Source organism: Apostichopus japonicus, chromosome 1 (assembly GCF_037975245.1).
Source record: "Apostichopus japonicus isolate 1M-3 chromosome 1, ASM3797524v1, whole genome shotgun sequence".
NCBI lineage: Eukaryota > Metazoa > Echinodermata > Holothuroidea > Aspidochirotida > Stichopodidae > Apostichopus > Apostichopus japonicus.
Genome location: NC_092561.1, coordinates 2,687,723 through 2,831,901, shown reverse-complemented (window position 1 = coordinate 2,831,901; position 144,179 = coordinate 2,687,723). Strand labels below are relative to the sequence as shown.

Here is a 144,179-nt window from a genome sequence, read left to right as displayed (position 1 = left end):
TAATGTAAATATGACGTTACCAAGGGATACGTCTTTAGCGGCGACGTTACTACCAAGACTACCAACAGGTAATAAATGACCTGGTGAAATACGCAGGTCTTTACCTGAAGATGTTTGCAACCGGACGAAGGTAATATTTTCATCTTCTCTTGCATGAGAAATGAGATAGACCTTATCATAGAATAGAAGCCCATTCTCGTCAAAGACTAGAATTTCGTCATCTACCCTCACGTTGGATATTTTAGCGATGCCTCTCTCTTTGATTCTAACTTCAGTGGAACCCGCAAAGCATCTCACAGCCTCATTCTTACATTCCTCAATAACTTTGTTTTGCTCTTTGATTTGTTTAAGTATTTCAGCTTTTACTTCATCAAAACCCAAAGATTGCATCTGTGCAGTTGTCAGATGTCCACACACTTTATCGCAGATATTTTTTGGCCTTGTTCAATGGATAATGAGCTACCTCAAAAACCGTTCGCAATCCGTTAATCTCAGCCCAACCTGCCGCTCCAGGATTACCTCTTCTAATACTGGGGCGCCCCAAGGTACAGTTCTGGCACCGTTTCTATTCAGGCTATATACGTATGATGCCAGATCCTCGGAGAAAGGGTGCTCACTTATTAAATTTGCTGATGACACTGCCTTGGTGGGATTAATCAACGGGTCTGAGGACAGTCCCTACCACAAACCAAGTACAGTCTTTCGTTCAATACTGCGACTCGAATTTCCTGGAACTGAACGTTACCAAGACGAAAGAAATGGTGATCGACTTCCGGCGGAATGCTAATCCCATTATTAAGGGAACTCTAGTCAAACGTGTCGAGTCAAATGTACACCTTGGCGTGACTTTGAACAATGATTTATCGTGGGGGGGGGGGGGGGGGATTGATACTCTTGTTAAGAAACTGAATTCCCGACTTTACTGCCTCAGGAAAATGTCAAACTTTAATGTTCGCTCTGAAATTTTGGAAATGTTTTATAATGCTACAATTTGCGGGGTCTGGCGTTATTGTCTTATATGCTGGGGTGGAAATGTAGTTAATTCGGAAAGAGATCGTATCGATGGAATTAGAAAGAGAGCGGAAGAGGTGATCGGTAATTCCCAGCATACGGTAGACGAAGTTTATCAATGCTTACTCCAGAGTAAACTTGACACTGTGTGGGGGGACAGTGCCCACCCACTCCATGGCCTTCTCCATGACAGTTGCATGAGTAGGGCCAGTGGGAGACTGAGACTCCCATGCTTGAAAACCAACAGACACCGCAATTCATTCATCCCATGTGCAATTCAACTTTTCAAAAGCAATCTTCAACGTTAATTTCTTACCCCTCTTACCATATTATCTGTACAGTCATATTTTTTTCTGTCATTTGAGAATTTTTATAGTACGTGCGAGTACACGAATTTCCATATTGGATCAATAAAGTTTTACTTACTTGCTTGCTTCCTTACTTGCTTCCTTGCTTGCTTACTTGCTTACTTGCTTACTTGCTTACTTGCTTACTTGCTTACTTGCTTACTTGCTTACTTGCCTACTTACTTACTTCCTTACTTACTTACTGATATCTGAAGGAACATCACTTCTACCTATCTGTGTTCCTTAAGTCTTCCCTTTCCTGCAAACGCTTTGCCTCCCTTTGTTGTTGTCGTTTTTCGAACAGGATTCCCAAGACACTCTTACAGCAAATTGTTATTCTGCTGTAAGAACAAACTGGATACTTCCATGATACTTATATCAGAAGCTTCAATTTGACTTCCCACAAGTTCAGTAAATAATGGTTTCCAATTACCTGACCAGAGTCATTCATGTCCGTCAAGACTTCATTTTCCCGAATGAAGTTTTCTACGTATATCTTGACATCTTCACTTGTGATGAAAGGTAACTGCTTCACCCCAGACCTCGTCATGATGTGTAGTGTCTCCTTCCTAACCTTTGGAAGTATGTTGTCGAGTTGTTTCTCTGTTAATTGCTTCAGATACTTCTGCAAAAGAAACTTTCGCAACATGGTTTTCATATGGGTCAATTCGGTTTCCCTGGCGACTCTATTCTTTCGTTCTTCCTCATGTTGCTCGACTCTTACCTTTGCTATTTTAAATGCCTTGTTGGAATACATAGACCCTTCGTTCTCGTGTAAACCTGACCTAAACAACAAAGGAGTTTCTGACGATGTTTCTCTGTCAGAAAGTCATCTTCAAAGCAATTCTCGACGGCTATTACTCGATTGCTGACATGCTTAAGTAGATCCCCAAACTTGCCCCCATCTTTCCTTTCCTGTGTAACGTACTGCCGCAGCGACTGCTTGTCCTTAGAACCAAATTTTGCATGAGCGTAGGTCAGAACTACGAGGCAGTTCTGATAAAACACTCTTGCCAAGGATGCTCTGTACGGGTACAATATGAAAAAATTAATGAATGTGGCATACATGAGAACAACTTTTATGAGTAACAAATAAAAATTCAACATGTGACATTCATTTACGCTACGACAATAAATATCGGCGTGGCTATGTTGAACTGTGGAGGCTATGAACACTTACAAACTGGCACACCACTCGTCAACGATATTATTTGAGCACACTTGAACGGTCATTATTTCATTATGTCCATACTATCGTCTCTTTCTTGTTTCTCATTACTTTGCTTGTGCTCCAATCACACATTTCACTTAAACCCAAACTTTGCATTCAAACAGTGGTTTACATGCTTGCTTTTCGTGGAACTTTCTATAGACTGAAATAAACCATCCGCTGAGAGTTGCATAACACTTCTTGATGATCGAACTTACCTCGATGGCGTTAATGGTGTCTTGTTCCTCCTGGGTGAATCTCGCTGTAGAACTCAAAACCAGCAGAAATAGATGGATTCCTCCCTTAAAGTTGATCATTGTTTTCGCTATTTAAAGCACCAAATCTTCATTTTGAAAATCTTTGGCCGTGTCAAAAAGACCAGGTGTGTCAATGAATGTGATATTAAATCCATCCTCCTTCAGGTTTTTCATACTAATTGTCTTAGTCACCGACGCACTGGTGTCACTTTCTTTCAAGTAAGGTTTCCCGATAAGTGTGTTCCAGAGGCGCTTTTACCGGACCCAGTTTTCCCAATCAAAAGTATATTAACTTCTTCAGGAACATCTGTGTAATTTCCTATGTTGTCATATTTGCAGCTGAAGCAATAAAATTTCTCTTCTAAGGCTTTCCATCTTTCGATCTGCTTCATTCCATCGGCTTGTCTCTACAATGAAAATATTATGTATAGAATCTAAAATCAATTTGCGAATGTCATAACATCTCCTTCTCCCAACTCTTTACAGGTCTTAATTTCTTCCTAACGCACATGGTCAATATACTATAAGCTGTCAAAACCGTATTACCGGAACGTCGTAATGTTTATACCTTTCCTCCACATACCAACACAACACATTGTCGACAAAACGTCAAGGGAACGCAGAGAATTGCATCATTTAGACATTATACAACACTTCGAAGAAGCCAATGGTTATGTTTCTACAGTATCTTTTCACAAACCTCTAAATGTGAGATAAATGTGTTTTAACTCCATAAAGTCTGCAGGAATAAATGCTCTATAAATTCCTCAAAGGTCTCAAACTATCCAGTTCAATATTCTTAAAGATTAATTTAAACAACCAGAATGGAAATGATTTTAAATGTTTCTTAACATAATAAATACCGTTAAACTCTGTAATTCTTCTTCGACAGCATGTAAATTCTTGTCCATTTCTTCTGCTAGATATTCCGAACCTTGACAATTCCCTAAGTACTATCTGAAAATTCTTTTCTCCCCTATGATTTTTACAAGCTCCATGACTTTCTCTTTTTCTGTTACTTTTGTGTTGATTTTTTCTTCGTCTATGTCTTTAAGAATTTCTTTACTTTTGAGATGAATAATTACAGGCGTGACATCCAGATCCTCAGTCAAAAACTATAGCGTCCTATCTAAAGTCTCCCTTTTTGCTGTAGGCATAGCTATCTTTGAATATTACTTCGCAAATACCCAAACAATTATTTTAATAAAAGAAAGAAACACAATAGTGATTAAAAATAGACCAGAAGTGACAGAATGTTCGTAACATAACAATGCAAATACTCAAGTTCACCCGATACACACAGAGAACACAGTTACCACTGTAAATCTTTAATTTGTGTACCAAATTGTAAAATCTGAATCGTGATATATACATCGTTAGCATGTGTTATTTGGATTACGGTAAGAACTCAGGATATGTGTAATTCCAACAAATCCAATTGTTGTGATTTACAGTAGTTACTGTAATCTCTGTGTGAATCGGTTGTCACGTTTAAACAACTTTATTAGAACTAGGCAGGCTTCTAATATTAAACTTAAACCTAGGCCCTACTAAAAGAAACAGTTGCCTCCAGTTCTAACTGACGTTTGTTGAAGCTGAGCGACGAAACACTTTTACCTTATATATTGTATATTCAATTCAGCAATAATCTCGCTTCCCAAGTCCTGTACGTCCTGTGATAAACCTAATACAGAGGAAGAATTAATTAGGTCGAGAAGAAAACAACCGATATCACTTTGCCTAGCTACTACTATGTAACAGGATTAGTGTGCACTATATGTATATGTATAGTATTCATACGTTATCTATAACCATTATCAGTACATAATACTGCTGCAGGACATATAGGGCTAAACAAATAAATGCAGGCCATGGGGTACTTATTTTTACGACACTATGCGAAGGTGGGAGAAGCACACAGGTGCTTATGGTTACAACTTCAACATTTTAAACTCAAATTTGGAATCTAACACTAAAAATGGAGTAGGAGCTTCTGTCGCTGTTTAGTCTTGCATATTCATTACTAAACTCACATCTAGGCCTAGTCTAGCTTCTGTGGAGAGAGCGGTTTTTCCAAAATGCATTTTAAACTTTACCGTTTTAATCCATTTTTGTTATGGTTTCACAACTATCACTGTCATTTATAGTCATCAAATGGCATATTTCATTCATGTACAAAACCGGCAGTACATTGAAAAATAACGAAAAACATAAGATCATCCATAATCTCAAGTAGTATAGTATGCCCTTTTCGCACCCCTTTTAGAGGTGGAGGTGGAATGAGGTGGATAAGTTGAGGGCGTCCTTCGTGTAGGGTTCGGTGCTGTCAGCCCTATGAGAGGTGCGAAAAATGCACTCGTTGCTTTTATTATAATTATTAGTTTTTAACTTTGCTTTATCCTATTTAAGTATTTAAAAATGTAATAATAATAATAATAATAATAATAATAATAATAATAATAATAATAATAATAATAATAATAATAATAATAATAATAATAATAATAAAAATAGCTTATTAAACTTCATGATTGTTAAAACGAAACAAACGCAAACAAAGCAGATAAAACAAAAATGTTGGGATATTTTAATCACTTATTTTTCTTTAAAAGATTACTTTCAAAATATTATTGAACAAACAAAGTTCCAGTTATGTTGCAGAACAATTATTTTACAATGTGTCTGAAAGTTATACGTTAACGGAGAGTAAAATACCAGGCAACAGTGAAATGTATTACGCCAATAAATTTTCTCTTTTATATGGCTAATGTACGGATGACTATAATTAATTGTTGATTAAAAAAATGTTTTGTTTTTCATTTTGAAATGATTTATCACATTTTGTGACTTCCTCCTTGATTTTGAACATTAACCAATGGTTTTTTTATCCTGTACTGTTTTGAATTTTATCTGGAAACCTATTTTATAAGTATGAAAACGGGTTAAGAAGTATAAACCAATAGAATATCAACAATGTTAACATACATCGGGTACTTAAGTTACTGGTAAGGTACATTTCTTTTTTATTCGAAAAGTATGATAACTAAAGAAGTTAAGAGTCATTCGATGAACATGTTCAACTGAAATACTTTTATTACATAATATTCTAATAAAATACTACAAATCGTTTGTTGTCAATACACCGAGAAGTTACAGTAGGCAATATACAATAAATACATATTTGCAAATATCCAGTTTGTGGCTTAACAGGATCTAGTATATAAATATTAAAACAATTTCTGAGGTCGGATTAAAGTTATGTAGTAAAGAAATGTCGTTAAACATATTATGGGTGGATTAAAGTGATGTATATAACTAGGTTAATATTTTTGGACATACTATGCATGACTAAAGGTAACAGAGTAAACAAATATCACTTAACATAAACCCTGTGAATGAAAGTGATATAGAATCTCGTTCTAACGATAAATGTCTTCGCTCGTTTACATTGTTTATAATGTACCATTGTACCATAGTGCATTGTTTGATCAAATGAGTGATTCTTTTACAACCAAACGATTAAGATTGGATTTTAATTAATCATCCAGGAAGTCTTGTTCACATAGGTTTCTCTTCACTGATTTCTGCCACATTACAAATCTGATCTCGCATAGAGATAAAGAAAAATAGATTATTGTAATGCTATCCCTGTGTATGTTTATATCATAGAATAATTAGGCCCATACTTTGTATTATTGTTTCTTCTTTAATTTATACAGTAGCTTGGATCATGGTAGATGGATACATCGCATACACAGGCTACTGTAGCCAACCACAAGTTGGATTCTCCCGTCGTCTCTGATTGTACTCTCTGTCACTGGAAAGACAAATGAGTGTCAAGATAGATGGCGTCATCACCAACATAACTAAGGAAGGAAAGTTTCAGCAATTGGTGTCATGATTGTTAATAGTCTCAAGGTCGAAAGAAGGTTACATTATTGTGATTAGCTACAGCTTTCATTATCTGGCTCTAGAAATACTCTCATGGTGATAAACAATACGGTGGCTTACGTGGCTTCTAGGTGAATGGTTAGATGGGTGAGTGCTAACCATCATTGGGGATTCATAATGATAAATAGACAGAGATGGAATCATCATATAATGTACAGGGATATATTACTACTGTAGGTTATTGCATTTTTTAAAACTACGATTTTTACAGTTTTGTAATAATATTTCAAGCTTGCAAATGGCTTGACTTTACTTGAAGGCTACGATATATCAATCAGTATAAAGTATGAACTATGTGTATAGTCGTATGGTGTTGACCTAGTAATAAATCTTGTTATGGCATTAAATGTTGACCATTCTAATCTCACTACAACAAATAAGTTACAGTAGTATTTATTGGTTGGATCATACTTTTCGAGATGACGGAATGAGTAAGAATTGTTGGTGTTATGCTTTTTCGTGTCCAAAAAAAATTAAACAAACTGTTTTACACCATATCATTATTTATAGTAGGTAAATGTATATTTTATCGGAAGTTTTATGAAAGAAATTAGTCGTTGAGATCAATGATGTTGCTTATTATACAAAATCTTTGACCAGCTTGACCAAATTAAACTTTAAATATTGCACTTTTAATACAGTTCTACTTTTTATTTAATTACCACAATAAACCATGTTTACCAAAAATGTCCATGGCAATAGTGAAATATCATGACGCTCATGAGGTATATTCCCGTGACCAATTAAACTCACATTGACAATAGTGCATTCTTCATAACTAAATCAAGTATAAGTTAGATACTATAGACTGAAAACATTTAAAATTGAACATATGCCTCATCTATTTCGATTTTTCATGGTATTGTTTTGTATTTTGTTCAATGTATCTACAGTATCGGATTGTCTAATTGTCTGTGCAGACTTAAGAATTACCAGTTAAGCGATAAAATGAAATTCAGAAAGAGAGATTACTTAAAAGTTAATTTGAATTATTTCTCCTCTACCTTTGTTTTCTTAAGCAAGTCCATTGCGCGAGGGGTGAAGGGGTTGGGAGAAGGGAAAAGAAAGTATCCATTGCCTGGCACTTGTTTGTTAATACAAAGGTTCAGCTGGTTTAGCATTGTCGAGAAGTGTAAAGGAATATCAATAGTATTGAAAAAAAAAGTGTACCCATTTTTTTTCCAGACCGTTTCACATGTAATATACATAAAACTACGATATCGGATGTAATGTGTACGCTGCATAACTTAAAATATACAGTGGACGTACTGTTTCGTCAATTGGAGAAACAGAGAAATACAACGAAGGGTTGTTAGAATCCATTCAATTATCATGTAGAAATAATGAATCAGTCTATCAATTGTAATCCGTTGACTGAGGAATGTTGTAATCAACCGGCAGGGAACTAATGAGTACGGGATACCACGGTTGAATAAAACGTCAGGGGTCTATAGATCCACGCTTCTGGGGCAGGCGAGAAAAGGAGGAGGGTAGATGGGCCAGTCGGCATGAGCCTAAGAATTTCAAATGGCCTATTCACTCCGGTAGGGGCGAAGGGGGACCTTTTGTAAAGATATTAATATTGTAAAGAGTGTCAATGAGATATACTTTGGCACAAAATATCACTACCATATTGTAAAGTCTAGTCAGTCCGTGTTGGCCAAGAAATATATTTCGTCTCCACAGTTCTGAGTTACAAACTGATCACTAGTAACTTACTGTCCTATATTAATATATATTTACTTAAAGTTTCTAGGTATTTCAGAACAACAAAGGGGTGTACAACCCCGATGGCAAGGACAGAGCACAACAAATATACTTTATACTTCAAAAAGCGTAAAAAGGTAAGTTGGAAATATCAAAAACAGTACAGTGAACTTGCAAATAAAACTGTGAACCTAGCATCCAATGCACACTGACTGATCTAGGGTATTGACGTACGGGGCTCAAGTAATACGCCATTGTGCGCAATACAGTATGTAAATTGATACAACTACACGGGTAGTTCGCATCGTTTCATGAGTATATCCGATAACCTTTATCCATATAAGAGTAATAAATTTGTTGCTTTATATAATATCTAATGATGAGTTTCGAAAATAGAAACCGGACACTTCCGAACATCCTGTGATCAGCTCTGAACAATCATACGAGTACAGCAAACATCCTGTATACCAAATTGTATGACCTGTACAATACACAACCACATACATAGAATGAATGAAGCAGTAGTGATAAGCATGTAGAAAGTTGTGTATGTATTATGATAAGCCTAGATATGGTAAGCTATGGAGGGCTAGACTTAACGACAATAACATTTGCGATAATTACCGCCCTTGGTTATGACTGGAATGTTATATACTGTCAGCGTCTTAATCTGGTTATTTTCTTTAAGTCGACAAAGCCAGTAAGAATATATCGAGACGATTCACTCCAAAATTTGCATACGTAGTTACATTGTTCCATAGTTACGATGCTAAATAAACGATATAATGCCTTTCTACGAACTGACTTCATAAAATGTTGTGTTAGGCCCCTCTTTTTAAATAACAATAAACTTTAATGTGTTGCATGTGTACAACAGTAAAGCGGTCAAGAGAACTACCAATCTATAGCCTGAAGTCTGCAGTCATAACTGGCATTAAGTTACTCAATTTCACGTGATAGGAGGAGCTGCGGTAGTAACAAGTTGATTTTTAATGCACTCAAAGTAATATAGCAACCAAGAAAACTAAGTAAACAAATATGTTTTAATTAGTCCAGCTCATTGGTACAGGCTTGGAATCCCAGTTGTTAAAATAGTTATGGCCCAAGGGTGGACTTTGTGGGTTCTTTGCTTTCGAAATTTTCAGATTGCGGTACCATATACGATTTCAGCATATATTTTAAGAGGATAAATATCATTTAAAGGTTGGCCCTAAAACCCAGTCTTGCAAGTATGCGCTGACGAGATTTCAAACGTACTGAAATGTGCATTGCCTCTACGGCAACTACTCGCAGTGTGATAAACAAAACAAAAATCAACGGTTGAGGAATTTGCTTACAAGTAAGGACGTCGCTAGGTGTATATTTCAACGCAGACGATCATTTTATAACCCCCCCCCCCCTCCCCCCAAAAAACTAGAAAATAAAACACATATTAGTTAAACAAACAACAATTTAAAAGATTAAAACAATCTTAAGGTAAAAAATCCAAGCTCAAAATAATAAAGTAACATCTAATTTATATTTATGCCGGTGACTGAGAGGTTATATTTCCAAAAATGTGTTTGTGTAACCTGTGATGTTATTAGAAAAACGTAATGGAACTGTATTTAATAGGTACTTTCTATACGAGGTCAATCTAAACGCTTCCCTCCGTGCCTTATCACATTTCTGTATATTTTTTTTATGATAAGGAAGTAATTTAGCTACGTTAGTGCTGTCGAAGCGCCGTTTAAGACAAAAAAAGCGGACATTTAAGGTCAGTCGTTATAAAGGTACATTCGCATACATGTACAGATAGTGCGCTTGAATCCAAAAAATTCACTTTCATTTTGCATCGACTAAATGTTAAGTTATTTCTGCCTTTAGAATATGCCATGCGGGTAATAGCCTATTTCCATTACTAGGGTGGATTATGGCGTGGTAACAGGAGGTGTCAACCACGGAAGTGGCATTCTTGTGGGGTATACGACGCGGTTCCCGAGGGCGTAGGAACGGTGGAATGTGGAAATAGTGGTACCTCCCACTTGAAGAGAATCACAACTGAATTGTGACGAGTTATTCAGTTGAACAAAACACTGTTATAGCGGACACTGATGATTTTTTTTTATTATTAAAGTAAAAGTTAGGTTAAAGAAAAAAAGACGGTTTCAAGTTCACTTATACAGTTTGAAAAAAAAGAGGCAAAGGTGACTACTATCATAGTGTAAAGATTTACTTATTAAAAGCAACATTCCAGCGTGAAGCAATAATTTTGAAACAGTTATTGTGCAGAGGTTGTATAACTTCTATTCTGCAGGATGTCATAAAGACATGTAACCATAAATATATATATATATATATATATATATATATTTATATATATATATATATATATATATATATATATATTTATATATATTTATATATATATAAATATATGTATATATATATATATATATGTATATATATATATTTATATATATATATATATATATATATATATATATATATATATATATATATATATATATATATATATATATATATGTATTACGTGTTACATATTACTTGAGCCCAGTACGTTAATACACTAGATCAGTCAGTGTGCATTGAATGCTAGGTTCACAGTTTTGTGGTTGGCTACAGTAACCTGTGGTTACCATGTATCCATCTACCATGATCCAAGCTACTGTATAAATTAAGGAAGAAACAATAATACAATGTATGGGCCTAATTATTCTATGATATAAACATAGACAGGGATAGCATTACAATCATATATTTTTCTTTATCTCTATGCGAGACAGAGAGTGGTTGGCTACAGTAACCTGTGTATGCGATGTATCCATCTCCCATGAAGGAAGAAACAATAATACAAAGTGTGGGCCTAATTATTCTATGATATAAACATAGACAGGGATAGCATTACAATAATCTATTTTTCTTTATATCTATGCGAGATAAGATTTATAATTTGGCAGAAATCAGTGAAGAGAAACCTTTGTGAACAAGACTTCTTAGATGATTAATTAAAATCCAATGTTAAACGTTTGGTTGTAAAAGTATCACTCATTGGATCAAACAATGCACTATGTCCATATAACTGTGGACATACACGTGCATTTTAAAAACTTGGTGGTTGTAAGTATAATTTGATGAAAGTTTTAGATTTTACTAAAATAATGGGAACCAAAAACGAAGTAAATGTTGAAAGGAATGTAATTAATAATACAAAAATATTCTAACTCCTTTAAGAAGGAAACCATTCTTCATAAGTGGAAAGTTACAAATCATTTGTCAACAAAAATCATTTGGATTATATAATATACAAGCAAATTAACTCGGGAAAACTGACTGGTACACTATAAACATTGTAAACGAGCGAAGACATTTATCGTTAGAACGAGATTCTATATCACTTTAATGCACAGAGTGTATGTTAAGTGATATTTGTTTACTCTGTTACTTTAAGTCATGCAAAGTATGTCCAAAAATATTAATCTAGTTATATAGGCTACATCACTTTAATCCACCCATTATATGTTTAACGACATTTCTTTACTACATAACTTTAATCCACCCTCAGAAATGTTTTAATATTTATTTATTAGATCCTGTTAAGCCACAAACTGAATATTTTCAAATATGTATTTACTGTATATTGCCTTCTAAAACTTCTCGGTATATTGACAACAAACGATTTGTAGTATATTATTAGAATATTATGTAATAAAAGTATATCAGTTGAATAAACAAGAAATGTACCTTACCAGTAAAGTACCCGATATAGGTTAAAATCGTTGACATTCTATTGGTTTATACTTCCTAACCCGTTATCATACCTATTAAATAGGTTTCCAGATAAAATTCAAAACAGTACAGGATGAAAAAAACATTGGTTAATGTTAAAAATCAAGGAGGAAAGTCACAAAATGTGGTAAATCATTTAAAAATTAAAAACAAAACATTTTTTAATCAACAATTAATTATAGTCATCCGTTCATTAGCCATATAAAAGAGAAAATTTATTGGCGTAATACATTTCACTGTTGCTTGGTATTTTTCTCTCCGTTAATGTATAATTTTCAGACACATTGAAAAATGATTGTTCTGAAACATAACTGGAACTTTGTTTGTGCAATAATATTTTGAAAGTAATCTTTAACAGGAAAATAAATGATTAAAATATCCCATATATGTTTCATCCGCTTTGTTTGCGTTTGTTTTGTTTTAACAATCATGAAGTTAAATAAGCTATTTTTATTATTATTATTATTATATTTTTAAATACTTAAATAGGGTAAAGCAAAGTTAAAAATAATAATTATAATAAAAGCAACGAGCGCATTGTTCGCACCTCTCATAGGGCTGACAGCACCGAACCCTGCACGAAGGACGCCCTCAACTAATCCACCTCATTCCACCTCCACCTCCAAAAAGGGTGCGAAAAGGGCATACTATACTACTATATTATGCATTTCCTTTCTCGAAACGCACGTGATCACTTAAATAAGTAAACTTATAATTGATGTCAGAGTAGAAAACTGACATCAAGATTTTATGTTTTGCTCCTTTTTATTACACTTTTTGATTGTGTTACCCTTGGAGTGGATATGACTTAAATATTTAAACATATGATGGTTCTGAAGTTTACAATGCTTTGAATCTAAAAAACAGAAATGTACCCCTATTTTAAGGTATAAACGTTGGCAATATACATGCAGGTATTTCAAGTCAAACTTCACGTCTTATAGTTTCCAATTGAACTATGACTTCTGTAAAATTCTTTCATGATTTACAACTGGATATGAGTAGCCTTTGTAGAAGTCAATTTCCGTGGACTTATACCAGTTTCTAGCAACTCAAATTGACATAAACCTATTTAAATCGATATTTCATCGATGTAGCTCTTAAACATATTCCAAATCCCGATTTCGGTGCCGATTGACATGTGGAGACACATCATGTGGAGATACAAGTCGATTTAAACTGGTATAAATCGAATTAAATTGGTATTATGTCGATTTAAATTGACATATACCGATTTAATTCGACATATCATCGATTTAAACTAGTACATGTCGATTTAAATTGACATATACCGATTTATTTTACTTATCATCCTTTTAAGTTGGTATATGTCGATTTAAATCGATGATATGTCCAACTAAGCTGGTATATGTCGATTTATATCGATGATATGATGAATTAAACTGGTATATGTCGATTTAAATCGGTAGAAGTCAATTTAAGCTGCTGGAAACTGGTATAGGTCGAAGACAATTGGTATATGTCGATTTAAATCGGTATAAGTCGATTCCCCATGATTTGAGACTGATGGCCCGCCATACAGATTCTCTCCTTTGTCACGTTATTGACTAGTTACCGTGCTCTTTCCAGCAATAAACATATCTTTGTACGCATTATGTCTTTAAATTTGTAAAAGGATTGTTTCTCGCTAGATTCGTAACTATAATGAGTAGACACACGAAGATAGGCTCCGAATAGTATTTCTCTCATTTGACGGTTTACATATAAGCTGCCTAACGGTGTGACATCATGCCTATCTTCCACATGTCTAGATTCACTTTCTATAAATATCTTCCACATGTCTAGATTAACTTTCTATTATAAAACTAACCAATCGGCCTTGTGGCTAAGATCATGTATAGTTTCTGTTCCCTTTCGAGGGGAATGGTGATGCACATGTGCACCCGACGATGATCACACAGTCCCGATGCAAGGGGACTGGGGTTGAGAGCGGATCAGTCGTTCGATAGTTTGGTTTCATGCCCAGGTTCTTTCCTGGGCGACTTTTCCTTAAAAAAAAGTATTATAAAACTAACCAAACACAGTCGTGCATCTTTATACGCATTGTGCAATATAATACGCAACTCCGAATAGTAGTTCCCTGAGTTGCATGACGAGGGTGTACTCGTGACATAAAACAAACTCCGTATATTTTGGATTGCCAACTCGTGTATTTATTTGTGACTCCTGCACACTTTGACTTAAGACTTAACAAAGCCTTGTACACGGTTCACAACTGTATCCAACAAATCGAACTACCAGTGTTAATATGTTAAGTAAAGAAAACCGCCGCTCGAAGTACTACAACACAAGCATCTCTCGGTTTTTAGGCTTCTCTCTCGAGTTGGCCAAATCATGGTCTAACTCGCTATCAAAAAATGAAGCCAAAAAAGTGAACTAAATTTGGTGGCGCTACAACGCTACATACCGATCCCAAATGAGTCACCCCAAGTGCTCATTTCCCTTTAATATTATAGCGGAGTATTGCGTGCATAGGATTTCAGGGGACTGAGTACTGTATGTAGGCTTACAGCATGTAAAGCAACACTAAATTGATACACAATATTAATTAAACAGGTGGCGCACTACACCAGTAGCTACGACGCTACAGAGGGTTGTATAAACTTTCAATCGGTGGCACAGCCTTTACCTACCACATATCTAGATTCACTTTCTATTAATCTAGTCAAGCAAACCGGGCATTTTTATAGGCCTATACTACAATGCAACTGTGTTAACTATACTAAGCGATCGTACCAAGCCTAGTCTTTGATGGTTGCTTTTACATTCGCAATGGCGATTTGATTACGTTTTCACAATCTGATATCATCATGTTATCTTCTATTCGTACTTAATAAAGGTCGATAATCAGTTAATTAAAGGCACTCTCTCAGCTAGGAAATTGCTAATCTTGTCTCAACGTACTCCCCGATTTAAAAATGAAAACAATGCTGCCCTTTTCTCACAGCGGCAACATATTCATTTCTTTAATGTGGCATTCTCATCCTTAGCTATAAACAGCATACAGATCTGGGTACTGTTACCGCAAAGTATCAGGTTTCCGAGATTCTAATGCGCCTCTCACAGTGTTGCGTAACCTATAGGCATACTGTGTAATTGTACTGTGTGCTATGCGAGCAACTTTCCACTTGTTATGTGCGCAATTTTTCGATTGGCTATATGGAACAGTGCATATTGTACTGCTGGGAAAACGCTATACCAGCTCGTAGGAGTCATATGGGACGTGTGATCTCGTGCTGCCGATTTTTGTTGGAGAAATTGCTGAAGAAATAAAAAGCGAATAGTTTCTGAACTGAACATATGCTGCTAAAGTACTTTTATTTGACGAAACGACTTGCTTCCGGCCTAACGTTCTTCAATACTTGCGTTCAAAATAAAATAAAACTGTTAGCAAACTGCTTATCCACTAGAGAGCCTGTGTAGGAAAATGTGTGGAAGTAAGTTGATCTGACGTTACGATCCTAGCAGGATCTTCTTCAAAGGCTAAATGACAAGTAACAGAAGAGACAAAAAAACACGCACATAATACAGACAGGTTAATGAGCATGGTGAACACAAAGAGATAGATGTAAGTGGATTAGTAGACACGGGATGGAGAGAAGTATGAAAGAAAGAAACCAACAGGGGAAGAGGAGAGGTAGGAGATAAACAGTGGAGGGACAAAGAGAGGATTAAGGGAAGGGGGTAGGGAATAAACTGGAGAAGGACAAAGACAAACAGGTGTGGAGAAAAAAAGGGGTGGAAAAAGCTACGAGAAGAGGAGTGATGGGGGGGGGGTGGGACAAAGGGAGAAGGAGGGAAAAAAAGTTAGTCATGTCCTTCCTGAATGTTGAGCCCATGAGGTTTAATGGTGCGAAGGCGTAGCATCCACAACCTCCCTCTACTGATTCGTACTAGCTCAGGACGGCTACCTAAGGATTCAATCCCCTATAGAGACATGTCGTTAATGGTATGGTTCCAGGTTGGGAAGGTTAAAGTGTTCTCAAAAAAAAGAAAAAGAAAGATGAATGACCTTCGGCACAAGGGTAAACTGGACTCCTCCAGCTGCCTTTACTACATTTTACTGCATTACTACAAACATATGGTGGCTTCCACGGCAACTCTCGACCAGAGTATGCTGTATTGGCCCAAAATATACCAGATATTCAAATATGGTTACCTTTGGTCAAAGTTTTGAAACTGGTTTTATTACCAACTTCGAGGAAATTTACCTTACTGGGACATTCAGGCATCTTATGCTTTCAATTAGAATGCCTTAAATATTCTAGCAATTATAGCATGCTAAATTGGGGCCAATACTATATAGCCTACCTTTAAAATATCCTGTAGCCTACTCTGGATAAACACTATCTACTGTAATATGGAAGAACGGCTTGGGTTAAAGTATGAATATGGTTACTTTAACATAAAGAAATGCAAGTGAAATAGTGGGAAGTTTTCCCTGCTCATAGTTATTGTAGTTCAACTCAATGTATAGGTTTGTAGAGATGCAATCAATGTGTTAAAAATAAAAACATGTTACAATACTGACTTACCTAACTTAAGAATAAGCAATACAAACAATAGTAGGCAGTGTTCCAAATACGGAATGCAAGAACATATACCCAAATAAGGCTAGGAGACACCATGCCTACATTGTGGAACTTTTCCATGATAAGTATAGCAGCTTTACATAAAATTAAAAAAACTTTGCCAAAACTTCAAAAGACCCTATAATGTCCCCTGCATTTCAAACATCTCCATCTGTGGAAATACCCTGCAGCCTGCAAATAGCATTTTCTATACGGAGCCTGAAACTGACCATTGCCGTTATATTATTTAGTTCGTAAGTCCTTCTGTTCAATTCTTCTTTCTTTCCATCTCTTAACTAGGGTTCACGTTACTCTCGCTTTCGAAAGAGTTATTTCAAATAGTGCAATATTTTATATGATCTACAAAAAACACTGTCATTTGTTTAACAATATGCCACCCAAGATATTCATCACGCATATGTGAGGGCGTTTAGTATGACACACTTAACATTCAAGATAACTTTCTGCCTTGAATTCATGAACAGACAAACAGCCTCAGAGAAGTTGCAAATTGTTGTTTTTATTGTGAGAAAATAAATCCTCTGTTTCTTTTCTAAACTAACCACTATCCATGCTCTATTCTTGTTTGAGTGTGTCTCGCGGTGCATCGCCATATTTCCAGCTACAATCCTCCTATCTGACGAATCGACTAACCATGGTCATGCTCTATCCTTGTCTGGCCATATTTCTATCTTCACCCCTATCTGACCAATCGACTAACCATGTTCATGCTCTATTCTTGTCTGGTTTATGTCATGTTGTACAATATGCCAGATTGAGGGAATTGTTTCGAAAAAAATTCTGCCTGATCTCTTGCCATGTTATACAAACAATAGAATAGAACAACAAAATAAGAACAATAGCTAGTTGCAATCATCCTTACAAACGGAAAATTTAGCTGTAACAGCATGTGAGCATGTAACAGTATTTAGCAGAATTTGCATGACCGGAATTTCTTTCTTTATATTTGTGTAGCGGAAAGTTACTGGCTTCAGAGGAGCATCATAGCACCTTGTTTAAATAAGTCAATTGCTGCATGTAAAATATGCTCAATATTAATGTGTAGATACAGGCTCATTAAAATGTCGAGTTTCCACAATGGCCTTTTCTACATAAAATTGCACGTTCAATAGACAAGATAGCTTATTTACCATGCCTTTCGGCTAAGATCATGTTTTGCATCTGTTCCCTTTCGAGGGGAATGGTGATACACACCTGACTATGATCACACAGTCACAGTCCCGATACAAGGGTACTTGGGTTGAGAGCGGATCAGTCGTTAGGTAGTTTGGTTTTCGTGCCCAGGTTCTTTTCTGTGCGACCTTTCCTTGAAAAGTATTGTACCATGGGGCTAAATTCGGCTTTTAGCTCCATGATTCTACAAACAATAGAAGTATTACCCTGACCATGTACAAACCGTTCACTGCTGTGGGGGTAATACTTCCATGTTGTAATATAGCTATGAATATGAACAGAGATATGGCTAGAGGCTGTAGGGATTCTGAATTCAAGACTTGCTCTATTGGGCAATTATTAACAAACTATCTTCTTTTATCTAATTTTTATTTTGAAAATGTATTTTTCCTAATTAGTAAGTCGGCTACATGCAAGGAATAACATAGAAACGTCCAGATAATTGTTGCGATGTGTTGTTGTCATAATCTGGTGGCCTAACTGTATGGCCACGGGATGACTTTCATAAACTCACCGCACGTACACCCAGAGAGATGCTTTAATTCTCGCTTTTCAGGGTAAATTTTGCTGTATGTAAAAACTTGAATTGCATTTTACATCAGCTAGGTACGCTGCAAAAGTAGATATAGGTCGTTTCGCAACTACACTACGACTTCATTTAAATTGACTTGAACGTAAGGAATGCATGAAGGAACGCTTAACTCGGAAGAATTAGTTCGACTTTTGCTAATTTTTACATACGGGCTTGCAAAATAATTTCTTCTGGCAAGTTTTTTTTTCTATCCTTACCTCGATTAGGATGCATGGAACCTGATTCTGGACCACGATCTATTATTAACCACCGTCTTTGGAATTGAAGGAGGGACGGGATTTAAGGAATTGTGTAGACCATAATCCCATAACAAATAGTGGAGGTTCTACTCCCACCCCATAGAATTTGCTCCCATGATTCCAACATATTCAGAGATAATTTTGAAGTGGGAGGGGCTGATCAAGTGGTACAATGGGCTATTACACTTCTATTATTTACTCTCTTTTTTGAGGAAAAAAAACCCACCCACTTATGAGTGAAAAGATGGACCAAATTTCCATGGCAAAAAATTGGGAGGGGCTCAAGTCCCCTAGCCCTCCCCCCTTCTCCGTCTCCACGCTCCCTAATATAACAAAGTGCACTTTAGTTGAACAAAATATCTCGGACCGTGCATAATTGCCTTTTCAACCGGTTGAACAGTAGCACATTGGAAGAAGAGTCACACTTGACTTCATGGCGCATATAGGCTACGTGACGGCATGTTTTGTGTTATCGATACAGTGTAACAATGGGTATATGCAGGTGTCCCACCAGAATTAATAGCCCAATTACACACTACAATTGTCACTTCCGAAGGCCGCTAGAGCATAGATTCAGGTTTCAAACTCTTTTCAAACTACTTAGACCATCAGTAGTTCAATTCATTCTCTTCAACATCCAAGAAATGATTCAGAAAATGCAAAAAAACTAGGTCAAATGATCGGTTATGTGTCCGAGTGGATAAAGCCGGTGGCATTTGAAGCAATGAGGCATAGCAATCGGGAGGTTTGGGGTTCGATTCCCGGCCGGGTCCTAGTAAGGTGGGTTTTTCATCCAAGAGCAAGCTACGGTTTTCCCATCTAAAATGACTTTCTAAATTGAAAAGATTCCAAAATTGAGCTAAAAATGTTGAATTGGAAGCCACCCGACGTGTAAGTTGTAATCTTTAAGCCCTTACGGGCTTCTCCCACATTCGTGGTTGCTTAAAAGTCGTAAAAATCACTACCTGATTATAATTATTAATTTAGGGCTATATTTCCCGAAAATGGTTAATAACCTCTCAGGCGGACATGCACTATAATAGTGGTGGGGTACCTACATTATAAGTGACTGTGTTGGATGTGCCTCAACATTATCTTTGTTTGGGAATTCCACTACTAGGCCACAAAGAACAAAAATTATTTATTTTTGGATTCTGTTTTCCTGGCGTGAGCTCTCTCCAGGCTCTCAGGACTCAATTGTGAGCAAAGTATGCAACCATATATGTGTATAATAAAAAATCGTCTTTCAAAGAATCAAGGAAGATGTTGTACTGAAGTTGCTTCTCGCTTTGAATGAATGAAGGATTTCCTTCAACTTGTCATGACTCTTTGTCAAGAAGTGGTCACACATGAGACCCAGGCTTTGCTTGGCGATTTTGTAGATCAAAGCAGATGGGGGTTTACCCAGCAGGCTAAACTGCTTAAATGTGCTTAATGTATTAATTTTATTTTGCTGCACATTCTCAAAATTCCGTTTCCATTCTGATTAATTTTAACCTTTTTGAATTTGAGAAAATCACGAAGAAGTTTATATCATAAGTGTTATTTTAGATCAATTATAGATTTGAAGTGTCTGTATTGTTTTAACTTGCTAGCACAGTACTAGACGTAGCGTGGTGTTAATATGAGTGCAGAAGTATGGAGTGGGGAGTGGTGGGGTGGGGATGGCCAGGCTAGGCTATTTGTTCTGCAATCCTTTTGTTGCTCAGTTGAGAATATTGAAGGTCTTTAGAAAAATAAAAGTGTGTTTCAGTATGATACCTTACCTTACATGAGTTTACAATATATTTAAATCAGTACTTGCATTTTGTCAGATGTATTGATCAAATTTGAATTATATATATGTTTATCGTTTGCATAATTATATGAACTCATTAGTTTTACATCTCATGGGCCATGTGTGTATGTTAATGCTAGAGATATATATGTAACTCATGCTCTGAGAAGCATGTAGAAACATTTCTGTCAAGAATCTCCATGAAATGTTATCTGCTTGCTTATTCCGTCAGAACAAAATTCAAGCCCCATTTTCCCAAATATTGAATATACTTGCTTTGCTGTCAATGTTTTCTGTATTTAGAATTTCATCACGATGAAAATTTTTACTACATTTTTTTTTTGTCTGTGTGCTAACTCTATTGTTGCCAGATACATCACAAAATGCATTTAATTTTATAATTCATATCTTCACTAACCATAACCTATGAGGCTGTGGTTTGATCTAAAGATGCTGGGCAAAAAACAAAAAAAATGAAATTTGATCATATAATCGTAAAATGCACTGTACTTTTGTCATTAACGCTCTCTGCCATTAACAACCAAATTGGTGTTGAAAACTGTAAATGCAATATTTCTTAAATTTCTGATAAACTACTTAAATTTGCATCATACATACCTCTCCCTGTGTGCTTTGTTTCATCTTGGTATAAACCATCATACAGGATGTCTAACAGTTAATGGTATGTATCAATATTGCGCAAGACACCTTCACTATGTTGGTGCTCATTTTATTCCAAACAGTAAGCTTGATACTGTTAATATTGTGATGTGGCTATCAATCACTGGCTTGTATTTCTTTAATTGTTTAAGACGAATGCAATACATTTATTTTATGGAAAGGTAAAAGGTTTAAACGGGAAGAAGTAAAGTTTAATTTGGCCCTCACCAGCCTTGATTTTAACATACTGCTTAAGCAGTATCCAATAAGTAACAATATAAATAGCTCTTACCTCACTCTTCACCATTTTATGTAATTATTGGACAAAAGACAGAATCTCAACAAATTTTGGTTCATCTCGTGAGTAGTGGTCAAGTCAGAGACATGTGAATGGAGATGAGGTTCATTATAACCCAGGCTTTTGGGTTCTCCCCCATGTTAAGAAACAGTAAATTCATTTAAATATTGCATTTCATCCCTCCATATTCGACTGTTAACACTGTTTTATTTGGGGGTAAAAGGTCAGTTTTATTCACTTTTTAATATATACCATCTATTTTCGTCTGTTAGTTGTGATCTGATGGAATAAATAAACCAGTTCAAGCTCAACATACTTTTTTGCTTCTTCCCCTTTCTTTAATCCTCATCTTGAATAAATGATTTTTGGAAATGTGTTTTAAAGAAAATGGAAGTTTTGTGAAGTACTGTAGAAGATTGTACTTTGGAGCATGTAGTCGTATGGCTTAGTTACTAAATGAGACCCATAGCGGCTGGTATGACCGTTTTTATTAACCGATATATTTTCTGAATATTTGTCTTTGATTTTACCCGAAGTATCAAAAGCTTGCTCTCTAAGATTAAGAGAAAATTTTATATAATATTTTGTATATATCTTAATAAGAATATTTCGTTTATTCAAATAACGGTAATGGTGTGACCAGCTTTAAAGTGGTTAAGTGGTGTTCATGGTTGTTAAATCATCTTTTCCTCTCCTACCCCATCACCGGCCCTCACGTCCTTTCAATCCTACATAATAAGCAACACTGTTTTTCCCATTGGAGGGAGGGACCTGGTATGTTATAATCGAGAGGGTTTGACCCTGGGTGCGATGCAAACAGGAAGCCCTCAGAACTCCTCCCCAATGTATCCGACGCCCATGTAGGTCCGAAAAACATGTTAAGCTTAGACGTAAAATGGAATTACGTGACATGGAAGGTTGTAGTGATTAATACTTTGGTATTTAAATGGCAAGGGGTGGGGTTGTAATCCCTCAACCCCTGAATCCGCGCATGAATGATGGGTGGGCTGTTACATATGTCTAAGGGTTCAATAAACGATTACGAAGAAAATAATCCATGGCTAGTTAGGAACAGTCACTGAGAACCAGTCTTTCTTTTGCGGGTTATAGTCACCAGACACCCTGCAAAATTGTCCACGAGATTACTTTCTGTTACTGGAACTTTATGATAAATTCGGAAAAAGTGTTATTTTGAGTCAGAAAAGTTAATAGAATCCAGCTGAATGAAAGCGTTGTCTCCAAATTAGCTCTGAAAATGAGAGAAACGGAACGTTTCATGAGATCATTAGTTAAACAGTACAACTAATTTATCGTAAGGATCCTTATGCAATCACTCAATTGGTCAATGGCTGTCTTCTGACGCAAATACCGACTAGGGAGTCTCGGGCAACTTTCGAGCCATCATTCATATTTGATAATAAACTTTAAATTTTGATCGAGAAAAGAATGAGGTCAAATGGTGTACTATAGTCGCTACTGTCGTTATCGCATAGTGTTTGAGTTCATTACGTGAACGTAGAGAGTATAGGCGACAGTTTGGCGTCGGTTAATTCGAGACCTGGAGCCTGTTTCACCATGGAGCATGTTTATAGCTCCATGGTTTCACAAAGCACTAAGTCCTGTGTGCGTAAGTCGAGTTAAGTGAAACAGGCCCCTGGTCCATGTCAACGCAAAACAGTGACAAACAGATCTAACTCCAATTTGATAAACAAATGACGTCATGAACGAACAACTTATGGTACTACCATTGTCTAGTAGTCCCAGTCTTTCTCAAAAGAATGCTTTGGGTAGCTCGCACAGTAGCTTTCCATATATGCAAATTTTACCTCGCTGAGATGCTGGCATTATTACGAAGTCGGAAATGCATGCTTTCGCTGTTTTCCAATACGTATACTTCACCTTGGCTAGCTAGGCTTCACATTCTAGATAAACATAGGATTTATCCGGGTCTGGAATGGAGAGTTTTAATTTGGAGATATGACAAATCAATGTAGTGAATAAGACCAGTTATGCAAATGATAATTAACAGGACGTGTTGAGATGAACACCATTCGTTTATTAGATTTCATGATGCAGCTACATAGTGAATTACTAACTTCAGTACAAATGAAAGGTGGTACAACTTAAGCCTAAGGTTATGTATATAAGCGACGTTACATAAACAAGGGGTCTAAAGGTTATATATTTGTAAAAAGGGATAAGAAAGGCAAAGTAAGTGCACAATTACAATTCATTGTGAAATAGGCTTAGGCATTACAAATATATAACAGATATAAATTCAAAACGCCTGGTCCCGTAAGTAGATGTTCTGATAATGCATGGGTTAAGTTAATAATGAATTGTTTTAGGACCGAAGAGATCTAGTTGGCTGATATTTATGCACAAGATCTGTGAGGCAGACAGGGGCTAAACCATTGAGAACATTATAAGTATATGAAAGGATTTTGAAACTGGACCAGTAATGAACCGGTTGCGAATTGAAGTCACGGCAAACAGGCGTTATCTGCTCATATCTATACGTGTATGGCAAGCCATGTGGGACAAACACTGCATAATATATCCGCGTATTAATCGGAATTTATACGCGTATTAATTGGAGAATATACGCGTATATATTATTGGCCAATCATATGGCTTAAATATACCCGCGTATTAATTCGAATATATACACGTATTAATTCGAATATATACACGTATTAAATAAAATACATATGGGGATTCAATCCAATATATGCACGGATAATTAGAATATACACGAAAAAAGCATTTCCGCTCTTGCTGTGTACATATACCAACGATAAATGTTTTGGCGGGCTCGCGAGATCGCTTCAAAAAGCGAAACTTTACACATGTAGGCTACAACACATGTATATTCGAATTAATACGCGTATATATTCGAATTAATACGCAGATATATTATGCAGTATTTGTCCCACATGGCTTGCCATATACGTGTGCGGCTGAAAGCCGTACTGCGCAATTCTGAACTTACTGAAGTCGGTCAGTAAGCTTATATGAGGCAGACCATAAAGTAGGGCATTTACCGTAGTCCAATTTGGATGTCACAAGGGCGTGGACCAATGTCTTACAAGATTTATCAGTAATAAACCGCCTGATTTTTCAAACATTACGGATCTGCCAATAATATGGCCTTAAAAGGGAGTCTTTTTGGGTTTCATCGAAAGGTACGGTAGTAATCAAGCGGTGGCAGTGTGGCCATTACACTGTGAATCACGGTAAACTGCTATTTTGAACACGCCTTTCGAAAGCCTTAGATTCAAATTAATTCCTTGTTGTTGAACTTAAAACTGCCTCTAATTACAATGAAACTATGAGAACATTCTTTTAATAGCTCTCGATGTTATTGCCCATTGACGTTAGAAAACAAAATTCATGGTACATTGTACATGGTTATTATTATGTACATATTTTCTGAATAATCATCAGTAATTTTCATCATAACGTTAACTGTTTGAACATCATCAAATAGTTATGATTACGTTGCTTGTAAAAATACGACGTGTTGCCTCCATACGTAGTTAAATTGTCAAATACTAAACAACTAACGAAACTGCTTCTATCACAGGTATAAAATACAACAAAAACTAATTTGGCTGAAACATTTCTATCATTTGGGGTAGGTGTAATACTCGAACCTCTTATTATTGACATAAATAAACTTATTCAAATAAACAGAGCAAAATACTTCTTTATGGAGATGAAAGGAAAGATCGATTAATTAATCATTCCAAACGATGGATGCAGAAAAAAAACTTGTCTGGAATTTGAACCTTTTACAAATATCCCTTTTTTATTTATATATTTTCTGAATCAATCATTAATACATTTCATCATAAAGTTATCTGTTTGGACAACATCATATTGTTCTAATTACGTTGTATTCAAGTTAAAATACCGTGTTGCCTCCATGCGTGGTTAATTTGTCACATACTAAACTATACTAACGAAACTACTTCTATCACAGGTATAAAATAAAACACAATTTATTTGGCTGAAATATTTCTATCATTTGGTCTAGGTCTACTACTCGACCTCTTAACATTGACATTAATAAACTTATTCAAACAAACAGAGCAAAATACTTCTTAATGGAGATGAAAGGAAAGATTGACTACATTCATAATTCCAAACGATGGATGCAGAATAAAACTTGTCTGGAATTTGACCCTTTTATAAATATTCAATTTTTTTTATTTATATAATTTCTGAATAATCATTAATACAGTAATCATAAGGTTATTGTTTGGACAATATCAAATTGTTCTTATTACGTTGTATGTTAAAAAACCATGTTTCTTCCATACGTGTTTAACTTTTCACATACTAAACTATACCAACGAAACTACTTCTATCACAGGTATAAAATACAACACAATTAATTTGGCTGAAATATTTCTATCATTTGGTCTAGGTGTACTACTCGACCTCTTTACATTGACATTAATAAACTTATTCAAACAAACAGAGCAAAAGACTTCTTAGTGGAGATGAAAGGAAAGATTGACTACATTCATAATTCCAAAGTATGGATGCATCTATAGTAAACGTATAGGTAGACATATTACGTTAGATATTGTACTCAATTGTATCAATCTAATTGCATTTTGCATACTGAGAGTAATTGAATATTTAAGTAAAGGTGACGTGGTCGGATCTTTTTTGAAAGACTGGTGAACTGGAAGTACAATTACAAATTGTCCTGTATTAACTACTACAAAAATACGTCAAATAATTAATAATTGCGTAAACATAAACAACTGTGACATCCCGTAATCGCACTCAAGACATTGGAAGTGTTTTCAAAACTTAGAAAGAACATGGTATTTTAAGGTTTCCTTCTTTTGTACCAGTTGGAAGACTATCAACAATTATAAAAGACATTTCACAAATTTGATTTCCTCAAGTTCTTGAACTTGTGTGTTTTCTCATTTACTTGCTTTTTACTAATCTCTTCATCAGACTGTCTGTTGCTACAGATATTAAGCGCGTCTAAATATTTGTCTGCTAATGTCAAGAGACATGGAATTGACAAGCAACTGTTGTGAGAATTCCACTTTTTCTGCACAAAAAAGAAGAGAGTGGTAAAACAATATTATCAAGGATATGTTAAGGCCCTAGCAGCTCGTTTCACTCTTATACGCCTTTGCTTGTGTTATCATTCCTTGTAAACAATGAACGCCACCTGATGACGATGGAACGACATTTTAGGAGCAACACCGGCATCCCTTCCTCAGTATCATATGGAAGTAATTGCTTTAAGAGAGGTAGGGATAAATAACTGAAGAGGAATCTTATGGGAGAAAGCAAAGCGTGAGCAAGAGGAGCTGGGAAGAAAGTTGTATAACAGGATGCTGCTACGTCATTGACAACAATAGTCCCATATATTGTCATTGGGCAATACGCTCCTCGACATAGCTCGTAAGTTACTGAGGTAACTTTGTCAGGCATCATTACACCATCTTGTAATGTAAATATGACGTTACCAAGGGATGCGTCCTTAGCGGCGACGTTACTACCAAGACTACCAACAGGTAATAAATGACCTTGTGAAATACGCAGATCTTTACCTGAAGATGTTTGCAACCGGACATAGGTAATATTTTCATCTTTTCTTGCATGAGAAATAAGATAGACCTTATCATAGAACAGTTGACCATTCTCGTCAAAGACTAGAATTTCGTCATCTACTCTCACGTTGGATATTTTAGCGATGCCTCTCTCTTTGATTCTAACTTCAGTGGAACCAGCAAAGCATTCCCCAGCCTCAATCTTACATTCCTCAATAACTTCGTTTTGCTCTTTGATTTGTTTAAGTATTTCAGCTTTTACTTCATCTATATCCAAAGACTGCATCTGTGCAGTTGTCAGATGTCCACACACTTTATCGCAGATATCTGAAGGAACATCACTTCTACCTATCTGTGCTTCCATTTCTATTAATTCACTTGTAGTCTTACCTGTTAAGTATGATTTCAGTTTTTGTTTAATTACTGCTGAAATGATGCCGAAGGCACTGTTCCTTAATTTTTCCCTTTCCTGCAAACGCTTTGCCTCCCTTTGTTGTTGTCGTTTATTGAACAGGATTCCCAAGACACTTCGCAGCAAATTGTTCTTCTGCTGTAAGAACAGATTGGATACTTCCGTGATACTAATATCAGAAGCATCAATTTCCCTTTCCACAAGTTCAGTAAATAATGGTTTCCAATTACCTGGACCAGAGTCATTCATGTCTGTCAAGTCAGTCTTTAGTTCATCTAACTCTTTGTCAGTTTTACCATCCAAACTGTCATAAAGGTTTTTCTCTAAGATTTCCATGATTCCGTTTAATTTCTGTTCTCTTTGGACCTGTTGCAGTTGTTTCGACTGTTCTTCAAGACTTTCTATTAACACTTTACCACCTATATACCCTTGGATTTGAGTAGGATTTGCAAAAAACGTTACCTGAATAAATTGTTCAATGTGTTGACGTTCTACATTCACTTTGGATGACTCAATAGCCGCAAATATTGTATTAGTACAATCATCAGGCAGTTGCTTGTGTCGAATTATCTGTTCTAACGCTTGTTTTGAATGCTGTTTTAAGTAGTTACTAACCAATGGTAATACAATGCTCTGCATTTTATTTATCTCCTCCTTTTCTTTCAGGCGCTCTCTTCTCTTTTCGTATTCTAATTGTTGTATCGCCTCTTGAATTTTCACGTCTCTTAACTTTGTAATGAAGAATTTATTTTCCTGAATAAATTCTTCTATGTATATCTTGACATCTTCACTTGTGATGAGAGGTAACTGCTTCACCCCAGACCTCGTCATGATGTATAGTGTCTCCTTCCTAGCCGTTGGAAGTATATTGTCGAGTTGTTTCTCTGTTAAATGCATCAGATATTCCTGCAAAAGAAACCCACGCAACCTGGTTTTCATAAAGGTCAATTCGGTTTCCTTGGCGACTCGTCTCTCTCGTTCTTCCTCTTGTTGCTCGACTCTTGCCTTTACTTTTTTGAACGCCTTGTTGGAATACACAGACTCTTTGTTGTCGTTTATTATTTGAGCCAAACAACAAAGGAGTTTCTGACGATGTTTCTCTGTCAAAAAGTCATCTTGAAAGCAATTCTCAACTGCTACTATTTGATTATTGACATGCTTTAGTAGATCCGCAAACTTGCCTCCATTCTTTGTTTCCTGTTCGACGTACTTTCTCATCGACTGCTCAGAACCAAATTTTGCACGAGCGTTGGTCAGAACTACGAGGCAATTCTGGTAAACACGCTTGCCAAGGATTTTCTGTTCGAGTACAATATGAAACATTCAAGGAAGTTGACATACACGAGAACATTTTTATGAGTTACAAATAAAAATTAAACATGTAACATTTTCATTTACGCCACGACAATAAAAATATCGGCGTGGCTATCTTAGAATATGGAGGCTATAAATAATTAGAAACTGGCACACCTCTCGTCAAGGATAATAATTTGAGCACACTTGAACGGTCTTGGTCATTATTTCATTATGTCCATAATGATGTCTCTTTCTTGTTTCTCATTACTTTGCTTGTGCTCCAATCACACATTTCACTCAAACCCAAACTTTGCATTCACACAGTGGTTTATATGCTTGTTTTTTCGTGGAACTTTCTATAGATTGCAATAAACCGCCCGCTGAGAATCGCAAACACTTCTTGATGATCAAACTTACCTCGATGGTGTTAATAGTGTTTTCTTCCTCTTGGGTGAATCTCGCTGTAGAATTCAAAATCAGCAGAAACAGATGGATTCCTCCCTTAAAGTTTATCATCGTTTTCGCTATTTCAAGTACCAAATCTTCATCTTTAAAATCTTTGTCCGTGTCAAAAAGACCAGGTGTGTCAATGACGGTAATATCATATCTATCCTCCTTCAGGTTTTTCATGCTAATTGTCTTAGTCACCGACGCACTGGTGTCACTTTCTTTGAAGTAACGTTTCCCGATTAGTGTGTTTCCAGTGGCGCTTTTACCGGACCCGGTTTTCCCAATCAAAAGTATATTAATTTCTTCAGGAACATCTGGGTAATCTCCAATGTTTTCGTGTTCGCAGCTAGTGCAATAAAATTTTTCTTCTAAGTCTTTCCATCTCTTGATATGCTCCGTTTCATCGGCTTGCATCTACAATGAAAATGTATTATATATAAACTAGAATAAGTCAGCTAGCTTGAATAAAACCTTTCACAGCAACTTTTTCCAAGACTCAATTTCTTCCATCGAATGATGAGCGACATACTCCCAATCCTAACGCACATGTGCAAGATAGTATAGGCTGTCAAAATCGTATTACCGGAAAGTCGTAATGTTTATCCCTTCCCTCCACATACCAACACAACACAATGTGGACAAAACCTCAAGGGAACATAGAGAATTGCATCATTTAGACGTTAAACAACAGTATTTTGAAGTTGCTAATAGTTTTTTTTTCATCAACTGAGATGATTACCCCACAAGTGTAAATATCTTCACACAGTATCAATTTACAAACCTCTAAATGTGAGGTAAATGTCCCAGGAAAAATTTACCTCAAATTTACCGCGGTAACATACCACACTTTTACCCCGGTAAAAGCGGGGTAAAAACGCGGTAAATTTGTTGTACATTACCCTAGATTGACCACGCATTTACTACACTGTTACCCTAAATTTACAAGTTTTACCGTTCTTTTACCCCAATTTTACTGTAGATTTACCACGCTTTTACCTTAGTTTTAGCTCATGTTACCATACTTTTACCCCAATTTTACCGTAGATTTACCACGCTTTTACCTTAGTTCTACCTCAGTTTACCATGATTTTACACTAATTGTAGGACAGTTTTACCTCACATTGAGCATGATTTTGTCCTAATTTCAATCAGCTTGTACACCATATATTTCTTTGAATTTCACCCATCAGTGTACTGTATCATAATTTGGCAATATGTCTTTACCCTTATTGTAATGGTTGTATGCCTGACATGTACGTCCTGTGCGTGGAAAGACACCGGCGAATCTCGCCTCTTTTCGAATAGTCCCCTGAGGTAACGAGACAGGGGTGTGTAGTCCTGCTCCAGGGACCGCAGTTTAACGTCCCCTCCGAAGGACGTGAGTACCGCTTCCCACTTTCCTACCACGAGAAAGGAGCGGGGTGAAAATTGGTGTCACTGTTGACACCGAGGTTTGAACCACGGACCTCAGGTACTGTAGACGTGCACTCTCCGGTTCTGCCACCTCACCGCTCTTGGAAAGATTATAGATACATAGACTTGTCAAGTCATTTAATGGACCTGACAGAGAATACCCAAATCTGAGGACACTGATTGGTCAATTTTTGTTTGCCACATTGTTGGGGCACAGAAGCTATGCCTTATGTGTGCTAGTTTATATAGTTCTTTTTTTTTCATTTTAAAGGCTTTTAGGTTCTCCCTAATAATGAAAAAAAAGAATTAATTGTTGTCTCCTTTCAATTATATCAGGGATTCCATGAAGGAATTCTCTATGTATCTATCCTCTGCTTGTTTTTTTTTAGGAAAAGAGATGCATACCTGTACTATAACATATAAGAATAGCAGTTTGTCTCTCTTCTTTATTCAACTCATATCCACAGGTAATTTATATTGCCAACATTAAGATATGAGTAGAACAAAAGGTTTGTCATATCAGTATTGCAAAAATATGGGACAAAATCATGGAAAAAATTGCTGTAAATGTACCATCATGTTTCATAGTGTTACCCATATATGTTCTACTGTGGTAAAATCATGGTACAATTATGGTAAATTTACCATAGTATAATTGCACCGTATAATTTTACCCTATTTTTACTGTGGTTAATCATGGCACAATTGTAGGAATTTCACATATGTGCAGTTTATGTACCATATAAAGTTACCCTACTTTTACCGCGATAATATCATGGTAAAACTAATGGGCGGGTAAATTTACCGCAGTAAATGTACCGCACTTTTACCTTACTTATACCGCGGTAATACCATGGTAAAACTGCGGTAAATTTACCTCAGTAAATGTACTGCACTTTTACCCTACTTATACCGCGGTAATATCATGGTAAAACTGTGGTAAATTTACCGCAGTAAATGTATCACACTTTTACCCTACTTTTACCACGGTAATACCATGGTAAAACTGTGGTAAATTTACCGTAGTAAATGTACCACACTTTTACCATACTTTTACCGCGGTAATACCATGTTAAACTGCGGTAAATGTACCGCGGTTGATTTTACCACAATTTTACCACACATTTACCACATTTACCACACATTTACCATAGTTTACCGCGGTAAAATTAGGGTACATATTTTGCTGGGGTAGGTTTGTCTGGCTACTTCCCTGTCCCACCCATTAGTTAAACATCCAAAGATTTCAATTAGTTCTTGCTATATTTAGTTTTAATTGAGGAGTCTGCAGTGATAAATCCTCTATACTTTCCTCACATGATAGATGGATGGATGGATGGATGGATGGATGGATGGATGGATGGATGGATGGATGGATGGATGGATGGATACATACATACATACATACATACATACATACATACATACATACATACATACATACATACATACATACATACATACATACATACATACATACATACATACATACATACATACATACATACATACACACGCACACACACACATACACACACGCATACATACATACATACATACATACACATATATATATATATTACATCACTTGCCCTGTGCATAAGTTACCTTTTGCTTGAGCTCCTTTTTCAACTTGGATATCTCATTTTCGTTTTCTTGGATGAACAATCTCATATATTGTATTGCATCTCCTTCAGTGATGAGTGGACAAAGCTCCGAAACGTGGCTAACCTGCATGATGTCCTCAACATTGTCATCGAGCGTAGTTTGTATGTTGTCGAGTTGACGCTGAGATAATTTTCTCAAATACGTCTGAAGAAGATATTCATGCAGACGTCCTTTCATGTACTTCAAAGCCTCATCTTGTTTAATCCTAGTCTTGGCATTTTGGAACGATTTCTTGGAATACACCAACCCTTTGTTATCCTTAATCACCTGAGCAAGACAACCGAGAAGTTTTTGGCGTTGCTGATCTATCATCATGACGTCTTCCTCATCAAAGCAATTTTCAACTGCTATTACTCTATGTTGGACTAGGTGGAAGAGATCCGACAGCGGCTCTTCACGATCCTTTTGTCGTTCGATGTAATCTCGCATTATCATCTTTTTTTTACCCACGAATCGTGCACGTGCATTGGTTAAAATAACAATGCATTGCTTACAGGCAGTCTCAGCAAGTATTCTCTGGTGAAAATAAAACATTGTGAAAAAGAATGTACTATAAGTGTGCATGAACATCAAGTTTTTCAGCTACCATGTTCCTAATCTAAAGAAGAAAAGATCTATACGTATAGGGCCCTTTTCTTAATAGGAATTGACAAATGTAAGGACTTGGAATTCCTCATGTGCAAGTCCTCAGTCACAATACAATAGAGGTGCACAGTCACATGGTGATTCCACCACATGTTATTGTGTCACCCTTTGCTACCAATATAACCTCACCAATTCACTTAAGTTCCGTACAATGCCAAAAGTGGTGTGGGAGGTGGGAAGCATTGAGTACATGACTTGAAGGAATTAAATGAAATGTACTTGAAATTTGGACATAAACGTTAACATTTCATGCGTACAGTTCGGACCAACGTAGTATCTACAACACTAAAATTCTTTGGTGTCTCCTGTGCCACTGCTCTCACATCTTTGACTAAAGGTTGCCGCTCGACCAATTTAGAATTAGCACAAAAATATAAAGGTAGACTTTTAGCAGTGTTGTCCCAAGCAGTACTGACAAGGTGTACCGAAATTTTCTGAATTATCTTCATGTAATTTGCAGATTTTGTTCACCTATACTGCTAAAGAGAGTGATTGGTCAGTGCATTTGTATATGAGGCTCCATGTTGGTGTCAATGCTTTGGTGCACTGGGGAGCAACATGACCAGACGCGTCACTGAAGAGAGGTGTGCGGTATACGGTGTAAAATATTTACGTTACACCCTACCACACTGGACATGTTGTGCACATTGTATAGTAAAAGTGAACATGCTCAATTATAGTTCCAGTTTCTAGGTATAAACACGCACCAATCAGAAATAGAAAGTGACCTAGCACAAGCTTTCAGGAAGGGGATTAACTCAGCAGTTGGGCCATACGATAGAATGTTTTATTGTTTGTAAATGCTCCACTAATGTTTCATCTAGGAATTTTTACGTTTTGACGTTACATTGTATCACTTTTTATGTTTTTTTCTACATTTTGACATTTTTATGTCAGACTATTGGCATTATAATTCAGAATTTTGACAAGCTATATCGCAGTCTCGCAACTTAAAGTATTAGTTGGAAAGTGTTATCATTTATCTTAACACTCCACAGTGTCTACAGCCCACCATGAAAATGTGACGCTTTTCCTTCAAATCATAGACTTTTATGTCGAATATTCTATATTCTAACTATGTGTTATATCATGATTATGACGTCTGAATTTATCATTTTTTAATTTAACGTAACCATTCAAAACTCAACGGCATTTGAGAGTTAACATGGTTGATATAAATTGCTATAGTAAGGTATCAGTACCCATGACACTTTTGATATAGGAGAATGGGTTATGGGAAACTGAAAACTTTCTGATGGACAAACAAAATGTCAATATATGTGCAACGGTCCAAATTTCTAGATTTTCACAAAGTTAAGACAACAATATTTGGGTTAAATATGATACGTAAACGTTGACCTAGTTTTTAGTTTGCATAATTATCAAAGACATTACATCTTTCTCTCATCGAATATTCTAACGGTAACGTAGTATCACGAGACATATTGTCCATTCAGGATTGGTAGAAAAAATCAGTTTGACGAAGCGTTCTGCTATACTACAGTAATCACAAGCTAATATACTGCCCTGGCAAAACAATGTCAAGAATTTCCAAAACTTGACGCAAGCCAATCTGCCAACTGAGATCCCAAACATTCAAGATCTTATAATGACCATATGCTCTATACTGCTCTGTAAAATGCAAAAGAATTGTACAATTATCGGGTACACGTCATATACGATTCATTAATTTTCTTTTCGTTTTTAAAGCATCGATTTTTTTAGCATGGGAATTATCAATGAGATCACAGGCGGCATTTGAAGATAATTCAAAATAAAGGATCACTATCTCGTTTAATTTATAAGCAGCTTATTCAGGGACACGTAACTATTCCAAAGTGTATTGTTAAGTGGAATGTAACTTCGACTATAGCTACAATGGCGTGTTATCTTTCAAATTCCTTTCAAGTCGTAAAGGGAGACAACATTACAATACTCTCAATTTCGTTTTCTTCATCGTATACTTGAGACAAACCATCTTCTGAGTTTTATGGGTTTAATTGACAATTCACAATGTACTTTCTGTGGCCTAAAGGGGAAGACTATTGAACATTTGTTTTGGGAGTGTAAAATTATTTCTGATTTTCTTTTAGATGTTGAGCAACATATTTCTACTAGACAATTTTGTTTCCAAGTCGGATATGTTTTTCGGCTATCAACTATTATTGAAGCATCCGTTGCATTTTTTAATTTTTCATATCAAATACTATATATTCCAGAAGAAAGTAAATTTGAGCATTCCCAACGTTAACAAATTTTTGTATAAATTAAAATACAAGTTGAGAAACATTTAGTTCATGGTAAACATCGAGGACCTCTATCATACAATCTTCTAAGAGACACTTTTAGTAATTGTGCTATGCTCTTTGAATATTTGTAATCAAACAGTAATTAAGTGTCATATATATGTTTTTATATAAATTTGTTATTATGGCAAAAGATTTGACAATAAATGATAGCTAAAAAAAAAAAAGGCGGCCGATTATTCATAGACTTCAATACTCACCGAAATCACCTTAGTGATTTCTTGATCCGCATTCACATTGCAAACCACAAGAAAAAGATGGATGCCTCCTTCAAAATCAATCATCTTTTCTACAACATTAAGTAGTAATTCCTCATTTTGAATCCCGGGTGTGTCGACTACCGTTATATTAAATGTATCCTCCTTGATAGTCTCAATCTGTACTGACTTTGTTTCCGGTGCATCGGTTTCACTTTCTTTAAAAATATCCTCCCCGAGGAGAGTGTTGCCAGTGGCGCTCTTTCCAGCTCCACATTTTCCAATCAAAAGTATATTGATATCTTTAGATATACCTTGATATTGATGGATGCTGTCATGCTCACAGAAAAAACTTGGATCGTGAAATTTCTCTTCAAGTTTTTTCCATTTTTCTGTTGCTCTTTTCTTCTCTCTTTCTTGCTGCAGTGAAGAAACATTGAATAAATTATGACAGAAAACAGGCGGTTATAGCTTCTTACTTTTCGAATGAATATGTTTTGCTTTTATCAATGAGTTATTAAGAAAGCACAAGCACAGTTATGTGGATGACGTTATGTTTATTAATCGAGTAATATATAATGTTAATGAGAAGGCTGCTTTACTTTCAGTTTTATAACTGTCATTAATTTGATATTTTCATAACTTCATTCAAAAGGTAAAACCTTCCCATTAAAATAGTTGTTATTTAAAGCGCGTAGCCAGCCTTCTTGGTGTAAGGGGACCAAGCGAAAATTGTGTCCCCATTTTAAAATCAGAGAATTAAGGGATAGTTAACGACTGTATTTAATACGCTTGATGTCACGGTAAAGGTTGCACACTAAGGACGGAACCATTAGTTAATGTAGCGGCGAAGGTAAGATGTTTTGTCGCCCAGGGAAGAGTCTAATGGAAAGGGTATTTTGTCACGTATAATTTACTTTGTATAAATGAAGGGTGCTCACATGCAAATTGTGCTTTATTTTGCCACTGCTTCAACAGTAGGCAATACGTGGTACATCTGTTCTATGGAAGGTTACATTTATGTTGTTTCGGCAAGAGCCTTTAAATTCAAAACTGTGTTATCATTCCCATCTTTTGAACTACTTTGATGTTCTTTAATTATTGCCAATATATACGACTTTACGTGTAACTATTTTTGCCGTCTCCGTTGAACGAATGGGCAAATAATTATGCTTGACGCATAAGGTGGGCTTTCAGAAGTTTTTTTAAACGAAGTGAGGGAATCACAACATATGAGTTTTAGTGGTAATCCATTCCAGAGGCGAGTAGCAGCTACTGCGAACGATCTGTCACGCTATGTATGTTTAGGCCGATGTTCTTGGAGTAAATTTATGTTACTGGAGTGAAGACGTCGTATCGGTGTGTATGTCTGAAGCATGTCAGAGATACAGTATAATAGGGAGCCAAACTATTCAACACTTGGTAGGTAATTAACAGGAGCTTGTAAATAATTCGATGAGAGACCGGAAGCCAATGTAACTCTTTAAGAATAGATTTGATGTGACAAGATCTTTTAGATAATGTAACAAATCGTGCAGCGGTATTTTGAAAGCGTTGAAGTCGAGCGATTTGATTTTGCGGTAGACAATGACATAGAGTTTCCATTATCGATGCTTGAAGTGATAAAGGTGTGGATAATTTTCTCAGGGGCTTCACGATTCAAATATTGGGAATATTACCGATATTCCGAATGAACATGAGAGATTACCTAATGACAACTTGATATGTGTGGCTTCAGTGTTATAGAACAATCGAAAATAAAGCCCAAGTTTCTTGCCTGTTGGACGGGAGAAATCTGGGAATCACCGATCTTAATAAAAGGAACACTGAACTGCGAGAGTTTCTGGCGATATCCAAATTCGAGGGTCTGGGTAGATGCATTAGAACATACTTGAGCCGGTTTGAACGAGATATACAGTTGTGTATCATTTATATAAACATGATAATATGAGTTGTGTTTTCTGATAATATTTCGGACTGGATATGCGGAACACAATAATATAAACTGACAGGTTAAGAGGTTGCTTCTCGGATACAAACACACTGTGGTCTTTATGATAGGTATGATCTGCACCAATCTAGGGCTTCTTCCTGTATACCGAGGTGATCTCTGGGATGACAAAGAAGAATTGTGTTCGACAGTATCCAAGGCGGTGCTCAAGTCTAATAAAAAACTATAGCAGTGGCATGACCTTTGGCCAATGATGAGAGGATATCGTTATTACATAGCTAAGTGCAAACTCTGTCCCATGGTATAGCTTGTTTGCTACTAAAAGATATCGGATAATATATTGGTAGTTATATGGTCGTTAATCCGAGAAGATACTACGCGTTCGATGGGTTCCCGAGGATTTTGAGGTTGGCAACGGGACGATACTTTTTAAAACTTTCTCTATCCAGGCTAACTATTTTTAGGAATGGATGAACAGGTGCATTTTTCTGGCTCTCCGGAATGGATGCAATTGGCAGGGAAATATTAACAATATTTGTGATATAAGGGACATATTACTGATATTGGTGATATAAGGGACATATTAACAATATTGGTGATATAAGGGACATATTAACAATATTGGTGATATAAGGGACATATTAACGACATTGGTGATATAAGGAAAAAACACATCGATATTCTGTTTTTGATCATAGAACTAGGTATTGGATCTAGATAACATGTTTGAGGAGGAGATTTCATTATTTATTTTTTTACCTCCATCTCAATTGCCAGTGTAAAAGATGATAGAATACATCATGTGGTCTCTTCAGGATGTGATTTTGTGTCAGAAGTGAAGGACTTTACCCGATACTCATAGCTAGTACAGTAACTACTGTTCATGTTCCACAACCGTGCATCAGTAACTACTGCGCTGTGTTCGCAACACGGTAACATGTGTTAAAGGGGGCACAGTAATTTCTGTAAGTGGGACGTAAAATCTTGTGTTATTGCTAACAGTATCACAAGTACTGGAAGAGGAAAGCATCTAAAGGCCGGAGCTGAGGATACAAACATCGAGAGTCAGTGGATGTATGCCTTTGGCGGGGCAGGAGGATATCCAATTACGTCAAAACTGCCGGACAAAGATGAAATATCTGTATAAATTGTGTTCTAGTGCTTGAATTTATCTTCAAATAAATGAGCGTGACGTTTCATATGATAACTTAAAGCCTTGGTTTTCAACCTTTTTCGATCACGAGCCCAATTCGTCTTCCGAGCCGTCCTCGCGAGCCCATACCCTACCCTGCAAAGTTATCAACTTCATAAAATCAATTTCACAGCGTTTATTAGTGTATTCTTGACACAAGTGACCCGGGGACTCAATCAGAGCTATGTATGTTCCTCCGTGATCAGATGACAGTTACTGCCCAATTAGAGCTTATCTCAAAGATTTCTTGCAACCCTCAATGGTATTCTCTTATACTAGTCTTATAGGGTTAGGGTCGAGTAAATTTTACCCGTTGTACAAGGTTTCATCGAAGAGGCTTCCTAAGAAACATCATCATGTGCCTTCGCCACCAGCCCCCCAAAATGCCACAATTTTTAATCATTACTGGGGCAATGCTCGCGAGCCCACAAAATCGGCTGCGCGGGCCCAAATGGGCCCGCGAGCCCAAGGTTGAAAACCACGGACTTAAAGATATCAAAATAGGGATCTTAAGTTTAAAAATAAAAATTTATATGATTATGTAACGTAAGCAGTTTTCTTCATGAATCTAACGTAATGTATAGTGAGGGTGTACAACATACTTGATCTTAGTAATACAGTGAAAAGCAGTGTGATGTGACAAACAATAAATTCACAATGACACAGGCTGTCCTGAAATGATCATTGACCTCAATAACCGGCTTCTTGTACTAAATGTAATACATCAACATACTAAATATGACATTTGTTCTTGTTGAAATATTGTGTAAAACATTGTTTTCACAATTTGACCCCTGGTGAACTCACATGACTATTGACCTCCACCCACAACATTAGTTTTCTTGTACTCAATGTGATACAATTAGCCTACATACCAAATATGCGATCTGTCCAAGCTTCCCTTCAGATATTATGTTAAAGAAGGTAGTGTTGAGAGACAAGTAAGAGGGAAGTCAAGTACATGTTTGGCGATTGTTGAATTCAAATGACCTTTGACCTCAATGTAGTTCATACACATATTAAATATGAGATCTGCCCAAGCTTACCTCTTTGAGATATCGTGTTTACAAGGTTATCACAATTTGACCCCTGGTGGCCCCAAATGACCTTGACCTCCACAAAAAATAGGCTTCTTGTACTCATTTTTATACACCTTCATACAAAGTATGAGATTTGCCCAAGCTTCTAATATTGAGACATCATGTTTACAAGGTTTCACAATTTGACATCTGATGACCACAAATGACCTTTGAACTTCACTTAAAACAATAGGCTTCTTGTACTGAATGTGTTACTACTACACATCAAATACGAGTTCTGCCCAAGCTTCTCTTCTTGATATATCGTGTTAACAAGGTTTATACAATTTGACCCCTTGTAATCCCAAATGACCCTTTACCTCCACAAAACAATAGCTTGTATTACTTCTACACACCAAATATGAAATTAGTCCGACCTTCCCTTCTTCAAATATTGTGTTTACAAGCTGAGCGTCACGAACGCACACACACATGCACACGTTGTCATGAATGCAAAGGTTACGATTTTATCGAAACCAAAAAGGAACATCGGCACCACTAGATTATACAAAAAAGGGCGAACTTTCCAGTCATTAACAAAAAAGGGGCCACTCGCCCCTGAGTCTCCCTCTTCTCCGCTGCACATGTGTTTACAGTATCTGTCAAAAATTGTTGTATCAGTAGGCTACAGTGCCTTTCATGTCGTTGCAGAATAATTTGAAGCTAACTGACTTTCATTTTTGGTTAACGAAAATCTCATTTAAGATATTTACCGTCACATTTGTCAGTTTTTCTTCGACTTCCTTCAAATTTTTGTCCAGTTCTATAGCGATATGTTTAGATCCTGGAGTTTCTTCCAAGAATTTCTTGAAAGGCAAGTACGAGCTTTCCCCTTTTTGTTTGAGGCGTTTTACAAGTTCAGTAACTTTTTTTATTCTCGTACTAGTTGGTAGATCAACTGCTTCCACGTCGTTTTCCGTAAAAATTCCTTCGCTTTGTAGGTGAACTAATGCCTCCTCGATCCCCAAGTTTTTCGTCAAACACACCAAAGTCTTATCTAATGCCTCCCTGTGTTCGTTGGTCATACATGCCATCTTTGGACGTTAATTCAGAAATGGTACCTGAAAATGACTAAAAATATTGAAATTTTTCCTAACATAGTTATAAACAAGTGTGCAATCCATATAGTTGCAGATCCTGTTTTGACTAAAATTGGCACCATAGACTATACATAGGCCTACTGTTCAAGGCTATGGGACTTACGACTTTCCTTTAGGCGCCAGTGGACATCCGCCGGAAATGAGTTATTTTTCTCCTATCGTACGTACAGAAGAATATTACACATAGTACAGCAGAAAGATAACATAGCCTAGGCCTGATATGAAGGGCATTTAAAACTGTCTTTAATAATCCACCACAAGTGTTCACCTTCAGGAAAAGTGAAAAAAAGAACAGGAGTACATCTTGTGTGATATGTTACAGTATCAATCAGGATCTGTTTAGTTTTAGTGACTTGGATGTTGCAGAACATGAATGGAAATTACATGTGGTGCAAACCTTGGGTCAATTAGACCAATTTAGCAGCGTAAAAAATTGTTTACTTCTAAGAGAGAGAGAGGCTTTGATAGAAAATCTGCATGGTCATGACACAGAAATGTGATGGTGCCATGAAAGGCCAACTTGTCAGCTATCCAGTGAGACATTTTATCTAGAATTGGACACCATATTACTTTGACAATTTAATGTGTAAGTCAATAGGGTAATTATATGGCTTATGCTACCTTCAGGTGATCATGATACTCTCGCAAATGATGGTCGAGCCTAGAAACCAGACAACATAACATGGTGTCAGAAGTGAACTAAAGATCCCGAAAATTCAGTTTGCATCGATATACGTTGCTGTTCTGTGAAATACATCGCCGAATCGGTAGGCATCCGTAATGCAAATTCCGTTTCAGACAGACCAGAGCGAGTCCACGCCCGTTACTTTGATAGTAGAACTGCATACACAGTATCTGCCGTTATAAGGATAAAATACAAGCTCCTGACAAATTCGACTTTACAACGCCCAAATAAGCGACATGATAGCAGCTGTTCAAACGTGAATTCCAGCTGTTAGCGGGGAATTGGCTATTGAGGGCAAGAATGATAACGTCAAAGCAAAGATGTGCTTGTACCTGGTTGGAACAACAGGAAGAGAGATTTGGGACACTCTTGAACTTGAGGAAGCACGGTGCGGTTTCTACACCGAAGATAGGTGACTTACTTGCAGCATTTGATACGGATACTGGCATACTGCAATCCAAAGCAAAGCGAGACAGTTGAACACTCTAAGTTCTTCACAAGGAACCAGAGGAGCCACTAGATCGATATGTATATATATATATAACCAGGCGCGTATCCAGAGGGCGTTGGGGCGCGCTCCCCCGGGTAAGAAAAAGAGGAGAGAAAAAGAGAGAGAAGGACAAAGGGGAAAAGAGGGGGGAAAAGAGGAAAAAAAAGAGGAGGAAGGAGAGGAAGGAATGGAAAAACAAAAAAAATTAGAAAAATAGAAAAGGAGAAAAGGAGGGAGTAGAAGAGAAACGCCAAGACACCGGGGAGAAAAAGAGGAACAGTGACAAAATTACAGCACTGATCCCTATTATATACACAGGCTATAGTCAGTGACGGATCGAGGATTTCGGAAGGGGCGTGCGCCTCACCCTACCCCTTACACCGACAACTCCATTTTGACGTTTCCATTTTCCCTCTCTCACTAATGTATATATCTATATATATATATATACTTTATATGGTCTATCATAACGCGCGTGTGTGTGTATGGACGCCTTAAACAATTGTGCTATGAAGCCAACTGTGGCTGGTCTCGAACTCGACCGAGTCGTCGGGGAACATGACGCTTTTCGGTATTAGACCAGGATCTTTATGGGAACTGCACTAGACCTATGTCCTTCGATGCAACACTGCCATCCAGAGATAAAATGTTATACACTCCGACCTGAATGCTTATTGTTATACCCAAACCTAGTACCGTAACTCGTACAATGAATCTATATAATGAATTCCGCATGCGACTGGAAAATTGATCACATCTCCTGTGAATATCATGTAGTGGATCCAAGGGCGTATCTTGGGCGGGGGAGGGGCGGACGCACCCATCCTTTCTTGAGATTGTTCCCATCTGCACAACCCTACGCCGCACCCCTCTAATCGCTCCCGACAGGGACGTAGCCAGGGGGAGCAATGGGAGCAGGTGCTCTCTCTTTCAGTGTCGAAAAAAATGTTAAAACTGTTTTTTTTTATTGCATGGTATTTTGTCGGTGCTCTTTTGAACTTGTATACTCGTCAGTTCCGTTAACTCGATTATAATCGTAGTAACATTCAGGCCGGCCTATTGATTCAGCTACTAAGTTTGGCAGCTGCAATTAGCTAAATTCAGCCTATAGCCAATTACAAGCCTACAGTTGGCCACTGCGTAATAAAATACATATACCCTACCTAACCGCACTCGATGGAGGTTACGAACCGTATGCACAACGACGACGACAACGTGCGTTCTTATCCTTTCTATGATTCGTCATAGGTTGTTGCACGAACAGCATGTTATGACGCTAAGCTAGCAATCGTGCGTGATACGCGCTTCCTATAAATAATTATTACACTGCTAATACACTGCAATAACGATATTTGTTTTTAGGCCACTGCACATCTGCTGTCTTACAAAATATGAAAGTTTATATTGTCCATCAGTTAAGTTCGTCAAATGTATTAATGTCCAGCAATTGGAAAATAAACGAAAGTCATCCTACTGGAAAAATTGTAAAAGAGCACTATGTTTGTCTTTCTTATATATTCATAGGCGCAAGAGTCCAATTTGATTTGGGGGGGGGGGGTGGGGCTGTAAGGGCTTGCCCGAAAAAATATACCAACATTTTTCGCGCGCTCCGCTAGCGTTCAACATCTTAATGTGCATAGCATATAGGCATACATCGGTTATTACATCGCATGCCAATAACATACAATCATTTTCCGTGTTATTACCCTTCTTTATTGGTTAGAATTATTTGGGAAGTCGTTACAATAATATTGGTAATAATATAATTTAAGCAATTGAAAAACACATTGCAAATTATTTTCTTTCATTGGGGGGGGGGGGTATCAAAACCAGAAATGTACTTGTACGCTGCGCGCCAACTGATGGTGGCGCTCCGCCTAGATAGTAAATCCTGGATATGCGCCTGATAAGCAACATTAAACTATAGTAGCAGGTACCTGCAATTTTGACTCACTGCATTATTCACTCACAGGAGAGAGTATAGTATGTGGAATTCAAAACTCGTCACTACGGGAGAGGCTTCTTAGAGAACAGAGGCTTACGCTCAAATCATATATAGTTAGGAGATGTGTCAAGCAGCTGATCTCTCTAAAGAGAGAGTTCAGATGATATAGACACAATGAAGTACATGTAATCCGTCATATGTCAAGGGAAAAAGAGTACCACCAAGCTTCACAAATGCAAGTATTGTGTCAAAAGACAAATCTTTGGGAAAGAAAAATGTCCAGTGTGCAGAAAACTGATTCACTTTGCATCAACATGCAGATCGTCAACTACAAAATTCTCAAAACGACCAAATTAATTCAGGGTTAAGAAGAAATCCACACGCAGCCCTAAAGTATATGCTGTTGCCAGGGAGTTGTTATGAAACAACTCCATGCTGTTGCAGAGGAGGCTGAAATCACGAGTGGCTCAAGCTCCATTTCAGAAAATGAGTATGAAGATATCAATATGGTTTACTTACTACACTCGAAGGAGGCTAAAAATGGTGTATATCGTATAGACTCTAAGCATGATCAAAGGCAAATCTATGCCAACCTCCTCATTGGGGGTGCAAGGGTTGCATTTCAGGTTGACAGTGGGTCAACCTGCGATATTATTTCTCTTACGGTGTTAAAGAAGATTGGTGAGCACAAAATGCTGCCATTCACCTTGCAATACTTAAATGTTCGTTACTGACGATATCATAGGTAGCTGAAGCGGGTCAGCCTGCCCCCTCGATAAATTTCCAATATGAACTGGCCCATACTAAAAAACCAGCCAAATCATTCACATATGTCTGTATTTTACTCGTGTGTCTATATGACTTACTTCAAGCATTTTCTAACTGTTACAGCACGTTTTACCAGCGCGGGTTTCTCTTAGATGACCACGTTGTATCGCTTACAGAAACTGCAGATTCCTTGAACACATGTATTGTTATTAATGTACATGTATTGGTATATCGATACACCGACGCACACTATATTCTGTAATATAGCTCATATCTTGAAGTGTGTTGGAGAAACAATTATTGAATAATACTGTTACGCCGGGCCACTAAACTAATTCACCGCCATAAAGGAGCTAGACAAGAGAGAACACGGTAAACTTGATGTAACGCTGAACAATGGAAATAATGCAAGTTTATTTCAGTACATCGGATCACATAACCGAAGAACGGTAAAATATAACCAGAACATGTATACAAAGTAACTTGCTCTCCTCAGGCATAGCATGTATCTTTAAATTGGCGTTTGATTTATTGTAGACAACTGATTCAAGATTTAATTCCAGGACTTAAGGTGATTCTACCCAATTAACAGTGTGGTAGAAATAATTATTACCATATATACCTTACCTTGCTACCAAGGACATACACATTAACTTTACTGAGGTCTTTACGAACACTCAGAATAACTCAATTCAACTCTATGCACTAGCAATCAAAACTATAGCAGATAATGCAATTCGTGGAAATCCCCTAGTGACGACATCAATCGTGACGTCACTCACAATGATCCCGGAAGCTATGGCGTCGCTAATCATTTAGCTATACACTTTGACAAGTGTCAGCAAACGATACACACAAACATCTTGAAAATGGTAGATTCTGTGCCATACCAAAACTCAAAAGATATCATGATTCATGAATATTAACTGTCACACAACTGTAATACTTCATCTCATATCCATTTTCCCAAAAGAATAGCTTACAAATTCCTGACGGAAATTAACTTGTCAGCTTTGTTAATACTGAGATTCCGATGTACTCTATTGTAGTACGGTAATCACGCTACAAAGGCATACACACAGTACATTAACAACCCAAAGCATGTTGGCCTACGCATGCACTACAACTAGGCGTGGTATTACTTTAACAAACAATATAGGAAACCGTTTATCCATTACTTATTTCCTAGTTAACAACAAGTCATCTATGCATAAAAACCAACCTTATTTAAGATCTCAAAACATTTATGATCGGCTTAGTAGTATCAACTTAAATTAACTAATAGGTAGGATATGACGAGTTTACCTAGCAAAGACAGAACAAGGAAGCTCGACGTAACGTTGAACATAAGCAATCATGCAACAGTCTCTGCACATCATGGATGTTCCACGCATTGGACAGCACACTTATGTGTATGAATGTATGTAGCCTATGTGCTAATGAACTCCTTCTATTTAATAATATTATCATCTAGGCTATACTTGTAGCAATAGGACCGATAAATGAAATCATAGAAGAAATTTAAACTAGGACCAATACTATATGAAGTGTGATTTGAGTACAGTACTTACGGTATTTATCAGGTTGATGCCCTCATAGGACTCAACTGATTCCGCTGCGCCAAGAGTGACACTTCACACCATGTCAGGTGATTATATAAAGGGGTTTGTGTTAACCAAAGTCACCCAGTAGCCTAATTTATTACATGACACATATTAGAGAGGGCGTCAAGCTTGGTATCCAACAAATTCATCGGTATTGTAGTGACAATATGCTGAAGGCCGCATTTTTTACGTATGTGTATAACCAATAAATGCTATATCATAAAATATTAGGCATCAATAATTGGTAGGGAATTGATATATATTTCCAAATCATTTGTGTGTACTGATACTGGGAATGAGAAAATGTACAGTATGTTGTGTCGCGTTCGCGGATAAGGCGATAGGAGAAGAAAATGTCGGAAGAGCAGTCGAGCGGTATTACTTATATTTATTCTCTATGAACCTTATATGAAAAAATGTGTGAGAAATAGTAATATAATGTTTAGTTACTGAGTAACTACAAAGCAATACCTCCTAGACTGATGGTCAGTGCCAGTACAAATACCTAATCAGACTACGGTACCTCTGAGAGTCTTTCGGTGTACTACTAACGGGCGAATACTACCTTGACTCTAGCTATCCGAGTCTGTGAACATCGAACCACAAGTGAACTGCTAAGCGGAATTTCACCCCCCTTTAATACATTTTTGATACTACCGTCATACAATGAAATACGTTAAACAGTCTGTCAATTTGGCCGATGTAGGGAACAGTTTAACATTTGGCCAAGTTTGGCCGATTTAGGGACTAATTAGGGACTAATTAAAGAATTAGCCAATATCGGCCGATGTAGGGAATAGTTAAAGAATTAGGCAAAAATGAACCTCTGCCGAATTTGTCCCTTCAAGGGCAGCTCACGACAGATACGCTATTGTTTTGAAACGCAAGTTTGATGACCTTCATGACCTCAAATTCTACAAAGACCAATAGAAGGAAAACATCGCTCTCCCAACCGGTCAGTCGCCCACTGCATTTCTAGACTTAATACAAACAAAGTGACAAATTAGTAGCTATGCTACACGCTTACTATGCCTACTTTGAAGTATAAATTTGAGGGCGCTTTGACCGTTGCAAAGTACCCCTTAATTTCAATGGTTATAAAAAATATATAGTGCATAACATATGACCATATTAATCAATTGAAAATGTATCGCATAGTATATTTTATTGTTATAGTAACAATACATAAAGTGTATAACAGAAAATATAAACTGTTAATTGCCAGTTCTCTAAGTCTACTACTAACTGATCAGTGTTAATAATCAAAACACCCTCATTAACCAACACCTTTATGCATATACAGGTTAAGTATATTATCATGGTATTTAAATAGACCTCCCCCTCTCCAATACTTGACATTCAATTTTTACTTCAATAAATCATCACATACTATCAAAATCATTGATACATTTGATTTAATTAACATTGAATAAATAACATAACATCGTCGATATGCAGTGTTGTTAGACACACATATTTTTTTTTGGGTCCACAGTTGGTCTCCTTGACCTCAATGGGAATGCTTTGAAGACTGTGATTTCTTCGTGAATGTATATTTGAAAATTTTGTTTATTTTCTAATGGTTGGCAATTCAGATAAAAAGATCTTTACACATCACTATACACAATTTGAAAAAACTTCAAATTGTTCTGAATAAGGGCTTTACACATTAAACTACCATCTCGACTCCATACATGGTTAAAATTTTACACACTAATACTAAACTATACTAGCGAAGCTACGATATAAAATACATTCAAAAACGATTCCGCTGTAATATTTCTACGACTGTTTCTACAGCTCCTACTCTTCATCTTTAGATTTGTGTCAATAATTAACACCTAATTTAAAAAAAAAAATAACAGAGAAAAGTTTATTCATGATATATGAAACGAAAGGTTAACTTCATTCATAGTTCAAAAAGTTGGATTCATTTATAATCAACTTAGACGTAGATATACTTCCGTAGATATTGTACTACATTGTATCTATCAAATTGCATTTTTCATATTGAGAGTAGTTTAATATTTAAGGATAGCTGGAGTGGTCGGGTCTTTTGTGAAAGACGTTGTAGTATAGTCTCATATCAATTCACAGCAACTTATGAACTGCAGTTATATTTGTCTTTCTGATACTGATTGATTTACATTTTTAACAGTAGTCATAAACTAGCGTATACTATATTACGATATTAATAAACATCAATAAAACCAGTGATGTTTTACATATCCCTGATAGAACTACTAACCGAAATGAACATGTGAACCCCTCACTGTTCAGCAGGGTCAATGAATTAAATAACATTTAACTGAATGTATTACCATGGAAGCGTAACCGCATGTGGTATTACATTGATCTCATCATTGGTTGACACAGAGAGTAACAAACTTTACTATGGGAATTAAAAGAAGAATGTTTTGCTAAATTTCACGTCCGTATCTATGTGACATTAATGACAATATGATTGCTTAATTAGAAATTGAAAAATATAATATGTATAATAAGTACAGCCAACTGCTGATCCACTACAAGGCCTGTGTAAGAGAAAAAAGCCTTCTGCAGCCTCTGAAGAAGATCCTGCTAGGATCGAAACGTCAGGCCCACTTCCTCATACACAAGTAATAATTACGTTAAATTCATACAACTGCAGTGACAATCCAGTTATAGCACTTAAAACGATGGTAAAACGTATAAAAGAAGATAGTATGATAGTTTTTATTCTTTTGTACAGGTTATTATAAATTATTGACAAACGTAACTGTACTTGGACTTGTGTGTTCTCTCCTTTTCTTGCTTTTTAATGAACTGACCACTTAATCAGACTGTCGGATTCTACAAATATTTAAAGAGTAAAAAATTAGTCCGTCTATGTCACGTGATTGGAATTGAAAAGCAACTGTTGTGTTAATCCCGCTTTTCTAAACAAAAACAAAAACAACAATCCTCCTAACAATATCATCAAGGAGTCGTTAGGGCCCTTACACGTTTCAAAACCTACACGCTTTTGCTTGGGTTACCATTTCTAGTACACAATGAACGCCACATTATGATTATGGAACGGCATTTTAGGAGCAGGACCGGCATCCCTTCCTCAGTATCATATGGAAGTAATCGATTAAAGAGAGGCAGAGGTAAATAACTGAAGAGGACTCTTATGGGAGAAAGCAAAGCGTGGGCAAGAGGAGATGGGAAGAAAGTTGTATAACAGGATGTTGCTACGTCATTGACAACAATAGTCCCATCCATTGTCATTGGGCAATACGCTCCTCGACATAGCTCGTAAGTTACTGAGGTAACTTTGTCAGGCATCATCACACCATCTTGTAATGTAAATATGACGTTACCAAGTGATACGTCCTTAGCGGCGACGTTACTACCAAGACTACCAACAGGTAATAAATGACCTGGTGAAATACGCAGGTCTTTACTTGAAGATGTTTGCAACCGGACGAAGGTAATGTTTTCATCTTCTCTTGCATGAGAAATGAGATAGACCTTATCATAGAATAGAAGCCCATTCTTGTCAAAGACTAGAATTTCGTCATCTACTCTCACGTTGGATATTTTAGCGATGCCTCTCTCTTTGATTGTAACTTCAGTGGAACCCGCAAAGCATTCCCCAGCCTCCTTCTTACATTCCTCAATAACTTTGTTTTGCTCTTTGATTTGTTTAAGTATTTCAGCTTCAACTTCAACTATACTCAAAGACTGCTGATGTTCTTTTGTCAGCTTTCCATACACTTCAAGAAAGATATCACAAGGAAGCTTACCTCTACCTATCTGTGCTTCCAAATTTTCTAATTCACTTGTAGTCTTATCTGCTAAGTAAGACTTAAGTTTTTTATTAATTTCTGTTGAAATGATACTAAAGGCACTGTTCCGTAACTCTTCCTTTTTCTGCAAACGTTTTGCCTGCCTTTCTTGTTGTCTCTTTTCAAACAGGATTCCAAAGAAACTCTGAAGCAAATTGTTATTCTGCTTAAAGAAAGTATCGGTAACTTTGTTGATACTAATATCAGAACCTTCAATATCATTTCCTACAAGTTCAGTAAATAATGTTTTCCAATGACCTCGGCCAGAGTGAGAGAGCAAGCCAGTTCTTAGTTTGCGTAACTCTTGGTCAGTTTTACCTTCCAATGTTTTATATATGCCTGATTTTAATTTTTCCATGATTTCGTTTAATTTCTGTTCTGTCTTGACCTGTTGCAGTTCCTTGTTCTTTTCTTCTAGCCTTTCTATTAAAACTTTACCATCTATGCACCTTTGGATTTGCGTTGGATCTTTAAGGAACGTTCGCTCAATAAATCTTTCAGTGTCTTGGATGTTAACATTCACTTTGTTAGACTTAAGAGCCGTACTTATATGACTTGTAAACTGATCAGGTAGTTTCTTGTTTTGATTGATCTTTTCTAATTCTTGTTTTTTCTGTTTGTTTAAGAACTCAGTTACCATTGGTAATACTATGCTCTGCATTATATTAATCTCTTCCTCTTCTTTCAGTCGCTTTCTAGTCTCTTCGTATTCTAATTGTTGTTTCTCCTCTTGAATTTTTACATCTTTTAACTTTGTAATGAGTTCGTCATTTTCCAGTATGAAGTTTTCTACGTAGTCGTTGACATCTTCAGCATTAATGAGTTGTAACATCAGCAACCCAGATTTCTTCCTGATAAGTTCTGTCTCCTTCCTAACTTTCGGAATTATGTTTTCAGGTTTTTCATCTGTCAATTCCTTCAGATATTTCTGCACAAGAAACTGACGCAATATGATTTTCATACGGGTCAACTCGGTTTCCCTGGCGACTCTATTCTTTCGTTCTTCCTCTTGTTGATCGACTTTTGCCTTGGCTTTTTTAAATGCTTTGTTGGAAAACACAGACCCTTTGTTGTCATGTATTATTTGAGCCAAACAACAAAGAAGTTTCTGACGATGTTTCTTTCTCAAAAAGTCATCTTCAAAAAAATTCTCGACGGCTATTACTCGATCTTTGACATCCTTTAGTAGATCCGCATACTCGCCCCTAGCTTTCTTTTCATGTTTGACGAACTGTTGCAACGACAGTTTTTCCTTAGGACCGAATGTTGCATGAGCGTAGGTCAGAACTACGAGGCAATTCAGGTAAACTTCCTTACCAAGGACTTTCTAGTTTGGTAAAATATAAAGCATTCAATGAATGTGACAAACAGGATAAACAAGCTTTGAATGAAATCGACAGGTAGTATAACAGGACATTACGTATTGGGAGACCATTTGAATATAAGGATGCTATATAATCAGAAACAGCCCACGTGGCAAACACGAGCTGTATAGTCTATTGACAATAATTTTAGTACAAGATGGTCATTATCTCATAATGTTTATATAATCTCGTTCCTTTCTTCGTTTTTCATTGTTATGCTTGTGTTTGTTCATGTGCGTGTATGTAACTATATCTTTTATTATAACAGCACAAACTTTGCTTTAACGTGCTTTATATCTCGGTATGTTCTTTGAATTTCTATATAGAAACTAAGCTGTTTACTGATAATTGCAAACTTCAACACTTCATGACGATCGAACTTACCACTATGTCTTTAATAGTATCTTGTTCCTCTTTCGTGAATCTCGATGTAGAACTAACAACCAGAAGAAATAGATGGATTCCTCCCTCGAAGTTGATCATCGTTTTTGCTATTTCAAGCAACAAATCTTCATTTTGAAGATCTGTGGCCGTGTCAAAAAGACCAGGTGTGTCAATGACGGTAATATTAAATCCACTTTCCGTCATGTCTTTAATGTCAATTGTCTTAGTCACCGACGCCATGGTGCCACTTGCTTTGAAGGAAGGTTTCCCGATAATTGTGTTTCCAGTGGCGCTTTTACCGGACCCAGTTTTCCCAATCAAAAGTACATTAATTTTTTCCGGAACATTTGTGAAATCACTTATGTTGTTATATTTGCAGCTGATCCAATGAAATTTCTCTTCTAAGGCATTCCATCTTTCGATCTGTAACTTTCCGTCTGCTTGTATCTACAATAAAAAATGTTATAGAAACTAGTCAATCTGTCAGTGTGAATAATCCAAACCCCTTTCAAGTCCTAATTTTTTCCTTCGGGTGATGGATGAGGTTCTTCCAATCGTAACTAACACGCCCAGGATACATATAGGTGAATATACAGTTAAATGTTAATGTTTATCCTTCCCTCCACAAATCACCACAACCCGAGTTCGACAAAAATGTCAAGGGTATGCAGAGAATTGTATCATCTTGTACCATCATTTCGATGTAGCTAATGATTATGCTTTTCACCAGTATATATGGGAACCATAGCCATTAAATGTCTTCATAGGATACATTTCACTAATCACCAGATAACTTTGTGATTGACTCACAACTCCCCGGCCGCGATTTTTTTTTTCCCAAACAGGTTTGCAATTACGGAGTTTTCAGCCAATCAGATTGCTCGTGACGTCAGCATCAATAATGACCATCGCTTGGAAGTTCGAAGGCATACACTGAGTTACACACTGACACTTAATAAAGTCTTGTTACGCGATTTCCCTGCAAACGCCCTAACTTTACTTTTAATGCTTGGATAACATGTTGACCTTACTTATGATACATACGCTAAATTCTATCGGGTTCGTGTTTACGTCATCCAAGATTCGTCAGCCGTTCTATTGAAATCAGAATTCGTTTCGTGGAATGGGTAGGCCTACACCAAAATCAACTGCACGACGCGAGTACAGTCTTGAATGAATATACGCAAAACAGTATAGTGTACAGTATGATATATTTCCGTCACTGCACTGTGTAGCATGGTGGGCTCATAATTGACGCACTTAACTTGGATTTGATCAACGATGTCTATCAAGGAAAAATCCAAATCACTCAACTGTATGTGTTTTTCATATGTGTAGTTCCTCAGAAATGTTATGATCTCAAAATATTTAAGATTCTGTGCTTATGCACCGTACACTTCAGCAGAATTTGACCACAAAATGTCTGCCGTGTCAAGTTTTTTCATACCCCTAAAGTGACACATTCGTCGATAAGCTAACTGTAGTGTAGGCCTTAGTATACATCCATTGACTTTAGATGCTGTTTGTTATGCTCTGAGCATCTAAGCTCTGACAGGTCAGGTCCCAGAGAGTAGTATTATCATATTGAGGTAAAGTTGGTTATGTTTAAGGTGTAAGATTTCCAAATGCCCAAAAAACGTGCAAAACTAGGGGGGGGGGGGGGTTAAAAGCTTAAAAAGTGCCACAATTTGGTCAGCAAATAGCTGAAATGGATTCAAACTCATGAAATATCTAATTCTGCTAGACTGCAACAAGTTTAAGAGGCCTGCTGTATCGTTGCTAGTAATAATTGAAGGTGCGTCAATTACGGGGGTGCGTCAATTATGAAGCCTTTACTATACACAGTTTTAATACATATAGGCCTACAGCGCATATGTTATCCCCTGTACGAAACTTTCACTGTGCGATGTTATCGATTAATGCCTTCACAGAAATCTTCGATCAAAGTAGATCATACAATACTAGTGTGTTCAATATTTCTAAACCAATTCCAAACACATCTACATATATTTACGAAAAGCTGCGGGTAATTTTGAACGGGTATATCTTCGTTGCAACGAATGGATTCAGAACCTCGAAGTGAAGGTTTCTATGGTGATGACGTAAGTTCTCCGAACAATCATGAGCGACTATTTACACACAATTGCAAACCTGTTTGGGAAAAAAAATTCGCTCCCCGGCCCCACCAATTGGCTTAAATGCTACAGATCTTCATAATGCTTGTTATCCTTGATCGTTTTGATTGAAGAGTCTGCAGTAATGCATCTTCTATACTTTCCTCACGGGTCTCATGGTTCACTTATATTTTCTTGAAGGTGCAAATTATAAAAAATAAAAGAGAAAGGAAATAAGTAAAAATGTATCTAAACATAATACATACCGTTAAACGCTACAAGTTTGCTTCAACAGTCCTTAAATTCTTGTCTACAGTAATTCTTCTGCTAAATGTTCCGAAACGTGAAAAACCCTAATTACTTTTTGAAAACTCGGTAAGCCTTTTTCTTCCCTGTGTAGTAATTTTTACCAATACTGTGACTTTTCCTTTCTCTGTAACCTTGGCGTTGACTTTCTCTTCATCTATATTTTTAAGAATTTCTTTACTTTTGAGATGAATAATTGCAGGCGTGACATCAAGGTCCTTAACCAGAACATGTAGCATCCTATCTAGTCTTCCTTTTGAATGTAGGGATAGCTATCTTCGAATATTATTCAGAAATTCCCAAGAAAGGATTGAACTAAAAATTTCGCGTAACATTATGTGAAATTACAAAATTAAAACACACCGTCAAATTTGGTATATAGAGTTGACTTAACACCTAAATAATAACTACTTAGGAAAACTGTCGAATATGTATCTATCAATCTATATATATATCGCATCACTAGGCCTGTGCATAACTTTACCTCTTGATTGAGCTCCTTTTTCACCTTGGATATCTCATTTTTGTTATCCTGGATGAACGATCTCATATATTGCATGACATCTCCTTCAGTGATGAGTGTACAAAGCTCCGTAACTTTACAAGCCTGCATGATGTCCTTTACATTGTCATTGAGCGTAGTTTGTATGTTGTCGAGTTGCTGCTGCGATAATGTTTTCAAATACGTCTGGAGAAGATATTCATGCAGACGTCCTCCCATGTCCTTCAAAGCCTCATCTTGTTTAATCCTAGTCTTGGCATTTTTGAACGATGTCTTAGAATACACCAACCCTTTGTTATCCTTTATCACCTGAGCAAGACAACAGAGAAGTTTTTGGCGTTGCTGATCTATCATCATGACGTCTTCCTCATCAAAGCAATTCTCAACTGCTATTACTCTATCTTGGACTAGCTGAAAGAGATCCGCCAGAGGCTCTTCACGATGCTTTTGTCGTTCGATGTAATCTCGCACTATCATCTTTTTTTTGCCCACGAATCGAGCACGTGCATTGGTTAATATAACGACACATTGGTCACAGGCAGTCTCGGCAAGTATTCTCTGATGAAAATAAAACATTGTGAAGAAGAACGTACCATAAGTGTGCATGAACATCAAGTTTTTTCAGTTACCATATCGCTAATCTAAAGAAGGAAAGAAAAATACGTATAAGGGCTCTTTTCTTAATAGGAACTGACAAATGTAAGGACTTGGAATTCCTCATGTGCAAGTCCTCAGTCACAATACAATAGACGTACACAGTCACATGATGAGGCCACCATATATTATTGTGTAACCATTTGCTACCAATAAATCCTCACCAATTCACTTAAGTTCAGTACAATGCTAAAAGTTGTGTGGGAGGTGGGAAGCAGTGAGTTAATCACTTGAAGGAATTACATGAAATGTACTAGAAATTTTGAGATAAACGTTTATATTTCCCACGTAGTGGACCAACGTAGTATCTACTAATTATTTTGGTGCCTCTTGCGCCACTGCTCTCCCAGTTTTGACCGACAGGCGTGGCTCAACCAATTTAAAATAAACATGAAAGGATGAAGGGAGACTTTTAGCAGCGTAGTCCCAAGCGGTACTAACAAGTCTTACACAAAGTCTCTGAATTAAGTTCATGTAATATGCTTTGTTTACCTATTCTGCAATATAGTGAGTAGTCAGTGTATTTTTATATGGAGCTCCATGTCAGTTTCAATGGTCTAGTTCATTGGGGAGCATGACCAGATGCGTCACTGAACAGAGGTGCGATATGCGATGTAAACCCCCACAACTATTTTACGGAAAGCCAAAGAAGCATATATCAGGAATGTCTTGGTGGTTTGATATGCAACCCGGGTAGACAGTTGTTGGATACCTCTAAATTCTCATCTCCAGGGCGATGATCCACACAGACTGAGGTAGAGTGATAGCCGCCCGGTTTGTCGGAAAGGTATCGGTACTGTCTGAGTACACGTACGATCAAGTTTGCGAATGATAGTTTTTGCAGTTTCACCACTTAAGACTGTAAATATGAGACCTTATCATATAATTTCTGCGATCTCAGATCAACATCAGCAAGACATTTGTATATTGGGCCTTTTTTCTGCTTGCTACTCCTTGGCATATTTTCGTTACACATTACCACACTGGGCATGTTGTACACATTGTTTAGTAAATATGAACATGCTCAATTATAGTTCCAGTTTCTAGGTATAAACACGCACCACTCAGAAATAGAAAGTGACCTAGCACAAGATTTCACGAAGGGGATGAACTCAGCAGTTGGGCCGTACGACAGATTTTTTTTTTGTTAAAGCTCCGCTTATGTTTCATCTATGAATTTTTACGTATTGACCTTTCATTGTATGACTTTTTATGAATTTTTTTCTCCCTACAGTTTGACATTTTATCTCAGACTGTTGACGTTATAAATCAAAATTTTGACAAACGCTATCGCAGTCTCGCAACTTAAAGTCTTAGTTGGAAATTGTTATCATTTATCTTAACATTCCACAATGTCTACAACCCACCATGAAAATGTGACGCTCCTTCAAATCATCGATTTTTTATGTCGAATATTCCATATTCTAACTATGTGTTATCTCATAATTTTGACGTTTAAAATTATCAGTTTTTAAATTAACGTAACCACTCAAAACTCAACGGCATTTGAGAGTAAACATGGTTGATTCAATTATTCATAGGGAGGTGTCAGCATCCATTGATTTAGGAGAAAGGGTTATGGGAAACTGGAAACTTTTTGATGGACAAACAAAGATGTCAATATATGGGCGACGGTCCAAGATTTCTAGATTTGCACAAAGTTAACACAACAATATTTGTGCTAAATATGATACGTAAACGTTGACCTAGTTTTTAGTTTGCAGAATTATCAAAGATATTTCATCTTTCTCTCATCGAATATTCTAACGGTAACGTAGTATCACGAGACATGATGCCCATTCAGGATTGGTAGGCAAAAATCAGTTTGAGGAAGGTTCTTCTATACTATGGTAATCACAAGCTAATATACCGCCCTGGTAAAGCAATGTCAGGAATATCCCAAACTTGACGCAACCCAGTCTGCCAACTGAGATCCCAAACATTCAAGATCTTATAATGACCATATGCTCTATACTGCTCTGTAAAATGACAGAGAATTGTACAACTATCGGGTACACGTCATATACGATTCATTAATTATCTTTTCGTCATTTTTAAAGCATCAATTTTTTTAGCATGCGAATTATCAGTGAGATCACAGGCGGCCTTTGAAGATAATTCATAACAAAGCATCACAATCTTATTTCATTTATAAACAGCTTATTAAGGGTCACGTATCTATTCCAAATTGTATTGTTAAAGTAGGAGACTATTGAACATTTGGTTTGGGAGTGTAACATTATTTCTGATTTTGTTTTAGATGTTGAGCAACATATTTCTAATAGACAATTATTTTTCCAAGTCGGATATGTTTCTCGGCTATCAACTATTATTGAAGCATCCGTTGAATTTTTTAAGTTTTCATATCAAATACTATATATTCCAGAAGAAAGTAAACTTCAGCATTCCCAACGTTAACGAATTTTTGTATAAATTAAAATTGATGTTACAAGTTGAGAAACATTTAGATCATGGTAAACATCGAGGACTCTATCATACAATCTCCTAAGAGATACTTTTAGTTAATGTGCTATGCTCTTTGAATATTGAATATTTGTAATCAAACAGTTATTTAGTGTCATATATATGTTTAATATAAGTTTGTTTTTATGGCAAAAGATTTGACAATAAATGATGGCTAAAAAAAAAGATCACAGGCGGCCGATTATTCATAGACTTCAATACTTACCGAAATCACTTTAGTGATTTCTTGATCCGCATTCACATTGCAAACCACAAGAAAAAGATGGATACCTCCTTCAAAATCAATCATCTTTTCTACAACATTAAGAAGTAATTCCTCATTTTGAATCCCGGGTGTGTCGACTACCGTTATATTAAATGTATCCTCCTTGATAGTCTCAATCTGCACTGACTTTGTTTCTGGTGCATCGGTGTCACTTTCTTCAAAACTATCTTTCCCGAGGAGAGTGTTGCCAGTGGCGCTCTTTCCAGCTCCACATTTTCCAATCAAAAGTACATTGATATCGTTAGAGATACCTTGATATTGTTGGATGCTGTCATGCTCACAGAAGAAACTTGGATCGTGTAATTTCTCTTCAAGTTTTTTCCACTTTTCTGTTACTCTTTTTTTTTCTCTTTCTTGCTGCAATGAAGAAACATTGAATAAATTATGACAGAAAACAGGCGGTTATAGCTTCTTACTTTTCGAATGAATCTGTCTTGCTTTTATCATTGAGTTATTAAGAAAGCACAAGCACAATCATGTGGATGACGTTATGTTTATTAATCGAGTAATATATAATGTTAATAAGAAGGCTGCTTTACTTTCAGTTTTATAACTGTCATTAATTTGGTATTTTCATAACTTCATTCAATAGGTAAAACCTTCCCATTAAAAAAAGTTGTTATTTAAAGCGCGTAGCCAGCCTTCTTGGTGTAAGGGGACCACACGAAAATTGTGTCCCCATTTTAAAATCAGAGAATTAAGGGATAATTAACAACTGTACTTAATTCGTTATTCGAACACTAAGGACGGAACCATTAGTTAATGTAGCGGCTAATGTAAGATGTTTGTCGCCCGGGGAAGAGTCTAATGGAAAGGGTATTTTGTCGCATATAATTTACTTTGTATAAATGAAGGGTGCTTAGTTGTGCTTTATTTTGCCACTGCTTCAACAGTAGGCAATACGTGGTACATCTGTTCTATGGAAGGTTTCATTTATGTTGCTTCGGCAAGAGTGCTTAAATTCAAAACTCAAATTAAATTCAAAACTGGACTTTCATTCGGGCCATCTTTTGACCTACTTTGATGTTCTTTAAATATTGCCAATATATACGACTTTACGTGTTACTATTTTTGCCGTCTTCGTTGAACGAATGGGCAATTAATTATGCTTGACGCATAAGGTGGGCTTTCAGAAGTTTTTTAAACGAAGTGAGGGAATCACAACATATGAGTTTTAGTGGTAATCCATTCCAGAGGCGAGGAGCAGCTACTGCGAACGATCTGTCACACCATGTATGTTTAGAGTAGGCCGATGTTCTTGGAGTAAATTTATGTTACTGGAGTGAAGACGTCGTATTGGTGTGTATTTCTGAAGCATGTCAGAGATACAGTATAATAGGGAACCAAACCATTCAACACTTGGTAGGTAATTAACAAGAGCTTGTAACTAATTCGATGAGAGACCGGAAGCCAATGTAACTCTTTAAGAATAGGTTTGATGTGACAAGATCTTTTAGATAATGTAACAATCCGTGCAGCTAGTACACTAACAGTAACTACTATTCATGTTCCACAATTGTGAATCAGTAACTACTGCGCTGTATTCGCAACACGGTAACATGTTTTACAAGTGGCTCAGTAATTACTGCAAAGCTGTTACACATTGACGAGTCCGAAAGGTGAAAATGCGCGGCGGCTGGGTAACGAAGACTACTCCCTAGTTTTATACTGCATGCCAGATTCATATTCTTGTCTGTGTATTTTAGGCTTTCCATTCATTCTGCATTAAGGTTCAAGCGGACGACAGACTTTCCTAAGGGCACGAATCATTACTAAACCAAGGGGATTCAGGGATGACTTTAATATTGCTAATTCTCTGTGGAGCATTATGGTCCAGTATTTTCCGGAGAGTAAATTTGTACAAATTGACCTATGTAATAAAGTCATGATCTTCAATCGAACATCTCTCAGCTGATTTACAACATCTCCACCAAAGTTTTGAACGTCAATGTTCTTCAAACGACGTGGTCATTTTGACATAGTGGTTGCAAGTGGTTTCTTGAGGCAGATTGTTGTCATTATGGCAAAATGATCATGTAAACCAATGTGAACAGATAATGTTTTGTATGAGATATTGTGCATTATGACGCGTGATGAGTAGGTCAAGGCAGTGACCATTTCGATGGGTAGAATTAGTGATATGCTGAATGAGTCCAAAGGAAGACAGCAGTTCCTTAAATTGAGTATCAAGAAGGTCACCCACATGGATATTGATGTATCTAGTTGACATTATTGAGTGAGTATTTTCATTTATGTTGAATGTGAGTGTCAGCGTGTTTTCCTCTAAACAGAAGTATTCCGAGTTCTTTACTTATATGAATAGTACCAGAGTTAAATGACAAGGTGTTCGCACAGTTACAACGATAATGTAGCAGCTCGTGACAAGCATCAAAGTAGTGGGGTGCAAAGGGAGGGAGGGATTAGCAGGCGTTATCTGAATGCAATCCAAATCATACAAAAGAGAAGCAAACAATAGCCAACCGGTTGCCAAGACAAACCCACTAGTGGCCATTGAAGCAGTATGAAGAGTTGGGTTCCATATCAAATGTATGGTAAACCAAAATAGGCAAGAACACAGGTTAACCATACAGAGGAAAAGAAGAGGAAAAGAAAGTGGCAGCAGCTAAGATAGCGTCAGAATCTATTTGTTCCTACAAGATCCCTAAGGGAGAGGAATGAGGCAAGTTTGTCCACTTGTCCAATTACTGTGTTATGCGAATCATTTAACAATGTAACCAACCATGCTAACATTTCACTCCTAAAATATCGTCCATGCCTTAAAAATGCATATTTTATGCTATATTGTTAATGTGACCTCCGCTAATGGGCATTTGTTGTGCTTGAATTTTTAATATTTGTTGGATTCATTACTTCGCTCATTTTCTTTCATAAATCCAGAAGTGATTTAGGTTTGTGTTTACGCTAAAATATTTGTAACTTTAGCTATATAGGCCTTGTAGTCGCATACTATACATTCTTCCGTGCTCTAAACATGTTCATGAAAAATCACATACTAGCCTGTTCGCGTGTCATAAGTGTTCCGTTTATTATTCTTTGGGTATCTTATCATCTTATCTATACTCAGTCTAACATTGCAACATTTTCAATAAGTCTGGACGAACCGAACTGCATCAATTTAGATAATAAAGACAATAGGGAGATTGTGGTAGATTCATGGTAAACGGTTTCTGTAAGTGGGACGTAAATCTAGTATTATTGCTAACGGTACCACAAGCACTGGAAGAGGAAAGCAGCTAGGAATACAAACATCGAGAGTCAGGTGATACATGCCTTTGGCGGGGCAGGAGGAAATCCAATTACGTCAAAACTGCCGGACAAAGATGAAATATCTGTATAAATCGTGTTCTAGTGTTTGAATTTATCTTCAAATAAATGGGCGTGACGTTTTATATGATAACTTAAAGATATCAAAGTAGGGATCTTAAGTTTAAAATAAAAATTTACATGATTATGTAACGTATTCATGTTTCTTCATGAATCTGACGTAATGTACAGTATAGTGAGGGTCATATATACTTGATCTTAGTAATAAAGTGAAAAGCGGTGTGACGGTGACATACAAGAAATTCACAATGAAACAGGCTGTCCTGAAATGACCATTGACCTCAATTACCGGCTTCTTGTACTAAATGTAATACATCAACATACTAAATATGACATTTGTTCTTGTTGAAATATTGTGTAAAACATGGTTATCACAATTTGATCCCTGGTGAACTCACATGACTATTGACCTCCGCCCACAACATTAGTCTTCTTGTACTCAATGTGATACAATTACATACTAAATATGCGATCTGTCCAAGCTTCCCTTCGGATTATGTTTAAGAAGGTGCGTTAGTGTTGAGAGACAAGTACATGTTTGGCGATTGTTGAATTCAAATGACTTTTGCCCTCAATGTAATTCATATACATTTTAAATATGAGATCTGCCAAAGCTTACCTCTTTGAGATATCGTGTTTACAAGGTTATCACAATTTGACCCCTGGTGACCCCAAATGACCTTGACCTCCACAAAAAAGTAGCCTTTTTTTACTCATTGTTATACACCTTCGTACAAAGTATGAGATTTGCCCAAGCTTCTAATATTGAGACATCATGTTTACAAGGTTTCAACAATATGATATCTGATGACCACAAATGACCTTGAACTTCCCTTAAAACAATAGGCTTCTTGTACTGAATGTGTTACAACTACACATCAAATACGAGTTCTGCCCAAGCTCCTCTTCTTGATATATCGTGTTTACAAGGTTTACACAATTTGACCCCTTGTAATCCCAAATGACCCTTTACCTCTACAAAACCAATTACTTGTATTACTTCACCAAATATGAAATTGGTCCGACCTTCCCTTCTTCAAATATTGTGTTTACGAGCTGAGCGTCACGAACGCACACACACACACGCACACGTTGTCATGAATGCAAAAGGTTACGATTTTATCGAAACCAGAAAGGAACATCAGCACCACTAGATTATACAAAAAATGGAGAACTTTCCAGTCACTAACAAAAAAGGGGCCACGCGCCCTGAGCTTCCCTCTTCTCCGTTGCACATGTGTTTGCAGTATCTGTCAAAAGTTGTTGTATCAGTAGGCTACAGTACCTTTCATGTCGTTGCAGAATAATTTGAAGCTAATTGACTTTCATTTTAGGTTAACAAAAATCTCATTTAAGATATTTACCGTCCCATTTGTCTGTTTTTCTTCGATTTCCTTCAAATATTTGCCCAGTTCTATAGCGATATGTTCAGATCCTGGAGTTTCTTCCAAGAATTTCTTGAAAGTCAAGTACGAGATATCCCCTTTCCGTTTGATGCGTTTTACAAGTTCAGTAATTTTCTTTACTCTCGTAGTTTGTTTTTCAATTTCTTCCACGTCGTTTTCCGTAAGTATTCCTTCGCTTTGTAGGTAAACTAAAGCCTCATCGACCCCCAAGTCATTCGTCAAACACACCAAAGTCTTATCTAATGCGTCCCTGTGTTCCTTAGTCATACCTGCCATCTTTGGAGTTAATTCAGAAATGGTACCTGGCAATGACGAAAATATTGAAAAGTCGTGTAACATAGTTATAAACAAGTGGGCAATCCATATAGTTGCAGATCCTGTTTTGGATCAAATTGGCACCATGGACTATACAAAATGTTCAAGGCTATGGAACTTACGGCTTTCCTTTAGGCGTCATATTACAGTTAGGGTAGTGTACATCCGCCGGAAATGTTAACTCTCATCAAAAGACCATCAATTCAATTTAATTTTCTCCTATTATCTGACAGAAGAACATAACACACAGTACAGCAGAAAAATTACATGGGCCTGATATGAAGGTCATTAAAAACAGTCTAAATCAATCCGCCATGCACAAGTGTTCACCTTAAGGAAAAGTGCCCCCCCCCAAAAAAAAAAAAACAAAAAAAAAACAGGAGAACATCTTGTGTGATATGTTACAGTATCAACAAGGATATTTTTTTGTGACTTTGATGTTGCAGAGTATGAGTGGAAATTACATGTGGTGCAAATCTTGGGTCAATAAGACCATTTCGAACTTCAGAGAGAGAGGGGATCTGATAGAAAATGTGCATGGTCATGAAACATAAATTTGATGGTACCATGAAAGGCCAACTTGTAGGCTATCCAGTGAGACATTTGATCTAATATTGGACACCACAGTACTTGATGATTGACATGTGAAGATACATCACGCGCAGTCACCTGACAAGGCGGGCGAATAATTAAACACCAACTATAGAGACAACATTTTTTGGGGTGATTTTCCATTAATTTGGGAGTTCACATACCCATAATCAACATGTGTAAAAAAAATCTTCGAAAATCTACTATAACCCATCAAAAACGACCACGAAAATGGACATTTTTGGTAGTCACGTGATATGTACCTCTGGAATGTCTGAAAACAGAGATTGACCCAAAGGAGCCTCTGGTCACCCTGTGACGTCAGAAAAAGTATCCTGTCAATAAACCAAATTTAGCAGTGAATATCCAAATCCACGTTTCTCGTTCAATCCTGGGCGAAATACTACCGTGACTCTGTGTAATTCCATAGAGTTAGGTCTAGTTGAAACAAGCCTTGACCAGTAACATTCCACAATCACAAGACAGTCACTAACGAAACAAAACGTCCGATCGCTATATGGTCATTTTCACAATCAGTGGTGTAACTTTTGTACACTCAGGGCCAAAATTTCAAACACCATATATATTGAAATTTTTACTAACATCACATGTTAAAGGGTTCAAATTTGTGTTACTTCAACTTTTCGGAGCTTAAACATATACGTTTATGGGTGTAATTTTTCGGTGACTGTATGACTCTAGGAAACTTTAAGCAAAAAGATATAATTTTAAGCAACCATATTTACACAGTGTTAAAACAGTACTCTGATTCAAGTAAACTTTAAAATGCTTATCATTATATGTTTCTTAAAAATGAAAAGGATTTGGCAGAATTTTTTTACTACTATTGCAGATATTTCCATGTTAACTGAAAATTTATTGGAAATCAAGGATTATTTTTCTTAATTTTAACTTCAAACTATTTGAAAAAAAAATAAGGCCAAGTCAAACACCCTAAATAATGTCTCCTCACAGAGGGCTAATATCCAATCCAAGTTGCCCCAAAATCCATGCAGTTTTGCAAAAGTTGGAATTTTCCCACTTACGCGTTTCGGAGGTGACGTTAACATTTTACATGTGTTTCGGAGGTGACAAAAATGTTTACAAGTTGTTGTAAAGGCTTTTTTGCTAATAACAAAGAATTAAACACTTAATCTCAATGTATATTCATAACATCTTTAATCAAACACTGATTTAAATAAAAAAATATCTCTACCAAGTAGCAGAGAATGTACATCAAATACCTGTACAACTAGTGAAACAAGTGAATGAATACATTACACAGAATACAATAGTTTTATGTTATAAAAGATAGGTAAATGTCAGGTAAAGCAAATATGGGCATTTAAAAAGCAATTGTAAACATTGGGTTGAAGTCTCTTACTGTAGCACTCATATTGCAAATGATTATCTCACATACAACATATCGTATATACCTTCAGTCTCTTTTGTTTCAGAGGTGACGCTAAACGTTTACACAACCCAGAAGGCTTGATTGATGCTAAGACACATAGAACTTACCTTAGAAAGTATGAAAAACATTAGAAGGATATGTTGATAATATTTTAATGACATTCATGATACTAGAACTGTGACTGCTTTTGCTGCCATTCATGATAACTTGGAGACAATACTGTATCCATTCAAAATCATTTGGTTAAATTTACACTGTTTTGGCTAATTGCATATGAAATATTATACCACAAATGATTAACATTGCGTAGCCATTAGCCATTCTGACTGCTAGTTACAGTATCATTTATGTTGGTTACACTTTTGGCAGTGAAACTGACTGTCAGATTCCTGTAACCTTTTACAAATTTGAAGAGGACATTCAGTCTAATATTCTGGAAAAAACACTTCATTAACATTTACCTAACCACAGTCTATCAAAGTTTCAGTGAAAAGTTAGGTTAACACCTGTCAGAAACTGCATAAATGGATGGGCTAAAATCATTTAACAGCAGCTTGGCTACTATGGCCTTGTTCACATTTAAGAATGCACCCGTACTTCAAGTCCGCAAGGGCAATTCCCTTAGTATGAACACTCCTTTACTCATACTTCAAGTCGGCATGCAGTCTTAAGAATTTATCCTCCTTTCTGGGGTTTCATTCAATCGCTATTGCATTCTCAATAAATGTAATGTGAATGGTCGGAGACTTAATGGTGACCCGAGATTTCCGATATATCAAGTTGGAATTGGGCGGCTAGTACGTACATGTATGTGTTTGTCAGAGCGTTGCCCTTCTTAACAGAAACACTACCAAACGATGCTATTTGTGAACCCATTTCATTTTCTTTGAACCGATTTGACCAACACTGCAGAAAAGACGCGGTAACGGTTGTGAGACAAAAACAAACCAAATGACAGTCCACTTAAATCTACTGTAATAACCTTAAAATCATTGTACGCCATACTGACAGATTTTTGAAGAGGCCAAACTCTGTAATTTGATGGTTATTTCAAAACGGATGATTTTGGATTCGGTTGCAATGGAAGTTAATAAAAGGCTAAAACCATCACGTCTGGCCTGGCCTATAAAGAAGTTGCACTAGCCTACTGTATACAGATACAATAGACCTTACTAGGTCTTTAGACCTAACATTAAATGCCTTTAATGTAAGATTAGCCTCAAATGCGACATCAAGCAGTAAAACACTGACTAGCAAGATCGTTTGCTCATCCACTTGAAGGGTTTGGAAGAAATTCAAATCTGGGTTAACATGTTATGGTAATGCCATTACGGAGTGGTTTGAATACAGTATACTGTTTATGTGCGATGATTGTACGTTGCCGTGCAGTGGTGTACGGAGTAGTACGTACTAGTACAGCACATAAGACAATGGCAAAGCACAGGGGGAATGTAAACAGCTGATATGACCTTTATACGCCTGCGCAGTATATTAATCTCGCAAGCAGCCGAAACTTACTCGTTCTGAAATGTGAATGCGTCTTGTTTTTAACTAGTTAATCCTCCTCGCGGACTTAATATCAATAATCGCCCAGGTTGCATTCTTAAATGTGAACAAGGCCTAAGAGACCATCTGGAACAACAATCTAGAGTTAAATGAGTTTTCACTCTATAAAGGTTAGTTGTTTGTAATTGGTTGTTAAGGGCATTGAAGACTCGCCCCAAACCGCGTGCTGCCATCTGAAAAATGTAACTTTCTGTTGCTTGCAAGTGACGTTTTGTTCGTGTCGCTACAAAATGCAGACAGTACAGTAATGAAACCTGATACCTTGTTAACTTTAGCTGGTCCTGAGATGTCCATCGCTGTATCATTTGTACAATGTGCTGTGCTGCAGCTGTACTGACTGTACACTAATGTCTAATTAATGATGGTAGCAAGCTGTGTGTGTATTTTCTGGGATCGATGGTGGTGTCTAGCACTTCTGTTACACCTCATCGAAACTTAGAAGTCAGATTACCAACATAGATGTTTCCTTTTGCGCCAGTCTTCACACCCTTTAAGAAAAGGGAGGGGAATTCCTTGTTCAAATTTTATGTATTTTGGGAAATCTCTTTTCAGACAATTTGCTGTGATAACAACAGTACATTAAAGAAGCAATAAGATACTTTCTTTTTGCTGCAAATGTTACAGCAGCAGGTCTACATATTGTAAACAAATATTCTGAACTTTTGTAGGATATTTACCTGGACCAAATAGTAGAGCCCTCCGTGGTAATAGCGGAAATCATGCAAATTAATGTGTATACTGGTACAGGTCAACATGGTGCAAAATTAAGCCTGTGAACATGTACTCAACAGCACTGTAGAACTCACAGAAAGTATCATGTAACTGCAGCACAAATGTATGCACTAGTAGAATATTTCAGATATATGCTCAAACAAAGGGACAGTTCAGGATATTACATGTAAATAATCAATGTCACCTCCGAAACAATAGCAAAGACCACAGGCAGATTGAGCTAATATCTGATAAATTTGTCCCATGTTAATACAGTTTTAAAAACTGCATGTTTGGTGATTGTGATTGATCATTTATGGACAGCACTTCGTTACTAATCGATCATTTCATTCAAGTTTATTAATAGCACTAATGTAAGCAATGGTTACGTTATCTCTTGTCCAGAAAGGGGAAGAAGTGGCACATAAACACATATTTGTAATTTATTCATCAACTGTGCATGTGAGAGTTTCATTAATACTTTCTTCAGTTTGTTACAGTGTTTTCTAAGGTAGATCAAGTCATCCATTAGCATATGATGGTACACAAGCAGCAGAAATGTAAAAAATGTAGTGTTAACAATATTGTGTCACCTCCGAAACATTAATTTACAGTTTAATTCAAATTTAACATAATTAATAAAGGACCTTTTAAAAGATATTATCCTACTAATTACTACACCTCTACAGAATTACTAGAATTAGCCAAATAAGATGTTTATTGGATGAGTAGAGATCAAATTTCCAACTAACCTGTTTCGGAGGTGACAAGGTGTTTCGGAGGTCACGCATGTTAACGGAAAGTTAAGAATCTCCCAGAAATTAAAACGACTGGTCATGTTGTCACAACTTTTACTCAAATATTACGTTAGGGGGTGAGGTATATTTTAATAAGTTCTAAATGGCTCTACTATTGTTTACATAAATCTTGGGCTGAAGAATGCTTTGTTTCGGATGTGATGGAAAAGTTAACGGAAAAGTTAATATTAAATTTGAACTTTACACAACTTTTTTAAGAATTCCAAATGAATTTCTTTTTGGGGCCCAGATGTTAGACACATTAGTTATTGTAATAATGCAACCTTACTTAACAAAATTTACACTGCTTAACTAGAACTTAGTTGCAGTCAAACTTAGGTACCAATTGTTAACGGAAAATGTCACCTCCGAAACGACAAAATCTAGCCACCGGTCCTTGGAGAAGGAAAGTAAGGAAACCTGGGGAACACCATTGCCTTTTAGTTTGGACACTTGTTGATAATATCAACCAAATAAGAACTGGAAAATACCTTCCACCAAAAAGTACAGGCTCTGACAAAAACAGTGTAGTTGAGAGTGTACGGCTGAACTAGCATATTTTAAGCATATTTATGGCCACCAAATCCACCTGAAGAAACCGAGAAAGTTCGTTAAGCTACCCTTGGTAGACTTCACTTAGGATGGTCAAATGGCAAAAAATCTAAGAATTCTGGTGTTTGGTCACTGAGTTACAAAGCAATAAGTGCCAATATTGAAAGTTACACCACTGATTGTAAAAATGACCATATAGTAGTGGTTTTATTCCACTCCTTGGACAATGCAGATGCCGGAACAAACATAACACTTGACAATATGACACTTGTATCACTAACTCACGATACTGAAACACAACAAATAAAATGGATAAATGCGATGAAATCCTAACATGACTATTTACACATGCTGTGAGCAGGGAGTTGTTATGGAACAACTCCCTGCTGTGAGCCAACCCCGGCGAGAGTTGTAACTCACTACATGTATTAACAATAGTATCCTATAAGCACGGTCTATACAAGGTCTACATACAGTCATCTCAAACAGTAAATAGTATACTGTCAATTGCGTGATATAATGTTACATGTATGTAAGGACGTCCAGGGCGTGTTTACGAGGAGAATTGAAAGGGTCAATTTCACATTAGCTTTGTCCGCCACAGCTGTCGGTTCAGTTTCGCAGAATGAGATATTTGCGGCATACACAGAGGCAGGGTCATGCATGTGGACTCATGGGCATGAGATACTGTACTCCGGGTGGCGATTTTTTTTCCTGCGCAGTAAAGGCCAAGATTAGTATACCTCTCTCCCATTGGCTGGGGTCCATATACATAAGCTTCATTACAATATCAACTAGCAGCTGCTGCACTGAATCGCTCATCACATACCACATTTCACAAGGCCACTTTGCCTAGTACACTAAAAAGAGAAAACAGTCCAGCAGCAGAATGTACAATGGTACGCGTTTGAGTATCTAGTTAATTTATTCGTCGGTGTGTTATGCCACGGGTGTAGAGGGTCTGTGGTTATGTATCGCACAACTCTGTTGCTGTAAATTTAAAGAAGTTAAATCAAACCGAAACAGTTTGAAAGAGATACAAAAAATCACCATTTAATATAATGTTAGACAATCCTGTGTTCAATAACTATAATCCACAGTTGCAGTGGTACTACTAACATGAATGACTAAATTTTAGGCATATATCTTTTGTATTATTTTATCTGAAAACCCTGCCAAAGGGTCAAAATAAACTGTTTCAAAGGGTCATAATTTTGAAAATCAAATCAATGTCTATGCTCAAAATTAAGAGTCTATGAGTTTAAAGTTTTAAAGCATCTCAAGTAAACAGTCAACCAGAAACGGTCAAGCTGTCCAATGTTTTTAAGCAGTTTGAAGCAAGCAAACGACTGATACGTACTTATCTGCGTACATTGCCATCGCAGTACTCTGTACAGCAAGTTCCAACATCACTTCGAAGCTTCACCCTTGTCAAAACTAAACTTATTCGATTTATTGGCTTTTCAGTTTTGGATCAGTCTATGGTCGCAGTATTGTTTTACGAACTTATGGATGTAAATTAAGACAAACAAGTCCGCGCAAAAGCAAAGAAAAAACATTTTAACATATTTTTTAACAAAGTTGTCTCAAGACAGTCGCCAGTTCAAACAGTACGTGTATGCGAATCACGATCCACTGCGTGCACGTGTATGTTCATGTACATACACACACGCATAACGTAAGCAAGAACTTCCTAATTCAGCATCAAAAGTTCAAGACCCAGCCAATGAGAAGCGAGGTACGCAAAGATGGCCTTTACCCGCTGGGAAAAAATCTCGCCTCCGAGTGCTGAAAAATCTTTCCACGTGGATCTCACAAACTTGATCCAAAGTCTACGGCGTTTTACGCCAGTTCTTCTACTCAGAAAGCTAAAAAAGCTGATGCTTTTGTTGGCTGAGGTATAACTGCAACCTCCAAAAACACAGAATTGTGGCATTTCGTGCAAAAAGGAGACATATCGTTGATGTTTTTGGAAGCTCAAGTATACAACTTTACACACTAAAAGTATTGTTGTGATTGCGGTATACCAAAGATGACGTCACATGGTCACCTGATGACTTTTTTTCAGGACTGTCTGAAATAGGTTTCCTAAAAAGCTGACTTTTCTCCCCATTTTTCACGTTTTCAACGTCCGAAATTGGCAAAGTTAAATACAGCAATGTAATTGGAGTGAGTTAGGGATTACATACATGAAAAATGGTGGGATTTTATGTTCATCGAAAAGTCTCCATAGTTGACCTTTAAATAGTTCCAAAATTACCAAGCTAGCAAGCTAGCAAGGGTATTCATCATGATTACGTCAATGCTAATTTAGGATAATTACTTGCAAAAAGATTTCGGTGTAATAAGAAGGCTTAAAAACTGATATGTCAATGACGTGCAATTATCTCAATGCAAACTGGGCTTGTCTAGTAAAACACTTGGAGCTATAGTATAGGAATACACATAGGCCTACATAGATGGCAATTACCTACTCCAGTTACACCATAAACAAAGATGATATTGTTCTGCAGTGAGGCCTACTGTTAGGTTATGTTTTACTGTAGCAATATTTATACCCAGGGGGATTTAGACTGGGAGCCCAGAGGGTTTGGTTAGCTGGGAAGGTAACCAACTGCCTTGTGCATCACAATGTTCACAGTGCATTCCTGTATATGAAAACAGACGACTGGCAAACCTGCTGTGGTGGGTCTGGCTGGGAGGGCAATTTTAAATTCACCTAAAAGCTAAACTAGATCAGCTTTCATTGGTAACCCCATCAAAGTAAGTACAATGTGTCAGGTATGGCCCCAAGAGCAACAAATGGCCATCGCCAGTGATTATTGGTGTTTGGTTAGCTTCGCCAGTCATCAATACTTGACCCCTCACGGATGGACTAGGTCAGCTCATGAGGTAACCACTTGAAACCTACTGTTAGGACTTCAGATACAAGGGATGAGCATACCAGTAATTTTTATTGGTAGGTATCCCTGCCAGTGGACCACCAAAATGTCCCTACCCTCATTGACCTAGGTCAGCTCATGAGGTAACAGGTTGAAAACTAGTGGAAACTGATAGGCAGAACTCTATATGTAAAAAATAGGCATTTCCAGTAATTTCTTTTAGTGGGGTAACCCTGCCAGTGGACCCCCAAAATGCCCCTCCCCCTCATTGACCTGAGGTCAGCTCATGGGTAACCAGTTAAAAACTACTGGAAAATGATTGGCAGGACTCTATATGTAAGGAATGGGCATTTCCAGTAATTTTTATTAGTGGGGTACCCCTGCCAGTGGACCCCCAAAATGCCCATCCCCTTATTGACCTAGGTCAGCTCCTTCGCCTGGAATAAAAACAAATCCCAGCTGACTGAATGCAATTGATACTAACAGTTTATATACTACGGTGCATTTGCAACCAGCACAAATATATTTCATTGGATTTCTTGAAAGAGTACGGTGCAAACATGTGTAAACTGTGATGTATTCCACCTGTTGTTAGGTAATGGATGTACAACCCACTATAATATGAAAGTTTCTCAAACCCATTACCTGCAGTGTTTCTAGCTCTGCACAATGAAAGGAGCTGCACATGGCAATATAACGGCTGAAATATATATGTGCTGGACATTAACAGCCATGAGAACTATGAGTAGTAAGAAACAACAAAACACTATAATGGTCTTCAATACAACTGTACTCGTGTTCAGTGTGCATTTGGAAGGGCATTCGGTAATCAAGCCATGCGCTATTTTGATACACATAACGTAACCCTCACCTTTCCGCTGTTCTTTGGTAACAAACTTTGAGCTCTTAAAAAACCATGTAAACTTTCTTAGCAATGGTTGTGACTTTTGCAATGCAAAACACTCTGTAAACACATACAACTGGGATGCCTTACTACATTTTAAACAATGCGCCCTTTTTTTGGTCTGATTAGTTTGTTATATATTTCTACTAGGCTTACACCTTTAGAAGTCAGCAAGACTGTTCATTTTTTTGGCAATACATGTACCAGATGTACATGTTTGTATGAATGATTATGAATCAAGTAAAGAAAATTAAAGAAAAATGCAAACCTGTTGTCTAAGTTATATAACTGCCACATCTTCCAAGAAATTCTGATTTGTTTTACCTCTTTTTTTGGGGGGGGTTCTTTGGTTACGTTCTTTTCTTAAAGTTAGAAACTGTAAAAGAGGGAATACTGAAAAAGCTGATACAGTTGTGCAGCTGATAAAACTGAACAATATTTCAAGAGACAAACTCACTACACAATATGGTATAGCTTTCATGCAGTTAAACAGTATATACACCAAGGGCTTTTATCCAAGAAACTTATATGAAATTGTATTCAAGTGGTCAAAAAGAGATAGGGTTAAGAGGCTTTGTGTGTGTACTGTTGGACTTTGGGTTCCCTCCCACTGGACTTCTGAAACCACAAAATACGCAAAGTACGCAAAATACAGGAGGATGGTTACTGGCGGTCAACATACACAGTGATCTTGAAAGCTCTATAGGGTACACAACTAGACACTTTGGGTGGAAGAATGAGGAGGTAAAGGGAGTGGAGTTAACCTGTCACCACGGAAGGTCGGTGTCACAGGTTACCAGGTTACTCTAGACATGGTAGAGCGAGTGTGCAGATATTGTAAAGAGACAGGTAAGTGACGAGCAAAGCAAATTTACCATACTGTAGGTTGTTGGGCCATGTTTGAACACTTTGCAGCATGCAAATGGTGAGATACCCTCTATCTTGCTCTATCACTCCCATCCTCAACCCACTCCTGCCAACCAGCCCCCCCCCCCTCATTCACCCCTAATAAACTCATGAAATAGAGCAAAAGCAATGAATCTTCTATTAACCAATGTAATATCCAGTCCGAATTTCATGACATATTTTCAATTTATGAATCTCTTGACTAGCACTTTATTTCCCGGAATAGCTTTTCACAACTTTGACACAGGTCTTGAGAGTCATTTCCCCTAAAATCCCAGGAAATTCAAAACCGGCGGGAATCACCATTAAAAGAATAGCACTAACTGACATCGACCATCGGGTGTATCCAACTATATTAGCACTCTATTGAAACTTTGTCAACTCATTTGCTAAACCATTATCAGACAAAAGTAGACAATAAACTATCACATAACACACAATAACCATAGACATCGATTTGTAATGTAGACCCGGATCAGATACAATATGATCTAAGGTTTGTTACGTGTGTAACCTGACGCAATGAATGGTAGGGTGCCCTTATTTCTAGGAAAGACGATTGGTGATCCCGAGAACAGGGTCTGATATTGAGCAGTGTCTAATATGATCGCCAAGAGCTTGGAAATCAAAGTCATCCTGTTCTATTGACCGCGCATGCATGGACTTTGGATCCCAAATGTAAACACAGCCTATGATACAAGTGTTATAAAAACAAGGGTTCTCCAAGAAATAGGCACTTCAAGGTACTGAGGTATTTCCCTCTATAAATCATTTCCATCAACTTACAATAGGTACAATAAACACTACAGTATGCAATACTAAAATTGTCTTGCCAAGTTGATACTAGTGTTTTTGGCACGTTTCACTTTCATTTCCTTTATATCGATCATTAAGGTAATGGCAAAGCGACACACCTTTTGTGCAGAATTCTCAATACTTTGTACCGACAATATGCAATGCTGAAAGGCTCACCACACAACTAAGATCAATACATCTGTTCTGAAGATAAAACACTTTATTGCAGAGCTGTACTTTTGATAACATGTGATAATCCATCTTTCAATGTAAAATGGAATTTCATTCCGGTAAATCAGCTGATATATTTCATGCATGATACTATAGGTTCAGAAAACAAGGACAAGGTGTTATTCGATCAGGCACCATGTGTTAATGAATTGTAAATTACCAGTGGCGGTCATACATTATATGCAAAAATGGCTCATACATACTGACATGCTTGATGACTGATGAGTATATTTGAAATTCAGGCCGAATCCCTATCTACTACCAGGATATTGTACAGGAAATCGTATGGTAGGAGCATGGGGAATGTTTTATCTGAAAATGCTGGATGCAATGTGCATGCATAGATGCATACCAGTTTTTCTTTTTCTTGTGCACAGAAACACAAATTTTGGAGTAGTTCTGAACAACAATATTCACAAATTTGCTACGAAAAACTGAACACTAAATCATCCCTGCATTAAGGCTGATGTCTCTGATGAAATGTTCAGAGAAAATGTTTATCAGTTAATTTCAACAATCAAGCTACAATTTAATACTCAGATAAAAGGCAGTACCAAAATAACACCCTCTTTATAGGGCCTATGCTTATGTCTGACCCCCTCCCCCCCCCTCAAACCATATCCCCCACACCCAACACTCCCCATTCTGATTATGTGCTGCATGTCGCAACAACAAAAATTGGAAGTTGATGTCATGCTTGGAAGTATTCACTGTGGCCCCTTGATCTTGGGGTTACATTGGTCTATAGACACTTGTGGCTACTGCCATTCGGATAATTACAAGCATCCTTTAACTGTTACAGCACGTTTTTACCAGCGCCGGTTTCTCTTAGATATACCGAATTATACCGAATTATAGAAACTGCAGATTCCTTGCATACACGTATTGTTATTAATGTACCCACACACACCATTCAATCCCTTTTCCTTGCGCACCGCTACCGAAGCACATGTTTCAAAACCTCCAATAGGTACTGTGCGGTATTCTGTACCTCAAGTGCAAGTTATTTCAGTATATCGGGTCATATCAACGAAGAACGGTAAAATATAACCGGAACATACAAAGTAACTTGCTCTCCTTAGGCATATTAGGTATTTTGAAATTGACATCTTATTTATTTTAGGCTTCTGACTCAAGATTTAATTCAAGGACTTTAGGTGATTCCACCCAATTTACAGTGTGGCGGAACTCATTATTACCACATATACCCTTTTTTACTATCAAAGAAATATACATTAACTTCACCGAGGTCTTGACGAACACTAAGAATAACTCAGTTCAACTCTATGCACTAGCAGTCCAAACTGCAGCAGATGATGCAATTCTGGAAATCCCCTAGTGACGACATCAATCGTGACGTCATTGACACCCCCCCCGCAGTTATGGCGTCGCTAATCATTTAGCTATACACTTTTGTCAAGTATCAGCAAACGATACACATACATCTTCGAAATGGTAGATTCTGTGTCATACCAAAACTCAAAAGATATAATGATTCATTAATATTAACTGTCACACAACTGTAATACTTCATCTCATATCCATTTTCCCGATAGAATAGCTTACAAATTCCTGACGGAAATTAACTTGTCAGCTTTGTTAATACTGAGATTCCGATGTACTCTATTGCAGTCATCACGCTACAAAGGCATACACACAGTACATTAACAACCCAAAGCATGTTGGCCTACGCATGCAATACAACTGGGCGTGGTATTACTTTCACAAACAATATACTAGAAAACAGTTTATCCATTACTTATTTCCTAGTTAACAACAAGTCATCTTTGCAAAAAAAAAAAAAACCTTATTTAAGATCTCAAAACATCTATGATCGGCTTAGTAGTATCAACTTAACTTAACCAATAGGTAGGATATGACGAGTTTACCTAGCAAAGACAGAACAAGGAAGCTCGACGTAACGTTGAACATTAGCAACCATGCAACAGTCTCTGCACATCATGGATGTTCCACGCATTGGACAGCACACTTATGTGTATGAATGTATGTAGCCTATGTGCTAATAAACTAAACTAATATTAACCGTCACACAACTGTAATACTTCATCTCATATCCATTTTCCCGATAGAATAGCTTACAACTTCCTGACGGAAATTAACTTGCCAGCTTTGTTAATACTGAGATTCCGATGTACTCTATTGTAGTCATCACGCTACAAAGGCATACACACAGTACATTAACAACCCAAAGCATGTTGGCCTACGCATGCAATACAACTGGGCGTGGTTATTATTTTCACAAACAATATAGAGAAACCGTTTATCCATTACTTATTTCATACTTAACAACAAGTCATCTATGCAAAAAAACCAACCTTATTTAAGATCTCAAAACATTTATGATCGGCTAATCAGTATCAACTTAACTTAACCAATAGGTAGGATATGACGATTTTACCTAGCAAAGACAGAACAAGGAAGCACGACGTAACGTTGAACAATAGCAATCATGCAACAGTCTCTGCACATCATGGATGTTCCACGTATTGGACAGCACACTTATGTGTATGAATGTATGTAGCCTATGTGCTAATAAACTCTTTCTATTTAATAATATTATCATCTAAGCTATACTTGTAGCAATAGGACCGATAAATGAAATCACATAAGAAATTGAAACTAGGACCAATACGATATGGAGTGTGATTTGAGTAGAGTACTTACGGTATTTATCAGGTTGATGCGCTCATAGGACTCAACTGATTCCGCTGCGCCAAGAGTGACACTTTACACACTATGTCAGGTGATTGTATAAAGGGGTTTGTGTTAACAAAAGTCACCCAGTAGCCTAATTTATCACATGACACATATTAGAGAGGGCGCCAAGCTTGGTTTCCAACAAATTCATCGGTATTGAAGTGACAATATGCTGAAGGCCGCATTTTTTACGTATGTGTATAACCAAGAAATGCTATATCATTAAATATTAGGCATCAATAATTGGTAGGAAATTGCTATATGTTTCCTAATCATTAGTGTACTGATGCTGGGAATGGGAAAATGTACAGTATGTGTTGTCGCGTTCGCGGATAAGGCGATAGGAAAAGAAAATGTCGGAAGAGCAATCGAGCGGTATTACTTATATTTATTCTCTATGAACCTTATATGAAAAAAAATGTGTGAGAAATAGTAATATAATGTTTAGTTACTGAGTTACTACAAAGCAATACCTCCTAGACTGCTGGTCAGTGCCAGTACAAATACCTAATCAGACTACGGTACCTCTGAGAGTCTTTCAGTGTACTACTAACGGGCGAATACTACCTTGACTCTAGCTATCCGAGTCTGCGAACCTCGAACCACAAGTGAACTGCTAAGCGGAATTTCACCCCCTTTTATACATTTTTGATACTACCGTCATACAATGAAATATGTTAAACAGTCTGTCAATTTGGCCGATGTAGGGAACAGTTTAACATTTGGCCAAGTTTGAAAAATTAGCCAATTTCGGCAGATGTAGGGAACAGTTAAAGAATTAGGTAAAAATGAACCTCTGCCGAATTTGTCCCTTCAAGGGCAGCTCACGACAGATACGCTATTGTTTTGAATCGCAAGTTTGATGACCCACTAAGACCCACTAAGAACCCAAGGTTAAGAAGAAATCCACACGCAGCAGGTCAAAGTATATTCTGTTGCAGAGGACGCTGAAATCACGAGTGGCTCAAGTTCCATTTCAGACAGGGGCGTCAATCCGATTTGTAACGTGAGGGGGACGTAACCGATTGAAGTATTCCGGCCGTAAGTAGTATCTAAGCGGAGCGCCACCATCGGTTGGCGCGCAGCGTACCAAGAAAATTTCAGATTTCAATACCTGCCAGATCGCTGGAGATGGCACTTGCCAGGCTGGATAGCAGCCATCTAGTTGCGTGATTTCTGGAGAAAATTACAAATTCGTCACTCAAGAAATCTGCAATAAAGTTCATGCGGCCTTAATTTTTGGTGGATTATTTCTTTTATTAGCGATTCCAATTGACATAAACATTAGAACCCAGTGCAAGTTGACACATGATGCGGCGAACTGGACACCCCAACCCCAGTTTGCCCTGTGTTTCAGGATAGAATACCCCTCATTTGTTCGAACCCATGACAACTAACAATCTGTGAATAAATTTACTTCGAAATGGGCACATTATGTTGCACCAAGTCGGTCAAGGCATGACCCTAGGGCCTCAGTTGAAGGCCTATAGGAACGATGTCCCAAAATATCCCCATACTATAGGCGAATGAAGATATACGCCGCGACTGCATGTGAGTTTCTCGACTTGCCGTCCTGGGAGTCATACCACAAAATGGTGCATTTCCTCAAACGCCATGATAATTTAAATAACTAACTAATTAGACACAGTCCAGATCCGAGTTCGTATAGTGAGCTTAGCACAAATTTGGCCAAAAGTCGTCATACGCCAGCATGTTAAACCACCAATGTCTTGTAATGCCACCCGTGACACACTTCTAATGGGACTGTGTCAGTTTAAATGTTTTGCTAGGTCTACGAGAATACATTTCTATGAAATTTGAAACAAGGATGGCAAGACAAACCACTTTAATTATATTTTCAGGACCTCACACATGCGCATGTATTGTCAGACTTAGAATAGGTCCCATTTGGATGGTGGCTAAAGTATTGAAGGCATCAAAATAAATCAGTGGTTGTTCGTTGGAGTCCTCACGCAAGTTACCTCGGTTGCTTGGTGGATCTGCATCTGGTAATCGGGTGGATTCTGGTCGGAGCGTACTATGTAACCACCGTGTACCCAGTGTTCTCACTGTGGAGTAAACTCCGGTATCACTCAACAACAAGGTAACATGGAATGCGCTGCCACGGAATATGCTCCCTATTTCATTTCCCCAATATTAGGGAACGGGCACCGTCTTTGAAACACCATCTACAACTAAACAACAAATATGTACAGGCTTTGGCTCTAGCTATGAATTGCCGTCTCTTATGATAATGACGGAGCGCAGTAGTTTTCTACTAGAATCGCCCGAAGATGCGGCGTCTGTTATCCGAGGAACCAACGAACTTCTCTGCTAACTCCTCAGGCTTCAACTGGGCTTGACGTTCGCGGTGACTATGTTACACCATCACATGGTTCAGCCTTTGTTGAGTCATGGTGCTCCGTATCCATGTCTTCAAACGCCTCAAAGCACTAAAAGATCTCTCCGCTTCCGTCGAACTGGCGGGGAGACGAGGTGCAACCACAAGAGAGCTTCGACTTCACCAAGCATAGCCAGTACCGCTGGATTCATCGTCTTGAATATTTGTCTATACCCTTCAACCGACGACTGGAACTGGCCTCGAAAGAAAAGCAGACTAAGCTTACGATTGTCGGAGAGCTCAGGGTACCAACTCACGAGATCTGGGTGGAATTCTCCATTCAGCAACATTGACGCCAACTTGTTCTGTGTGTCTATGTCCGTAGACGCGAAGTAATGACCTAGATTTGTTGCAGCGCTGTCGAGTACCTTGTAATACTCACGGCGGAACTTCTCTTCAGTGGACTACACAAGTTGCTCGCCATCACCAGCGTACCTTGCAGGGATTCTCTGCTGGCGTATTTCTAGAGGGTCCAGGTGCCATTTCGCTGCCTTCTCGTGTGCGTCGTCGAAAATACTCTTGAAACATTCCTCAGAACGAAGCCGCTGAAGTTCCCTTCCGACTACTCCCGCGGATTCGATCATACCTGATATGGTTACTTTGGAGCTTTGCAGGGCCCGGTTGAATTTCTCTAAGCATTGTATGATTGGCAGAGCAGCCAGCAATCCGAGAATGCAACTGGCAAATGAGACACACTTCATCACTCCTGTGGCTCTGGATGCTACGTTGGTGCCGAACTCGGTGATTTGGCAAAGAACTGAACTTCTAATATTCAATGATATGAATCCTGAGATGTGTAAGCCCTAACCAAATAGAGCCACGAAACTACTCTGTTTCCAAATGTGTGGGGGAAATTTGATAGTGTGTCCCCCACACATTGAAATGCGGGGGCGTGTCCCCCCGTCCCCCCCCCCCGGATTGACGCCCATGATTTCATTTGATGAGTATGAAGATATCAACACGGTTAATTACTACACCCGAAAGATGCTAAAAATAGTGTATATCGTATGGACTCTAAGCATGATCAAGGGCACATCTATGCCAACCTCCTCATTGGGAGTACAAGGGTTGCATTTCAGGTTGACAGTGGGTAAACCTGCGATATTATTCCACTTATAGTGTTAAAGAAGATTGGTGAGCAAGGTAATATAGGTCTCTATCAGACCAGGCAGTTTTTATCTATGTATAATGGGAGTACTACAAAACCAACAGGTAAATGCAAACTTAGTACGATTAATCCAAAGAATGGTACGAAAGACAGGGTCAAATTTGTTTATGACAGATCAGTACCTTTTTTTTGGCAGCGATACCTCACAGGCAATGGGTTTCATAGAGGTCAAATATGACAAAATAGAGCAGCCAACAGAAATTGAGAAGGTTCATTACGCAAGTGCAAGCCAAACCGGAGTACAAAGGATTGGTACCAAACAGAAACACCTAATTGCCTAGAAATTGCCTGGTGGTTATCATTTAATGTTAGATCCTAATACAAAACAGGTACATCCTCCTCGCAGGGTACCCGTAGCAATGAGAGAGAGCCTGAAAACTGAGCAAGACTGGCTTTTGAGGGAAATGATCATTGAACCAGTCTCAGAGCCGACCCCGTGGGTCTCGAGTCTAGTCACTGTAGTAATACCAGGATAAACTAGAACTGTGTTTGCATACAAATACGTGTCATTGTAGTACGCTGTGAAGGTGAAAGTTAGTCAGTTGTTGATATTCAATGGAGGGGTCTTTGTGACAGCAACCCTTTTGAAGTTATTTCAGTCACGAATAAGCCAGTTCGGCGTTTGGTCCTTTAACGCAGACCAAAGCTAGGCTATATTTGTAAACAGTACTCTATAGCTAGCATGCGCCTGCAGTATAAACGAAGAAATTATGACTAAAACCATCACATATTAACCGTACAAGTAAGCTCATTAACGGATGTCAATCACGACTCACGCCTGTTCCGGACACGGCAGAGTATTGGACACTGATTGGTTATATCGAAAAACATGATAACGTTATTGTATCCTCGCTTATAGTTACCGAAATTTTACCAACATACGGTGGTTTACACCAAAGGCCTCATGCACGATTAATTAAACCAATACAATGTAGGTCTAGTCTATCATTACACAACTGCAACATTATCCGGTCTATTAAAAACTGCTTGTTCGATTTCCTGGCCCTGGTTTATCATTATCCAAAACACGTAATATACGCCATATACGTACGGAGCAGCTATGCTGTGGAAATTAACTATGACTGTGTAGTATACAATGCCTAGCTATCACAGGGACGTAGCCAGGGGGGGGGAGCAGGGGGAGCGACCGCTCCCCCCCTTTCAGTGTCTATTTTTTTTTTAAACTGTCGTTTTTTTAGCATGGTATTTTGTCAGTGCTCTTTTGATCTTGAATACTCGTCAGCCCCGTTAACTCGATTATAATCGTAGTAACATTCACGCCTACTGATTCAACTACTTACTTAGTTTGGCAGATGCAATTAGCTAAATTTAGCTTATAGCCAATTACAAGCCTACAGTTGGCCACTGCATAATAAAATACATATTGCCTACCTAACCGCACTCTATGGAATGTCACGAACTGTATGCACAACAACGTCGTTCAATGAGTCGTCCTAAGTTGTTGCACGAACAGCATGTTATAAAGCTAAGCTAGCAATCGTACGTGATACGCACTTCCTATAAATAATTATTACACTGCTAATACACTGCGATATCGATATTTGTTTTTAGGCCACTGCATTTCTGGCTGTATTACAAAATATGAAAGTTTATATTGTCCATCAGTTAAGTTCGTCAAATGTATTAAAGTCCAGACATTGGACAATAAACAAGAATCATCCTACTGGAAAACTTGTAAAAGAGCACTATGTTTGTCTTTCTGATATATTATGTTAAAGAACATGTAAAAGAATTTAAACAGGAAACAAAATCTGCTGATAATGATATCATATGATCAGGGTGTAGCCAGTATGTAGCACGATAGTTTCATTCAACACTCTACCCGCCGAAAAAGACTATAGGATCCGATCTTGTCAGTTTTTTAACATGTAGTTTAGAACCCGTTTACGCATATAATATTTCAGTTGAGAACATTCCACAGTCAAATAAGCCTATCGTTGATTAACAGACTTTATATATAGAGCTGCAGCACTTTGTTGCCTGTTGTTGTCACGATCGGCGTTCCAAGTTCCAAAACAGCCTTTTCGATAAACATTTACTAGCTACAGTTTCATCAAAGACAATTACTGGCTATGGTTGTACCAAAGACATTTCTGGCCTATCTTTGTATCTACAAGTATCAGAAGTTAAAAAGTAAGACTACTATGACGGGGGGGGGGGGGGGGGGGGGAGCGTTGATGGAGTGATGTGTATACGCAAATAAGATAATACAATAAGATTTATAAAGGGTACTAAATATCAGGCTGCATCAGTCCAATAGAATTTCTGCAAAGTGCCCAGATTAAAAGTGCTTCTGCCGCCCTTGTGTACCTTGCTAATTTTAATACATTATGTATTATTGAATTACGTACTATTTTAACTTGTTTGTTTTTTGGGTTTAAAAGTGATATTGAATGAGGTTTCTCAAGTTAGCAAGAGGCCAGGGAACCAGAATGAACATTCGGGAAGGGCTGTTTCCTGCCATCTGGGGGGTTTGTAAAACCAAAAATTTTCTTGTACGCTCCGCGCCAACCGATGGTGGCGCTCCGCTTAGATAGTCGTGCCTACAACTTTGAAAATCCATATCAATCGCAAAAAGTGCTCCCCCCCCCCTTTCAAATTCCTGGCTACGTCGCTGAGCTATCATGGGCGAGCTGTTTGTGCCCGAGATCACCAAATAACATCTAGTGACAGGGTGCGTCGGTATAGGCAAAAACAGAAACCGATATACCCACTAACGAATACCTGGTATTACCAGGTTTACCGGGAATGTTCGCAGAACCGCTACTTCCAGCGTTAACTGTACCATCAAACACTAGCATGAACCGTATGGACACCAGCCTAGCCTACAAATGTAAGTTGCAGTTTTATGATGACTTTCCCATCTCTGTTTGTTCTTTTGCAGCATCTTATTTAACGTATTACATAGAAAATAAAGTACGAAAATTCAGTGTTGTTTACGTGTCTTTCACTTCAACGCGAACGTACAGTTCAGTACACTCCACTGCGGGGAGCAGTCCAACCACAAACAGTATAGTAGCATATACTCGGTATGAAACATACCAGGTAAGTATTCCGATAATAACGCTCAGAACGGTATATGAACGACCTTACCAGGGGAATGTACAATGTACTACGCGGGTTGTGCGCAGAATCGGTATTCATATTGTAGAAGACAATGCTACTACTACTACTATAACAAAAAGAGGTATGAATATACTCATTGAAACTGTTCTTGCGGTACACTAGAACTATATGCTGAAGTTTTAAAGTAGTTAACCGTACCAAAGTGTGAGTATTACTTTTCAACGTGACTGGGATATGGCTTTAATTTGTCAAGTAGCGGTCTGTAGAAAAGAACTTTGGGGATTTCTTTCTTTCTTTTTTGGAAGGAAGGAATAAAACTCACATTGATAAATCAGTTTCTGTGAACCATTAAAGTTATGGAAGTTGTTCTTATTTTTCTAATTTCATGTTTCCCAAGAACTGCTTCATATTTTTAGTATGTAAGAAATGCTGCCATTCACCTTTGTAAGGAGCTCATTGTCCCTGAACTTACAATACTTAAATGTTCGTTACTGACGATATCATAGGTAGCTGAAGCGGGTCGGCCTGCCCCCTCAATAATTTTCCAATATGAACTGGCCCATATATCAAACCATTCTTTGGCCCCCAATATGAGATATTTTCTGCCACCTATGCATATAGATGACATTGACAGAAAGTTGGGCATTCAAAAATGTCTGTATTTTACTCGCGTGTCTTAGACCTACTTCAAGCATTCTTTAACTGTTACAGCACGTATTACCAGCGCGGAATTCTCTTAGATAGACCGACTTGTATCGCTTATAGAAACTGCAGATTCCTTACATACATGTATCGTTATTAATATACACACACCGTTGAATAATTTTTCATGCGTCGTACCGAAGCACGTGTTTCAAAACCTCCAAAGGTAATGTGCTGTATTCTGTACGGTATTCTGTGCGGTATTCTGTACCCCCCCCCCCCCGAAATACCAGGTATACCTGGTATATCTAAACACCGACGCACACAATGTTCTGTAATATAGCTCATATCTTGAAGTATGTTGGAGAAAAGATTATTGAATAAAACTGTTTCGCCGGGCCGCGAATATTTTTTTCCCAAACTGAACTGACACTGAAATTATTTCCTCGATTCTGATTGGTTCTCAGCGAGCACGTGATATACTTTAGTTTTCAACATGGATCCTCCATAATCTGCCGATATCAATATGATCAACACGAACAATTTTAAGATATTCACATTAGCAACTTCCCAGAACTTTTGGTAAGTATATATAAACGAAAGTATATAGTAGAGCAACTATTCCCAACTACTGCTCCCATTATAGGCAGTCCTCGATCGTTTGTTTACTCGCTTGACTCCGCTCTACACAGCACATACATGTAATGTAGCCTATTGTACTGTGTATAGTATACAACACAATAAAACACAGTGCATTTGTAATTGTATACATGTAGCCGATTTACGAATGTACGAGGTGTTTGTGTACATTCGGGGTTGCGATACTTTCAGTTTTATAATCATAAATTCAAAATGTAATACTCGATCAGTCAATGAATCAAGATAGGCCTAGTCAAATATGCAGTGGCCATGAAGACGCGCGAGCAAGTGTGTCAGCCATTGAGTGGCATTCGACGATATGTCTGTGTCTTTTGACTTGTTAACTAGTTGTATATAGCCTTATAGCCTATACGTACGGAAACATATCTTTACCGGTACCAATAGAAGTTCTAGACTTGTACATGGTGACCTAGGAGTAGGCCTGCATTAACCGTATATACGTATTCGTATTAGTTCGAGATCTCAAATTCACTTATAAAGGCCCTACCGCCCTTACAGTAGCTCTTGGTAACTGGAAGCCTCACATTGTATCTACATGCTGGCACACTTAGGCCTACATACTTTAACTTAGCCTGTATAAGGCCTGCAAACGTATTTTTGACATGATGCGGCCCATGAGGATTGGTATGATCAACACTAATAGTGTCACATACATTCATTGATAAACGCAGACTACCATTCCGGTTTTGATCAGCCAATCAGAATCGAGGAAATAATTTCAGTGTCAGTTCAGTTTGGGAAAAAAATATTCGCCGCCGGGCCACTAAACTAATACACTGCCATAAAGGAGCTAGAGAAGAGAGAACAAAGATCTAACGTTGAACAATGACAATAATGCAATTTTATTTCTGTATATCGGGTCATATAACCGAAGAACGGTAAAATATAACCCGAACATATATACAAAGTAACTTGCTCTCCTTGGGCATATTATGTATCTTTAAATTGGCATCTAATTCATCATAGGCATCTGACTCAAGATTTAATTCCAGGACTTTAGGTGATTCCACCCAATGTACAGTGTGGCAGAATTATATATCTTTTTTACTTTCAATGAAATATACATTAACTTCACCGAGGTCTTTACGAACACTCAGAATAATTCAATTAAACTCTAAGCACTAGCAATCGAAACTGTAGCAGATAATGCAATTCGGGGGAACCCCCTAGTGACGACATCAATCGTGACGTCACTCACAATGACCCCGCAGCTATGGCGTCGCTAATCGTTCAGCTATACACTTTTGTCAAGTATCAACAAACAAAGGAACACAAACATTTTCAAAATGGTAGATTCTGTGTCATACGAAAACTGAAAAGATATCATGATTCATTAATATTAACTGTCACACAACTGTAATACTTTATCTCATGTCCATTTTCCCGATAGAAAAGCTAACAATTCCTGACGGAAATTAACTTGCCAGCTTTGTTAATACTGAGATTCCGATGTACTCTATTGTAGTCATCACGCTACAAAGGCATACACACAGTACATTAACAACCCAAAGCATGTTGGTCTACGCATGCAATACAACTAGGCGTGGTATTACTTTCACTAACAATAAAGGAAAACCGTTTATCCATTACTTATTTCTTAGTTAACAACAAGTCATCTATGCAAAAAAAAAAAAAAAAACCTTATTTAAGATCTCAAAACATTTATGATCGGCTTAGTAGTATCAACTTAACTTAACCAATAGGTAGGATATGACGAGTTTACCTAGCAAAGACAGAACAAGGAAGCTCGACGTAACGTTGAACAATAGCAATCATGCAACAGTCTCTGCACATCATGGATGTTCCACGCATTGGACAGCACACTTATGTGTATGAATGTATGTAGCCTATGTGCTAATAAACTAAACTAATATTAACCGTCACACAACTGTAATACTTCATCTCATATCCATTTTCCCGATTGAATAGCTTACAAATTCCTGACGGAAATTAACTTGCCAGCTTTGTTAATACTGAGATTCCGATGTACTCTATTGTAGTCATCACGCTACAAAGGCATACACACAGTACATTAACAACCCAAAGCATGTTGGCCTACGCATGCAATACAACTGAGCGTGGTATTACTTTCACAAACAATATAGGATAACCGTTTATCCATTCCTTATTTCCTAGTTAACAACAAGTCAACTATGCAAAAAAAAAAAACCTTATTTAAGATCTCAAAACATTTATGATCGGCTTAGTAGTATCAACTTAACTTAACCAATAGGTATGATATGACGAGTTTACCTAGCAAAGACAGAACAAGGAAGCTCGACGTAACGTTGAACAATAGCAATCATGCAACAGTCTCTGCACATCATGGATGTTCCACGCATTGGACAGCACACTTATGTGTATGAATGTATGTAGCCTATGTGCTAATAAACTAAACTAATATTAACCGTCACACAACTGTAATACTTCATCTCATATCCATTTTCCCGATAGAATAGCTTACAAATTCCTGACGGAAATTAACTTGCCAGCTTTGTTAATACTGAGATTCCGATGTACTCTATTGTAGTCATCACGCTACAAAGGCATACACACAGTACATTAACAACCCAAAGCATGTTGGCCTACGCATGCAATACAACTGAGCGTGGTATTACTTTCACAAACAATATAGGATAACCGTTTATCCATTCCTTATTTCCTAGTTAACAACAAGTCAACTATGCAAAAAAAAAAAAAAAAAACAACCTTATTTAAGATCTCAAAACATTTATGATCGGCTTAGTAGTATCAACTTAACTTAACCAATAGGTAGGATATGACGAGTTTACTTAGCAAAGACAGAACAAGGAAGCTCGACGTAACGTTGAACAATAGCAATCATGCAACAGTCTCTGCACATCATGGATGTTCCACGCATTGGACAGCAGACTTATGTGTATGAATGTATGTAGCCTATGTGCTAATAAACTAAACTAATATTAACCGTCACACAACTGTAATACTTCATCTCATATCCATTTTCCCGATTGAATAGCTTACAAATTCCTGACGGAAATTAACTTGCCAGCTTTGTTAATACTGAGATTCCGATGTACTCTATTGTAGTCATCACGCTACAAAGGCATACACACAGTACATTAACAACCCAAAGCATGTTGGCCTACGCATGCAATACAACTGGGCGTGGTATTACTTTCACAAACAATAGAGAAAAACCGTTTATCCATTCCTTATTTCATACTTAACAACAAGTCATCTATGCAAAAAACCAACCTTATTTAAGATCTCAAAACATTTATGATTGGCTAATCAGTATCAACTTAACTTAACCAATAGGTAGGATATGACGATTTTAACTAGCAAAGACAGAACAAGGAAGCACGACGTAACGTTGAACAATAGCAATCATGCAACAGTCTCTGCACATCATGGATGTTCCACGCATTGGACAGCACACGTATGTGTATGAATGTATGTAGCCTATGTGCTAATAAACTAAACTAATATTAACCGTCACACAACTGTAATACTTCATCTCATATCCATTTTCCCGATAGAATAGCTTACAAATTCCTGACGGAAATTAACTTGCCAGCTTTGTTAATACTGAGATTCCGATGTACTCTATTGTAGTCATCACGCTACAAAGGCATACACACAGTACATTAACAACCCAAAGCATGTTGGCCTACGCATGCAATACAACTGGGCGTGGTTATTATTTTCACAAACAATATAGAAAAACCGTTTATCCATTAATTATTTCATACTTAACAACAAGTCATCAATGCAAAAAAAAAAAAACCTTATTTAAGATCTCAAAACATTTATGATCGGCTAATCAGTATCAACTTAACTTAACCAATAGGTAGGATATGACGTTTTTACCTAGCAAAGACAGAACAAGGAAGCACGACGTAACTTTGAACAATAGCAATCATGCAACAGTCTCTGCACATCATGGATGTTCCACGCATTGGACAGCAGACTTATGTGTATGAATGTATGTAGCCTATGTGCTAATAAACTCTTTCTATTTAATAATATTATCATCTAGGCTATACTTGTAGCAATAGGACCGATAAATGAAATCATATAAGAAATTTAAACTAGGACCAATACGATATGGAGTGTGATTTGAGTACAGTACTTACGGTATTTATCAGGTTGATGCGCTCATAGGACTCAACTGATTCCGCTGCGCCAAGAGTGACACTTTACACACCATGTCAGGTGATTATATATAGGGGTTTGTGTTAACAAAAGTCACCCAGTAGCCTAATTTATCACATGACACATATTAGAGAGGGCGCCAAGCTTGGTTTCCAACAAATTCATCGGTATTGTAGTGACAATATGCTAAAGGCCGCATTTTTTACGTATGTGTATAACCAAGAAATGCTATATCATAAAATATTAGGCATCAATAATTGGTAGGAAATTGCTGTATGTTTCCTAATCATTTGTGTACTGATGCTGGGAATGGGAAAATGTACAGTATGTGTTGTCGCGTTCGCGGATAAGGCGATAGGAAAAGAAAATGTCGGAAGAGCAGTCGAGCGGTATTACTTATATTTATTCTCTATGAACCTTAAATGAAAAAAAAAATGTGTGAGAAATAGTAATATAATGTTTAGTTACTGAGTTACTACAAAGCAATACCTCCTAGACTGCTGGTCAGTGCCAGTACAAATACCTAATCAGACTACGGTACCTCTGAGTGTCTTTCAGTGTACTACTAACGGGCGAATACTACCTTGACTCTAGCTATCCGAGTCTGTGAACCTCGAACCACAAGTGAACTGCTAAGCGGAATTTCACCCCCTTTTATACATTTTTGATACTACCGTCACACAATGAAATACGTTAAACAGTCTGTCAATTTGGCCGCTGTAGGGAACAGTGGCGCTTTTACCGGACCCAGTTTTCCCAATCAAAAGTATATTAATTTCTTAAGGAACATCCGTGTAATTTCCTATGTTGTCATATTTGCAGCTGAAGCAATAAAATTTCTCTTCTGAGGCTTTCCATCTTTCGATCTGCTGCATTCCATCGGCTTGTCTCTACAATGAAAATATTATATATAGAAACTGAAATCAATGAGCGAGTAACCTTCCTGCAACTCATTTTAAGTCCTAATTCCTCCCTTCGAATGATAGGTGAGGTACTCCCAATCATAACGCACATTTGTAAGATACCAAAAGGTCAAAAACGTGTTACAGGTAAATCGTAATGTTTATCCCTTCCCTCCACATACCAATACAACCAAAATTCGACAAAACATCATTTCGAAGTTATTAATGGCTAGTTTCTCATCAGTTTAGACGATAACCTCACCCATTTCAATATCTTCACAGTATCATATCACAAACCTCTAAATGTGAGATAAATTTGTGTTTGACTCACAACTTCAACTATCCCCGGCCCCGCTTAATGCTCATATTCTACAGATCTTCACTACGATTGTTATCCTTATTTTCGTTTTAACTGAAGAGTCCGCAGGAATAAATCCTCTATAATTTCCTCACATGTCCCAAACTATCCAGTTTTGTGTTCTTTAAGATTAATATAGAAAACCAGAAAAGAAATGATTTCAAATGTATCTTAACATAATAAATACCATTAAACCCTGTAATTCTTTTTCAACAGTCTGTAAATTCTTGTCCATTTCTTTTGCTAGATGTTCCGAACCTTGACAAGCCCCCAAGTACTCTCTAAAAACTTGGTATGCATTTTCTCCCCTCTTTTTGATGATTTTTACAAACTCCATGACTTTTTCTTTCTCTGTAACTTTGGTGTTGATTTTCTCGTCGTCTATGTCTTTAAGAATTTCTTTACTTTTGAGATGAATAATTGCAGGCGTGACATCAAGGTCCTCACTCAGATTCTCTAGCGTCCTATCTAAGGTCTTCCTTTTTTCTGTTGGCATAGCCATCATTGAATATTATATCACAAATACCCAAGTAAATCTTTAAAAAAAAAAGACAAAAACACAACACTGATTAAACATAGATCAGAAATGACAGAATGTTCATAACATAGCAATGCAAATACACAAGGTTGAACAGCTTAAAATGTATTGGATACATATCAATTCCAACTTCACAATATATCTATGACTAAGCCTAATAGCGTAACTTTATTAAATCTAGGTCTCTGACTAGGTTACTAATATTATTCTAAAACCTAGGCCCTGTTAGGATACGTCACCTCATGTAGTGTTCAAGCAGGAACTGGTACCAACTCCTCCATGATCAATTGATTAACCAGGCATTTGAGACAAGTCACGCAGATCATTGTCTCTATTACAAAAGGGTTGGAATTTCCATTAGTTATATTCTAGTTTGGGTTGATGACCTTGTCATTGCGTTGGCAATGGAAACCTTGTCAATATATTCAAGGGCTCCATGAAACGTAAGTTCAAGATGAAAGTTATAATGAACTTTTCATACTAATTAGTAATAGACTCTGCACAAGGTTGAGACCTCACTGAAACAAAGTAGGTACATTGTGATTGGATTTTAAAATTAGGATTGCAAACAGGAATTTGTGGGAAGCCTGATATTTCCAGCTACTCGTACCAGAATTGAGTTCTTATGTGTGGTCGGGGAATTGTCCCAACATTTAGCTGATTCCAGAGTAGAAGACCTTACAACTGTTAAGCATATTCTATGACACCTGAAGGGCACTGTTGGTTACATGTTGACCTATCGGAGGTGTGATACAGAGCCAATTACCTTAACCACTTATGGTGACTCTCATTGTACGAATTCAGACGACAGGAGAATATCACAATATATTGCTTCTTTTTGAGTAAGGATAATGGCCCAATATCCTGGAGAGCAAAGCGACAGCCCACGGTCTTCAACGTGTGACGCGGAGTAAATGGGTCAAGGAGACACTACCATGGAAGCACTCTACCTCTTACACTTGTTAAAGGGGGTACTTGGTGAAGAAATGCCATGCGCCTACATAAAGGGTAATAATCAAGGGGCAACTGCATTATGTAAGCAAGCAATATTTTGCCAGAGATCCATCATATTGACATCGAGTATCACTTTATAAGGAGTGTAATAAATGAAGGAAACATTTATCTCCAATATTGTCCACTAGAGGAGATGATCACTGATGTTCTAGTAGTTGTTAGTTAAAGAAGTCTACAATATGAGGTGAAGAGGGGTGTTAAGATAAGTTACCTCATGCTCTGTTCAATCTGTAATTAAGAGTATGCACCCACGACTAAGTGAGGTCATCATTGTTTACCAAAATCCTATGTACTGCATGTTTCAGTATGACCCAAGAAAAACACGCACGTGAATAAACTGTTGAGTTAGTAAAATCGTGTTTATTTTATTACTTTTGTTCAAACAAAATACAGTATAGCTACAAACCCTACAGGCCCTACAGTTAGCTCAGGTTCTAACTGACGTTCGATGAAGCTGATCGAAGGAATATTGACTTAACATATTTATTGTTTAAAGCAAGTTCCAAGTGAGGCCAATGCTTTGATTTGTTGCTGATATACGTCATATGGTATAGATTCTTGGAATAAAGTATAGTGGATACGCAATTTATATAGAGACCGTGTGTATACCCAGTATTGGTACACGGATTTTAAGAGTTGCGTCCGCGGGGCGCAACGTCTTATAAATATTTGCGTCCTATCAGAAAAACTTGCGTCCCACAGTCCTCCATGAAAACATGCATCCACTTTAACATACCTCTACAAGAACACACAGTAGTTATAGTGACCCCTGGCAAAACATTGGCTTGTACGCAATGAATGCCTATTGTGATAGGTCTATAATGTGCATGAAAAAAAAATCAAATGATGAAAGCTGTAAATAGTATACACCAACAAAATACTGTCAAATTCTGAAGCTGGAAATTTTGCCATAGATTAGTTACTTTATATGCTGGTCAAGGCCTTATGCAGTGCGCACTTCTGTACGGGCTATAAAACTCCTTTACATAGCGTCTAAGAAAATGTTTTGGGCTATGAATACGCTGTGAACAAAACCAATGTTAAGTCAAAATTGTGCCTAGACAGAAAATACCGCACTTTTAACTGATTTAATTGAAGCCCATAAATGATGAAGAAAATATTACGTATAAATCTCAATGACATAAGAAAACGCCCCTAAAGGCCTAGTACTTGCTCATATTGTTTATGAGCCCCTTTCAAAAGTCGCAAGTTATACTGTATATGTGTCAACAACACCTAACGTTATATTTATGTGCACACATATGATAGCCTAAAGCACAAACTTGGCTATCTCTACACAGGGGGCAGTAACGTTACAAGTAGTTACTTTAAACAACAAACTTTGTTTTACTTTAGCACTATAGATGCCAGAATGTTTGCAGAAAATGGTAAGGGACTATAAGCCAAATAAAATCACAGGAAATTTGAAAACGCATCATTGACCACTTTCAGCACGAAAATCTTTGTAAAGGGAGTGTTGTTTACTCTATACTTTGAGGTTGATTGGTTCTTTTGAGAAGTTGTGGTTTGCAGTTTTTAGTGTCTTTGCAATTATGTAGAGACCGTGTGTATACTACCTTTATTGGCCGAATTGGCATAAGTGTGAATTATTGAAGAAAGCAATGTAAAATATGTACTGTTCACTACTAAAAGTCAGATAAAGGATTTAAGACTATAAAAACAGTTAATGTGATTTCCACAACTACAAAACTGGTTGAGAAGTAGATGAGTATACGTGCCCAGTATAAGATAATTTAACATTAGCTCCTCTCTGAAAGAGGCAACAGAAGGGTATTTAAACACTGATATTTTATAATAAGAAAAAATAATTTAGTTTAGCTTAGTGACACGTTGCATATTTACCTTAATTCCCTCTGCATCGGTTGCATCCTCTTGCTCTCAGGGCAATAATGCAGGAAAATATTTGCTACGTAAAGGTCATTTTAAATAATACATTTATTTAGGTCATGTATGTGATCAATCAGTTCAGGTCATGTTTTCTAACAGAAGGGTTCCCTGGACATTCGGCAGGGTGTGAAATACCCAGATGCCAAAGCAATTTCTCAATCATTCCTGTTCTGACTTGTAGTTTGTAATATAATCAAGTGAGTGAAAGTCCAAAAGGATTTCGAATCGTGTCCACTTACAGTAGAAGAGCTTTGCAGGCGATCAAAACTTTGACTGACATTTGGCATTCAAAATACCTGTAAAGCGTGTTCTGTGTGAACACCGCATAGGTGGTAAAGACATAGTTGCAGTGGCATACATGCAATCTTTCTATGTGTAAACCTACAATTTAGCACCCTCTTTCATAAATTACAAGTGCCTAAAATCTATAAGTAAAAACAGTCACATACCCCTCGCCACCACCCACCTGTATAACTATGTTCTGCTGTTTCTGACTGCATTAACCTAATACTGCAGCAAAAAAGGATTCTACAACCCCCTTCTATCTGTTAGATTCATTCTTGCGTCTGATTGGCTAATATGATTGCATCGGAACATTTCTGACAATCGGCTTTGATTGTAGTGCGACTGCGTTCTATAATACTGGTATTACTACCAGCATGGACTAACTCCGTGTCCGAGCAAAATGCACCACAACTTATTAGAGACCGAAATAACTTCAACGCGTTGAAGTAACAAAGAACCTCCATTGAAAATCAATAACTAATTTTCAACTCCACCTCACAATAAAATGAGAAAATACTGTTGTTCTAGTTTCAATAATAGAGTTTACTTTATTAGCGTGTGCAACTTCCTAGATGAATCATATTTTGGATGGCACAGAGACAGTCTGTTGTTGCTGAGCAACATGGTTCAGTTTTACTTTCGGCAAAAAAAGCACATAATACATACAATATACTGAAAATCAATTGCCCTTTCAAGTGATCTTCTATGGACACATGGATATTCCATGCTTTGAACTAGAGTTTTCAACTAGAATCCCTCGCTCAAACTACTTTTTCTTCATATAGAAAGAGTTAGTGGTCTTTGAGCTTGTTTGTAAATCAGTCATATCAGAGATGGTCTACTGAGTCCATATTTTGAGGGGCAAAGTGCTTGGTATAGCCTCATACAACAAATAATGAAAGGAGCTCTTATCAAACTCAACTAGGCCAACTGTACAAGAACACAAACGTGTTCTTTTACAAGTAAATCTGGTATCCTCACGAATAATCACATGCCCACAACATTTTAGCAAAACCTTTGAAGCCTAGCCTGTTGGTCTTCCAGTTGTAGGCATAATATTAATATCATGTTGATCGCCTCAACCATGTAAAAAGAGTCAATTCTGTTTTCATGTGACAACAATGTTTAACCGATATGGCCTTAACGTTGCCATAGTAACTTATTTGCGAACAATTTAACAAAATAAACTGTAACGTTACTTCTTAAACTATCGTTACATTGTCACTATTATTGTTGTAAGGTGTAAACACGACGAATGCTGAATTTGTTACTTGACAGTCATACAGAGTTCAAGGTATGTTTATAAACATACATTATGTACGTATTTATTCGTTATTGCTAGACAAAAGTCGCCATTTTGTTGTTCACCGTGACTAAATCACAGGAATTTGGACTAGATACATTCAAACATAATGAAGGTAAGAGAAACCGTCAGGAATCCTGCTCTTTTATTGGTTGTCAAACAGCCTTTAAAAATAATTGCTACAAATCTCGGTTTCCACCCAAGTTTTTTTAGGTATTGTTAAAAACAAGCTTTTGTTTAATTTATCGTGCTGTAAATAAGGAATAAATTACTGCATGCTGTTTCTTATTGGCTCAAAATAAAACTAACTAAAAATAGGCGACTCTGCGCATATCAATGTCCCAGAATTTAGGGTCTTGACTATTCATTCACCTATAATAGGCAGCCAAAAACAATTTATTCATGAAATGTTTGCCGTACCTGCCTCTACCCAACTGAACAAATCACGTACAAGAGCTCAGGGTGGAAGAAGAGTTTGCCGGTGTGTAAACTCAAGATACTGCCAATAGCCTGAACTCAATGTCATAAATTGAGACATTAATTCATAATAAAGACCAATGGAGGCAGCAGAACTCTTGAATGTTTATACTTTTTTCTTCAGCAGCAGGTGATTTGTTTAACAATCTTTCTCCAAAAACTCAGCGGTACACCATGTTAATGGTCTCCGATTGTTTTAATGTGTGTTATGCTGTGTTTCACGTTGCATGTCAGTGTTGTACGTGTCGTCGTGCGTGGGTATCATTATTGCATGTGAGTTGCATCCGCAGTGTTTCTTGGTTGAATTACCCTTGATCATATTTGCTTCTGGCTTATTCTAATTAATTTGTCACGACGATGGACATGCATATCTTTTGTACCTTAAAGCCAAGCATTTCATGTGAGTTGTTTTCCCTTAATTGTCACAAATTACATCAGTGTAAATTATTAAGGAAGAATATTGTCTATGGAAAGTATAGTTTTATTTTGATGTCATATAATATAATGATTGTTGTTAATGTTGGTTTAGTCTCAGGCTTGTTCAGATGGTCCAGAATGACTGTCTAGAACTGATATTGAATAAACTTTGTTCAATGATTTAAGATTTGAACTACTTTGTGTGAATTTTTGGCCCTGTGACTGCTTAAAATAAATCGCTGTGAGTAAATGTGCGTGTAAGTAAATATAAGAATTTTTGGGGCAAATATATCTCCCAGATCGCCGGAAATAACACTTTCCAGACCTAATAATGCCCCAAAACCTCCTAAAATTTGAGATCTCATAACTTAGAAATTTAAGTTGAGGTTAACACATGGGCGTCTGCAAAAAAAAAAAAGCAGGGGACAAATAATCCAAGTAGACTTTGGTATACGATGGGTCTGGGTCCTCTCCCAAAACACAATTATAGACTTCCGCAAATGCGATTTCCTTCCAAAATTTAACAACTGTGGATAAATGAGAACTGCTGCATGTCATTTTCACAATGCTGGATCAAACTGCGCCAAAAATCATAAAGGGAAATTTGCAATGCAGCGTTTGCACAAGACAAATTGTTGGGAACACGATATATCATGTCCCCACCGCTGAAAAAGTTGGTGAGGACGCGTCCCGCTGTCCCTACCAGGATCTGCGCCCAATGTGCGTCTAGCTAATTCATTTCGAAAATAAGTAAAAACTACTAACTAATTTTGGCCGAAAATGCCTCCCAGATCGCTGGAAATGGCACTTCCCAGGCCTTGTAAGTTGCATCTTAGCATTTTCTATTTGAAATTACTAGCGATATCGTAAAAAATATGCTCTTATAGCCACAAAAAAACTATGCTACCAAATATTGGGTGGGGGATATTAGATACTATACCCCCCACCTAAAATATTGGGGGGGGGGGACATGTCCCCCCTTCCCCCCATGATCGCCGCCCATGTATATATATTTAAATATATATATATATGTATATGTGTATATGTATATGTATATATAGGAATAACGGAAAAACTGTTAAACAACTATGCTGCATTTAGAGAAATATATGTTTATGTATATATATATATATATATATATATATATATATATATATATATATATATATATATATATATATATATATATATATATATATATATATATATATATATATATATATATATATATATATATATATATATGTATATATATATATATATATATGTATATAAATATATATATATATATATATATATATATATATATATATATATATATAAATGAAAATCGTAATGAGTTGGAAAATCAAGAACAGTGAAAAAACTTATATTTAAATATTTATATTTAAATATTTATATATTTTTATATATATATATATATATATATATATATATATATATATATATATATATATTTATATATATATATATATATGTTTATGTATATATGTTTATGTATATATATATATATATATATATATATATATATATATATATATATATATGTATATATATATATATATATATATGTATATATATATATATATATATATATATATATATATATATATATATATATATATATATATATATATATATATATATATATAAATATTTATGCCGATTAATTTTTCACAGTCATTACAAGCACGGTTACACCCAAACTAAAGCTTATATATATATATATATATATATATATATATATATATATATATATATATATATATATATATATATATATATATATATATATATATATTTATATATATATATATATATATATATATATATATATATATATATATATATATATATATATATATTTATATATATATATATATATATATATATATATAAATGAAAATCGTAATGAGTTGGAAAATCAAGAACAGTGAAAAAACTTATATTTAAATATTTATATTTAAATATTTTTATATTTTTATATATATATATATATATATATATATATATATATATATATATATATATATATATATATTTATATATATATATATATATATATATAAAAATATATAAATATTTAAATATAAATATTTAAATATTTAAATATATAAATATTTATGCCGATTAATTTTTCACAGTCATTACAAGCACGGTTTACGAAAGAGGAACTAACTAGTAAGGTCGGTTACACCCAAACTAAAGCTTATATATATATATATATATATATATATATATATATATATATATATATATATATATATATATATATATATATATATATATATATATATATATATATATATATATATATATATATATATATATATATATATATATATATATATATATATATATATAAGCTTTAGTTTGGGTGTAACCGACCTTACTAGTTAGTTCCTCTTTCGTAAACCGTGCTTGTAATGACTGTGAAAAATTAATCGGCATAAATATTTATATATTTATATATTTAAATATTTATATTTAAATATTTATTTATATATATATATATATATATATATATATATATATATATATATATAAATATATATATATATATATATATATAAATATTTATGCCGATTAATTTTTCACAGAAAAATTAATCGGCATAAATATTTATATATTTAAATATTTATTTATATATATATATATATATATATATATATATATATAAATATATATATATATATATATATATATTTATATATATATATATATATATATATATATATAAATATTTATGCCGATTAATTTTTCACAGTCATTACAAGCACGTTTACGAAAGAGGAACTAACTAGTAAGGTCGGTTACACCCAAACTAAAGCTTTGGTTCGTTGAGCATTTTGAATGAGTGAGCGTTATTGCCTAATATAGCCAATGTGAATCATTTCGAGGTGAAAGATCCCATTGCAATGCCAAGTTTTTATAATTCAGTGAGTATTCTACACTGTATAGGACACATAAATAATAAAAGCCCACGCGCAAAGCAGATGATATGCAGGGAAGAAGTAGCAGTAACTGATCCTAAAGTGCCGCATTTGACTTACAGCAGTCAACAAATAACACTGTAGTTAAGTGTCGATCAAATTAAAATGTTGATATATGTTGTATTTGTGAATGGTTATTGGTAATTGTATGGTGATAGTGTAAAAGGAGAAGAAAATGATTTTCGTCATTTGTCTCTGTGTATTTATTCTGTCGTTTAATTTAAATTATGGTTTATCATGACAAATAATAAAGTGTAAATGATAGCAGTATAAAACATTTCATTTGTCTCCATGTGCGTCAAAGTGATATAGTAACATATGAACGATATGAAACGACACACCACTTGAGTTCAGATAAAAATTTCATTTTATTCTTAGTCCATGCTATATGCCACAACTTATGGTCACTACAATATATCATGACAAACCTGGTCAGGGAATTCTAGATTTAACTTCATATTGGACTTGTTCGGTAATTTCTGATAACCGGAGCGTGGAGAAATTTTTTTGAGTAAAGATACACCCTAGATCACCGGAAATTACCCTTTCCTGGCCTTGCTTATTTGCAGATAAATGAATAATAGATAGGTTTCATCGCCAAAAAATGTGACAAATGTCTATAAGTAGATGAAAGCGCAATAAAAAAAGTAAATAATCGCGAATAAGTAAAAAGTGGTAAAAAGCTCAAAAAGGCGCCAGCAGTCCATTTGAGTCCGTCAGGGGGGGGGGGCATCCGCCCCCCTGACTGTATGGACGCTCCTCCACTGGCTGTATATTTTGGGGGAAAACAAATTATTTTCAAAATGCTCAGGAATTGCAGATGGTCGAGGCAAAAACGTGGAAAATATAGTCGTACTGTAATTGTAAAATGCATGATTTTGATCAGGATAAGTTGAGTTGTCACATATAATGTTATGTGTAGTCGGCCATGTATTTTATGTCTAATCAAGATTTCTGCTTGCATTTAGGGTTCCTTCCCTTTATGGGTTGCCCAGTGAAAAGATACTGAACATGACTTAAATTATATGGCACCTTAAGCAAATTAAAGTTATCTAGGTATCCCAACCAATTCAGAGATGGGAAGCTTCATTGTAAGGCATAGTATTGTAGATACTGCTTTGAAATAAAGTCAGTCACATTTTTGTGGTCTTTCAGGAAGTAAGAGCAATAGTAAAATAGATCAAACATGAAAACAGTGATCCAGGAGAGGATTTGAACTTTTAACCTTTAAGTAGTCAGGTGTTGTTAAGAGCGTTTGTTCCAAAGTAATATTTCCTGTTTGGCAAGAGTGAGAGAGAATGTAACGTGAAAACAGTGACACCCTGTAGAGGAAGCAAGGAAGATAAGGTATCTCTTATTTGTCAGGAAGTCAGCCTGTCGGACACATGTGACATGTGTGTACATTGCACACTGTGTAAATCAGCTGCTTATTCGTCCCATTGTCCTGCCAATGTGATCAGTTTGTGTTTTGTTCAACAATTAAGTTACAAAATCAGACTTTTGTTTCTGTACCTTTGTCCACATAAAGTTACATGTTGGGTAGGAGATGTGGTGCTAAAACATATCGAAATAATTACTGTATGTGTTTGTCCGAATTAAAAAAAAAGTAAAAAATTGACTGTAAACACAAAATAATACTGTGATGTGTTATAAACTGATGGTCGTCCTTTAAAGGGTCTTGCCCGGTAGCTTTTACCAGGTAAGGATAATTTTACGAGGGAATTGTATATACATTTCCAAATTTTCCAGTGCACTGCAGTTTTTCAAAAGTTTTATTGACTGTACTCAACCAGGCAACCTTTGAGATTGTAATGATGCAAGGAGAACATGTGATTGACATCAGTCCGTCTATTCTTACTCTTTTTTTGTCAGACACAAATTTACTTGGCTTTACCTTTATGAATGCCCTTTGACATTCTGTTTCCATATCTTTGTTACCAGATTGGACTGCTTCATAAAGACTGCAAGGTCTGAAGGTTTCTTTGGTTTATATAAAGGTTTGTGCGAGGTTTAATATTTCTAGTTTCCAGCTAAAAGTACTGTACTCATTTCTGATGTATCTATCAATTGTTTCATCACTGGGGCGATTTGGTTTCGAATATGACCATGTGACTCTGGAAAAAGTTCCAGGAAACTTCAATATAGGCAAAATACATGCAAACAGCATGCTTTGAAAGAATGGGGACAGAAGTGTTCAAGTTTAGTCAATTTCATGTGTTTATTTTTTGGTTGTTACTCTACAAGCATGTAGAATTTGTAATTTTCAAGATACAAGTTATTTATTTATTATAATTATTTTTGTTATTTTTTCATGTTTCCTGGTAGGTTATGGAGTTAACGTTACACTAATCACTCCTGAGAAAGCTCTCAAACTAGTCGGAAACGACTTTTTCCGATACATGCTTCGTACCGATGGGTGAGTAAAATACCTTACATGGCTCTGTCTTGACGTTCCCCTCCCTCCCCTCCTCCACCTCCCCCTCTCCTTCCTCCTGTCTTTCCAAAATTTGCTACAAGTATCAGTGGTTGCATAGAGATCAAATTTTATCTGAATTATTCCAAAATATTTCTAAGGCCTACTTACACAACTCACCTAAGCTTTAAGCCCATGTGATAGATAGTCTAGATGTATATTCATTTATAAGGTATAAAGATGTCTAGGAATAAAATTTGAAGGATGTTAAAAATTTTGCAACCTAAATTAGATGACAACCTTACCTTAATTGTCTCTTTCACATAATAGTTTGCTTCAATCATTTATAGTTTTCTTCATTTTTTCTGCAGTAAACTACCTTTCTATCGAGAGCTACTTGCGGGTGCAGGAGCTGGACTTTGTCAAGTTATTGCCACTACTCCTATGGAATTACTCAAAATTCAACTACAGGATGCTGGTAGGAAAGGTACTCAAAGATTCTCACGTTTATCAATCCTTGATTATGGTACATAATACATATAGGGTATGATTTGATTGTATGCTATACATCACATCACATATGCTGTGCTTCAATGAATTATCAATATTAATAAAATTGTTATTAATCTTACATGTATTTTAAGTGGTCGGTTTCTTTAACAGATTTTTCTTAGTTTTGACATTTCAAGTTTCTGCTGGTGAGCTGTCCCCAAACTGGCAATTGCTGACCTCAGTCATCATCAGGCTTCACAATTATAGTCTTAGGCTGATATCATATTGGCAGATTTATGATTTTATGAAAGAGAGGTTTGGCCCTGGGTGTGATTCAATCCAACTCCCCTTCAAGGTATCTGGGGAGATTTTTCCACCCCTCCCTCCCCCTTCAAAAACTATCAAATGAAGTTTATACCTCTGTAGGAGATTCTGAGGCACATTTTGGAAACATGTTTTTTATACAGATGTCTCTAGGTCCAAATGGAAGGTTCTTTTCAATAATTATCTTTGAATATTTGTGTCAGGTTGAAAGGGGGGAATTCCCTTCCCTGAAAACCACCTACTCAGTCGATATCATCAAATTATGCCCAAAGTAGATCATTTTTACAATCATTCATGTTGCAATATGTTTGCTCCAAGATATTCTTGTAAATACAATCTGTTTCATGCTATGTTTTTTTTTCAGTTCACAAGAAAACACAGCTCACAGCAGGAGGTGTGGAAGCGGCCGTGAGTGGAGTCGTCAAAGGGGCCGCTTCTGGCTCGTTAACAGCGATGGACTTAACAAGGGACCTGATCAGGACCAGAGGCTTTTTCGGATTGTATAAAGGTTTAGGAGCAACCTTAGCGAGAGATATCCCATTCTCAGTCATCTAGTTTCCTTTGTTTGCACATATAAATGCACTTGTAAGTTTATACATTTTGCTTTATTGCCAGCAGGGGGGGGGGCAGGGTGGAGTGGGCAGGGAGAGGGGTCAGAAGGGGTGGTACGTGTTATCTACAATTTATTTTAGCTAGAGATATCCCATTCTCAGTCATCTATTTTCCTTTGTTTGCACATATAAATGCACTTGTTTGTTTATACAGTTTGCTTTATTGCAAGGGGGGGTGGGGTGGGCAGGGAGAGCGGTCAGAAGGGGTGGTGTTGTCTACAATTTATTTTAGCGAGAGATATCCCATTCTCAGTCATCTATTTTCCTTTGTCTTTGCACATATAAATGCACTTGTTTGTAAATACATTTTGCTATATTGCCAGCGGGGAGGGGGGGGGGGTAGGCAGGGGAGAGGGGTTGGAAGGGGTGGTGTTGTCTACAATTTATTTTAGCTAGAGATATTCCATTCTCAGTCATCTATTTTTTCCTTTGTTTGCACGTATACAGTAAATGCACTTGTAAGTTTTACATTTTGTTTTTGTTTACATTTGTTTTATTGCCAGCAGGAGTGGGGTGGGGGCAGGGGCAGGGGCGAGGTTGGGAAGGGGTGGCATTGTCCACAATTTGTTTTAGCTTGGATCTAATAAGTCTTTTCTTTTTTTGTGTTTTACAAAACTCCAGTAAAACTAATTTTAGCAGTTTTGCCTGTGTCACTCATTTCAAAATATTCTGTTGGGTGTTTCTGAAGATAATTTGCTGTTTTTTGTTGTTGTCTCCCTGTAGGGCTATGCAGAAGGAACAGAGAAGGCTACTTTCCAACATTCGTTTGTAGCTGGTTGTATAGCAGCCTGTGTTGCTTCTGTAGCTGTAAATCCTGTTGATGGTGAGTCCAATATTAAATATTAATGGTTATAATATTTGAAAACATTTAGGAAAAATGATCAATTGAAGGATACTCAAGCTTATAATGTTTATAAATAATGATTTGAGTCTAGAAATACTTTCCTGTAATCACTTAAGTTTATCACTATGGAATTAACCTCCAATGCATTAGAAGGACTTTACTGTAAAATATCTGAAACTGAACTGGCCAAATGGATGTTCAAGTGGCCGGTATTTTGGCATTGAAAATCTACACATTCGTGGAAAGCTATTTCATTCATTATTTGGTTAATATCACAACATAAGTATGATATATGACATAGAAGGAGATAAGAAACAAAACATGTGAAAGGAAGTGTACTAAAAAACCCTATAGGGCTTGTCGGGTAGTGACACTCCCTGAAAAAATACAGAACTTTACAATTAGAAAAGAGAACCAAAAGAACAAAACAAATTTTACCTTGCTTCATGGAATTTGAGGCAATTAAGCATTTGAAGTGTGGGTTGGCGGGGGGGGGGGGGGGGGCAGGGTCTATAATACTTTAAAGCCCTGAAATTTAAAAAAATATATATTTATAATTGCTTTAGTTAGCCTCCGTTTGTCCGATAATTGGAAAGTTTGGTGTTAAACCCATATATTAATTTAAATAAGAGAAATTAAGACAATATAATATCTTATGAAGTTCTAAACAAAGGGCTAACTTCTCCACAAAGTATCATTTTGAATTTAAAATGTTAGGACGTTAATTTCATGAAAAGCAGATGGAATAGTTGGTTTAGAGGGTGACTACACTTAATATAAAATTTGATGTTACCGATACAACAAGGGTGACAATGGCAATTCTTAATTTTTATAATTTCCAGCTTTGTAGTTACCACAGTCGGTTTCAAATTCTAAATTTGTGTAACTACCAGCTTGGTAGCTACCACAGTCGGTTTTAACTGCAAGAATGCAATATACTGACAGTTGTTACTTCTCAGTTTATTCATCTCCGGAGTAAACGTTTTCTCATGAAAGCTGTTTCTACTATCGGTGGGTTGATCTCTAAATAGATTTTTTCGATTCAAGTTGGGAATCCGCATTTAGTTTAATTGATAATTATTACCTCCTTCCAGTGGTGAAGACCAGAATACAGACCTTACAACAAGCCGAAGGAGACCAGACCTACACCGGCGTCAAGGATTGCTTCGTGAAGATCTGGAAACTGGAAGGCCCAATGGCATTTTTGAAAGGTGCCATGGTACGTGTGTTTGTCATCGCTCCCCTGTTCGGTATCGCTCAAGGAGTCTACTTCATCGGTGTTGGAGAATTTGTTATTGACAGGACAAGCAGGTTATTAAACTAAATCATATCGAATATCCTCTTCTGTGACCCTGGACAAGTCAAGCAAGCTACAAAATTCCCTCCAAGATAGTATCCTATTCAGGTGATTAAATATCGACGTAATATATATCGGTGGAGGTAGAAAGAGATGTATCTATGGAAGTTTGGAATGTTAGGTTCTTCTGTTGTCAACCATCCACCCTCTGCAGAAGTGTTCTCAGGTGATTTTATCAAGTTTCTCTCAACTGTTTGTTTCCATATTTGACATATTGCCCTCTTTGCTGTTGGACTCTATCATGCTTCTATATATGTTTATTTTTGTTTATTTTAGCATCAGGGCTCGAATTAAGGCCCATGGATATTCATTGATATTACAGGTCACCCCTGCAATTTTTTCAGCTCTCAAAACTTTGAAAGTCACTTATGCATCTTAATCTTTCCAACATGAGAGAAAACACAAATATAAAAATGTCAGCAAATGTTTATCATAAAACGATTTGTCAAACTCTTAAAAGTTCCAGTAGCTGCAAAACAGCTTTTTTTCTGTCAAAAATATTGACGAAGTTACTGGCAATCTTGAGCCCTAATTTAGTTTGATAATGAAGTTCAGTAAACGATATAATTATCAGGACACCCACTGCAACTTGATTTATAAAGGGGCCTGGCAGTTGTTCTTGTAAGTAAAAGGATTATAAATTGAGTGCAGTATGGCAAGTGGTAGGGACAACTGAAGTCAATTTACCGTTACTACCTTCGATTAATTAAAGCTCTTAATTCTCTGCAACTTCCATGAATATCAGTCCATCCTATGCTTATGTACCAAATTACTCACAGTTGATCTTATTCATATTTGAATTAAATGCCAAAAATTGTTTTAAGTTTGATTGTATTCTAATAATACATATGTTAAATGCGCAAATTGTGTTTGCAAGTGAGCCTTATAATGACCAAATTTAAGAAGTCACCAGTATCGGTTGAGCAAAGCTTAATTGTGATATGCAAATCTAAGAATTTGGGAAGTGAGACAGTGAAGTATTTTAGAGACTAGGATCCAAAACCTATACAGGAAAGAAGTCCAAATAGGACCGGTGACTGGCAAAGAGGGTGTTAAGGGTGTTAGGTAGGATGCCTGGCAAAGAGGGTGTTAAGGGTGTTAGGTAGGATGACTGGCAAAGAGGGGGTTAAGGGTGTTAGGTACTGTAGAATGACTGGCAAAGAGGTGGTTAAGGATGTTAGGTAGAATGACTGGCAAAGAGGGGGTTAAGGGTGTTAGGTAGGATGCCTGGCAAAGAGGGGGTTAAGGGTGTTAGGTAGGATGACTGGCAAAGAGGGGGTTAAGGGTGTTAGGTAGGATGCCTGGCAAAGAGGGGGTTAAGGGTGTTAGGTAGGATGACTGGCAAAGAGGGGGTTAAGGGTGTTAGGTAGGATGCCTGGCAAAGAGGGGGTTAAGGGTGTTAGGTAGGATGCCTGGCAAAGAGGGGGTTAAGGGTGTTAGGTAGGATGCCTGGCAAAGAGGGGGTTAAGGGTGTTAGGTAGGATGACTGGCAAAGAGGGGGCTAAGGGTGTTAGGTACTGTAGAATGACTGGCAAAGAGGGGGTTAAGGATGTTAGGTAGAATGACTGGCAAAGAGGGGGTTAAGGGTGTTAGGTAGGATGACTGGCAAATAGGGTGTTCAGGGTGTTAGGTAGGATGACTCGCAAAGAGGGGGTTAAGGGTGTTAGGTAGGATGACTGGCAAAGAGGGGGTTAAGGGTGTTAGGTAGGATGACTGGCAAAGAGGGTGTTCAGGGTGTTAGGTAGGATGACTGGCAAAGAGGGGGTTAAGGGTGTTAGGTAGGATGCCTGGCAAAGAGGGTGTTAAGGGTGTTAGGTAGAATGACTGGCAAAGATGGGGTTCAGGGTCTTAGGTAGGAGTTTTATGCAACAAAATGTTTGAGTAACATAAAACCAAAGGTAGGATGGAACACCTCTTGATACGGTCTGGCTCAAATGGACCTAATTATGCCAATAGTTGATAAGTTTTGAGCAGACAAGTGTCCAGTGTTGTATTATTTAGACCAGTAACATGAGACAATCTGGAGGCAATGTTTGTGTAATTTTAGCAAAGGTACACAAGTAGCTGATGTAAGGCTCAATGTGTAATAATAACCTTCATTACTTATTTGTTAGCTTTGATTGTTTTCTTTTAAATTAAAATAAAATGCAGTTGTAAAATGTTAAGTAAACTCTGTTTTATCTATAGAAGAAAAAAAATGTCCCACTCAAAAGTCAAAAACTGTGATATTTTAAAACCATTAGTGTAACATTTTAAGGAAATCTAATATGTTTTATGGAATGTGTAGATCTATTAAGTTATCAAATAGCTGTAGAATACACAGCATAAAAGTTTGTAATGAATTTCCTGGTGGATTATTGTGTAAATTATCATGTTTGTGAAATGCCTCTCATTTCGGAATGCATACATATATGAACATTATTAGATTTTTTAAGGTGTTTATCTTACAATATATGTGATTAATGTTTGCAAGACATTCATGAATGTAGGGACCGAGTGACCAAGAAACAAAAAGAAAGTGTCAGTTCTTGCCAAAAAAAAATCATGACTCTTTGTATGCATTCAAAAAGTTAGTGGGTTGGGTACTGGGTGAAGAAGTATGAGGGATATGTACTAGTGAAGTAATGGGTCTGTTGGTTCTGTAAGATATATATATATATATATATATATATACACACACACACACACACAGACATTCTGTGTCAAATAATGGATGGCTGTTGCTGGACTCTTTCCAAAAGTTAACACCCTAATTGCATGATAAGAGCACCATAAAATAAGCATATTTCAGTTGCATGCAATGCAAAACTGTGCATCTATTAATGTCATATAAACTAATTATATTTGCAATGTTCTCTGCTTCTGGTCGATTTTACTTAATTAAAAGACTACACTATAAAATGAATGTCAATCAATGCATACATTACAGTGTATTAGTGCTAGGCACTCTTAGACACTCTTTTACCAAACAGCTACCTTGGTTACCGTGGTTACCTTGGTTGTATTTTGGTAACTGCTGTGTATGACAATCAACAGGTTTAAAGATTATTGAGTTCTGTGTTCATTCTCCTATGTGTTTTCCTTCCATGGCATTCATTGGTATTCCTTGTGTCCATCTTGCTCAGAATGCGCTATTACTTAAGTAATTCTTACAGTTAGTTTAAAAGGATATTCTGGTGGCTGCAGTTGATGGTTTAGCAAAATTGCTGAAAAGTTCCTGCATATCTAGGCAAGAACCTCATAGGATGTTGTATGGCAAACATTTGAATTTTACAAATTTTGTGTTAATGCATCTGGCAACAGCAGAATGGATGATGTCATCTGGGCAATTCAGCTGAACATGTGTTTGTTTTTCTTTATAATTTGTATATAAACAGAAGATAAGATCATTTCTTCAAGAAAGATAGATTTTAATGAAATTCTATGGACTTTGACAGCTAAGGAAATATTCCAAATGTTTCAGGTTTTTAGGATAAATAAACAGAAGATTATAATAGCCTAAGTAAAGCTTTTGAGAACATTTGCCCAGATGACATCACAGACTCGCTACTGTGATCCTATTTCCTGGAGTAGTTGAAGGTTAGGCCAGTCAAAATAGGTGACATTAAATCCACCATATCTCAAAAAGTGGCAAGATGTCAAATAGGGGGTTTCAACTAGCACAAGCAGTGTGAACTATTTTTTTCTTCCATAAAAGTTTCATATTAATCCTTTTAAATGATAAAAATGAGCAAAGTTATTAGAATAGCTAGTACATTAATGTTTTATTGCATGTCTACTGTTTTATAATGGTAAATTTTTTTTGCATTCCATGTTCAATAAGGTCATTACCTGTTTGCTGTTATTGCTAACTGTAGCTTGAAGTTTATTGTTCGTTAGAATTTGGCATTACTTAAAATAGTGCTTAATGTATTAATTTTATTTTGCTGCACATTCTCAAAATTCCGTTTCCACTCTGGTTATTTTTAACCTTTTGAATTTGAGAAAATCACAAAGGAATTTATATCATAAGTGTTATTTTTGATCAGTTATAGATTTGAAGTGACTGTATTGTTTTAACTTGCTAGCACAGTACTACTGTAGCTGTAGCGTGGTGTTAATATGAATGTAGAAGTATGGAGTGAGGGACGGTGGGGGGGGGAGGGAGGGGCTAGGCTTTTGTTGCTCAGTTGAGAATATTGAAGGTCTTTGGAAAAATAAAAGTGTGTTTCAGTATGATACCACATACTGATACCACAAACCACAAACCTTACATGAGTTTAAAACATATTTAAAAAAAGTGCTTTCATTTTGTCAGATGTATTGATAACATTTGAATTATTTGTATGTTTATCGTTTGCATATGAATATGAACTCATTAGTTTTACATCTCATGGGCCATGTGTGTATCTTAATGCTAGAGATATATATGTAACTAATGCTCTGAGAAGCATGTAGAAACATTTCTGTCAAGAATCTCCATAAAATGTTATATGTTTGCTTATTCCGTCAGAACAAAATTCAAGCTCCATTTTCCCAAATATTGAATATACTTGCTTTGCTGTCAATGTTTTCTTAATTTAGAATTTCATCACAACGAAAGTTTTCACTACATTAATATTTTTTGTCTGTGTGCTCCCTCTTTTGTTGCCAGATACATTCACAAAATGCATTTAATTTTATAATTCATATATTCACTAACCATAACCTATGAGGCTGTGGGTTGATCTAAAGATGCTGGGGAAAAAAATATGAAATTTGATCATATGCGGCTACAAATTAATCATAAAAGGCACTGTACTTTTGTCATTAACGCTCTCTGCCATGAACAACCAAATTGATGTTGAAAACTGTAAATGCAATATTTCTCAATTTTCTGATAAACTACTTAAATTCGCATCATGCATACCTCTCCCTGTGTGCTTTGTTTCATCTTGGTATAAACCATCATACAGGATGTCTAACAGTTAATGTTTTTTTCAATATTGCGCAAGACACCTTCGCATGTCGGTGCTCATTTTTTTCCAAACAGTAAGCTTGATACTGTTAATATTGTGATGTGGCTATCAATTACTGGCTTGTATTTTCTTTAAATGTTTAAGACGAATGCAATAAATTTATTTTATTGATAGGTAAAAGGTTTCAACGGGAAGAAGTAAAGTTTTATTTGGCCCTGACCAGCCTTGATATTAACCTACTGCTTTAGCAGTATCCGATAAGTAACAATATAAATAGCTCTTACCTCACTCTTCACCATTTTATGTAATTATTGGACAAAAGACAGAATCTCAACACATTGTGGTTCATCTCGTGAGTAGTGGTCAAGTCAGAGACATGTAAATGGAGATGAGGTTCATTATAACTCAGGCTTTTGGGTTCTCCCCCATGTTAAGAAACAGTAAATTCATTTAAATATTGCATTTCATCCCTCCATGTTCGACTGTTAACACTGTTTTATTTGAGGGTAAAAGGTCAGTTTATTCAACTTTTAATATATACCATCTATTTTCGTCTGTAAGATGTAATCTGATGGAATAAATAAAACAGTTCAAGCTCATCAAATTTTGTTGCTTCTTCCCCGTTCTTTAATCCTCATCTTGAGTAAATGATTTTTGGAAATGTGTTTTAAAGAAAGTGGAAGTTTTGTGAAGTACTGTGGAAGATTGTACTTCGGAGCATGTAGTCGCATGGCATAGTAACTATATCAGACCCAAAGCGGCTGGTATAACCATTTCTGTTCACCGATATATTTTCAGAATATTTGTCTTTAATTCCACCTGAAGTATGAAAAGCTTGCTCTCGAAGATTAGGGAAAATTTTATATAATATTTTTTACATATCTTAATATGAATATTTCGTTTATTCAAATAACGGTAATGGTGTGACCAGCTTTAAAGTGGTTAAGTGGTGTTCATGGTTGTTGAATCATCTTTTCCTCTCCTACCCCCATCACCGGCCCTCACGTCCTTTCAATCCTACATAATAAGCATCACTGTTTTACCCCATTGGAGGGAGGGACCCGGAATGTTATAATCGAGAGGGTGTGACCCTGGGTGCGATGAAAACTCCAGCCCTCAGAACTCCTCCCCAATGTATCCGACGCCCATGTAGGTCCGATATTATGTTAAGCTTAGACGTAAAATGGAATTACGTGACATGGAAGTTTGTAGTGATTAATACTTTGGTATTTGAATGGCAAGTGGTGGGGTTGTAATCCCTAAACTCCTGAATCCGCGCATGAATGATGGGTGGGCTGTTACATATGTCTAAGGGTTCAATAAACGATTACGAAGAAAATAATCCAGGGCTAATTAGGAACAGTCACTGAGAACCAGTCTTTCTTCTGCAGGTTATAGTCACCAGACACCCTGCAAAATTGTCCACTAGAATACTTTCTGTTACTATTTATGATAAATTCGGAAAAAGTGTGATTTTAGTCAGAATAGTTAATGTAAAGAATCCAGCTGAATGGAAGCGTTGTTATCCAAAATATCTTTGAAATGAGAGAAACGGAACGTTTCATGAGATCATTAGTTAAACGGTACGACTAGTTCATCGTAAGGATCCTTATGCAATCCCTCTCAATTGGTGAATGGCAGTCTGACGCAAATACCGACTAGGGAGTCTCGGGCAACTTTTGAGCCATGATTCATATTTGATAATAAACTTTAAATTTTGATTGAGAAAAGAATGAGGTCAAATGGTGTACGATAGTAGCTACCGTCGTTACCGCATAATGTTTGAGTGTATAACGTGAAAGTAGAGAGTATAGGCGACAGTTTGCCGTCGGCGTCGGTTAATTCGAGACCTGGTCCACGTCAACGCACCACAGTGATAAACAGATCTAACCCTCCAGTTTGAGAATTCAAATGACGTCATGAACGAAAAACTTCTGCAGGTACTACCATTGTCTAGCCGTCCCAGTGTTTCTCAAAAGAATGCTTGGGGTAGCTCGCATAGTAGTTTTCCATATATGCAAATTATACCTCGCACCATCACATTCAAACAAATGAGCAGATGAAAGTTTTCTTGAACGGATAAGGAAATTCTTCTCATGCAAGAATGTGAAAACCTCTATACCTGTTAAAGTAATACTCCATTATTAAGACCGGGATAATGGCCGTCCCCCTTGGTAACCGAAAACCATGATGTTAGGTTATTTTGGCGCCATCTTTGAAATACTGCAAAATTTGCAGGGAAACATTTAAAGATGAGGACTCATCTTTGGTTCAGCTATCTGTAGCCTACGGAACTGAAGTAAGTGCTAGCATACGTACGGAAATGCATGCTTTCGCTATCATTTTCAGATGAAGAATGAATGGGAAATTTAGGTCCAATACATAGGCTTCACCTTGGCTAGGCTTCCTTCTAGGATATACACATAGAATTTACACGGGTCTGGAATGGGGAATTTTAATTTGGAGCTATGACAAATGAAATCAATGTAGAGAATAAGACCACTTTATGCGAATGATAATTAACAGGACGTGTTGAGATGAACAGCATTCGTTTATTAGATTTCATGATGCAGCTACATAGTGAATTACTAACTACAAATTAAAGCTTATGCATATAAGCGACGTTACATAAACAAGGGGTCTAAAGGTCATATATTTATTAAAAAGGGATAAGAAAGGCAAAGTAAGTGCAAAAATTACAATTCATTGTAAAAAAGGCCCAATTTGAGCATTACAAATATAAAACAAATGCATAATTCAAAACGCCTGGTCCCGTAAGTAGATGTTCTGATAATGGGTTAAGTTAATAATGAATTGTTTTCGGACCGAAGAGATCTATATAGTTGGCTGATATTTATGCACAAGATCTGTGAGGCAGACAGGGGCTAAACCATTGAGAACCTTATAAGTATATGAAAGGATTTTGAATCTGGACCAGTAATGAACCGGGTGCGAATGTAAGTCACGGCAAACAGGCGTTATGTGCTCATATCTATACGTGTGCGGCTGAAAGCCGTACTGCGCAAATCTGAACGCACTGAAGTCGGTCAGTAAGCTTATATGAGGCAGACCATAAAGTAGGGCATTTACAGTAGTCCAATTTTGATGTCACAAGGGCGTGGACCAATGTCTTACAAGATTTATCAGTAATAAACCGCCTGATTTTTCAAACATTACGGATCTGCCAATAGCATGGCCTTGAAATGGAGTCTTTTTGGTTTTCTTCGAAAGCTAGAGTTCAAGCCATGGCAGTGTGGCCATCACACTGTGAATCACGGTTAAAACTGCCATTTTGAACACGCATTTCGAACGCAGCCTTAGATTCAAATCAAATTAATTCCTTGTTGTTGAACTTAAAACTGCCTCTAATTACAATGAAGCTATGAGAACATTCTTTTAATAGCTCTCAATGTTATTGCCCATTGACGTTAGAAAAAAAATTACATGATACATTGTACATGGTTATTATGATGTATATTTTCTGAATAATCATTAGTAATTTTCATCATAAAGTTAACTGTTTGAACATCATCAAATAGTTCTGATTACGTTGCTTGTAAAAATACGGCGTGTTGCCTCCATAGTTACGTAGTTAAATTGTCAAATAATAAACAACTAACGAAACTACTTCTATCGCAGGCATAAAATACAACAAAACTGATTTGGCTGAAATATTTCTATCATTTGGTCTAGGTCTACTACACGACCTCTTTACATTGAAATTAATAAGACTTATTCAAACTAACAGAGCAAACTATTTCTTAATGGAGATGAAAGGAAAGATTGACTAGATTCATAATTCCAAACGTTGGATGCAGAAGAAAACTTTCATGGAAATTAACCCTTTTACAAATGTACATGTTTTTTTCTTATTATTTATGTAATTTCTGAATAATCGTTAATACATTACATCATAACGTTAACTGTTTGGACAACATCACATTGTTCTAATTACGTTGCATTTTAAAATACCGTGTTGCCTCGATGCGTGGTTAACTTGCCATATACTAAACTATACTAACGAAACTACTTCTATCACAGGCATAAAATACAACAAACTGATTTGGCTGAAATATTTCTATCATTTGGTCTAGGTCTACTACACGACCTCTTTACATTGAAATTAATAAGACTTATTCAAACTAACAGAGCAAACTATTTCTTAATGGAGATGAAAGGTAAGATTGACTAGATTCATAATTCCAAACGTTGGATGCAGAAGAAAACTTTCATGGAAATTAACCCTTTTACAAATGTACATGTTTTTTTCTTATTATTTATGTAATTTCTGAATAATCGTTAATACATTTCATCATAACGTTAACTGTTTGGACAACATCACATTGTTCTAATTACGTTGCATTTTAAAATACCTTGTTGCCTCCATACGTGGTTAACTTGCCATATACTAAACTATACTAACGAAACTACTTCTATCACAGGCATAAAATACAACAAACTGATTTGGCTGAAATATTTCTATCATTTGGTCTAGGTCTACTACTCGACCTCTTAACATTGACATTAATAATTAAACTTATTCAAGCAAACAGAGAAAAATACTTCTTAATGGAGATGAAAAGAAAGATTGACTACATTCATAATTCCAAACGATGGATGCAGAAGAAAACTTGTCCGGAATTTGACCCTTTTACAAATGTACATGTTTTTTTTTATTTATGTATTTTCTGAATAATCATTAGTACTTTTCATCATAACGTTAACCGATTGAACAACATCAAATTGGTCTGATACGTGGTTAATTTGTCATAAACTTAACTATACAAACGAAACTACTTCTATCACAGGTATAAAATACAACAAAATTAATTTTGCTGAAATATTTCTATCATTTGGTCTAGGTCTACTACTCGACCTCTTAACATTGACATTAATAAACTTATTCAAACTAACAGAGCAAAAGACTTCTTCATGTAGATGAATGAAAAGATTGACTACATTCATAGTTCAAAAGTATGGATGCATCTATAGTAAACATATAGGTAGACGTATTACGTTAGATATTGTACTAAATTGTAACTATCTACTTGCATTGTGCATACTGAGAGTAATTTAATATTTAAGTATAGGTAGCGTGGTCGGATCTTTTGTGAAAGACTAGGTCGTATTGTGTATCATATTAATACCCACCTACTTATGAATTCAAGTTATATTTGTGTTTCTGTTACTGAGTTTACGTGTTTAAAAGTATTCATAAACTGTGTTACTATCTTATACTCTATTACGATATTAATAAACACCAACAGAACCAGTGATGTTTTACACATTCCTGCTAGAACTACTAATCGAAAGTTACATGTGAACCCCTCACTGTTCAGCAGGGGCAATGAATAAAATAACATTGATCTGAACGTATTACCATGGAATTGTAACCCATGCGGTGTTATATTGATCTCATCAATGGTGGACGCAGAGAGTAACAAACTTAGTAACTAGGATTGATTAATTAGAATCAATTAAATTGAAAAATATCATATTAAGTACGGTCCATATAGTGGAATGGATAAATATTTCGTAAAAATGTCAGTTAGTTCACCGTTTCAAGAGGCATTTAAGGTAGGGAAAGTGGAACCTTGGTGTGAAAGAAATGTCATATCAATTTGCGTTACAAAACGAGCATAAAGACTAAAGAAAAGAAAAGAAATGGTGAACTGGAAATACAAATACAAACCTTCCTGTATTAACTACTATGGTAATACATCGAATAATTAATAATTACGTAAAAATAAACAACTGTGACATCCCTTAATCGCACTCAGGGCATTGGAAGTGTATGTAAAACATAGAAAGAAGGCGGTATTGTAAGGTTTCTTTCCTTTATACAGGTTGAAGACTATCAACAACTATAAATGACATTTCACAAACGTGATTTTCTCAAGTTCTTGGACTTGTGTGTTTTCTCATATACTTGCTTTTTACTGACCTCTTAATCAGACTGTCTGTTGCTACAAATATTAAGCGCGGCTAAACATTGGTCTGCTAGTGTCAAGAGAAATGCAATTGAAAAGCAACTGTTGTGTGAATTCCACTTTTCTCCACAAAGACGAAGAAAGTGGTAAACAATATTATCAAGGAATTGTTACAGCCAAAGCAGCTCGTCTCAACACTTATACGCTTTTGCTTGGGTTATCACTCTTTGTAAACAATGAACGCCACACGGTGACGATGGAACGGCATTTTATGAGCAGGACCGGCATCCCTTCCTCAATATCATATGGAAGTAATTTATTAAAGAGAGGTAGGGGTAAATAACTGAACAGGAATCTGATGGGAGAAAGCAAAGCGTGAGCAAGAGGAGATGGGAAGAAAGTTGTATAACAGGATGCTGCTACGTCATTGACAACAATAGTCCCATGCATAGTCATTGGACAATATGCTCCTCGACGTAGCTCGTAAGTTACTGAGGTAACTTTGTCAGGCATCATCACACCATCTTGTAATGTAAATATGACGTTACCAAGGGATACGTCCTTAGCGGCGACGTTACTACCAAGACTACCAACAGGTAACATATGACCTGGTGAAATATGCAGATCTTTTTCTGAAGATGTTTGCAACCGGACGAAGGTAATATTTTCATCTTCTCTCGCGTGAGAAATGAGATAAACCTTATCATAGAATAGATTACTATTCTCGTCAAAAACAAGAATTTCGTCATTTACTCTCACGTTGGATATTTTAACGATGCCTCTCTCTTTGAGTCTAACTTCAGTGGAACCCGCAAAACATGTCCCAACCTCCTTCTTAAATTCCTCAATAATGTGAGATTGCGCCTTGATTTGTTTAAGTATTTCAGTTTCTATTTCATCGCGATTCAAAGACTCCTTCTGTGCTTTTGTCAGCTGTTTATAAACTTTATCATAGATATCTGAAGGAACCTTACCTCTACCTATCTTTTCTTCCATTTCTCTTAATTCACTTGTAGTCTTACCTGTTAAGTATGATTTCAGTTTTTCTTTAATTACTCTTGAAATGATACTGAAGGCACTGTTCCTTAATTCTTCCCTTTCCTGCAAACGCTTTGCCTCCTTTTCTTGTTTTCGTTTTTCGAACTGGATTCCCAAGACACTCTGCAGCAAATTGTTATTCTGCTGTAAGAACAAACTTGATACTTCCAAGATACTAATATCAGAACCTTCAATTTGACTTCCCACAAGTTCAGTAAATAATGGTTTCCAATTACCTGGACCAGAGTCATTCATGTCCGTCAAGTCAGTTTTTAGGTCATCTAACTCTTTGTCAGTTTTACCTTCCAAACTGTCATGAAGTTTTTTCCTTAAGGTTTCCATGATAACGTTGATTTTTTTATCTCTTTGGAACTGTTGCCGTAGTTTCGACTGTTCTTTAAAACTTTCTTCTAACACTTTACCATCTATATACCCTTGGATTTGAGTAGGATTTTCAAACAACCTTGCCTGAATAAATTGTTCAATGTGTTGACGTTCAACATTCACTTTGGATGACTCAAGAGCCGGAAATATTGTATTAGTACAATCATCAGGCAGTTGCTTGTGTCGAATTATCTGTTCTAACGCTTGTTTTGACTGTTGTTTTAAGTAGTTACTAACCAATGGTAAAACAATGCTCTGCATTTTATTAATCTCCTCCTTTTCTTTCAGCCGCTCTCTTATCTTTTCGTTTTCTAATTGTTGTATCGCCTCTTGAATTTTCACGTCTTTTAACTTTGCAATGAGGACTTCATTTTCCCGAATGAATTTTTCTACGTATGTCTTGACATCTTCAATTTTGATGAACGGTAACTGATTCACCCCAGACCCCTTCATGATGTGTAGTGTCTCCTTCCCAACCTTTGGAAGTATGTTGTCGAGCTGTTCCTCTGTTAAATGCTTCAGATACTTCTGCAAAAGAAACTTTTGCAATATGGTTTTCATACGGGTCAATTCGGTTTCCCTGGCGACTCTATTCTTTCGTTCTTCCTCATGTTGCTCGACTCTTACCTTTGCTTTTTTAAATGCCTTGTTGGAATACACAGACCCTTCGTTTTCGTGTATTATTTGAGCTAAACAACAAAGGAGTTTCTGACGATGTTTCTCTGTCAGAAAGTCATCTTCAAAGCAATTCTCAACGGCTATTATTCGATTGCTGACATGCTTAAGTAGATCCCCAAACTTGCCCCCGGCTTTCCTTTCCTGTGTAACGTACTGCCGCAACGACTGCTTGTCCTTAGAACCAAATTTTGCACGAGCGTAGGTCAGAACTACGAGGCAATTCTTATAAACACTCTTGCCAAGGATGTTCTGTACGGGTACAATATGAAACATTCAATGAAGGTGGCATACACGACAACATCTTTTATGAGTTACAAATAAAAATTCAACATGTAACATTCATTTACGCTACGACAATCAATAACGGCGTGGCTATGTTAAACTGTGGAGGCTATAAATACTTAGAAACTGGCACACCACTCGTCAACGATAATAATTTGAGCACACTTGAACGGTCTTGGTCATTATTTCATTATGTCCAAAATATCGTCTCTTTCTTGTTTCTCATTACTTTGCTTGTGCTCCAATCACACATTTCACTTAAACCCAAACTTTGCATTCAAACAGTGGTTTACATGCTTGCTTTTTCGTGGAACTTTCTATAGACTGAAATAAACCATCCGCTGAGAGTTGCAAAACACTTCTTGATGATCGAACTTACCTCGATGGCGTTAATGGTGTCTTGTTCCTCCTGGGTGAATCTCGCTGTAGAACTCAAAACCAGCAGAAATAGATGGATTCCTCCCTCAAAGTTGATCATCGTTTTCGCTATTTCAAGCACCAAATCTTCATTTTGAAAATCTTTGGCCGTGTCAAAAAGACCAGGTGTGTCAATGACTGTAATATTAAATCTATCCTCCTTCAGGTTTTTCATGCTAATTGTCTTAGTCACCGACGCACTGGTGTCACTTTCTTTGAAATAAGGTTTCCCGATAAGTGTGTTTCCAGAGGCGCTTTTACCGGACCCAGTTTTCCCAATCAAAAGTATATTAATATCTTCAGGAACATCTGTGTAATTTCCTATGTTGTCATATTTGCAGCTGAAGCAATAAAATTTCTCTTCGAAGGCTTTCCATCTTTCGATCTGCTTCTTTCCATCGGCTTGTCTCTACAATGAAAATATTATATATATAGAATCTAAAATCAATTTGCGAGTGTGCATAAAATCTGCTTCTCCCAACTCTTTTAAAGTCTTAATATCTTCCTAACGCACATGGTGAATATACTATAAGCTGACAAACCGTATTACCGGAAAGTCGTAATGTTTATCATTCCCTCCACATACCAACACAACACATTGTCGACAAAACGTCAAGGGAACGCAGAGACTTGCATCATTCAGACATTATTATTATTATACATCATTTCGAAGTAGCCAATGGTTATGTTTCTCATCAGGTGAGATGATAAACCCACCCATTTTAAATATTTTTACAGTATCATTTCACAAACTTCTAAATGTGAGATAAATTTGTGTTTAACTCACAACTTCAGCTATCCCCGGCCCAGCCTAATGCTTATATTCTACAAATCTTCACTAAGATTGTTATCCTCTTTTCGTTTTAACTGAAGAGTCGGCAGGAATAAATTCTCTATAATTTCCTCACAGGTCTCAAACTATCCAGTTTATTATTCTTGAAGATTAATTAAAAAAACCCAGAATGGAAATGATTTGAAATGTATCTTAACATAATAAATACCGTTAAACCCTGTAATTCTTCTTCAACAGCCTGTAAATTCTTGTCCATTTCTTCTGCTAGATGTTCCGAACCTTCACAATTCCCCAAGTACTCTCTGAAAATTTGGTATGCCTTTTCTCCTCTCTTTTTGATGATTTTTACAAGCTCCATGACTTTCTCTTTCCCTGTAACTTTGGCGTTGATTTTCTCTTCGTCTATGTCTTTAAGAATTTCTTTACATTTGAGATGAATAATTGCAGGCGTGACATCAAGATCCTCAGTCAAAACCTCTAGCGTCCTATCTAAAGTCTTCCTTTTTGCTGTAGGCATAGCCATCTTTGACGTTACTTCAGACATACACAAGGAAGTCTTTTAATAAACAACAGAAACACAATACAGACAAATCATCGATCAGAAATGACATACTTTAGTTTGAACAACTTTAAAATATATTCCATACATGTAAATTCCAACCTCACAATCCCTCTCTGACTAGGCCTAACAGCGTAACTTTTTTTACAACTAGTTCTCTGGCTAGGCTACTAATATTATATTCAAACCTAGGCCCTGTTAGACTAAGTCACCTAATACAGGGTTTAATCTTGTAATTTATATGTTTGCTGCCATGATTTAGTGACGTCATCATTGATTACCCAAATTTGTACGTTCTGTAATGTATCACTCAAGAAAATCTCGCACTTAAATAAACTGTTGAGTTTACAAAATCGAGTGCTTATTTTATTACTTTTGTTCACCAAAATCCAGTACGTCTACAAATCCTACAGGTTATGGGCCCAGCAAGTTCCAAAGACTGGTTTTTAGTTTAAATTCAGACCATTTCGATATCTGGGAAACGAAATTCTCAGCTCATCTCCGAACCCAAAAGTTGAAAAGTGTCATCATGGAAGATGCGCCAACAGAATCCGCGCATGCACGCGGTAGCTACATACAACATTAATAACGAGGAGGCCTATGCAGAATTGGTTCAGTGTCTGAACGAGAAACGTTTAGGGCTAATAATGAGAGATGCTGACAACGATGGAAAGAAAGCTATCGGAATACTTAGAGAACATTATCGAGGGAACTCAAAGCCTAGAATTGTTTCATTGTATAGATCGCACTGGGGAAGATTTAAGTATGCTTTATATATATTTCTCTCCTGAGAGATATAAGTATCAAACAAGAATTGACTTGGCCTGAATCACCTTACCAAAATGTTAAGTCAGAAAGGTACAGGCGCACCTTTTTTGAGATGGATCGGTAAGAGGCTTTTAGAGGCTTATCGCCCTTAAAACCTTTGGACATATGCTGCTAATGCAGCAGTTCATATCAGGAACAGATGCATTAATACTATGTTACAGAAACGCTTTTCGAAGCGTTCACAGAAATGAAGCCAAATGTAACTAAGATGCACATTTTTGGCTTGTCATGCTATGCTTATCTTCACGAGACAAAGAAACTTGATTCAAAGGGCAAACAGTATATTTTTCGGTTATTAGAGTCCAGCTTATTTGGGGTATTACCCTGATTGTGATGATATTCAGAGGGTCAGGCGTATTCAAATTGCCATGAAACTTACCACAAATCAGTTAACTCAGACACCAGAAAATCATGAGAGTGAAGATGAAATCCCCCTGTCAAAGTAAGATTGGAATCCAAAATCAAAATGAGACTGAGGTGAAAATTGAGGAACATTCCGAAAACGAAAACCATTCTTCGGATCAGTGTCAGACTGAACCCGAAGAAAGAAATGAAAATTAACAGACAAATATTTCTCCAGATCAGAGTCAGGCTGCATGTGAGGAGAAATGAAGTCGACCAAACTAAATGATACCATCAAAGAAGTAGTGGGCTACCCAGTCACTTCAGAGCTTACGAAACCAATTTTGACAGTAAAAATTCAATATTTAAAATTGAGAACTCATGTGGTAAAACCCCAGCCTCTTAAACTGTAGCAAAAGAAACAGAACATTTTTAAAATTCAAATAAACTTGAGAAACTTCCATGGATAATGAAATGAGAGCATAGAGGAAACTCAGGAAAACATAACCTTTAAATTAGTAAAGCTACCAGAGGGCAAAATATTAATTGGTGGAAAATGTGTCTTATATATTAAAGAATCAGCTCAGGGTAGTAAATCCTACAAATCCGGATATGTCGCAAAGGTGTAGGGCCATATAAAGGATTTGATTATTTTGAAACATTTGCTCCCACCGCAAATATGACCTATCAGAGATGTGATTCAGAGCCACTGCGTATAGTGACTCTGATTAGGCGAATTCGGACGACTGGAGAAGCCCCACAGGATATTGCTTCTTTTGAGTAAGGATAGTGCCCCAATATCCTGGCAAACAAAGCGACAGCCCACGGCTGTCAACGTGTGAGGCGAAGTAAATAGGTCTACGAGCCAATACCCGGCAGCCTTCTACCTCTTACAGTTGTTAAAGGGGGTACTTGGTGAAGAACTGTCACGCGACTACATAAAAGGTGATAATCAAGGGCCAACTGCATTATGCAATGACCCAATATTTCGCCAGAACTGCAACCATATTGACAATAAATATCACTTTATAAGGAGTTTAATAAATGAAGGAAACATTTATCTCCAATAATGCAAAACAATGAATTCTGCATTGCTTTCACACTTCAGCTTTTACCTATTTGATATATATTCTTAAAGGGAAATTCCAAGTGAAGCCAATGCTTTGATTAGTTGCTGCTATATGTCATATGGAAGATTACTTAGCATAAACTATAGAGGTTTTGCAATTTATGTAGAGACCGTGTGTATACTACCTTTTTTGACAAATTGACATAAAGAGTGAATTATTGAAGAATGCAATGTAATCATGTCCTGTTCCCTACTAAAAAGTCAGATAAAAAACTTTTCAAACAGTTGATGTGACAGGACGGACTTCCAGAACTGCAACACTGGTTGAGAAGTAGATGAGTATAGTGCTCAGTATAAGATAATTTAACACAAGCTCCTCTCTGAAGCAGGCATCAGAAGGGTATTGAAAAACTGATATTTTATAATAAAGAAAAAATCTAGTCCAGTTTAGTGACATGATGCTTATTTGTATTAGTTCCCTCTGTATCCTCTAGCTCCAAGGACATAAATGCAGGAAAATGTTTGGTAGGGGAAGGTGATTTGAAATGATCAATTTATTTAGGTTTGTAGTCAATCAGTTCAGATTAGTCAATGTTTTCATTGTTTGTGATGTTTTCTAACACAAATTGTTATACCTCTATCAAGGGGCGGTCTGGGTCTTAAAACCGGCCCAGGCATTTCCCACCTAGACCGGCCCATTATTCATTAATATGCTACTAACATAGTGATCGTCGTCCTGGGGGAGGGGTCTAAGGGCAGGGGGTCCCTTTGATATTTATTTTTTGAAGTTAAGGAACGCCTAGATGCAAAATGGTGCTATATTTTTCATTGTTGTAGGTTACAATAATGACCCAAAAATAATTTTCCAGAAGCAACACTTGGTTAAACTGAGGAAAGTTACAAACGTAACTTGAACAAAAGTAGACAAAAGTATATGTTTTATACTGCATTTTGTGACAACGTGCTTGCAATTTTTTGAAAAAAACCCTAAATAATGATGGGTTGCCAATTGCACGTTCTTTTGTTCTGAACTAACAGACTAACTGAAATGGTGATTTCATGAGCTGATTCCCACAGTAAAAAATATATTTCTACCCAGCCCGTCTGTATTCTATTAACTACTGTGAAAATGGGCTGTAATTTTTACCAGGCTCCCCAGCGCACCGGCCCACAGGGCCACCGGCCCACCGGGCATTGCCCAAATGCCCATGTGGTCAGTCCGCCACTGCTCTACAGTACGCCTAGATTACAATTCATTAGTCACTCCAAAGACACTCTTGAGGGTTACCGTGATGGGTGATGAAAAGAATGAATTTTGACAGAGGCATTGGAATTTTGTAAATATCTGTAAATGCTGCAGTTCATGGGGGTTCCATCTACGGCAATTATCACGCTACTGAGGCATACACACAGAACATTAACAACCCAAAGCATGTTGAACTACTAATGCACTACAACATGTTTATCCCCCACTGATTTGCCAGTTAGCAACCGGTCATCTACGCATAACACCAACATATTTATGATCTCAAAACATTTATGATCGGCTTAGTAGTACTTAACTTAAGTACATAGGCGTAGGAGGCGGGGGGGGGCTGAGGGGGCTGCAGCCCCCCAACCAATTTTTTTTGTGAAAATTCGGGCAATATGGTGATAATTTTTCGGGCACCTACTGAAAGAAGAATAATTTGCAATGTGTTTTTCAATTTTTTGTTTGTGTGTAATTCGGGCAATATGGTGATAATTTTTCGGGCACCTACTGAAAGAAGAATAATTTGCGATGTGTTTTTCAATGGTTAAACTAATATTATTATGATCATTATTATTGTAACGACTTCCCCAATAATTGTAACCAATATGAAAGGGTAATAACAGGGAAAATATAACCAAAATTTTTCTCGCGCGCCGTGCGCGTTCAACATGTTAATGTGCATATCATATAGGCATTCATCGGTTATTGGCACGTGATGTAATAACCGATGACTGCCTATATGATATGCACATGTTGAACGCGCGCGAAGCGCGCGAAAAATTTTGGTTATATTTTTCGGGCAATTCGTTACAGCCCACCCCCCCCCCCTCCCCCCAAATCAAATTAGGCTTCTACCCATATGCTTAAGTAAAAGGTAGGATTTAAAAACAATCTTACCTAGAGAAGAGAGAACAAGGAAAAACTAAAGATGACGTTGAAAAGCGGCAATCATGACACAGTCTCTACGGACCACACGCGCACGCTCATTAAATAGGTTATTTAGGTGACTTCCTAATTTCAACCGATTACTATACACAGTTTGGGCACCTGAAGATAGAATTTGACAGGGGAACGGCTCAAAATTCGTCAACGTGCTGTCTCATCCTCTGTGCTTTTGGAAAGGCTCTTACTTCACTAGACTAGGGCAATAAAACAAAGCCTCAGTATTAAAACGAATTATTTTAGTGAGTAACGCACGTCATTAACTACACAGTCAACAGCTGGATGCCATGTTTCACGGCCGGTAAATTTACTGACATAATGTTAAGCGATAAGATAACATAGTTCACAAGTTTTCAGAAGCGAAATGCTGGTCCATCACTGATCTGTTCATCTGTATGTCTGTGGCCTAGGGAAAAGGTATTAGAGGAAGGGTATAGGGAGAGGGCCTCTTTTTGGAATTATTTAAAATTCTCATGATGCCTACGTGCATAAAGGTGGCATTTCTCTAGAATTTGATCACCACTATTGGTTTAAATGTTTCTGGTTTCCAATGTTTTCACTGAGTTTGACTGGACAATTTATTTTCGATAAATTCTAAATTGGCAAAAATATGTCAGCTTTCCATTTTAAGGAATAAGATTTAAGAAGCATAGTAATGCCGTCCATAGTGTCAATTATTTAGAAAATCAGACCATTTTAATTTGGAAAGGAATTTACTGAGCTGGAAACACTTGATGATAGCTAATCTGAAGAATTTTTAAGCAACTTTTGTTTATCGAAAAACGAGTTTCTCAGAGTTTTGCCGCGGCTTGGGTGACTAAATGCGGATCACTTGGGAGCTATGTATTAATTTATGACACGAACATATTAGCTAAATTGACAAATGATCCGTAGTGCTAATAACCTCCTTCTATGTAATCATATTTTCATCTAGACTATACTTGTAGCAATCAGACCGAACATTGAAATCGCATAAAAAAGTTAAATAAAGGATCAATGCTATATGAAGCGAGATTTGAATACTTACGGTATTTATCAGTTTCAAAATGGTCGATGCCCTCATAGGACTCGACTGATTCCGCTGCGCTTAGAGTGCCACGTTACACACTATAGGGTGACTTTATATATGGATTTGTGCAAAGAAAATTTATCCGGTAATTTATCACATGACACATAATAGAAATGACGCCATACTTGGCTTTTGTTTGTGCGTTGGTTGTTCGCTACCCTGTTTGGGTTGAGTGTAATGTGTGGATTTTGTGTATCCACTAGAATTCAGGCCTTCGTCAAAGACGTCTCGGTTCGATGATATCATAGATATTTTTTATGCTAAAGGCGGAGATTTGCCTGATAATTGGTGGCGGGTGGTTGGATTTCGAGTTGATGCACATGGGTATAGGTAACTGGGTTTCCTGTATGGTTGGTGTATGACAGTTACAAGGTTGATGTTGGTGTTCTATAGATAGTTCACTGATGTGAGGTTGGTTTGGACGGTAATTGTTAGGCGACAAAATCTGGATTAGTTGCTTTGCTACGCGGTCTGCTTTGGGGTCTGGGTGGGTTTTCATGACGGCAAGAAGAAGAAGAAGAAGAAATATAACTACCTTTATACCTAGGAATGCCGTCCAAGACATTGTACCAGAAACACTGATACAGTCAAGCGTTTTGTTTGCACCTCTGAAGACAATTTTGATTCTCGCACCAGAGAACTGTTCCAACTTCTCAACAGGCTTTATTTTGGGTTGTATAGAAACGCCATAAAAGGCCAAACACAAACCCCGCACTGAAACAATGACGTAAAACCTCGTCAATTAGCCAGATCCAAAAATGTACCGTTGGTTACTGAGATCCACCCTGGTCTCCCACCACTGGTAAATATCACAAATATCACAGAATTTTCTTATACGTCAAAGTACTGAGCGTCTGAAATCAGTTCTCCCAGAGCCACAGTTTTTTTTTATATTATTTACGAGACCTAGAAACCTACGGGACATATGCCGTTCGGGCATCCTTTGGGGATGACACCTCAACAGAGGTAAACCAAACAGAAAATAAAAGATCATCGCCCCGTGCACAAAACTTCTTACTTGATGATTCAATTTATATATATGAAGACCGGAATATTGAATCATGATTGAATCAATTCAAATGTTAAGTACATTTGTTTTGCTTTCACAAAACATAATTGCCTGTTAATGTAAGTAAGCAGCCATCAAACGACAAACGAAACTAAAACGTTAGTAATAAATGGCCACGAAGAGAAGATCATGGTCATGCAATTATATGTGTACTGGGTCTTTGGTCATGTTTCTTAAGTTCGTCACGTACCACAAACCATTGCTGGCATTTTCGATCAGCTGCTTGATTTACCTGTCATTTAAAACCAAATTTAGGTCATCTAATCACTCGACCCATACTAAGTCTAAATAGTCACACGATGTGTGTCACTCTTACTGTGTGATCATGAGCTATAATAATGTTCGATTTCGAACTCCAAGCTTAGACTAGCCTAGAAGTAAACCACGCTCTTTCCTTCACTGACGTACCGTACAGATTGCCGCAAATATGGAATACATTGTTTTTTTGCGTTTTAACCTACTTTTTCTACCCTAGCATAACGATAGCAGCTGTATCATGAACAGTGTGCTTACATGTTCCGTTATATCATTTCACAATTGACTAATGCCTACTATTCAGGCAATGGTTACGATTTCTGCCATTATAGAAAAAAATCAGTCACAAAATAACATTTCTAAACGTTTAGTACACATTTGCAGATTACAAATGGCGTTAATCACAAAAATCAGTGGTCAATATACAATAACCTATATACAAGCCTTTATGCAAATGATATATATTCTATAATAAATATGCTGTACACGGTTGATTTACATGTTACAACTGTCGTGTTACCTCCATACTTGGACAATACTTAGGCTATCATATAGTTAAACTAATATTAACGAATAGTCGAACTTTGTTTTTTACTGTTGCAAAATATTTATTGATTGAAGTATAACTGTAATATCTTTGCAAATATCTTTGCAAATGACTCGGGCAGCGTAGGGGTCGGGCAATTCGCTGGACTCGGGCAGCGCAGGTGTCGGGCAATCCGCCGGACTCGGGCAGCGCAGGTGTCGGGCAATCCGCCGGACTCGGGCAGCGCAGGTGTCGGGCTATCCGCCGGCCTCGGGCAGCGCAGAGATGCGGGCACTCTATAATGCTCAGGATTTCCATAACAACTCCCTGCTTATACAAATTTGTTCGGACTTAGGCAAATATCATAGGCTTTACCACGAGCCGCCAAATGAAAAGTTCCTCGTCTTGCACTCGACCGACCTGCTATTTGTATTAACGAAAGAACCCTTCATTAAATACCCTTGAAATAAGCCCCGTATACACACGTCTGTACATAAACTGTAAAAAGGCTTAGACCAATCAGGGACTACCTGTATATAACTACAGTGAGCTGTGACCAATGGGATCGACTCACATGTCACCCACCAGTCACGGGAATACATCGATATAACAAAATTACGTAATCAGTTCTCGTTTCGGATAAACATCTCTCGTTGCCTCCGCGGAGCTCAACAGATGTAACCCCTGAAGGAACGAAACGAAAACTCGTAGCTTACCACAATATTTATAGGACTTGTTAAGAAAATAACTGGGAATATAATTCCTTCAACGAAGTGAAACGAAAGATCGACATAATTAACGTATGGAATTAAAATTTCGTAAAGAGCATAGCTATTTCACCGTTTCAATATAAGAAAGGAAAAGTGGAATCTTGGTATGATAGAAAAGTAATATCGATTTGCGCAAAAAAACGAAAATAAAGAATCATCCAAAATCATCATTGAAAATGTTGATTGAATATCGGCTATATACCGTAATTCAACAATTAGATATTTTGTTTGTTTGTGGATATGAAAAACATAAACTATAAGTTTAGCAACAAGGAGGAGCACATAACAAACATTTTAGGCTTTTAGCACGGTAGGCCTACCTTAAATGTTAGCTTATATGACGTATATCCCAGTCTAACACCCATCCCTTACGATTACCACCCTTCCGTTCCTAAAACACTGCCCAACAACGCAGTTCATTGTACAATTTATGAGCGCAATACATAAAGCAATGTGGCAGTGTAATAAAATATATCAGCACCCTTATCTCAAAATTTATCAATTTATAGTTTTACTTGAGACTCTTTGGTAAGGACAGACTATATATCTTGTTTGTGTGAATTAGGTCCAAAAAAAAAAAAGATGATAAAAGTGTTGACAGGATGCCAATAACTATAAAGTAATAAATTTTCGGTTATCTAGCCCGGGAGAACTTTACCATCTGCAAACACTAGTCACGAGTATATTTTATATCGTCCGATCAAAAACATATCTAGTGTTGTCAATCACAAATGAACATTTCAAAATGCGAAAATGATAATACCATAAGCTAATGATAAGTTTCAATGTCACCAACTCCTTGAAAAGTTCAATAATTAACACAGACATATGAAGGGGTAATGTGATGTTTTTGCTGTGTGCCTCATTAGAGTGGTTCTATGAACCTAAATAGTATTTTTTATTATTCAGTGGTCTCCCTTATACAAATTATGATGCGCCTTGAAGACGCTAAGTGGTTACTTCACTGCAGTTAACATATTTTTGTATCGTTAAAAACGACCTAATTAAATTTTCAACATGCTAGAAAACAATGACTTGCTGTATCGCTTTCACGTTAACTAACGAAACTAAAAAATCAATTACGTCATATAGAAAGATCAAAACTATTAACAAACTGTTGATATATTGCCAAATATATGTGTTTATTTTAAATATATAATAGTTAGCTTGCAATTTCGATTTTAGCAAGATCTTCTCCATGTCCTGAGTTAGCGTCCGACAGAGTAAGTCTGTGAAGAAGATCCTGAATCGTCAGACCTCATATTGACATTTGATACCCATATAATATATGTTCTTAAGGGGAATAATTTTCCTCAGAGGATAAATGATTCGTGCAATATAAAGAAAACAAACAATTGCGAACCAAATCTGTCAAAAGAAAATTGTGTGCATGGCAGAGCTTCTTCCAGGGGAAATCTCCGTTTTCAAAGATGTTGATTGCAATTTACGTCAGTTTTTTACTTGTGAAGTATATATTACAGGGGCATCGTAATCAATGAGTCTTATTATCTTAATTTACTAACAAGTAAAGTTTGTAGGATTTCAGTGAACAACAAACAAATATTCTATAGAATTTTACCTCTCACGAAAACAGATGTTACTGGAAACCTGCTCAAATCCCGAATCGTGCGTCGTTGTATACTGGTTTACAAACTTTACACTTTGATACTGGGATTATATCTACGAGTTTAATTGTGCAAACAGATGAATATTTTTCAACTCCCTGGTTTAAGGTTGCAGGTAAAACGGCATGTCAATTAACGGTTTATCGGAATAAGGATTCGTTATAACGGCACGCCATTGCTCTTTTAGAAATGCGTAATAAAATCTTCCTTAAAATTTCCTAGCTTTCCGGAATTGTTATGATTTTGAATTATTATACATTAACTCGTACTTTTATTTCTGGCTACATCATATGTTATGAACAATACGTTAATCTTGTAGTGTGACATTGTTGTTGTGTTTTGTTGTTTCTACCTGGTAAGTTACATAACATGATTTAAAAAACAAAGTACCCACCTTAAGTTACAGTTAACCGTTAATCAATGAACCATATGTAGGGATGTGTATGTTGTACAAAGCTTTACAACATTGATCGCCTTTAACCACAAGCAATAACAACACCACTGAACTGAACGAAGTGGCGACAAAAACTTAATTAATGTAGATCCCACCACTATACCCACTAAGAAATGTTTAATATACACGGTTATAGAACTCGAGCCCATTTTTGCACACGGACTTGATACAATTTCCAATTTGGTATATCATCTCGCTTGGAAGATTTCTTATTTTTGTTGTTTACTCTTTGAGTATCCAGATTGATCACACATGTAATGAGTCAATGCAGTATTACACATTTAGCCACAAATACTATGAATTTCTTGTTTTTACAGCAAATTCCAAGTGAAGCCAATCCTTTGATTGGTTGCTGCTATACGTCATATGGTAGATTCTTTGGCTTAAAATATACCGTGGCCTTTCAATTTATATAGTTTCCGTGTGTATACCTTTTTTGGCCAAATTGATATAAAGGGTGGATTATTGAAGAAAGCAATGCAATCTATGTCCTGTTCACTACTAAAAAGTCAGGTAAAACTTTTAATACAGTTGATGTGACAGAACTGACTTCCACAACTGCAACACTGGTAATTCTAGCTCCTATCTGAAAAGGCATCAGAAGGGTATTGCAAAACTGATGTTTTATAATAAAGAAAAAATCTAGTCCAGCTTAGTGACATGATCATTATTTGTATTAGTTTTCTCTGCATCCTCTAGCTTAAAGGACATAAATGCAGGAAAATGTTTGGTAGGAGAAGGTGATTTGAAATGATCAATTTATTTAGGGCACGTATGTAATCAATCAGTTCATATCAGACAATGTTTTCATTGTTTGTCATGTTTTCTAACACAAATTGTTATACCTCTATCAAGGGGCGGTCTGGGTCTTAAAACCGGCCCAGGCATTTTCCACCTAGACTGGCCCAATATTCATTAATATGCTACTAACATAGTGATCGTCGTCCTGAGGAGGGGTCTTAGGGCATGGGGTCCCTTTGATATTTATTTTTTGAAGTTAAGGGAACGCCTAGATGCAAAATGGTGCTATATTTTTCAATGTTGTAGGTTACAGTTATGACCCAAATATAATTTTCCAGAAGCAACACTTGGTTAAACTGAGGAAAGTTAAAAACGTAACTTGAACAAAAGTAGACAAAAGTATATGTTTTATACTGGATTTTATTTAGTTTATCAAGCCTTTTGTGACAACGTGCTTGAATTTTTTTTTTAAAACCCTAAATAATGATGGGTTGCCAATAGCACGTTCTTTTGTTCTGAACCAACAGACTAACTAACATTGTGATTTCATGAGCTGATTCCCACATTAAATATATATTTCTACCCAGCCCGTCTGTATTTTATTAACTACTGTGAAAACGGGCTGTAATTTTTACCAGGCTTCCCAGCCCACCGGCCCACAGGGCCACCGGGCCACCGGGCATTGCCCAAATGCCCATGTGGTCAGTCCTCCACTGCTCTACAGTACGCCTAGGTTACAATTCATTAGTCACTCCAAAGACACTCTTGAGGGCTACCGTGATGGGTGATGAAAAGGATGAATTTTGACAGAGGCATTGGAATTTTGTAAATATCTGTAAATGCTGCAGTTAATGGGGATTTCCTCTACAGCAGTTATCACGCTATTGAGGCATACACACAGAACATTAACAACCCAAAGCGTGTTGAACTACTAATGCACTACAACATGTTTCTCCCCCACTGATTTGCTAGTTTAACAACCGGTCACCTACGCATGAAACTAACATATTGAAGATCTCAAACATTTATGATCGGCTTAGTAGTATTTAACTTAACCAAAAGGTAGGATTTAAAAGACGATCTTACCTAGAGAAGAGAGAACAAGGAAAAACTAAAGATAACGTTGAATAGCGGCAATCATGCAACAGTCTCTGCGTGGGTGTTCCACGCTACGGACCACTCGCGCATGCTCATTAAATAGGAAATTTAGGTGATCTTAATTTCAACCCATTACAAGACACTGTTTGGGCACCTGGAGATAGAAATTGACAGAGGAAACGGCTCAAAATTCGTCAACGTGCTGTCTCAGCTTCACTGTCTTATGGAAAGGCTCTTTATTATGTTAGTGAGTGATGCACTTCATTAACTACACAATCAACAGCTGGATGCCATGTAACACAGCCGATACATTTACTGACATAATGCTAAGCGAAAAGATAACATAGTTCTCAAGTTTGCAGAAGCGAAATGCTGGTCCATCACTGATCTGTCCTTTGTTTATGTATATGTATATGTATATGTATATATTAGATCCTCCTGCAAGCAGGAACTCGCGGAGAAGCCTCATTGGCTTATCAAAGCCGCAAGCTGACCGAAGTCAGACTCTTAGATTCATACTTAACATCCATGATTATGAATTGTCAATTGTCAACAACTCTGTAACTGGACGACATACATTAATCTGGAAGTGACTCGAACCGGGGACCTTATGATTGAAAGGTACCGACGTTAACCACTGAGCTAACGCTTTGTATATGTCTGTGGACTATAGGGAAGGGATATTAAGGGAGGGGTATACTTGGAGGGTACCTTTTGGAATAATATAAATTCTCATGATGCCTACGTGCATGAAGGTGGCATTTCCTTGGGAATTTGACCCCCACAGTTGGCTTAAATGATTCTAGTTTTCAATATTTTCACCGAATTTGACTGGGAAATTTAGTTTTGATAGATTCAATATTGGCAAAAAAATGTCAGCTTTCCATTTTAACGAACAAGATTTAAGAAGCATGGTAATGCCGTCCATAGTGTTAATTATTCAGCAAATCAGACCATTATACTTTGGAAAGGAATTTGAAAATGAATTTAATGAGCTGGAAAACACTTGATGGTAGCTAATCTGAAGTATTTTTAAGCAACTTTTGTTTATCGAAAAGGCGAGTTTCTCGGAGTTTTGCGGCGGTTTGTGTGACTAAATGCGGATCACTTGGGATCTATGGATTAATTAATGAGATGAGCATATGAGCTGAATAGATAAATGTTCCCTAGTGCTAATAACCTCCTAATACTTACTCATATTATCATCTACAATCCTCGACAAAAATGATGGGACAGTATGAGCAGCAACGAGCGATATTGGCTTAAGCGCACCCCCTTCACCCCGTTCAATGTTGTAGCCAAAAGCGCTCAGAAACTGCAACATTGATACGGGGAGTGGGGTGTCCCATCTATTTTTGTCGACGATTGTAGGCTATATTTATAGCAATCAGACCGATAAATGAAATCACATAAAAAAGTTAAATAAAGGATCAATATTATAACATGTGTGATTTGAGTACTTACGGTATTTATCAGTTTCAAAATGGTCGATGCTCTCATAGGACTCGACTGGTTCCGCTGTGCTTAGAGTGCCACGTTACACACCAGGGCGATTATATATAGGGATTTGTGAAAACAAAATTGACCCAGTAATTTATCATATGACATATACTAGAGAGGGCGCCAAAGTTCGAACCTCAATTCATCAGTACTGTAGTGGCAATATGCTGAGGGCCGCGTTTTCTACGTATGTGTATAACCAACAAATGCTATATCATAAAATATTAGGGATCAATAATTGGTAGGGAATTGCTATATGTTTCCAAATCATTTGTATACTGATGCTGGGAATTGGAAACTGTACAGTATATGTATTGTCGCGTTCGCGGAGAAGGCGATAGGAAAAGAAAATGGAAGAGGAGTCGAGCGGTGTTACTTAATTTTTTTATCTATGAACCTTATATGAAAGAAAAAAGTGTGAGGAATAGTAATATAATGTTTAGTAAATTGGTTACTACAAAAGCAATACCTCCTACACTGCTGGTCAGTTACAGTACAAATACTTTATCAGACTACGTTACCTCTGAGAAACTTTAATTGTACTACTAACTTGCGAATACTACGTTGACTCTATCTATATCCGAGTCTGTGAACCTCGAACCACAAGTGAACTTCTAAGCGGAATTTCACCCCCTTTTAGACATTTTCGATACTACTGTCATACAATGAAATACGTTAAACAATCTGCCAATTTTAGCCGATGTATAGGGAATAGTTAAAGAATTAGCCAATTTTGGCCGATGTTGGACACAGTTTAACATTTTGCCAATTTCGGCCAATGTAAGGAATAGTTAACGAATTAGCCAAAATGACCCTCTGCCGAATTTGTCCCTTCAAGGGCAGCTCACGACAGATACGCCGTTGTTTTGAATCGGCAGGTCTAACCTCCGCAAGTTTAATGACCTTGATGACCTCCAACTTTGCAAAAATATTAGAAGCAAAAACACATCACTCTCCCAACCGGTCAGCCGCCCGCTGCATTCCCAGACTTAATACAAACAAAGTAACAAATTAGTAGCTATGCTACACACATACTATGGCTATTTTGAGAGATAAAATTGAGGACGCTTTGACCGTTGCAAAGTATACTTTACTTGTTGTGGACAAGATACATATCTATCTATCTATCTATCTATCTATCTATCTATCTATCTATCTATCTATCTATCTATCTATCTATCTATCTATCTATCTATCTATCTATCTATCTATCTATCTATCTATCTATCTATCTATCTATCTATCTATCTATCTATCTATCTATCTATCTATCTATCTATCTATCTATCTATCTATCTATCTATCTATCTATCTATCTATCTATCTATCTATCTATCTATCTATCTATCTATCTATCTATCTATCTATCTATCTATCTATCTATCTATCTATCTATCTATCTATCTATCTATCTATCTATCTATCTATCTATCTATCTATCTATCTATCTATCTATCTATCTATCTATCTATCTATCTATCTATCTATCTATCTATCTATCTATCTATCTATCTATCTATCTATCTATCTATCTATCTATCTATCTATCTATCTATCTATCTATCTATCTATCTATCTATCTATCTATCTATCTATCTATCTATCTATCTATCTATCTATCTATCTATCTATCTATCTATCTATCTATCTATCTATCTATCTATCTATCTATCTATCTATCTATCTATCTATCTATCTATCTATCTATCTATCTATCTATCTATCTATCTATCTATCTATCTATCTATCTATCTATCTATCTATCTATCTATCTATCTATCTATCTATCTATCTATCTATCTATCTATCTATCTATCTATCTATCTATCTATCTATCTATCTATCTATCTATCTATCTATCTATCTATCTATCTATCTATCTATCTATCTATCTATCTATCTATCTATCTATCTATCTATCTATCTATCTATCTATCTATCTATCTATCTATCTATCTATCTATCTATCTATCTATCTATCTATCTATCTATCTATCTATCTATCTATCTATCTATCTATCTATCTATCTATCTATCTATCTATCTATATATATATATACATATACATATACAAAAACCATCTAAACTTTCATGGCAATGGTTGTGACTTTTGCAATGCAAAACACTCTGTAAACACATACAACTTGGATGCCTTACTACATTTTAAACAATGCCCCCTTTTTTTGGTCAGATGAGTTTGTATATATTTCTACTACACCTTTAGAAGTCAGCATGACTGTTCATTTTTTTTGGCAATACATGTACCAGATCTACATGTTTGTATGAATGATTATGAATCATGTAAAGAAAATTAAAGAAAATGCAAACCTTTTGTCTAAGTTATATAACTGCCACATCTACGTTCTTTTGTTAAAGTTAGAAACTGTAAAAGAGGAAATATTGAAAAAGCTGTACAGCTGTGCAGCTGATAAAACTGAACATTATTTCATGAGACAAACTCACTATGGTAATAGCTTTCAGTTAAACAGTATATACACCAAGGACTTTCATCAAAGAAACTTATATGAAATTGAATTCAAGTGGTCAAAAGAGATAGGGATAATGGCTTTGTGTGTGTACTGTTGGACTTTGGGTTCCACCCCACTGGACTTCTGAAACCACAAAATACGCAAAGTACGCAAAAAACAGGAGGATGGTTACTGGTGGTCAACATACACAATGATCTTGAAAGCTCTATAGGGTACAACTAGACACTTTTGGTGGAAGAATGAGGAGGTAAAGGGAGTGGAGTTAACCGGTCACCACGGAAGGTCGGTGTCAAAGGTTACCAGGTTACTCTAGACATGGTAGAGCGAGTGTGAAGATATTGTGAAGAGACAGGTAAGTGACAAGCAAAGCAAATTTACCATACTGTAGGTTGTTGCCATGTTTGAACACTTTGCAGCATGCAAATGGTGAGATACCCTCTATCTTCCTCTATCACTCCCATCCACAACCCACTCCTCCCAACCACCCCCCCCCCCCCATCCACCCCAATTAAACTCATGATATAGAGCAAAAGCAATGAATCTTCTATTAACCAATGTAATGTCCAGTCCGACTTTAATGACATATTTTCAATTTATGAATCTCTTCACTAGCACTTTATTTCCCGGAATACTGTAGCTTTTCACAACTTTGACACAGGTCTTGACAGTCATTTCCCCTAAGATCCCATGAAATTCAAAACCGGCGGGAATCACCATTAAAAGAATAGCACTAACTGACATCAACCATCGGGTGTATCCAACTATAATAGCACTCTATTGAAACTTTGTCAACTCATTTGCCAAACCATTATAAGACAAAAGTAGACAATAAACTATCACATAACACACAATAACCATAGACATCGATTTGTAATGTAGACCCGGATCAGATACAATATGATCTAAGGTTTGTTACGTGTGTAACTTGACGCAATGAATGCTAGGTATATAAAGCCACTTCTGGTGTTGTGCCCTTATTTCTAGGAAAGACGATTGGTGATCCCGAGAACAGGGTCTGATATTGAGCAATGTCTAATATAATCGCCAAGAGCTTGGAAACCAAAGTCATCCTGTTCTATTGACCGAGCATGCATGGACTTTGGATCCCTAATGTAAACACGGCCTATGACACAAGTGTTATAAAAACAAGGGTTCTCCAAGAAATAGGCACTTCAAGGTACTGAGGTATTCCCCTCTATAAATCATTTCCATCAACTTACAATAGGTACAATAAACACTACAGAAGCCAATACTAAAATTGTCTTGCCAAGTTGATACTAGTGTTTTTGGCACGTTTCACTTTTGTTTCCTTTATATCGATCATTGAGGTAATGGCAAAGCGACACACCTTTTGTGCAGAATTCTCAATAATTTGTGCCGACAATATGCAATGCTGAAAGGCTCACCACACAACTAAGATCAATACATCTGTTCTGAAGATAAAACACTTTATTGCAGAGCTGTACTTTTGATAACATGTGATAATCCATCTTTCACCGTAAAATGGAATTTCATTCCGGTAAATCAGCTGATATATTTCCTGCATGATACTATAGGTTCAGAAACAAGGACAAGGTGGTAATCGATCAGCCACCATGTGTTAATGAATTGTAAATTACCAGTGGCAGTCATACAGTATATGCAAAAATGGCTCATACATACTGACATGCTTGATGACTGATGAGTATATTTGAAATTCAGAGCGAATCCATATCTACTACCAGGATATTGTACAGGAAATCGTATGTAAGGAGCAATGATATCATGGGGAATGTTTTATCTGAAAATGCTGGATGCAATGTGCATGCATAGATGCATACCAGTTTGTTTTTGTTTTCTTGTGCACAGAAACACACATTTATGCCTGACCCCCCTCCCCCTCAAACCATATCCCCCACACCCAAAAATCCCCATTCTGATTCAGTGCTGCATATGGCAACAACAAAAATTGGAAGTTGATGTCATGCTTGGAAGTATTCACTGTGGCCCCTTGATCTTGGGGTTACATTGGTCTATAGACACTTGTGGCTACTGCCATTTGGATAATTACAAGCATCCTTTAACTGTTACAGCACGTTTTAAACAGCGCCGGTTCCTCTTAGATATACCGAATTGAAATTATAGAAATTGCGATTCCTTGCATACACGTATTGTTATTAATGTACCCACACACACCATTCAATCCCTTTTCCTTGCGCACCTATACCGAAGCACATGTTTCAAAACCTCCAACAGGTACTGTGCTGTAATCTGTACCTCAAGTGCAAGTTTATTTCAGTATATCGGGTCATATAAACGAAGAACGGTAAAATATAACCGAAACATACAAAGTAACTTGCTCTCCTTAGGCATATTAGGTATTTTGAAATTGACATCTTATTTATTTTAGGCTTCTGACTCAAGATTCAATTCAAGGACTTTAGGTGATTCCACCCAATTTACAGTGTGGCAGAATTCATTATTGCCAGATATACCCCTTTTTACTATCAAGAAAATATACATTAACTTCACCGAGGTCTTAACGAACACTAGGAATAACTCAGTTCAACTCTATGCACTAGCAGTCCAAACTGCAGCAGATGATGCAATTTGGGAAATCCCCTAGTGACGACTCAATGATGATGTCAATGACCCCGCCCCCCCCCCCCACCCCGGCAGCTATGGCGTTGCTAATCATTAAGCTATTCACTTTTGTCAAGTATCAGCAAACGATACACACAAACATCTTCGAAATGGTACATTCTGTGTCATACCAAAACTCAAAAGATATTATGATTCATTAATATTAACCGTCACAAAATTGTAATACTTCATCTCATATCCATTTTCCCGATAGAATGGCTTACAAATCCCGACGGAAATTTATTTGTCAGCTTTGTTAATACTGAGACTCCGATGTACTCTATTGTAGTCATCACGCTACAAAGGCATACACGCAGTACATTAACAACCCAAAGCATGTTGGCCTCGCATGCAATACAACTGGGCGTGGAATTACTTTCACAAACATTATAGGAAAACCGTTTATCCATTCCTTATTTCCTAGTTAACAACAAGTCATCTATGCAAAAAAAAAAAACCTCATTTAAGATCTAAAACATTTATGATCGGCTTAGTAGTATCAACTTAACTTAACCAATAGGTAGGATATGACGAGTTTACTTAGCAAAGACAGAACAAGGAAGCTCGACGTAACGTTGAACAATAGCAATCATGCAACAGTCTCTGCACATCATGGATGTTCCACGCATTGGACAGCACACTTATGTGTATGAATGTATGTAGCCTATGTGCCTATAAACTCAACTAATATTAACCGTCACACTTTGCAATACAACTGGGTGTGGTATTACTTTCACAAACAATATAGGAAAACCGTTTATCCATTCCTTATTTCCTAGTTAACAACAAGTCATCTATGCAAAAAAAACCAACCTTATTTAAGATCTCAAAACATTTATGATCGCCTTAGTAGTATCAACTTAACTTAGCCAATAGGTAGGATATGACGAGTTTACCTAGCAAAGACAGAACAAGGAAGCTCGACGTAACGTTGAACAATAGCGATCATGCAACAGTCTCTGCACATCATGGATGTTCCACGCATTGCACAGCACACTTATGTGTATGAATGTATGTAGCCTATGTGCTTATAAACTAAACTAATATTAACCGTCACACTTTGCAATACAACTGGGCGTGGTATTACTTTCACAAACAATATGGGAAAACCGTTTATCCATTCCTTATTTCCTCGTTAACAACAAGTCATCTATGCAAAAAAAACAACCTTATTTAAGATCTCAAAACATTTATGATCGGCTTAGTAGTATCAACTTAACTTAACCAATAGGTAGGATATGACGAGTTTACCTAGCAAAGACAGAACAAGGAAGCTCGACGTAACGTTGAACAATAGCAATCATGCAACAGTCTCTGCACATCATGGATGTTCCACGCATTGGACAGCACACTTATGTGTATGAATGTATGTAGCCTATGTGCGTATAAACTAAACTAATATTAACCGTCACACTTTGCAATACAACTGGGCGTGGTATTACTTTCATAAACAATATAGGAAAACCGTTTATCCATTCCTTATTTCCTCGTTAACAACAAGTCATCTATGCAAAAAAAAAAAAACCTTATTTAAGATCTCAAAACATTTATGATCGCCTTAGTAGTATCAACTTAACTTAGCCAATAGGTAGGATATGACGAGTTTACCTAGCAAAGACAGAACAAGGAAGCTCCACGTAACGTTGAACAATAGCGATCATGCAACAGTCTCTGCACATCATGGATGTTCCACGCATTGGACAGCACACTTATGTGTATGAATGTATGTAGCCTATGTGCTTATAAACTAAACTAATATTAACCGTCACACTTTGCAATACAACTGGGCGTGGTATTACTTTCACAAACAATATGGGAAAACCGTTTATCCATTCCTTATTTCCTCGTTAACAACAAGTCATCTATGCAAAAAAAACAACCTTATTTAAGATCTCAAAACATTTATGATCGGCTTAGTAGTATCAACTTAACTTAACCAATAGGTAGGATATGACGAGTGTACCTAGCAAAGACAGAACAAGGAAGCTCGACGTAACGTTGAACAATAGCAATCATGCAACAGTCTCTGCACATCATGGATGTTCCACGCATTGGACAGCACACTTATGTGTATGAATGTATGTAGCCTATGTGCTTATAAACTAAACTAATATGACCCGTCACACTTTGCAATACAACTGGGCGTGGTATTACTTTCATAAACAATATAGGAAAACCGTTTATCCATTCCTTATTTCCTCGTTAACAACAAGTCATCTATGCAAAAAAAACCAACCTTATTTAAGATCTCAAAACATTTATGATCGCCTTAGTAGTATCAACTTAACTTAGCCAATAGGTAGGATATGACGAGTTTACCTAGCAAAGACAGAACAAGGAAGCTCCACGTAACGTTGAACAATAGCGATCATGCAACAGTCTCTGCACATCATGGATGTTCCACGCATTGCACAGCACACTTATGTGTATGAATGTATGTAGCCTATGTGCTTATAAACTAAACTAATATTAACCGTCACACTTTGCAATACAACTGGGCGTGGTATTACTTTCACAAACAATATGGGAAAACCGTTTATCCATTCCTTATTTCCTAGTTAACAACAAGTCATCTATGCAAAAAAAAACCAACCTTATTTAAGATCTCAAAACATTTATGATCGCCTTAGTAGTATCAACTTAACTTAACCAATAGGTAGGATATGACGAGTGTACCTAGCAAAGACAGAACAAGGAAGCTCGACGTAACGTTGAACAATAGCAATCATGCAACAGTCTCTGCACATCATGGATGTTCCACGCATTGGACAGCACACTTATGTGTATGAATGTATGTAGCCTATGTGCTTATAAAGTAAACTAATATTAACCGTCACACAACTGTAATACTTCATCTCATATCCATTTTCCCAATAGAATAGCTTACAAATTCCTGACGGAAATTAACTTCTCGGCTTTGTAAATACTGAGATTCCGATGTACTCTATTGTAGTACGGTAAATACACTACAAAGGCATACACACAGTACATTAACAACCCAAAGCATGTTGGCCTACGCATGCAATACAACTGGGCGTGGTATTACTTTCACAAACAATATAGGAAAACCGTTAACCCATTCCTTATTTCCTAGTTAACAACAAGTCATCTATGCAAAAAAAACCCAACCTTATTTAAGATCTAAAACATTTATGATCGGCTTAGTAGTATCAACTTAACTTAACCAATACGTAGGATATGACGAGTTTACCTAGCAAAGACAGAACAAGGAAGCTCGACGTAACGTTGAACAATAGCAATCACTGCAACAGTCTCTGCACATCATGGATGTTCCACCCATTGGACAGCACACTTATGTGTATGAATGTATGTAGCCTATGTGCTTATAAACTAAACTAATATGAACCGTCACACTTTGCAATACAACTGGGCGTGGTATTACTTTCACAAACAATATGGGAAAACCGTTTATCCATTCCTTATTTCCTCGTTAACAACAAGTCAGCTATGCAAAAAACCCAACCTTATTTAAGATCTCAAAACATTTATGATCGGCTTAATAGTATCAACTTAACTTAACCAATATGTAGGATATGACGAGTTTACCTAGCAAAGACAGAACAAGGAAGCTCGACGTAACGTTGAACAATAGCAATCACTGCAACAGTCTCTGCACATCATGGATGTTCCACGCATTGGACAGCACACTTATATGTATGAATGTATGTAGTCTATGTGCAAATAAACTCCTTCTATTGAATATTATTATCACCTAGGCTATACTTGTAGCAATAGGACCGATAAATGAAATCATATAAGAAATTTAAATAAAGGACCAATACTATATGAAGTGTGCTTTGAGTACAGTACTTACGGTATTTATCAGGTTGATGCCCTCAAAAGACTCAACTGAATCCGCTGCGCCAAGAGTGACACTATACACACAATGCCAGGTGATTATATATAGGGGTTTGTGTTAATAAAAGTCACCCAGTAATTTATCACATGACACATTTTAGAGAGGGCGCAAAGCTTGGTATCCAACAAATGCATCGGTATTGTAGTGACAATATGCCGAAGGCCGCATTTTTTTTACGTATGTGTTTAACCAATAAATGCTATATCATAAAATATTAGGTATCAATAATTGGTAGGGAATTGCAATATGTTTCCAAATCATTTGTGTCCTGATGCTGGGAATTGGAAAATGTACAGTATGTATTGTCGCGTTCGCGGAGAAGGCGATAGGGGAAAAAATGTCGGAAGAGGAGTCGAGCGGTGTTACTTATATTTATTCTCTAAGAACCTTATATGAAAGAAAAATGTATGAGAAATAGTAAAATAATGGTTAGTAAATTGGTAACTACAAAAGCAATACCTCCTACACTGCTGGTCAGTGCCAGTACAAATACCTAATCAGACTGCGGTACCTCTGAGAGTCTTTCAGTGTACTACTAACGGGCGAATACTACCTTGACTCTAGCTATCCGAGTCTGTGAACCTCGAACCACAAGTGAAATTCTAAGCGGAATTTCACACCCTCTTATACATTTTCGATACTACCGTCATACAATGAAATACTTTCAACAATCTGCCAATTTTAGCCGATATATAGGTAATAGTTAGAGTATTAGCCAAGTTTGGCCGATGTAAGGAATAGTTTAACATTTGGCCAAGTTTCGCCGATGTATAGGGAATAGTTTAAGAATTTGCCAATTTCGGCCGATGTAGGGAATAAGTCAACATGACCCTTTGCCGAATTTGTCCCTTCAAGGGCAGCTCACGAC

The 144,179-nt window shown here is 36.8% G+C and overlaps 3 protein-coding genes and 1 pseudogene across 6 annotated transcripts; 1 reads left to right on the top strand and 3 right to left on the bottom strand.

Moving 5' to 3' along the window:
• Positions 1-23,559: 23,559 nt before the first annotated feature.
• Positions 23,560-46,374, bottom strand: LOC139980328 (uncharacterized). Its single transcript, XM_071991963.1, has 6 exons — positions 46,115-46,374; positions 40,535-40,882; positions 35,603-36,019; positions 32,392-32,967; positions 29,338-29,784; positions 23,560-28,923 (listed from the first exon to the last, which is right to left on the bottom strand). Exons 2-6 carry the CDS (start codon positions 40,853-40,855, stop codon positions 26,779-26,781), a joined length of 3,906 nt encoding a protein of 1,301 aa, XP_071848064.1. The 5' UTR covers positions 40,856-40,882; positions 46,115-46,374; the 3' UTR covers positions 23,560-26,778.
• LOC139980143 (uncharacterized) lies at positions 41,545-143,371 on the bottom strand. Of its 4 annotated transcripts, none has more exons than XM_071991785.1 (7): positions 143,267-143,371; positions 63,008-63,351; positions 58,239-58,655; positions 54,878-55,453; positions 51,974-52,420; positions 46,381-51,552; positions 41,545-41,776 (listed from the first exon to the last, which is right to left on the bottom strand). In XM_071991785.1, exons 2-6 carry the CDS (start codon positions 63,323-63,325, stop codon positions 49,408-49,410), a joined length of 3,903 nt encoding a protein of 1,300 aa, XP_071847886.1. In that variant the 5' UTR covers positions 63,326-63,351; positions 143,267-143,371; the 3' UTR covers positions 41,545-41,776; positions 46,381-49,407. The 4 variants fall into 4 exon arrangements, with proteins under 4 accessions (XP_071847886.1, XP_071847945.1, XP_071847796.1 ...); XM_071991844.1 differs by lacking the exon at positions 143,267-143,371 and adding an exon at positions 87,113-87,204; XM_071991695.1 differs by lacking the exon at positions 143,267-143,371 and adding an exon at positions 77,399-77,547.
• Positions 92,176-111,303, top strand: LOC139967238 (mitochondrial glutamate carrier 1-like; annotated as a pseudogene).
• Positions 113,232-122,653, bottom strand: LOC139980397 (uncharacterized). The gene is made up of 4 exons (XM_071992044.1): positions 121,988-122,653; positions 120,430-120,777; positions 119,391-119,837; positions 113,232-118,978 (listed from the first exon to the last, which is right to left on the bottom strand). Exons 2-4 carry the CDS (start codon positions 120,763-120,765, stop codon positions 116,828-116,830), a joined length of 2,934 nt encoding a protein of 977 aa, XP_071848145.1. The 5' UTR covers positions 120,766-120,777; positions 121,988-122,653; the 3' UTR covers positions 113,232-116,827.
• Positions 143,372-144,179: the final 808 nt, after the last annotated feature.

Bases quoted from the DNA above. Each gene is read 5' to 3' on its own strand.
- LOC139980328 (XM_071991963.1), bottom strand. From the start codon at position 40,855: ATGGCATGTATGACCAACGAACACAGGGAGGCATTAGATAAGACTTTG. The intron at 32,968-35,602 runs GTGAGTATTGAA...TATTTTCACCAG, and splicing joins AAATCACTAAGGTGATTTCG to AGAATACTTGCTGAGACTGC. The intron at 28,924-29,337 runs GTAAGTTTGATC...GTACTCGAACAG, and splicing joins ACACTATTAACACCATCGAG to AAAATCCTTGGCAAGCGTGT.
- LOC139980143 (XM_071991611.1), bottom strand. From the start codon at position 76,645: ATGTTCAACGTTACGTCGAGCTTCCTTGTTCTGTCTTTGCTAG. The intron at 63,352-76,602 runs GTAAACTCGTCA...CGTCATTGCCAG, and splicing joins CCTTGTTCTGTCTTTGCTAG to GTACCATTTCTGAATTAACT. The intron at 52,421-54,877 runs GTAAAGTTATGC...TTTTTATTGTAG, and splicing joins AAAAGGAGCTCAATCAAGAG to ATACAAGCAGACGGAAAGTT.
- LOC139980397 (XM_071992044.1), bottom strand. From the start codon at position 120,765: ATGTCTGAAGTAACGTCAAAGATGGCTATGCCTACAGCAAAAAGGAAG. The intron at 119,838-120,429 runs GTATTTATTATG...TTTTCATTGTAG, and splicing joins AAGAATTACAGGGTTTAACG to AGACAAGCCGATGGAAAGAA. The intron at 118,979-119,390 runs GTAAGTTCGATC...GTACCCGTACAG, and splicing joins ACACCATTAACGCCATCGAG to AACATCCTTGGCAAGAGTGT.